The sequence below is a fragment of the Thalassophryne amazonica genome, chromosome 18 (genome assembly GCF_902500255.1).
Source record: "Thalassophryne amazonica chromosome 18, fThaAma1.1, whole genome shotgun sequence".
Taxonomy (NCBI): Eukaryota; Metazoa; Chordata; class Actinopteri; order Batrachoidiformes; family Batrachoididae; genus Thalassophryne; species Thalassophryne amazonica.
Genome location: NC_047120.1, coordinates 67,580,061 through 67,687,689, shown reverse-complemented (window position 1 = coordinate 67,687,689; position 107,629 = coordinate 67,580,061). Strand labels below are relative to the sequence as shown.

Below are 107,629 nucleotides of genomic sequence, written 5' to 3'. Positions count from 1 at the left end.
TTCTAAACGATCACGCTCCCACCGCGCCTACTGATCTCATTAACTCTTATGTGCCTTCTCGTGCTTTGCAGTCGAGGATGCAAACTTCGTAGGAGCAATTCAACTGTTTCCCCTTCATTTGGCAGGTGTGAGACCTTTTATTATCAAGAGACACACTTTGAAAATAGTGGTGGAGACTTTGGTCCTAACAGGGCCGTGGGTTGGACCACAAAAGCAAGATGGTGACGTTTTGAGCTGCATTATTAAACATATCACATGAATTGTAACGCGTAACAAATATGGAAGAATTGTACCAGCAGTCTTGTGGGCAGTCTTCTTCTCAGCAGGTGGCAAGTTGAGCAGACAGACCTGCTTGTGAGGTTAAAGATCTTGTCCAGCTCCTTGCTGTCGGAAATCATGGGTCTACGTCCAGAGTGACCCAGTTGTGTCTTTGGTGGGGAAGACCTTTTTGTCAGAAACCATACCTGAATAGAAAACAGCAAAAACAGACAGAAGCTTAACCTGGACCCAGCAAAGGTATTTGTGGCATGTGAAAGTGTTCTAAAGGAAAGCCAGACTACAGAATATGAACGTATCAGTGAAAGTCAGGAGCATTACCATCTTCAGGATTCAAAAATGGGTCATGATGCAAGAAATAAAAGTCACTTCCGTCAGCCTGACCTCTGCCTGTATAAGCTGCAAAGCCTGTTGCCTACTGTTACAAACTGTGCCTGCTTCTGCTGAACATCATTGTGGTTCTCTGCGCTGGGGGTCCTCTGACTAAGCCGTTACAGTACTGAGTGTGTCTGAAACATACATGTGCATGCATTCCTCACCTCTCAAAGTGGAACAGTAACTGGAATTGAGCACAGCCTGTGATGGAATGTTTTCTCTGTCCCCATGTAGTTGAATTTTACACTTCTGAGCTGTGAAAACCAGAAAAACTGAATGATATTATCACCAGACAGCAGAGTGGGAACATAACAGGAGTGAAGAAGGAGACACCGCAGTTGTTCAGCAGATGGATAATTAGCTGCACACACACGGGACACAAAGGCTGAGGAAGTGTGAGACGCCGAATGTGGGAAATTCTAAAGCCCTCACCGAGTGTGGCGTAGATCAGCGACACATCCTGAAGCACGTTAGCCGTCGGAATGGGAGCCGATGAACAGATCATCTCCAGCAAGCCTACATACTGATTCATATTGGGGCTGGGATCCACATTCAGCAGCTACACTAAAACACACAGTCACAGACACAGCAAATGAAACTGCACGTTAGGAGGATTTGCCAGATAAAACTGTTGGTGCTGTTGACAGAGTCAGTCGTCTGCATAACTGAAGGGTCGGCGTATCAAACGGCAGTTACTCCAGTCTGTGCTCCAACGTGTCGTTGAGTCAAATCCCTAATTACTAATGTGCGCAAGTTGGTGCCTTGGATGGAAGGTTTTGGTGTCTCTCTATCAGGGGTCACCAACCCTGCTGCTGGAGATCACCTGTGCCGTATTTATTCGAAGTCCCCACAGGTTGTGCACAGCCAATCAAGAGCTAGGAAACAATCAGCTGACTAATCAGCCGTGGTTGCAGCAGGACCACATGGAAAACATGCACGGCAGGAGACCTCCGGGAGCAGCAGGAGATCTCCGGGAGCAGCAGGAGATCTCCGGGAGCAGCAGGTGAACTCCAGGAGCAGGGTGTCATGAGTCCTGCTCTATATGAAAGAGGTTTGTCAGGTCAGGTTTGGGAGCAAGTGTTGGTGCCACATGTAACTGCATCCACCACGCTATAGAACCACCTTGGGTCCTGGATGGTAACCATCCAGACAGACAACCGGTCCATCCCCACCTCCTGAAAGTAGCTATCATCTGCTGCAGCCTGGTGAAATATGAGCGACCCCTTGGTCTTCTCCAGCTGCTGGGACACTTAATACTGCAAGAGACAGTCCACATCTCAGTCTTTTGTTGTTCACACTAACTTGCCACTGGCTGCACAATCCGCCTTGATTCTGAAACTGTAATTTGCTGCGACAAGTTTGAAACCAGGCAAAGTTTTTGTCCGGTGCACGAGCCTCGACTTTGCAGAACGCACACCCGCAGATTTTTAGATTGATGGAATCGTCGTGTAGATTTTACAGACTACTGCTGTGTTTGTGTGTTTCATAACTCAGAAACCACAAACTATTTCCAAGGACAAGTTTCAATAAGCTATAAAGGAACACCTGGTGAAAAGCGTTACCACGGTAACAACCAAAAAGAACAAAGTCCACCCGCTACACAGAATACAGGAACCACCGACGGCAGAGAGCAGACTCAGAGTTTGAAGTCCTCAAGCAATCCCAAATTTGCTGAGCAGTTTTTTTTGTAAAACTGCTCCATTAAAGATGAAAAAAATTGTAAAACTAGACAAAAACACCAGTGGACACAAAGATGTTGAGGGTTCCTATGTAGGATAAGTACATTACTCTGGAGTTTTTACACGTTTTAGTACAAGAAAACAGATCAAATCTAGGTTCAAGCCTCCAATGTACCTTTTGGCAAACTGCAGGTGAAATTTAATTTCTTCCTATTAAGAAAGACGCTGTGCCTGGTGATTCAACAATCAAAAGCTGTCTCTGCTATCAGAGCCACAAAACCTAAATTCCCTCAGAGGTGTCTTGGTGGCTTCCCACATAAGTCTCCTTGCTGCAGCTACTCAGTTTTTGACAACTATTTAGTCTAAACAGATATTTTTTATTTGATACTTTTACCAGAGCTGGGTATCAATTCAAATTTTAAGAATCAATTCGATACCAATTCTGAAGATTCAGAATCGATTATTTCAATCCGATCTGATGTCGATTTGGGTTTGTGTTATTAAAACCATTATGATTGTCTAGTTATGCAACATATTAATACCACATAACAAATTTTGCCCCTTAAAATGCAGGCAACAGTGTTTCAGAGAGTTATAAATTAAATAATTTTCTGGGGGAGAATGACCCCGGTCTCCCCTACAAAACTCACGCCTACAGCTCTTTAACTTTTCCCACAGGTGCACAGCGAGCGCTCGGGAAAGTTTTCCTGAGTCCTGCAGCAGAGAACGCAGCACAGTCCACACCAGAGAACCTTCGTGCTCTGCCCCACAGAAAAGACACGTTTATGAGGAACGAAAAAAAAAAAAAAAAAAAATCCTACTGTGTGAATTAACAGCAGACAAATTTTTTTCTTGCCTGCAACAACAGACCGAACGTGAGCCTTTATGCGACAGTGGTGACAACAGGTTTATTTTCAGGAAAGATAGTCCCCCCTGGGTTTCTTGCTTTGCTGCCGAAGGAATAAGACACTTGGTTGCAATCTCGATTAAACTGTACTTGAAGGATTTCACTTACCCCGCTTACCCCGTTGGTTTTACAAATCCAGAAGAGGGTGGCAAGGAAGACTTTGGAAAAAAAAGGCAGTACGAGCTAGAAGGTAAGTTTTAGCTTGTTTTCAAAACAATTTATCGTTCCACCTTTATGTGGGTTGGAGTGGCGGAGGAGGCCTGAAAAAAAAAGCGCTGTGGTGCGGCGCGGTTCTTACCGTCAGATTTAAAAATGACGAGCGTATAGATCCTTTTAATTTATTAATATTATGACACAATCAGATTGTCGCATTAAAATGAGCGTAATAGATCCTTTAATTTATTAATATTATGAAACGATCATATTGCCACATTGAAAAAATGTATATTTATCAAGAGCAAGATTGCAAGCAAGTGTCTTATTCCTTTGGCGGCCAAAGCGAGAAACCCAGGGGGACTAATTTTCCTGAAAATAAACAATACGCATCACCACTGTTGCGCCCATGTGCATATACAAAAAGTGAACTGATTTTTAGGGGGGGACCGTTCAGTCTGCAACACCTGTAGTCATGACTGACATCTGTAAATGGCTTTGACAGAGGTTGAATAAATTGTGGATGTGCTGCTTCTAAATCAGAACCAACGTGTCCATAATCAATGTAGAAAAATGATAATTTTCCATTACACACCTTGGAAACAGCGTAAAGGCCCAACTACAGCACCATTTTATCAGGAACGCTGTTATAATACTGGCGGGAAGTGCATATATATATATATATATATATTATAATTCTATCTTTGGATGTGTGAATCGATCTGTAGGAATTAAAATGTGAATCGATTTAAATCAGCGAATCGATCTTTTCAACCCAGCACTTACTCAATTTTTACTTATGTCATTTTCTAGAGATTTGTTTTCATTGTTAGCTTAAAGGGCTTTTTTAAAAATATAATGACGTCAGATTTTTTGTTTTAATTAAGGAATTAAAATATGTAAAAGCTCAAGAAATGCGAAAACCTTTTCTCTGTTCCGTACAGCATCAACAAGGATGTGGCCAGCATGTTTCAGATCAAATTTCCTGGCAACAAAATCTGACCACTAACTCCAATGACCTTCACCCAAATAATTGACCTTCAACTGAATCCCCCCACATATGCGTCCCATGTTTGGTCCAAAATGGTTTCTTGACTTGATCTAGACGTTTGCTAAAATGACCCCTTTATTCGCATATCAAGTTGGGAAGAAATCAGCCCCAAGTCCTGTGAGGAGAACCTCAACAAGCAGACTCATCTTGCCTCCAGTGACTCACCTTTGGGAAATTTGACTTTGGCTGATTCAGGAACTCGTCTACTCATCCTTTTGTTACAAATCTGACTGAAAAGTAAGAATTGACTTTTTTAGCAAACCTTGAATTAAGCAAAATGAAGCCTTTAGGGGCAATTCTAGGGTTGAAATTAATGTGCAAGTTTGGTATAAATGGGCCAAAGGCCATTGGTGGAGTAGAGGACAAATGTTGCTCAAATGATATTACAATATAAAGAGACAGTTATTACCTGCCTACTTTTAATTTATACTGTAGAAATCTAATGTGGAACAGAAATGGTTTTGTATGTTTGGAATAATTTGATGGCAAACTCAAGATGATACAAATGGCCCAAAATTTGTTGCCATGTACAAAGCGAGTTGTTAGCAGTGAGAAACCAGTGATCATGGCTGAGGTATGCACGTCACTGAGTGCTTTCTCAGTTAATTACAATTTCCATCTGTATATCCTAATAAGGTTTACTCGCAAAGTTAGCAATGTATGGAAATGACCCGAGCTGTCAAGAAGACCTTCCAGAAGAAGGAGAGAAGAACGTACTCTGGTGAAGAAGTCTCTCATGCCTCCAGCGGGCTGTAGAAAGGCGCCAGGATTCTGGCTGCTGGACGCAGCTCTCCGGTCCTTGAGTGAGCATCTTGTAGCGATGAAACAGCGTTGTGGGTTCACTCCAGCACACCTCCTTCAGGAGGTAGAAGCGTCCTGAACACCAGTTATCCGCACGCCTGTGGAGATAAAGCTCAACGTTATGGGTCGCTTCAAAACAACTTTAAAATGAAGGTGAATTTTCTTTAAGGCTTCATACTTGCTGTGAACTATGAATACAACAGGTGTGTGCTGGAAGAGCTCCTTAAGGCTGCTCTGGGGACAGTTCGTATGCAAGTAGGTGTAGACACTGTGGATGTGCTGCACCGTCGAAGTAAAATCAGACTGCTTGGACTCGTCCCGGAGATGTCTCCACTCCTGAGTGTCTCCTTTGTGTTCATACCCCATTCCTTCAGGTAATGAATCAGAGATTCCACGGAGATGCTGTGCCTCATTCCTACAAGACAAAAGCCAGCGACGGACTTTAGACTCCAGCTTTCATCGACACCCGTCACAGAACTGAAAACGAGCTGTTTCAAGGTTAAACTCTGGTTATAGTTTCTACATGCATGAACACAACTGTAAGACTGTGAGAATGTGTGATATGAAGGTCCAAGCATATTTAACTATAAAAAGTGGCTTCAACATGATTTCTGATTTTGTTGCATGAACTGTGTAAAATGCATGCACATTTTTTTGTACCTAGGTCTCTGCTGAACTTGCTGGGCTGTACATTCACGTAATAACGTGTGTCCCCAGAACGTCGGTCACCTCAGGTGAGGTCAGGTAGACTGAATTGGGACAGAGGTACTTTGTCTCCTGTGTATCTCCTTCCAGCTGCCAATAAGCCGGCACCCACTGCAAATTTCGCATGAAAAGGAAGAAGGAGGATTTTGTGTTCCTGATCGGTCGTCCATCGCAATCAATCACGTGGGCTGTGTCATACTGAGAGTAGTGGTACCTGGAAGAAAACGATCAGTGATGGTTAGAGGAGACTCTTACCTGCTGAAACACACCTGTTCAAATAAATCACCAGATAGACATCGCTATGAGCAACTAAATCCTGATTAATTAATCCCCAAACTGAAATTATGGGGAGAAGCTGCTTTTGCTGAGCAAATCAGTCAGAGATTAAACAGCATTCAAGTGTCAAACAATGTCTCTACTTTGCTGCAGTAATCAGTTAATGGCCACAGGAGAAAGGATGGGAATTAGGGCGTGACCCGGACTAAACCCAAAGCCATCATCCTCTTTAAATGATCCCTTATTATCTCTGGACACGTCCACCTCCCCAATGGTGATGTGTTCAGCAGGACATACAGCAGAAAGTGAAATTAATATTAAAGCAGGTGAATTGTGGTTGGTACCCGGTGTCCCAGTTAGTTGCTAGTAACTCCAACAAGGCTCGTCTCTGCTCCAGGAGGATGAAGTCAGGCAGTTGAGCTGTGGCCAGAGCGTGGAACTCCTCGCAGTTGTAGTCATCCAGCACACAGACCCCCTCCTCAGAATTTTGTTGCCAATTTGCACTTTCCTCTGACCAGGGGCTGGAGGCCTGGAGAAGAATACAGAAAGAAACAAACAAACAAAAAAAGTTTCAAACAAAGCACATGTTGCATCTCAGGGATGGAAGGCCTGAAAATCAGCAGGTGGATTTAAAACCTGCAGGGTTAGAACAGGAACTTTCTTAACAATGACTGACTCTGAGATCATTGATCAATAAAGGTGTCAGGAAGCATCAGACTGCACCATTTAGCATGTAGAAATTCAAATTATTTCTGAGGGATCATGCTCCCAGCCCCCCCACCCCCCATAGGGGATCCATGCCCGCGGCACTGGCTGTCATGCCTTTGCCGCAAGGAGAAAACCTGCAAACTCTCGATTCAGACTCCCCCACCCCCCAAAGACTTGTATCCCTGCTCACTGTTCAAATGTTAAAATGAATCTGAAGCCACATTTTGACAAGTCTAAGCGCATCACCAAGTCATCACACTATGGAACCACCGACAACTGGTCCGTCTCCATCCATCTGCTGCAGCTAAGTGAAGTGTGAGCATCCCCTTGGTCTTCTCCAACCACCAGGATCCTCAACAATGAGGGCTGTCTATGCTGGATCATGCAAGGAGAAACGCGTCACATTTCTAAAAATGTGCACCCTAAGTAACGACTGTGTAACACAAAGTCATTCCAGTGGCACCCAAGGACCCTCTGAACACATCTGGAACCAAAGACATCTAGTCATCGTCACCTGAGGTCATGTGGATGCACGTGACACCGGTGGGAAATACACACGTGGAACAAGCGGTGAAGCTCTTAACAGACACAGAATATTTTACGTCCACTAATGCTTCAGCTGAACTGTTCTCCCTTGTTTCAGAAGCCATAATTGGCACCTGTCTTCTAGTGTTAACGGAGGTTAGCCTGTAAACTCGCCGTCGTGCTGATAATCATTTGAGTACATTTGTTTAATGAAGCTGCTGTACATTAAGAAATTCATCAAATGTAAATGAAGAAATTCATCAAATATCGACATAAATTGCGAAGGTGTTTTGCTTCTTTTATCATCCATCCACCTCAAGTTCCAAGCGCTGTTTTCTAAGCGAGGCGGTATGGACAAATTTGCGCATCTGATTGGTCAGTAAGACACCCTCCGTATCTTTAGAACGGTCTCTGTAGATACGGGTCCGTACCCGTAGCCACTGCCCACTTGATAACTTCAAATCTTCCAACCATACAGTAAGACAGGAAGCACCAAGACCATGAAGAGTTGGACCTTCATTCTGCGTCATGCACAAAGACCAGGTGTCATGTCAGTGCCATGTCGCTGTAGTAGTGGTAAGCAGAGACAGGAATGCCTGACGTGTCCTACATGCTCCCTCAGACACCTGCTCTGCCTGTTCATCGTCAGAACTCTGACTCATCACAGTCTGAATTTTCATCCTTTATCTGCCTCATTCACCAGGATGAGTTACAGATAACATCTAACGTGTGGTTCAGGAAGATTCTGTCCTCTCTGTGGCATCCAGACAACCAGTAGATGTGTCTGCACACCGTGAAGCTGAATCCTTGTATGGGATGCTGTGGCCGGAAGGGCTGCTGTGACTTTGGACTTTATGTGAAGTGAAGTTGCATCTTTTCAATGTAAGTTGAGTGTGATCCTAAAATAGCCAGGACACATCAGCAACAATGGCATGGGCACTGGACAAAGTACCGGCCAATACTAACTCAACATCAGGGCCTTCTGAGTTCTACCAACTGATGGGGGGGATTATGTGATCACATATCCTCTGTCAGTTTGTCTATTTGTGTCCAGGATAAAGCAGTGGGTGGATTTTGATGGACCTGAGGTCACCTTCTGTTGAGGGATCCACCGCTAAATACTTCCTTTTATAGCTTCAATTATTTACTTTTGAACATTGTGTCCTTTTGTCAACACAGAGTCATAATCTACCTCAGTAATGAGACAAGATTTCCACTAAGTTGTGGAATTGTTCCTTTGGTCATTTCTACAACCCCTGGCAAAAATTATGGACTCACCGGCCTCGGAGGCTGTTCATTCAGTGTTTAATTTGTAGAAAAAAAGCAGATCACAGACATGACACAAAACTAAAGTCATTTCAAATGGCAACTTTCTGGCTTTAAGAAACACTATAAGAAATCAGGAAAAAAATTTGTGGCAGTCAGTAACGGTTACTTTTTTAGACCAAGCAGAGGGAAAAAAATATGGACTCACTCAATTCTGAGGAAAAAATGATGGAATCATGAAAAACAAAAGAATGCTCCAACACATCACTAGTATTTTGTTGCACCACCTCTGGCTTTATAACAGCTTGCAGTCTCTGAGGCATGGACTTAATGAGTGACAAACAGTACTCTTCATCAATCTGGCTCCAACTTTCTCTGATTGCTGTTGCCAGATCAGCTTTGCAGGTTGGAGCCTTGTCATGGACCATTTTCTTCAACTTCCACCAAAGATTTTCAATTGGATTAAGATCCGGACTATTTGCAGGCCATGACATTGACCCTATGTGTCTTTTTCCAAGGAATGTTTTCACAGTTTTTGCTCTATGGCAGATGCATTATCATCTTGAAAAATGATTTCATCATCCCCAAACATCCTTTCATTTGATGGGATGAGAAAATGTCCAAAATATCAACGTAAACTTGTGCATTTATTGATGATGTAATGACATATCCCCAGTGCCTTACCTGACATGCAGCCCCATATCATCATTTAACAATCTGAATTGGACGCCACACCATTCTAGAATATTTTCGTAAATATCGCGCCATGTTGTTATTTTAACATCATGACGACATAACAGCCTTGTGAATGGATGGTCCGTCGATTTTCAGGACTGGTCTAATATAGATATGCACTTCCCCTATATCTAACAATGTCTACAGAAATGTGGTGCTTCAACCATAAAATGCACACACAACACACACACACACATCTGGTCAGCTAATATTGAAATGTAATTTCTGAATTTGTTTTCTCTTCCCACTTGTGGCCCTGATCCTCTGCCATAGCTAGGACACAGTCTTACTGTGTGTGTAACAAGGTTGAAGTCCCGATTGAAAGGACATTCCTATTGCCTTGGCTAGTGAGGAATTCCCCTTTTGCTAGTACTTGAGACTAGGTGGGCACACTTCCGATAATCCGATAACAGATAATTATCGAAGATAATGTTTTCGTCATCGGATTATCTTTTTAGATAACTTTAAAAACCATTATCGGATTAATTATCTTCCGATGAATTGTCCTCCGATAACTTTTAGACATATAACACAGTAAACCCACCTGAACAACAGCAAACATTTTTAAAATTTAAAATCAGTTGAGACCTACCTGTTAAAAGTTTCCTAACAGATGTATATAATTCTACCCTCTGCAAACAGTAGAGAGATACTTCCAGGAAAAACCACTCTACCTCTGCAGGCAAAGGAGAACTGGTCATTTAAAAAAAAAATTTCCTTTAACACCATACTGATACGCTGGCAATATCATCCAAGTCATCCAGAGGCATACATTTTTAACTTATGGTTCAAATTTTAACAAAACTAATTTTGGACAAGTTATTTAAAATTACTGTCATGTCTGAAGTTTTATAAAGTGAAAATATCAGATATATGTTTTAGTTTTAAAATAATGTGCTAATTTTTAAGGTTGTGAGCACATGCTGAGCCCAGCAGTGCATTATGGGTAGGACAGGGTGTTCACAACAGGACAAATGCATTTCAGACACTCTGTTCACGCTCCACGGACAGCAGCATTAAACTCTAGTGCCTAAAACTCTCGTGAATATATTCTCTGGGTTTATAGACGTTATTGTATTTGCGTTTGTTAAATTCCATGCATGTTAAATGTAGCAGACGGATTATCTAGGATTTTGTTTTGGAAAGATTTCAAGGCCTCTACTGCCATCTACTGGCCAGTGGTGTTCATGGCAGTATTCGCCCTAAGTGCTAAGCGTCTGGGCACCAGTAGATGGCAGTGCTGTCAAATCAACTTTTTGGCTTTGCAAATGGCTTTTTTTTTTTTTTACAAATTAAGTTTAAAAACAACAACAACAACAAAAACATTACAAGACAGCTCTGCAGTGTTTGCACAGGCACAGTGCGAGCGGTTGGACACTTGTAGCTCTGCAGCAGCAGGATACCCTCACGACAGCTGACCAGAATAATATCAAACAGGTTTGATTTTCATTCGACCATACGATCGGCGATCAGGAGGTGGTCGTCAGATGTTAAACGCAGCTTGTTACTCCATGTACACTACACGATGCAGGACGCGCGATTAACCTGAAACTCGGTCCAAAAAAATTCTCTCGCACAGTGTAAAGCCAACATTTATATGTCAATAATATTGAGTGCACGTTTTACAACATCATAAAACGTGTGCACATTCTCTCCACATGTAAAACATTTTGCAATTACACTTCCAGGGCTCCGTCAAAATGCCTGTTTTTACAAATAAAAAATGGAATATTTACAAAAGCACATTTATCTCAATTATCTGTAAACACCAACACACGACACACGTCACATTAACGTGTTGGTTTACATAATGAATGGCTGAACCAATCAGTGTTTAGCAGAGGCACATTTTACCCAGAATCCTTTGTGATCTGTCTGTGTTTGTTACAAAACCTCAGAATTAGTGCATTATTCAACATTAAAAGATTATGTTATATTTTAACTGGTACAAATGACAGAATTGACATTAATGGAGTTATTCTATCAGTATTCACACAAAACCATAAGTCAGGATGCCTTTATTTTTCAAGACCTCCACCTGACCGGAGCATTGTGATTGGTAGAGAGCTGGCTTTGTGATTGCTCTCAGGGTGCTTCAGCGCTGTAGCCGTGTAGCTTCCAGCAGGGGGCAGCATGCTTAAACACAGAAATGCTGACTCATGTTTGAGTCTTTTGTCGCTTCCAAAAGCGATCGTGGTGTTAAAACTCAAATTCAGCTTGTTAGTAGTTGCAAATGTACCAGAGACAACATTGGAATTGATCGGTTATCTGTAACTTCCCATACATTTTTGGGTGGTTTATCGGTTTATCTTTATCAAAGATAACTTTTCAGTTATCTGATTATCTGTTAACGAAGTTAAGTTTTTGGTTATCTGTGCACATCACTGCTTGAGACCAAGGCTCTACCAGGTCAGCCAAAGAGAAATTCCCCACTAGCCAAGTCAGTAGGAACATCTTTTGAACCTGGATTTCACCTTGTTACGTGTGCGCTGAGGATACTAACAGTTGTAGGTCGCTGGCAGGTGAGCCTGATGTCCTCCAGCATGGCCTGTGGCGAGTCGGCTTTGTTCCAGAAAGGAATGTCCAGGTTCATTGGAGGACGGGGCTGAGCCTCATCTAGGACTTCAGACTCCTGAATCCTGCTGGGAATCACAGTGGCTGTAGGTACGACGTTACTGGAGAGGAAATAAGACACAATTTAAGAATAAAAAGTCTTTCAGAGAGGTATAATGTACCAACTTTAGCTGGAATCTTACTGCTCATTCAGAACAGACTGGTTGTCGTTTGTCTTGGCGTGGTGTGCAGGTGGAGGATTCTGGGTTGGCTTGTGAGCGCTCAGGTTTTCTTGGCCACCTTCTGCTCTGTCAGGCTCCTTCCGAATGTGATGCTTCGCTGATTCTATGGGAAACGTATAAAAGGATGTGGCATTCATGTGCAGTTTAACTAATTAAAAAATAATTTCTATATATCATGTACATAACTAATGTAAAACCACATTTTCATACTGCAGACTGAAAAATTTGCAGAGCATATCGCCCAATGGGACAAGAAGTTGGGCTACCAATACGTAGACCTGGGTACGATTCCCGGACACACTACCTTTCCTTAGACAGGACACGCATTCTACATTGTTTTAGGCCCAATTCCAATATTCTCCCTTTAGCCGTACCACTTAGCCCTTCCCCTTCATTTTGCCCATTCTTGTCTCTTGTTAGGGAGCTGACCCCTACCTCTGAAGTGTTTTAGTAGCTACACTCAGGAGTACAGAACCGAGAACAGACAGACACACACAGGTATGTACACTGTAAAAACGTGTAACAAACTATGAAGAACATATGGATTAACAGCGGTACGGCACATTAAATTGATGAAAGTATAACCTGGAAGTTGAGGGTTGTTGGTGACTACAGGTGGGTTTTGTTGCACCGGATGGTTGGTGGTTTTCTGAAGGCCGTCACCCAAAGTATCTACAGGGCTCCGGGTGGCATCTGTCTCTGGGTATCTGTCTTTGGGCCCAGCAGGAGGTGGCCACAACTTCATTACTGCTTCTACAACGCCATCTTCTGCCCGCTCTGTTGGGTCAGACACATGGATGGAGACACTGTAGCTTCATGTTGTGCTGAAACAACCATCTACTGCTAGTTTCCCTTTGCAGGAACTCAAGAACCTGAACTCTGAAGGACTTGGCACCACATTCTTGGACCCTGTGTTTTCCACTCATAGATTTCCATGGACATGAGTCCAACTTGATACCAGATTGTTGTTTGTAGAAAATGAATTAGAAAGCTGTGCCGCCTTTGTGTTGACAAAGTTTTCCTCAGACATGAGTTTACAAATGTTAAGATCCTTTGCTAACCCTTCCCAAACAGAAGTTTATTCAAATTTACAAGCAGTATACTTTTTAAAACTAAAAATAAGTTAGCACTAAGTTAGAAATAAGTTAGACTTCATGGTTTCAGGGGTTACCGTCACGTCAAGTTACCAGTTACTTTTACTCAGTTACATGCACCCAGTTATTTCATGAACTAACAGCTTCTGGTTTGTTCTATAGTCACCCTCTCATTTTTAGTTACTTGGCTTTGATCAATGATCAGTGAAGACAAAGTCTGCCCCTTGATCCCGATCAACATCAACATTTAATTAGCCCTTCCTCGGCCTACGGTCTCCCTTGCGACCATCTACTGAAATTCATGTCTGTTTGCGCTATCCTGCTGATAAACAACCAACGGACAGATAATTCTCACAGATACATAACTATTTTTAGCAGGAACTTCAAACATTTAGCCATTTATAGCAGCAACTTCAACAATTTCACTTTTTCATAGCAACGACTTCAAAAATTTTGATTTTTTATAGCAGCAACCTGAGTAATTTAGGCTTTTTATAGCAGCAACTTGAGTAATTTAGTCTTTTTATAGGAGCAACTTCAATTTAGTCTTTTTATAGCAGCAACTTTAGAAATTTAGTCTTTTTATAGCAGCAACCTGAGTAATTTAGTCTTTTTATAGCAGCAACTTTAGAAATTTAGTCTTTTTATAGCAGCAACTTTAGAAAATTAGTCTTTTTATAACAGCAACTTCAACAATTTAGTCGTTTTATAGCAGCAACTTCAAAAAATGAGCCTGTTTTACAGGAGCAACTTCAAAAATATAATCTTTTTATAGTAGCAATGCAAACAGTTTAGTCTGTTTTATAGCAGTGATCGGACGACGGCGGGTACAACACACAGACACGGTAATCAATATGTCTTCCAAATATTGTCAGATAGTCAGAGGTCTGTACTTCATAAGGGTTTATCATTTGTTCCACACAGCCCTATCAACGCATTTGGTTTAAAGGTGGACTTTTTTAAATGCTTTAGACAAATAAAATTGAGACTTTTTTTTTCTAAAATCAGTTTATCGACTCCAATGCAGTCATTGTTTAAAGGTAAAAGTACTTTCTGTCCTAATACATCCAGTGCTTCAATTAATATGTTTTGTAGGCTGGTTGAACAGGACATTAAAAAATGTGTGGATAAACCTTATAAATATAATCATAATCTATCCAAAGAAGAAAAGATTGCCCTGAAGGAATTAATGAAGGATAAAGATATTGTGATCAAACCGGCTGATAAAGGGGGTGCTATCTGTATTCAAGACTATGAAAAATACAGGCAGGAAATTCTACTCCAACTGTCAGATGCTCGTTTTTATAAGAAGTTGGACCATAATCCCACTATGCTCTTTCAGAAAAAAACTTTTGTCTTATCTTGAAGAAGCTAAGTCTAAAAAGTGGATTACGGAGCATGATTTGAATTCCTGTTTTGCAAAATATCCCATATGCCTGTTATATACTCTTCCGAAAATGCATAAATCTTTGAGTAATCCTCCAGGGCGCCCTATAGTGGCTCAAAATGACTCTTTGTGGTCCCTCTTTCCACGTATGTGGATTATTATATCAAGCCATTTGTTCAACCCTTCCATCATATATAGAGACTCAAGTGACTTTATAGAAAAATGTTCTGATCTTAAAGATTTACCTGAAAATGTCCTCATGTTAACATCAGACATTACTAACCTTTATACTAATATTCCGAATGAAGGAGGTATAGAGGCATTAAGGCATTACCTCCAACAGAGAGATATACTCAACAAAAATATAAATGCAACACTTTTGGTTTTGCTTCCATTTTGTATGAGATGAACTCAAAGATCTAAAACTTTTTCCACATACACAATATCACCATTTCCCTCAAATATTGTTCACAAACCAGTCTAAATCTGTGATAGTGAGCACTTCTCCTTTGCTGAGATAATCCATCCCACCTCACAGGTGTGCCATATCAAGATGCTGATTAGACACCATGATTAGTGCACAGGTGTGCCTTAGACTGCCCACAATAAAAGCCCACTCTGAAAGGTGCAGTTTTGTTTTATTGGGGGGGATACCAGTCAGTATCTGTTGTGACCACCATTTGCCTCATGCAGTGCAACACATCTCCTTCGCATCATCCGTGAAGAGAACACCTCTCCAACGTGCCAAATGCCAACGAATGTGAGCATTTGCCCACTCAAGTCGGTTACGACGACGAACTGGAGTCATGTCCAGACCCCGATGAGGACGACGAGCATGCAGATGAGCTTCCCTGAGACGGTTTCTGACAGTTTGTGCAGAAATTCTTTGGTTATGCAAACCGATTGTTCCAGCAGCTGTCCGAGTGGCTGGTCTCAGACGATCTTGGAGGTGAACATGCCGGATGTGGAGGTCCTGGGCTGGTGTGGTGACACGTGGTCTGCGGTTGTGAGGCTGGTTGGATGTACTGCCAGATTTTCTGAAACGCCTTTGGAGACGGCTTATGGTAGAGAAATGAACATTCAATACATGAGCAACAGCTCTGGTTGACATTCCTGCTGTCAGCATGCCAATTGCACGCTCCCTCAAATCTTGCAACATCTGTGGCATTGTGCTGTGTGATAAAACTGCACCTTTCAGAGTGGCCTTTTATTGTGGACAGTCTAAGGCACACCTGTGCACTAATCATGGTGTCTAATCAGCATCTTGATATCATCACTTCTTTATATAGGAAGGAGACTGATAGAAATACTTTGCTGTTAGCTTCTAATTTTCACCCTACATCGCTCAAAAAGGGTCTCCCCATTAGCCAGTTTTACAGACTTAGGCGTATTTGCCATTCCGATGAAAATTTCATCGAACAGGCAGGGGAAATGAAAAAAAGATTCATAGAAAGGGGTTACCCATCCATTTGGGTTGAGAAGGCATATGACCTGGCTTTGAAGAAAACATGTTCAGAACTGTTAAAAAAGACTGTGAAACAGAAAAAGGAATTCTCTGTTACCTGCATTACACAATATTCTCCTCACTCTGCTACCATCAAGGCTATTTTTAAAAAACACTGGCACATTTTGACATCTGATCCTGAGCTCTCTACAATTTTTAGATACCCTCCCCTTTTTGTCAGTAGGAGGGGTAGGAATCTTAGAGACTACCTTGTTCGTGCCAACATTACCCCTAAAGTTACATCTATCCAGAATTTACTGGCACCTATTCCGAATGGAAATTACCGGTGTGGGAATTGTGCGCAATGTAATAATACTTATGAAACTACTTTTTTCCAGCACCCCCACAGCGGTAAAAAAATATCCATTCGGAATGTAATAACTTGTGTATCCACACGTGATTTATCTCTTACGCTGTCCTTGTGGTTTAGCATATGTGGGAAAGACCATAAGACAATTAAAACAAAGAATAAGTGAACACAAAAGTTCAATGTGATAATGTAAGCACTCTTCGTTTTTGTGGCATTGAACAGGTCCCTCCTCCCCTTAGAGGGGGAGACCATGATAAACTTTTGTAAAAAAGACAGGCCTACTGGATTGAAACATTACAAACTTTGGCACCTAAGGAGCTTAATGATGAACTGATTCTCAATATCTTCTTATGACATTTTTCTATTATAGTCCTATGGTATATGCTCCATTTCCTCTGTCTAGTTTATTTATTGAGGCAGGTCTCTTGATGAATGTGTATGTGCGTGCATATGTATGTATATGTGTATGTAGATGTGTTTGTATATATGTATATATGTGTATATGTGTGTGTATGTCTATTGAGCTGTCTTATATATGTTTTTTATGTAATATGTTTCATTGTGACATACATTATTGTATGAGTTTTATGGATGTGTATATTAAAAAGGTTATGTTTGTTTCTATGACAACATCAGCCACACCCTATTTAAGATGGCTTTTCATTCATGGAAATTATTTGCCTGATGATGGCCTTTGGCCGAAACGTTGCTTGCTTGTTTGCTTGATTAAATTCAACCTCGTGTTGTGTTGCAAGTGAGGCAGTGTGCAAGAGTTTTTTTGTTTGTATAGCAGCGACTTCAAAAATTTAGCCTTTTTATAGCAGCAACCTGAGTAATTTAGTCTTTTTATAGGAGCAACTTCAGTTTAGTCTTTTTATAGCAGCAACTTTAGAAATGTAGTCTTTTTATAACAGCAACTTCAACAATTTAGTCTGTTTTATAGCACCAAGTTCAAAAATTTAGCCTTTTTATAGCAGCAACTTGAAACATTTTGCCTTTTTGTAGCATCAACTTCAAAAATTTTGTCTTGTACTGGCACACGATTACTTCTGTTTAGTGACAAAAGACTGTCTGGGTGTTAAAGTGGGATTCAGTATTACAAGAGTATTGATGATGCAGAATGATGTTTAGTGTGTCCAACAGTTTGAGGACAACACTCTTGTTCTGTGCACTAGTCCATACTTTTCTATGAATGTTTAATATCCTTGAACAACTTGACTTGTGCTGTACCTGATGGACTGGCTCCTGTATTCTGTATAGATGCTCGTGGAGGCCAACAAGCCAGAGTTTCTGCTCCGTCCGCTCGTGCAGGCTTTGGTGGCTCTGTGACGGAGCTGGCGGAGGCGTGACTGCTAGATAAAACTGGTTAGAAACAGTTATACACTTTAAACATTTAACGCTGTTTCAGGGGTTTTATGCCACAAAACTATTTCATACATTATTCATACTTTTGTGTGTATTTCTGAGCATGTGTATAAAGAATTGTTTGTCATTATACTTTGGAAACCTCTGGTTTATTATGATGCCACACACAATGAATCCTTTACAGTTGTGGAAATAACTTTATATACTTTGAATAAAAAGGATTTCATCATTAACTATAAACAATAATCCAATATCTGTTCATGTGTCCAATTTCATTTGACCAAAAAAATGGCTACATTTCAAGCACATCTTGATTTTATTTCACCTCTGCGGTTCGTGTGTAGAAGCAAATCCACTGTTCAGTTCTCCATGTTGCTGTATGCCAACAATCCAAGACCACCTGATGATTTCTTTTTTTAGTTTCTTTAGTTCAATCTGCATAAAATAATATCTAATATCTTGTCCACCGCACGTTTATGTGTCAAACTTGCTTATTCATGGAAATTCAAAGTCCTTATGTTGAGTGTTGAGCACATGCTGTGGTGTGCACATGTGTTACACCAAATTCCTGTCTATTTATAAACTTGTCCCCAGGAAAACACTGTGTTAAAGAGCGAGTTCCAGTGAATACCACATACAGAAATAAGGGGCGATTTTTGACAGGTGCAACTTCTACTCTGGAAAATGCGTCACATTTTGTTTGATAAAATGGAAATGTGTGCATTTTTAGCCAAAGTGTATGTAAACTATAACGGTCATGGAATGGACCTTAACAAGTTGCCAAGGTAAAACTAATCTGAGGTTATACTGTTCTGGCTCGACTGGACTGTGTGTCATTCATACCTCTCTCCAGGAACACCTCTTGTTTTGGCTCTGGAACCTCCCACTTCTCCTCCACACTGGGCAGTTCTCGGATGTCCTCCTTTTGCAAGAATCTCTTCAGCGCTACAGAATCCTGTCCACATTAGCATACACACAGACTGAATATATTGCAATGCTTGATGCGCTCGTACATGTACAGATCCTGTGCTGACTGTCCGTGTTTAAATATGAAATTCAAAAACAGTGCGATCTGAATTCATTCACTTGTTTTAATGTTTCAACACCAAAATCAATGGGGACATTTAGCACAGCTTATGACGTGCTTCTGTTTATACAGACTTCACAACAATGATCGAAACAGGTTTTGAAATACTCCACAGCAGTGTTTCGAGTTAGTGTTGCTAAATTGTAGAACAGACAAGATCTTGGTAAAATCCCCAGTCACACATTCTATCTTTTTTTTTTTTTTTAGTTCTCCATAATGTCTTCCGTTTGATGTGGACTCCAGAGCAATGTTCGAAACACGTTTCGAAATACTCTGCAGCAGTGTTTTGATACTAATTTGTAGAAACTGACGACAAGGTTTCAGCACTATCTCCAGCCGCACATTCTATCTATCGCATGTTTAATTGCGGGTTTAAGGTCACATTCTGTTGTACATATCATCTACAATTTTTTTTCCTGCGCTTGCTCAGTTGTTAGCTTGAAAGCAGTAACAAGCAAACTATGTATGAGTTTAAACCACAGCTGTTCATAATTTTTAACAATCTATGCAGCATCCAGGAACTGTCATAGCTTGTTAAGTGACTTTCATGAAGGCAGCAGGAGGTAGTACATCTACTGGTATTACAGAGGTATCTGAATGCCAACTGTATTCTTTGATGTTTTTCATGCCTGACATGTTTCCAGTGAGCGTGAGTAAATGAAGACCTTTGACCTGATGTGGATTCGAGATCAGATCTAGTAAAGGCAACATGTTACTTACATTGAGTGACGTTATCAGGCCACTCAGGAAGTGCATTAGCTCTTTCCTGTGGTGATTTTCTGTGCAGAACAGTGTCACCAGCTCTCTGAAATACACATAGCATTAAAGAATAAAACAACAAAACATACAGATTCAATCAGAACAGACTCCAAATAAATACACTCTATATTTTAGATTCATTTAGGGGGGGAAAAAGATACAAGATTTTATTATGAATCTATTCTCGCTGAAAGAATCAATGTTGATCTGATTCGCTGTAACCAGAAGGTGGCATTTGTAGATCACTGATAGGGAATTGAACCTCAGCTCTTCGGTTCACTGCTGTTTTTTTCAGATACAAACCTGCAGATGTCAAGCTTTGCTGAAAAGGTGATCTTTCTGGATGTAGAGCTCCTTCTTGTCCTTCAGCAGACAGATCACATCCTGCAGCTCCACCACAGCATCTTCACTGTCTGTGACATCCAGCTGGTAACGAATGTACAGCTTTCCTACCTGCATCCAACACAAGAACACCTTACCTTTATGAGTACTCCATACTACATCATACCGATGTGCTTCTTGCCAACTAGGGGGCACACCGGGGAGTCGACTTTACTGTTCTTGAATCACACTGTGAGCTTGATGTCAACTAGTTGCTGATCACATGAGTACGACACACCGTCTGCAGCACTGTAGTATCAGCAGTCCTTGCTTTAGATATTAACAGACCTCTCCAACGTCGGAGTTGGACAAAATGGTGCATGAGAGGTTAGGGGGAGGGGCCGAACGATCACACGAACGCCTGCTGTCCCCCACCAGGCAGCCATTTTGCTGTTTTGACCAGGGTTGGAAGCTTATCCCTGTTCCTACACTACTCCCAGACACATTTCCTATTGACTAAGAAAATCCAAATGACATGGTGTGTCCCCTTCGCTTCAGCTTTTCATAACTTCTAGCTTGAACGCTGCAGAGTAAAAATGTTTGCATAGAGTCTTTTATGTAATTCTGTAGCAGCTAAAGCATGCAGAAAACAACATTTGTTTTGAGTCTGTGCTACTTCTCTTGCATGCAGTACGCATGTCCATATGTACAGTAAGGCCATACTGTGTACAGCATGCATGCACATGCACGGCAATGATGGTCAATAAATGCCACCCCTTCATGAAATTTTCACACCGCCGGGGCGTTTAATAGAGTAAATATGGTATGTCCCACTTTTGCTTTTAGCGCATCTGCCAAAACTCGGCTTCATCTTCAGGACAGGTGTGAAGTACAGTTTCCAAGTGCTGATTGTGTGACGAGGTGCTACTTTAGCACATTAGATGCTAATTAAATGCAAATCGCAAATGCAAATTGAAGGAAGAGCGCATCTGCCCTGCATGCTTGTGTCACCGAATACGGACTTTCTCTGGATACACACAACAGAGAGAGACGTGAGGAAGGACAAATGGAGGACACGATGATGAAGAAGAACATCATCTCTCTGCTGCAGCAGGAAAATGTTTTGACAGCACAGTTTGTAAAACTATCTTCAAGAAAAGATCAGATTTTGAGAAAAGTTTTATGAAAACACAAAAGGAAAAAAGAAAAAAAAAGTGATGCTAAAAGAATCTCCAGAAGAAAGAAGAGAAGCTTTTTCATGGTCACACGTTGGGCCAAATTAAATTCATTATGACACATCAGGATGACTCAGGAACCGTGATGTACTCTGCAGGTTTGTGTTGTGCGACTGTGACATTTGAATCACTGCATGAAATAGTCGTGTCCGGCGGGAAAGGACACGGACGCAAAAACTCTAATTGACTCTCGATTAGTTTTCTGCTTGAATGAAACTGCACTTTTCTTTTTAGGTGGCAAAACCGGTGCAAAGCTGTTGATGGACATGGATGGAGTGGACTCCTTTGAACAAACCGCTCTCACCATCACAGTGTGACGCCTGAATCCCATTGCTGATTTTTGATACCCGATTGTCTATGATTATAGGAAGAAGAAAAAAATCTGTCGGATACCCCATCAGGGCCTGAAATTGGATGTAACTGGTGGTAAAAGTCATGCTGTAGGACAATGTGAGCAATCAAGAAAATTGTCTGTTTCAAAAAAAAAAAAAAAAGTTGGTGATGTTGGGATCAATCATCATCCAAAAAAGTGAATAATCAGATTTTACTGGAGGTAATCTAGGTGAAAGTGGACAATCAAGTACAATACACAGTAATGGGGACCTCCTGTACATCTGAGCAGAAGCCTCCTTCTGATCCTCCTCTACAACATGAAATTATTTAAATTATTATCTTTGAGGTTTTAACACAGAAATGTGAGCTTTTTGGAAAAGTGTGAGAAAACACGGAGGTGGCACTTTACTATTGTATAACGGAGAATCTTGCATAATAAGTGTAACTGGCAAAAATTGTTATAATTGTATGTCAAGAATAAAAATATTAAGAACTGTGATTACATACAAGTTTTGGCTATGATTAAACAAACTTTTTATAAAAATTTTTTAAACCATGAAGGAGATCGGGGGCAAAAATGGACAACAGGTGACAACCCTGAGAATTTCTTAAAATGATTTATCTGACCTGTCCAAAGTAGAGCCGCTTGACTTTCGCTCCGATGTCGTCGTGCAGCAGCTCGGAGTAGACGTCAGCCAGCTCCTCGTGGTGGTAGAGGAACCTCTGGATGTAGGGCACCAGTGAGCGCACCATGGCCTGCATGGTGGGACACGGCCTGAGGTTCTCAGTTTGAGGCTCAGTCTGGACGCACTGGGACAGCCGACGGATGCCGCAGATGTCCTCCAGAAACAAGGTTCGATCCTGCTCCCTGAAGACGGGCATGCTATTGGATCGTTCCCCAGCCGCTGGCTGACCTGGTAGGCAATCATACAACAAAAGTAATCATCATTTGGAAATATAAAGAAGACGTGACATAATGATTGGTCTTGTTCCATCTATGGCAGATCCAGGAATTCTGATTCATGTATTTGTGTCCTCCAGAACTGGTTTTTGTTATACATAAGAGATTAAGATGATTTCAGATGATTCAGAGTATGTCTTCTCGAGTTTTGAGTCCAACCAGGAGCTTTGCTCCAGTTGTAGCGTCTCTTCATGAGCTTCCTGTGAAGCTGCTGACCTGAAGGTTCTAAACGATCACGCTCCCACCGGCGCCTACTGATCTCATTAACTCTTATGTGCCTTCTCGTGCTTGCAGTCGAGGATGCAAAACTTCGTAGGAGCAATTCAACTGTTTCCCCTTCATTTGGCAGGTGGTGAACCTTTTATATCAAGAGACACACTTTGAAAATAGTGGTGGAGACTTTGGTCCTAACAGGGCCGTGGGTTGGACCACAAAAGCAAGATGGTGACGTTTTGAGCTGCATTATTAAACATATCACATGAATTGTAACGCGTAACAAATATGGAAGAATTGTACCAGCAGTCTTGTGGGCAGTCTTCTTCTCAGCAGGTGGCAAGTTGAGCAGACAGACCTGCTTGTGAGGTTTAAAGATCTTGTCCAGCTCCTTGCTGTCGGAAATCATGGGTCTACGTCCCAGAGTGACCCAGTTGTTGTCTTTGGTGGGGAAGACCTTTTTGTCAGAAACCATACCTGAATAGAAAACAGCAAAAACAGACAGAAGCTTAACCTGGACCCAGCAAAGGTATTTGTGGCATGTGAAAGTGTTCTAAAGGAAAGCCAGACTACAGAATTATGAACGTATCAGTGAAAGTCAGGAGCATTACCATCTTCAGGATTCAAAAATGGGTCATGATGCAAGAAATAAAAGTCACTTCCGTCAGCCTGACCTCTGCCTGTATAAGCTGCAAAGCCTGTTGCCTACTGTTACAAACTGTGCCTGCTTCTGCTGAACATCATTGTGGTTCTCTGCGCTGGGGTCCTCTGACTAAGCCGTTACAGTACTGAGTGTGTCTGAAACATACATGTGCATGCATTCCTCACCTCTCAAAGTGGAACAGTAACTGGAATTGAGCACAGCCTGTGATGGAATGTTTTCTCTGTCCCCATGTAGTTGAATTTTACACTTCTGAGCTGTGAAAACCAGAAAAACTGAATGATATTATCACCAGACAGCAGAGTGGGAACATAACAGGAGTGAAGAAGGAGACACCGCAGTTGTTCAGCAGATGGATAATTAGCTGCACACACACGGGACACAAAGGCTGAGGAAGTGTGAGACGCCGAATGTGGGAAATTCTAAAAGCCCTCACCGAGTGTGGCGTAGATCAGCGACACATCCTGAAGCACGTTAGCCGTCGGAATGGGAGCCGATGAACAGATCATCTCCAGCAAGCCTACATACTGATTCATATTGGGGCTGGGATCCACATTCAGCAGCTACACATAAAACACACAGTCACAGACACAGCAAATGAAAACTGCACGTTAGGAGGATTTGCCAGATAAACTGTTGGTGCTGTTGACAGAGTCAGTCGTCTGATAACTGAAGGGTCGGCGTATCAAACGGCAGTTACTCCAGTCTGTGCTCCAACGTGTCGTTGAGTCAAATCCCTAATTACTAATGTGCGCAAGTTGGTGCCTTGGATGGAAGGTTTTGGTGTCTCTCTATCAGGGGTCACCAACCCTGCTGCTGGAGATCACCTGTGCCGTATTTATTCGAAGTCCCCACAGGTGTGCACAGCCAATCAAGAGCTAGGAAACAATCAGCTGACTAATCAGCCGTGGTTGCAGCAGGACCACATGGAAAACATGCACGGCAGGAGACCTCCGGGAGCAGCAGGAGATCTCCGGGAGCAGCAGGAGATCTCCGGGAGCAGCAGGTGAACTCCAGGAGCAGGGTGTCATGAGTCCTGCTCTATATGAAAGAGGTTTGTCAGGTCAGGTTTGGGAGCAAGTGTTGGTGCCACATGTAACTGCATCCACCACGCTATAGAACCACCTTGGGTCCTGGATGGTAACCATCCAGACAGACAACCGGTCCATCCCCACCTCCTGAAAGTAGCTATCATCTGCTGCAGCCTGGTGAAATATGAGCGACCCCTTGGTCTTCTCCAGCTGCTGGGACACTTAATACTGCAAGAGACAGTCCACATCTCAGTCTTTTGTTGTTCACACTAACTTGCCACTGGCTGCACAATCCGCCTTGATTCTGAAACTGTAATTTGCTGCGACAAGTTTGAAACCAGGCAAAGTTTTTGTCCGGTGCACGAGCCTCGACTTTGCAGAACGCACACCCGCAGATTTTTAGATTGATGGAATCGTCGTGTAGATTTTACAGACTACTGCTGTGTTTGTGTGTTTCATAACTCAGAAACCACAAACTATTCCAAGGACAAGTTTCAATAAGCTATAAAGGAACACCTGGTGAAAAGCGTTACCACGGTAACAACCAAAAAGAACAAAGTCCACCCGCTACACAGAATACAGGAACCACCGACGGCAGAGAGCAGACTCAGAGTTTGAAGTCCTCAAGCAATCCCAAATTTGCTGAGCAGTTTTTTTGTAAAACTGATCCATTAAAGATGAAAAAAATTGTAAAACTAGACAAAAACACCAGTGGACACAAAGATGTTGAGGGTTCCTATGTAGGATAAGTACATTACTCTGGAGTTTTTACACGTTTTAGTACAAGAAAACAGATCAAATCTAGGTTCAAGCCTCCAATGTACCTTTTGGCAAACTGCAGGTGAAATTTAATTTCTTCCTATTAAAGAAAGACGCTGTGCCTGGTGATTCAACAATCAAAAGCTGTCTCTGCTATCAGAGCCACAAAAACCTAAAATTCCCTCAGAGGTGTCTTGGTGGCTTCCCACATAAGTCTCCTTGCTGCAGCTACTCAGTTTTTGACAACTATTTAGTCTAAACAGATATTTTTTATTTTGATACTTTTACCAGAGCTGGGTATCAATTCAAATTTTAAGAATCAATTCGATACCAATTCTGAAGATTCAGAATCGATTATTTCAATCCGATCTGATGTCGATTTGGGTTTGTGTTATTAAAACCATTATGATTGTCTAGTTATGCAACATATTAATACCACATAACAAATTTTGCCCCTTAAAATGCAGGCAACAGTGTTTCAGAGAGTTATAAATTAAATAATTTTCTGGGGGAGAATGACCCCGGTCTCCCCTACAAAACTCACGCCTACAGCTCTTTAACTTTTCCCACAGGTGCACAGCGAGCGCTCGGGAAAGTTTTCCTGAGTCCTGCAGCAGGAGAACGCAGCACAGTCCACACCAGAGAACCTTCGTGCTCTGCCCCACAGAAAAGACACGTTATGAGGAACGAAAAAAAAAAAAAAAAAAATCCTACTGTGTGAATTAAACAGCAGACAAATTTTTTTCTTGCCTGCAACAACAGACCGAACGTGAGCCTTTATGCGACAGTGGTGACACATTGTTTATTTTCAGGAAAGATAGTCCCCCCTGGGTTTCTTGCTTTGCTGCCGAAGGAATAAGACACTTGGTTGCAATCTCGATTAAACTGTACTTGAAGGATTTCACTTACCCCGCTTACCCCGTTGGTTTTACCAAAATCCAGAAGAGGGTGGCAAGGAAGACTTTGGAAAAAAAGGCAGTACGAGCTAGAAGGTAAGTTTTAGCTTGTTTTCAAACAATTTATCGTTCCACCTTTATGTGGGTTGGAGTGGCGGAGGAGGCCTGAAAAAAAAAGCGCTGTGGTGCGGCGCGGTCTTACGTCAGATTTAAAAATGACGAGCGTAATAGATCCTTTTAATTTATTAATATTATGACACAATCAGATTGTCGCATTAAAATGAGCGTAATAGATCCTTTTAATTTATTAATATTATGAAACGATCATATTGCCACATTGAAAAAATGTATATTTATCAAGAGCAAGATTGCAAGCAAGTGTCTTATTCCTTTGGCGGCAAAGCGAGAAACCCAGGGGGGACTAATTTTCCTGAAAATAAACAATACGCATCACCACTGTTGCGCACATGTGCATATACAAAAAGTGAACTGATTTTTAGGGGGGGACCGTTCAGTCTGCAACACCTGTAGTCATGACTGACATCTGTAAATGGCTTTGACAGAGGTTGAATAAATTGTGGATGTGCTGCTTCTAAATCAGAACCAACGTGTCCATAATCAATGTAGAAAAATGATAATTTTCCATTACACACCCTTGGAAACAGCGTAAAGGCCCAACTACAGCACCATTTTATCAGGAACGCTGTTATAATACTGGCGGGAAGTGCATATATATATATATATATATATATAATTCTATCTTTGGATGTGTGAATCGATCTGTAGGAATTAAAATGTGAATCGATTTAAAATCAGCGAATCGATCTTTTCAACCCAGCACTTACTCAATTTTTACTTATGTCATTTTCTAGAGATTTGTTTTCATTGTTAGCTTAAAGGGCTTTTTTAAAAATATAATGACGTCAGATTTTTTGTTTTAATTAAGGAATTAAAATATGTAAAAGCTCAAGAAATGCGAAAACCTTTTCTCTGTTCCGTACAGCATCAACAAGGATGTGGCCAGCATGTTTCAGATCAAATTTCCTGGCAACAAAATCTGACCACTAACTCCAATGACCTTCACCCAAATAATTGACCTTCAACTGAATCCCCCCACATATGCGTCCCATGTTTGGTCCAAAATGGTTTCTTGACTTGATCTAGACGTTTGCTAAAATGACCCCTTTATTCGCATATCAAGTTGGGAAGAAATCAGCCCCAAGTCCTGTGAGGAGAACCTCAACAAGCAGACATCATCTTGCCTCCAGTGACTCACCTTTGGGAAATTTGACTTTGGCTGATTCAGGAACTCGTCTACTCATCATTTTTGTTACAAATCTGACTGAAAAGTAAGAATTGACTTTTTAGCAAACCTTGAATTTAAGCAAAATGAAGCCTTTAGGGGCAATTCTAGGGTTGAAATTAATGTGCAAGTTTGGTATAAATGGGCCAAAGGACATTGGTGGAGTAGAGGACAAATGTTGCTCAAATGATATTACAATATAAAGAGACAGTTATTACCTGCCTACTTTTAATTTATACTGTAGAAATCTAATGTGGAACAGAAATGGTTTTGTATGTTTGGAATAATTTGATGGCAAACTCAAGATGATACAAATGGCCCAAAATTTGTTGCCATGTACAAAGCGAGTTGTTAGCAGTGAGAAACCAGTGATCATGGCTGAGGTATGCACGTCACTGAGTGCTTTCTCAGTTAATTACAATTTCCATCTGTATATCCTAATAAGGTTTACTCGCAAAGTTAGCAAATGTATGGAAATGACCCGAGCTGTCAAGAAGACCTTCCAGAAGAAGGAGAGAAGAACGTACTCTGGTGAAGAAGTCTCTCATGCCCTCCAGCGGGCTGTAGAAAGGCGCCAGGATTCTGGGCTGCTGGACGCAGCTCTCCGGTCCTTGAGTGAGCATCTTGTAGCGATGAAACAGCGTTGTGGGTTCACTCCAGCACACCTCCTTCAGGAGGTAGAAGCGTCCTGAACACCAGTTATCCGCACGCCTGTGGAGATAAAGCTTCAACGTTATGGGTCGCTTCAAAACAAACTTTAAAATGAAGGTGAATTTTCTTTAAGGCTTCATACTTGCTGTGAACTATGAATACAACAGGTGTGTGCTGGAAGAGCTCCTTAAGGCTGCTCTGGGGACAGTTCGTATGCAAGTAGGTGTAGACACTGTGGATGTGCTGCACCGTCGAAGTAAAATCAGACTGCTTGGACTCGTCCCGGAGATGTCTCCACTCCTGAGTGTCTCCTTTGTGTTTCATACCCCATTCCTTCAGGTAATGAATCAGAGATTCCACGGAGATGCTGTGCCTCATTCCTACAAGACAAAAGCCAGCGACGGACTTTAGACTCCAGCTTTCATCGACACCCGTCACAGAAACTGAAAACGAGCTGTTTCAAGGTTAAACTCTGGTTATAGTTTCTACATGCATGAACACAACTGTAAGACTGTGAGAATGTGTGATATGAAGGTCCAAGCATATTTAACTATAAAAAGTGGCTTCAACATGATTTCTGATTTTGTTGCATGAACTGTGTAAAATGCATGCACATTTTTTTGTACCTAGGTCTCTGCTGAACTTGCTGGGCTGTACATTCACGTAATAAACGTGTGTCCCCAGAACGTCGGTCACCTCAGGTGAGGTCAGGTAGACTGAATTGGGACAGAGGTACTTTGTCTCCTGTGTATCTCCTTCCAGCTGCCAATAAGCCGGCACCCACTGCAAATTTCGCATGAAAAGGAAGAAGGAGGATTTTGTGTTCCTGATCGGTCGTCCATCGCAATCAATCACGTGGGCTGTGTCATACTGAGAGTAGTGGTACCTGGAAGAAAACGATCAGTGATGGTTAGAGGAGACTCTTACCTGCTGAAACACACCTGTTCAAATAAATCACCAGATGAGACATCGCTATGAGCAACTAAATCCTGATTAATTAATCCCCAAACTGAAATTATGGGAGAAGCTGCTTTTGCTGAGCAAATCAGTCAGAGATTAAACAGCATTCAAGTGTCAAACAATGTCTCTACTTTGCTGCAGTAATCAGTTAATGGCCACAGGAGAAAGGATGGGAATTAGGGCGTGACCCGGACTAAACCCAAAGCCATCATCCTCTTTAAATGATCCCTTATTATCTCTGGACACGTCCACCTCCCCAATGGTGATGTGTTCAGCAGGACATACAGCAGAAAGTGAAATTAATATTAAAGCAGGTGAATTGTGGTTGGTACCCGGTGTCCCAGTTAGTTGCTAGTAACTCCAACAAGGCTCGTCTCTGCTCCAGGAGGATGAAGTCAGGCAGTTGAGCTGTGGCCAGAGCGTGGAACTCCTCGCAGTTGTAGTCATCCAGCACACAGACCCCCTCCTCAGAATTTTGTTGCCAATTTGCACTTTCCTCTGACCAGGGGCTGGAGGCCTGGAGAAGAATACAGAAAGAAACAAACAAACAAAAAAAGTTTCAAACAAAGCACATGTTGCATCTCAGGGATGGAAGGCCTGAAAATCAGCAGGTGGATTTAAAACCTGCAGGGTTAGAACAGGAACTTTCTTAACAATGACTGACTCTGAGATCATTGATCAATAAAGGTGTCAGGAAGCATCAGACTGCACCATTTAGCATGTAGAAATTCAAATTATTTCTGAGGGATCATGCTCCCAGCCCCCCCACCCCCCATAGGGGATCCATGCCCGCGGCACTGGCTGTCATGCCTTTGCCGCAAGGAGAAAACCTGCAAACTCTCGATTCAGACTCCCCCACCCCCCAAAGACTTGTATCCCTGCTCACTGTTCAAATGTTAAAATGAATCTGAAGCCACATTTTGACAAGTCTAAGCGCATCACCAAGTCATCACACTATGGAACCACCGACAACTGGTCCGTCTCCATCCATCTGCTGCAGCTAAGTGAAGTGTGAGCATCCCCTTGGTCTTCTCCAACCACCAGGATCCTCAACAATGAGGGCTGTCTATGCTGGATCATGCAAGGAGAAACGCGTCACATTTCTAAAAATGTGCACCCTAAGTAACGACTTGTGTAACACAAAGTCATTCCAGTGGCACCCAAGGACCCTCTGAACACATCTGGAACCAAAGACATCTAGTCATCGTCACCTGAGGTCATGTGGATGCACGTGACACCGGTGGGAAATACACACGTGGAACAAGCGGTGAAGCTCTTAACAGACACAGAATATTTTACGTCCACTAATGCTTCAGCTGAACTGTTCTCCCTTGTTTCAGAAGCCATAATTGGCAACTGTCTTCTAGTGTTAACGGAGGTTAGCCTGTAAACTCGCCGTCGTGCTGATAATCATTTGAGTACATTTGTTTAATGAAGCTGCTGTACATTAAGAAATTCATCAAATGTAAATGAAGAAATTCATCAAAATATCGACATAAATTGCGAAGGTGTTTTGCTTCTTTTATCATCCATCCACCTCAAGTTCCAAGCGCTGTTTTCTAAGCGAGGCGGTATGGACAAATTTGCGCATTCTGATTGGTCAGTAAGACACCCTCCGTATCTTTAGAACGGTCTCTGTAGATACGGGTCCGTACCCGTAGCCACTGCCCACTTGATAACTTCAAATCTTCCAACCATACAGTAAGACAGGAAGCACCAAGACCATGAAGAGTTGGACCTTCATTCTGCGTCATGCACAAAGACCAGGTGTCATGTCAGTGCCATGTCGCTGTAGTAGTGGTAAGCAGAGACAGGAATGCCTGACGTGTCCTACATGCTCCCTCAGACACCTGCTCTGCCTGTTCATCGTCAGAACTCTGACTCATCACAGTCTGAATTTTCATCCTTTAATCTGCCTCATTCACCAGGATGAGTTACAGATAACATCTAACGTGTGGTTCAGGAAGATTCTGTCCTCTCTGTGGCATCCAGACAACCAGTAGATGTGTCTGCACACCGTGAAGCTGAATCCTTGTATGGGATGCTGTGGCCGGAAGGGCTGCTGTGACTTTGGACTTTATGTGAAGTGAAGTTGCATCTTTTCAATGTAAGTTGAGTGTGATCCTAAAATAGCCAGGACACATCAGCAACAATGGCATGGGCACTGGACAAAGTACCGGCCAATACTAACTCAACATCAGGGCCTTCTGAGTTCTACCAACTGATGGGGGGGATTATGTGATCACATATCCTCTGTCAGTTTGTCTATTTGTGTCCAGGATAAAGCAGTGGGTGGATTTTGATGGACCTGAGGTCACCTTCTGTTGAGGGATCCACCGCTAAATACTTCCTTTTATAGCTTCAATTATTTACTTTTGAACATTGTGTCCTTTTGTCAACACAGAGTCATAATCTACCTCAGTAATGAGACAAGATTTCCACTAAGTTGTGGAATTGTTCCTTTGGTCAATTTCTACAACCCCTGGCAAAAATTATGGACTCACCGGCCTCGGAGGATGTTCATTCAGTTGTTTAATTTTGTAGAAAAAAAGCAGATCACAGACATGACACAAAACTAAAGTCATTTCAAATGGCAACTTTCTGGCTTTAAGAAACACTATAAGAAATCAGGAAAAAAATTTGTGGCAGTCAGTAACGGTTACTTTTTTAGACCAAGCAGAGGGAAAAAAATATGGACTCACTCAATTCTGAGGAAAAAATGATGGAATCATGAAAAACAAAAGAATGCTCCAACACATCACTAGTATTTTGTTGCACCACCTCTGGCTTTTATAACAGCTTGCAGTCTCTGAGGCATGGACTTAATGAGTGACAAACAGTACTCTTCATCAATCTGGCTCCAACTTTCTCTGATTGCTGTTGCCAGATCAGCTTTGCAGGTTGGAGCCTTGTCATGGACCATTTTCTTCAACTTCCACCAAAGATTTTCAATTGGATTAAGATCCGGACTATTTGCAGGCCATGACATTGACCCTATGTGTCTTTTTCCAAGGAATGTTTTCACAGTTTTTGCTCTATGGCAAGATGCATTATCATCTTGAAAAATGATTTCATCATCCCCAAACATCCTTTCATTTGATGGGATGAGAAAATGTCCAAAATATCAACGTAAACTTGTGCATTTATTGATGATGTAATGACAGCCATCTCCCCAGTGCCTTTACCTGACATGCAGCCCCATATCATCAATGACTATGGAAATTTACATGTTCTCTTCAGGCAGTCATCTTTATAAATCTCATTGGAATGGCACCAAACAAAAGTTCCAGCATCATCACCTTGCCCAATGCAGATTCGAGATTCATCACTGAATATGACTTTCTTCCAGTCATCCACAGTCCACGATTGCTTTTCCTTAGCCCACTGTAACCTTGTTTTTTTTTTGTTTAGGTGTTAATGATGACTTTCGTTTAGCTTTTCTGTATGTAAATCCCATTTCCTTTAGGCAGTTTCTTACAGCTCGGTCACAGACGTTGACTCCAGTTTCTTCCCATTCGTTCCTCATTTGTTTTGTTGTACATTTTCGATTTTTGAGACATATTGCTTTAAGTTTTCTGTCTTGAGGCTTTGATGTCTTCCTTGGTCTACCAGTATGTTTGCCTTTAACAACCTTCCCATGTTGTTTGTATTTGGTCCAGAGTTTAGACACAGCTGACTGTGAACAACCAACATCTTTTGCAACATTGTGTGATGATTTACCCTCTTTTAAGAGTTTGATAATCCTCTCCTTTGTTTCAATTGCCATCTCTCGTGTTGGAGCCATGATTCATGTCAGTCCACTTGGTGCAACAGCTCTCCAAGGTGTGATCACTCCTTTTTAGATGCACACTAACGAGCAGATCTGATTTGATGCAGGTGTTAGTTTTGAGGATGAAAATTTACAGGGTGATTCCATAATTTATTCCTCAGAATTGAGTGAGTCCATATTTTTTCCCTCTGCTTGGTCTAAAAAAGTAACCATTACTGACTGCCACAATTTTTTTTCCTGATTTCTTATAGTGTTTCTTAAAGCCAGAAAGTTGCCATTTAAAATGACTTTAGTTTTGTGTCATGTCTGTGATCTGCTTTTTTCTACAAAATGAAACAACTGAATGAACATCCTCCGAGGCTGGTGATTCCATAATTATTGCCAGAGGTTGTACCAAACATGGTATGTCAATGAAGGTCGACCCTGTGTTTTCCTTTAAAGGGTTTGTTGTGGCAAACATCAAGGTCATTCATGATGGAAGGTCATGGAATTTGAAATTCAACCCGATCTGGACCAGATCTGTTGTCTATAGTGGGACAAGAATTCCAATAAATTGTGTAATTGGCCCTTTGAATTATTTCTACCAATCATGATTGACCTCATTATTGCCTTTTTAGGGTTTGTTGTGGCAGACATCAAGGTCATTGGGATCAAAGTCAAGAATTTGGTTTTCTACTTGAATTTGATCAGAATGGTTGTCTGTAGTGGGCAGTGTTGCCACAGTTACTTTGAAAATGTAATCCAATTACTGATTACTCCTTAGTTACTTTACTGATTACTCAACTGTAAAAGTAACTAAGTTAGATTACTAGTTACTTTTTAGTTACTTTCCCCAGCTGCTGACAACAACCCTCTGCCACCTCAACATGACAATACTTGTTTTACCAAAACTCACTTTATAGTCACCCTTTCTTGACTTCAATGAAAATAAATACTTGTTTTATAAAAAGTAAAATAAAGACCTCTTTCTTGACCTCATATTTAACTGTTGACAGCACTGTAACAGTAAAACCTGCCATTTCTAACCTACATTATTATATAAATGTAACTATTAGATTCTTTCTAACATTTTTCTAACATTTAAATTCTCTCTAAACATTTCACTTGTCGAAATTATTATTATAAGTAGTATTAGTAGTTGTAGTAAAAAAAAGACTTCAAAACTGGACCTTTAATCTAGGGGTTATTGTGCCCCGCGCCCCCATTCCATCTGGATTCGCCACTGCTTTGGCGTTTGAGCAAAAAGAATGGATAACATTTATTTATGCAGAAAACATGACCAGATTTACAGGTAAGAAAGTTTTATTGCGTTTTCACATCATGTGGTCCTCAGAAAGAGAGTTTAGGTGCATCTGAGTGGAAAATAGTGTTAGTTGTTGACGCGTCGTGGAGGATCAGCTGTTTTTAGCGAGCAGATACGGAGCGGCTCAGCTCAGAATTCTAAATAAAGGAGAAAAACTGTGCTGTTGTCACCGCGCTTTAAGAGGTGAGGACGAGTCGTAGCTGCTACAGAAAACCGCGGATGAAAAGCTCACAGCTCGCTTAAAGTGGGCAGTCGAACCCCGACCCCCTGCCCACGGACCAAGTTTAATGCTGCTATCGACCCACAATGCAAAAATAATAGTAACGCACAGTGACTTGGAGAAGTAACTTTAATCTGATTACTGATTTGGAAAGATTAACGCGTTAGATTACTCGTTACTAAAAAAAGTGGTCAGATTAGGGTAACGCGTTACTAAGTACTAAGTACGTTACCGGCATCACTGGTAGTGGGATAAGATTTCTATTAAGTTGTCACTTGATTTTTGCATTAAAGCTACATAAAAAGTCCCCTCACAAACCCACACTCTTACCTCCCCCTCCTGCTGATTATTACTCAACTGCTGTACAGATTTGTTTTCTTTTGGTTTTTTGTTTTGTTTTATTAGTAATTTTGATATAAAGCCTGAATTCTTGTTTTGAAATTTGATGTGATTATTATTTAAATGTGTCAAAGAGAAAAGCGTGTTTTCATGCCCCACTGCAGGTCCAACTAGGTTGGGAAACTGCTTCAAGAACCTTTAACTAACGTTCTGCATCCAGGTGCTGTGTGTGTGTGTGAGTCACCCAGGCCCTCAGTGGTGAGACACATGTGTCCTGGATCACACTTGGGGAAAACAGGTCACGTTGCCATAGTGATGCAGCTGATGATGAATAAATTCAGCCTCATCTGGGTCCCTAAGTACCCACTGATTTACAGAGTCAGTGCAGTGTTGAGACCAGACAAAGAAGACGTCGTCCAGACATTGTGTGAGCTCACGGGTTACAGTGTGTCCAGATGTCACAACTTAACAGTGAAGGAATGAGTCAAAATCGTACTATAATTTGACCAATATCTGTTTGCTTGTTCCCCTTCCCCTCCCAGGTCCTACGGCCGATTTCCACCAAATTCAGCATATGGATGAAGACAAACTCCAGAACTGTGCTTACTGGGTTTGTTTTGGCAAAAGTCAAGGACTTGAGGTCAAAGGTTCAAATTATGTTTTTTTTTTTCACGCAGATTTCCACTAAATGTAGCACACATATGGCAGTGGGTTCTGGAACTGTCCAGGCAACTTCATATTTACCAAAGGTAAGTCATTGCAGGCAAGGTCAATCTGAATGATCCCAATGACTTTGGTTAAAAGGCAATCATGGGGTTGACCTTTGACATACCATATTTGGTAGAAATTGGCCAAAGGACAGATTCCGCAGTTGGTCAAAATGGAAGTTTTTCACTCCAGTTTGCACCACATCAATATATGGGTGGGTTCTAGAAGTGCCCGGGCAAGGTCAAATTTACCAAAGGTCAATCACTGGGGGGAGAGGTCAAAATGATGAGTTGCACTCCAATGTCCACCAGAATTGGTACATATATGGAGGTGGGTTCTGGAATTGCCCAGGTGAACTCAAATTTGCCACGGGTCAATCACTGGGGTCAAATATCAAAATTTACATTTTTCACTATAATTGACACCAAACGTGGCACACATATAGCAGTGGGTTAACTTTGCCAAAGTTCAGTCATGGGAGACAATGCCATTGGGTCAAAGGACAAAATGTAGGTTTTTCACTCCAATTAGCACCAAACTTAGCAAACATATGGTGGTGGATTTTGGAGTTGCCCAGCAAGGTCAAATTTGTCAAATGGCCAATCATTGGGGTCAAGGTCACTCCTGCCTGTCTGTTTCTTGGCCTTCTCCTCTCAGGTCTTTTTACAAATTTCTACCAAACATGGTATGTCAATGAAGGTTGACCCAAAAATTGCCCTTAAATAATTAAGTCCAGCAACTGTGTTTAACTTTCAACTTGACATGGACCAAATGTGGCACACACTTAAGTGGATTCCAGACCTGGCAAGGTGATCAAATTAACTGTTGATGTGAGTGTTTTAATTTTGTGGTAATGCGTTGGTTTATGTCAGGGGTTCCTATAAAAACACATTCTCCACTGAAGATGTCATGTTTACCAGCTCCTCGGCAGTGAGCGTTCGTCTTTCTTTGCGGATAATGAGACCGTCTCTGACTCCCAGTTCGGTGAACAGCGATCTCCATCCTGCCAAATCGCCGTCTGTCTGCAGGTAGCAGGGACTCAGCAAAACCCAATCACAGCCTGGTCGGGTGGGAATACGACAAAGGAAGGGCAGCAAAGAAAGAAACATAAATCAAATTTACACTTTTTGTTTTAATGAGTCAGATTAAATGAGTCAGAATGTGACCGAGGCCCCCCAGAAAACAGAAGACACATGGAAGTGTTTTTACTGCAGACCATAAGAGAGCAGTACAGACAGAATGAAGTCATTTCTTTTATTCACAGAGCAGGTCGACTGTTCTGGTCCACCTTGTTCATTCCATAATACACACACACGTTAATCTGCTGAGCGCACGGAGCTATTTCACGCTTTCTTTAACCTGAACAATGAAAGCAAAGCCTCACATCATCACAAACCACCCTCATCAGACACGTGTCCAAATGTTTCCCTCGAAAATAAAGGGACCAGAAGAGCCAAACCTTGTTTCGGACATTTTTTTGTCCTTAGTCTCTGTGTGCGTGTGTTTGTCTGGAGATGCACCTGGCAGTTTCTCTGGGAGGTTGACGTTGCCGTACTCTTCAGAGAAATGCACTCTGTCTTGTGACGGGCAAAGAAGACCTCTGCTGGTGAGGACGGGAACTGTATCCATGCACTCCTGGCTGGAGGAGATGTGCTGCTTCATGAACACCAGGTAACTCACCACCACAGCGTCCGGCTTAGACTAGAGAGAGAGTCGAGCAACTTCAGTACTTTCAAAAGAAAGAAGCTTAAATTTACTTTCCTCATACATCATCATCATACATCATCATCATACATCACTTGAGTGTTTGTGTGTCCATTTTCCATCTGCTTCCAGGTTCTTTGGCCAATTTCCACCAAACTTGATAAGTAGATGAAACCTAAAGTTGGCCTTAAAAGGCCAAGGTCACTGGGGTCAAGAGTCATGTCTGCCTGTCTGTATGTTGAGTTGCTCCCAGGATGTTGTGCAGATTTCTACCAAACTCACTACACCAATGAAGGCTGACCACGAGACTGCCCTTAAAGAGTTCATTATGAAAAAGGTCAAAGAATTAGATTTTCAACCCAAATGGGACCAGAGAGGTGGATTCCACAATTGCCCAGGTGAGGTCAATCATTGAGGTGAAGGTCAAAGTCACTGGGGTCAAATCTCAGATTGCCATATCTCTTACAGTCTTCACCCCCATATATAGGTACTGTTGCCAAGTAAAAACAGAAATGGAAAGACAGCTACTTCATAGGTGTTTGAGTTATTGAGTTATAGGTGTTCTCTGCCTTTAACCTTCAAGTCCCTACTTCACCAGACTGCGAATTCCTCAAATTATATTGGATTCTGGATCTATTGGACTACTATTGGATTAATCATGGAATTGATCAGCTGGTCTCTGAACGCTATTGACACCATTTTTTCTACAAGAAGGTCAGGACCGGGGGATCCTACCTGCCCAAATGGAACGTATCCTGCGGGCTATGTCCTCGACTCCTGGGGGTCTTAGCGTATTGCATGCTTGGCGCCTTTCTCCGTTGAGGACATCGAGAATTTATTCATTTTTGGTCTCATGGTAGCAGGGCTGGTACTTTTTGCTGCCCTGATCTACCGGAAAATTGGCAAGACAGCGGCAACAAGAACCACGGCCCCTCACTTGTCCTTCATGATTAACGAGGTTGGCAAGGCAGTGCATTCTCAGACTGCGATGACTCTTGAACTCAGATGCAAATTGGATGACATCTTGGAGCTGATGTGTGCCTTGCAGTTGAAGTTGAAGATTTCAGAGGCCGGTGAATATTCTTAATTCATAATTGAGATTTGGTTGTGCAAGTGGAACTGTTAAAAAGTGTTTTTCACTGCTCAAACCACAACACTACAGGCTTATCAAGGCTGGAGGTCAAATTGCCCAACTGTCTCCTCCTGAGGGATTTGTTTTGGCCTGGGGATCATTTGGCTGTTTCTTATCTCAACTCACAAAGACAATAAACTGCTTTTCACAGGACTGAAGCATGTTCCATTCCCTCTCCCCACCCCCTCCTTCCCCCATCAACACTCCCCCTTTCCGGCACCCGCCAATGTCACTCCTTCCCCTTCGGAGGGGACGGTGCAGTTCTATCTGCAGCCCATGTCTCCCAAGCTGATGGCGGCACATCTCAAGGTTGCTGCGTGGCCTTCACTCAATTCGGATAACGGACTTCTTCAAACTTAGTGCACATAAACAATGTCAAATGTGTATGTGTTGCCTTTAATTCTGATGTGTGCCATTATTACAGTAAACAAGTAATAATTGTGGACTAATTGCTGTCTGAGGTAACTGGAGTGTAAACGTAATTTCTCCAGTGTGAGATCAATAAAGTATATCTAATCTATTTGTTACCTTCCACTTGTTGTTGCGTAGTGAAGGGTAGATATGCTTCTCCAGCAACTCCCGAGGCTCCAGCTCATGAACGCCGAGCCTTTTTAGTAGCTCTCGGACCTGATGACCTTCTAGAGGCTCCACACAGCTCAGCAGAGACGGATGAACTACGCTGATGTCCTTGTACAATGCAGACAGCGGTCCTGTGAAAAGACAATGACGGAAAGCTGAATTATCACCCAAATGCCTTGCCTCTGCCTTCCATTTAAGTTACTGGATGTTTCACACATGGAACACAAAAGCAACAAACAGTGTAGACCTAGTCCTAAGTTAGTGGAAACGAATGCATTCATCGTCAGTTAACTTTTTTTTTCTTCACATGAACATCAGCTCAGTTAAGCTAGCAACCACTGCGAGAAACATGACAGCCACCACATGGCCACATAAGGGGACAGAATATACAGAACAGGAAAGTAAGATCAGAATTAAAGATCCAAAAGAACATGTTTAGGAAAATTACTTAAGTCTGTATCAGAAGGAAGACATGCTAAACACTGACACCTGCTGGACCACTCAGGAATGTGCATCCACATCAAATTCAGAATTTCATGCTGAAAGGCTCTGCAAGTGCACAAGCATGCAAGCTGTTGTTTTTTTTCAGTAACATCAGTGGAAGGTCTTAATCTCTTCTCGTGATTGAATTACTGTTTCATGGAAACAGAGCAACACAATTCACAAGCACTGAGTGCAATTCAGAAACTGCTTCTCATCGCGATGGAGTAATATTTGTCACATTTTGCTTTGCGGGCACAGATGGCGATCTCTGCATGTGCACCTCTGTCCATCAGTAAAATCATACATGTTTGTATTTCTCACCACACTTTTAGAGGATGGAAATCTGTAAAGTTTTACCGAAAGTTAAAACTTAACCATTTTTGAGCAATAACTCAAAAATGGTGTTGGGGGGGAGGGGGGGGGACTGGAACGTTTGTGAAACAAGCTGAAAATTTCAAGATGGGTAAAGAGAGAGGGGGGGAGTAGACTCGCATACCAAAAGCTCTCCAAAATCCCCCCCACATGGCTTTTTCAAAATCCTACATGGCTCCCAAAATATCTGCTATTTTTGTTTTTTGTAGTTGTTGTTTTTTTCTATATCTTTGCTTCTGGAAAGGGTTAGTAACCTGATTTCAGCGTCTAAATATATGTTTTAGGGCATGATAAACTCTACCAGGATTATGTGGAGATTTTATATGTAAACTCCTTAGATAATATTCAGATTTTAACCTTTTAGAACTATATGTCTGGACAGTGTTGTAAATTCACTTACTTATGGTGCCTTATGTATAACTGTCATCACAGAACAAAACATTTGCTTAAGAAAAGGACACAGAAAGTCCCAAAGTCCGAAAGAAATTTCCAATACAATCGAGTATCAGTAATGTCGGAAAGTAAGATATTTATTGTAAAGAGGCTCTCATGCATTTAGAAACTTAAATTTGTTTTTAACCTTTCTAGAAGCAAAGATGTGTAAAAAATAAATAAACAAAAACATGAAATGGCGGCCATTTTGGAAGCCATCTTTGGTTTTCAAAAAAATTCACAAGGGTGATTTTTGAGAAGTTTTAGGATGTGATTTTAGACATTTATTTCTGGACCTATGCTAAAATCTCCAGCTTGTTCCACAAAATTTCCATTTTAATGCTAAAACTATTGGAGCTGTTTTCGATGATGACTATGCAAAATTACCTCCATCACAACATCACCAAAGGACAGGAGAGGGGAGGCGGTGTGATCGTCTCTGTCAGTGTTTGATGGTGTATAAATTGCCTCAAAAAGTAGAGGAATCTTTATGGAAATGGATTTTTCACTTTGGCCTCTGGATCTGTCTCCATTTCTTTAATCTCTTTCTTTAACAATGCAAGATTTTGTTTGTCTTTTTTTTTTTTTTTGCATTCTTCCCTTATGACATCACAGAGTCAGAGTTCAGACCACCAGGTGCCCTGCTAGTACTAACAAAGTAAATGCCCATGTATTATTGCTGAGCGTATAGACTTTGAATAATTTGACTAATCACCATTCTGAGACTGAGCAGTCCTTTTCTTGCTCTTGGTTTCTTCCATTGGGAAGAACACCTCCTCCTGGCCCAGTGCCACCAAACGCTTATCGGCCAGTGGGATTATGGGTAGATCCCTCAGAGCCTGCAGGATGGATTCTTCCTCACCATAGCCGTGCTCCAGTGCACGAAAGTTGCAAACTAGCAACCTGGCCAATTGACGCAGGCCAGCATCTACAAGAAAAGAAGAGGGTTGGTGCCGTACGCCTCGTGAAATATTCATAAATTACTCATGCAGATGTTGAAATAAGTGCACGCACTTGAATGGATGCCTTCTACTTGCATCAACTCCTTGGCCATGGCTGTGGTTACCGCGGTGACATCAGATCCCCTCAGGTTTCGCACTCCCAGGTGAGTGAGCAGAGGGGCGGGCGGGGCAGGATGAAGACTGGGGTGGAGATAAGACAGAGACAGATGCCTGTCGAGCTCATCTACGCCAATCACATCGCGGATCACAGCATCCTGACAGATGGCCACCTGGGACGGCAGCTTGTAGACAACTTTGCCACCTATGACAGAAATCATAGATGTCGTTGAACCTGAAGCCACGGTAAGAGAGGGGACCATCATATGGGGCTACAGTAGTCGCCATTAAACGGCTTAAGGGAGATTATGACCAACAGGCCGGCCAACCTGAGCTAAGTGTAGGCAGAAAGGCTTTGCCTTTCAGCAACTGTATAATCTGCCCAGCAACAGGCTTGAAAAAATCCAACACCTCATCTGGCAAAGGGACAAACTGGAGGAAGTGGCAAAGACCCTTTAGCCCACTGAACTCTGGGTGGTCCTGGAACACAGAGAAAGCAGATTTATAGTTATAAAGAGAGACCAAAGCCAAAAACCACTGCGTGCTATCAGATGATATTAGTAAACCAATATGACTTGTGTAGCCCCCTCATTTCTTACAGGTTTCACCTTTTATATGCACCCAAAGTCATTTTATATTCTACAATTTGTATTGTCATATTCTGCAAAATTAGTTTTAATCAACCTTCTGAAGTACCGTATATAAGTCGCACCTGAGTTTAAGTCATTCTGTCTCTATTAAAAAAACTTGTGATATGTCATTTATATTGTACATTAATATTAATGTCATTTGATTTGTGGTTTGCAGAAGGAGGAATATGAGACTCCCCCATCTGCATGCATGTCCACTTTGAAGGTCAGGTCAGGTCTGGAGAGCATGCGTTGGCAACGCCACATCCACCACACCACAGAACCACCTTGGGTCACGGATGGCAAACACCAGGCAGACCACCAGCAGGTCCATCTCAGGAGAAATGTGCCACACAGCCAAAATGTCACACCTAACATCCCCTCACAATGCAAGGTGCCCAAGGATTCTCCAAAGGAACCTCATATCAAAGACATTCAGACGTCACCTTGGGTAACTGGTGAGGATCCAAGTCTCACATCCATACAGTAAGAAAGGAAGCACCAGGAATGTAAAGACTTGGACCTTCATTCTCCTGCAACCTATAGCAAATTATCCAAAAACTTCATGCCTCCATTAACTCTTTCCCGGTGTCTCTTGATCAGAAAGGCAGAGGACTCTGAGACATCAACTTCACTGTCAAGATACGCAAATGTTTCTACCAGTTTGACATGTTCAACATAGCAGACAGAGTTCTGATATCCAAATCCAGGAAGTCATTGAAAGCCTGGATCTCAGTTTCTATCCAGAACAATCACAAACCTCCTGTAAAGTCAAGGTCACTAAGCCTTTCCTCATCAAGAAAGATGTCTAAGCTGCTGGCTTCCACTACTCTACCCAACAACTGTTTCTGTTCAAAGGTGATCTAGAAAAGGGATAAACTGCATGATCTTTTTTGACATTTACCTTTTCTGCTCATGGGAACGTTTAAAGATAATTTTATACACAGTTTAATAAAGCATGTCCCAGATCTGCTTGTGGAGATCATCACAGATTTTAATTCACTGAAACATTCCCTCCTGTAGACAAGATCTTACAGTGAAGACATCCATGGCCTGGAGGAAGAGTTGGGGTATCTCAGATCGAAGCCACTGGTTCCACGAGCTGTCTCTGTCTACATCTTCTCTAGAAGAAGGGATGTCAAAGTCACCTGGAGAACAGAAGCACGTTGACTCGTCAGACTACAGCGAGCAATTCATCACAAACTGCACGGTTCCATCAAGACGCTCTGTGTTCTCAACCACCACCATCACCTTGGATAATGAAGCGAAAGCCAAAACTGCGAAGGGGCAGGAAGGCGAACACGGGCTGTTTCTGAGGCTGACAAATGGTATCGCTTCCTGTGATGTCACTGCCGAGCTGGAAAGCCAGGGCGAGCTCAGTGGACTCAACATCATCTTTAATCTTGAAGAGAAAAAAAAAAAAAAATCACAGTTTCAATGTAGATTCAAGATTGTTCAGTGAGGATGTACACAAAATAAATAGAGCTCCATTTAATAAATTGTTAATTGTGCAACTTTTGACTGTTGCATCACCAGTTGTACAGCAACTGGTTGTAAACCTGATGATTTAGTTGTGTTATATTTAAAGGTGTCCATACTTATGCACGCCGATGGTTTGGTTGATATATTTTTATTTAATTTATGTCATATTGTAGAAATTCATTTTCACTGTGATTTTAAAGGTTTTTTAAAAAAATCTTAATAAAAGCCTTAATTTTTTAAAAATATGACGTAATAAAAATTCAAATTTAAAAGTAGCAGTTTCTACTCACTGTGAGTCTAAGGGATGTAATTGTAGAAATATTAATACAGAGAAACCAGAGTAATTTACAGTATTTGATGCCACAGAAAATATAAAATTTTAAAAAGTCAAAGCGTGCCCACATTTTTGCAGGCCTCTACAATTACCTCGCCATGGAACCTGCTTGACAGCTGTCTGAAAATGGACCAACAGAATGAGATAAGGATGTTAGGGTGTACGTGTTTTACCTTACGGGGCTGCAAAGTGCATCTGACCACCAGCCAGCGCTCTGTGCCCTCTGTGTGCTCCACCTCCAGAACATTGTGACTCAAGTCTTTACGGGTCATTGCCATAAGGCGCTTCTCACTCTGGCAGCAGGAGGAGAAGTGTGAAACTGATGGCAATTTATGGTGTTATGTGTTTTATGGAGGTGCAACAATGAATCAAGGCATTTGCACGAGTAGGTGGACTACCTGACTGTAGATGGTGATGGAGCGCAGGCGGTGCAGAAATAGCAGCAGAGAGGGGTGCACGTCGTGAAAGAGATTTCTGGTCTGATGGCACTCAGAGCGAAGAGGAAGGCAGATCTTAGTGGTCCAGCTGATGAGAAAACCGCAAGTAAACAAAGAAATTTAGAGTGTGAGAAGTAGGGTTGTAACATGATCGACGAGTTGATCCTGGTCTAACCTTTGCTTGGTGACATCACTCAGCTGTGTGTCCATGGGTCTCTCGTCTTCAGTCCAGTGGGGGAGGATGTATCCCATGGGGCCACAGGTCTTGTCAAAGTGCAAATGAAAACCATTTGAGTGAATCTCAGGACAGTCTGTGACCTTGAACACTGATTTAAAGCCGATTCCCTTTTGTCCTGTGAGAAATGCCATTAAGAGACTTCATTAAGGTGAATACTTAATTCTACCACAACATCCCAATTTCTTACTGAGAAGAGAAAACACTTTAATGTGTCAAAAAGCAAAATGCATGAATTGCCAATCACTCCTTTAAAATAGCAATTACAATCCACAGGAGGTTATACTCAGCTCTGAAACAACTTGTCAACAAATTTAAATGCATAGAAAACAATCGTGAACAAGCCCCAAGACGCAACATTTCATTCAGTACAGAATACGTTTTGTGTATCACTTGCAAGTAAGAGGAAGAGAATCTTAAACTAATGCAGCTGAGGTTGTACATACAGTACTTACCTATGTATCCATATTTGTGTTTGCCTTTAGTGCTGCGACCTACATCACAGATGGCCCTGATGTTCGTCTCCTGAAATCCAGTCTCATTGTTGAGAATAGTGATGCAGTCTCTCTCCACTACAAAGGCCAATGATGGGACAAAACCCGGGTCCGCTGGATAACTGTTGTCATCTGCATTCTGATTAATGGAAACCCAGAAATTAGCCTAGGCTGTATGTCAAAAATAACCAAAATGACACAAAAAGTTACAAAGCTTGAACATGCTGTGGGTAAAATGTTGAAATACTTATGATAAATATGGAAAATTAGACTGAAAGTTATGAAGTTGGGGGTGTCATGGGATATACATAGAAATACAGAAAATTAGACTAAAAGTTCAGAGGTTAGGGGTGCCGAGTGTTATACACAGAAATATTGAAAATTAGACTAAAAGTTAAGGGGTTAGGGGTGCCGATGGCTATACACAGAAATATTGAAAATTAAACTAAACGTTAAGAGGTTAAGGGTGCCAAGGGTTATACACAGAAATATTGAAAATTAGACTAAAAGTTCCGAGGTTAGGGGTGCCGAGGGTTATACACAGAAATATTGAAAATTAGACTAAAAGTTAAGGGGTTAGGGGTGCCAAGGGTTATACACAGAAATATTGAAAATTAGACTAAAAGTTCCGAGGTTAGGGTGCCGAGGGTTATACACAGAAATATTGAAAATTAGACTAAAAGTTAAGGGGTTAGGGGTGCCGAGGGTTATACACAGAAATATTGAAAATTAGACTAAAAGTTAAAGGGTTGGGGTGCCGAGGGTTACACACAGAAATATTGAAAATTAGACTAAAAGTTAAGGGGTTAGGGGTGCCGAGGGTTATACACAGAAATATTGAAAATTAGACTAAAAGTTAAGAGGTTAGGGGTGCCGAGTGTTATACACAGAAATATTGAAAATTAGACTAAAAGTTAAGGGGTTAGGGGTGCCGAGGGTTATACACAGAAATATTGAAAATTAGACTAAAAGTTACGAGGTTAGGGGTGCGTGAGTTATACACAGAAATACTGAAAATTAGACTAAAACTTATAAAGTTGGGGGTGTCGTGGGTTATACTGTACATAGAAATATCTAAAATTAGACAAAAAATTATGAAGTTGCAGGTGTCGTGGGTTATATGTAGAAATGTCCAATATTATATTAAAAGTTACAAAGCTCAGAAGTGTTGTTATATGCATATATGTTATATGTTATATGCAGAAACATGCAAAATTAGAGTAAATTTTACAAAGCTCATAAGTTTTGTCTGTTGTTCCAAACTTGGTATTAAAGGACGTGTCGCACATAATTTAACATCCCAGTTAGCTACACAACATCAAAATACTCATGACTGTAAGTCTATCCGCACACATGCAGCAATAATTTGTGGTCGCTGAAGTGTTTTATTGCTAATTATACCTCTCGCTCAGCAAGTCAACAGGTGCATTTCTGAAAAACGTCTTACTCGGCATTTCTCAGCATGTGACGTACATTTTAGGAAAAGCAGAAACATCCCGATGGCTGAGAGACAGTGAAACAAACTGCTATGTCCGATAACAAAGCTTCTTTGCTTTCATTTGAAAGGGATGGCTTGGATTTACAGAGGATGTACAGAGAAGAGACGACACACTTCACCGAAACTCTTAATTTTTTTGGGTGTCTGTCAGATTTTGGATCCTAACATCTGCTGTCTGTGTCACAAGATGCTATTTTACTGCCACCATGAACCCGCACGTGGAATGTCTCTACGACACTGTTTTTACAGGCTGCCTGAACGTGCATATGCATTTCTTACATTGGAAAAAGCCAGAATACGTTATTTTCAGGAGATAATGGACTTTCTATCTAATGTGCCAGAATCATGAGAAAACTTTGTGAGAAGTTGACGGCGGAGCTGCCATGAGAGTACACCAAAAGAGCATAGATGATCGGAGGGAGAACTGCTTTTGGAAGTGGCCAAGAGAGTCCAGCAGCCATGGCTCATGGGGAGTGGGCTGGACACACCTGTCTGCATCAGCTGGGATGATCCTTTTTCTTCTTATCCTTCTAAATCAGGACCACAATGGGAAAACATCTCATGCTAGCGGCCGTGGTCAACCCCTGTGCACAGAGGTGGGCTTAATCACAGTGGAACTGTGGAGGACATCTGTCCACAGGAGGATGGAGTGGACCTGGACATTACTCTCTGGCTGGGAAATGCGTGAGATTCATGCGCAACGACTTCTTTGATGGTGTATACTTTACATATTTAATCTTTGAAATCATTCTACAACTGGGTGAGTGCCCTGTTTCAGTTTTTTCTTTTGTCTTTTGTTATTTTGTCAGTGGAGCGGGTAGGCTTTTTAAACTTTATTTTACTTTGAGAAAGCCTGTCAGATTTTGGATCTTGGTGAATGTTGATGCTGAGTCTGCTGTCTGTACCAGAGCAGCATGCTGTTTTAACACCGTTATAGCTCCCACCGTGAACATGCATGTGGAACTCTCTGCTGTTTTTCAGGCTGCCTGATACCACAGATGTATTTCTTTGATTTTTCAGTCATATCAATGACAACACTTATAAATGTGCACAAAGATGAGGCTCTAGCAGAGTCTGTTTTTAACAGGCTGCGTTCATGGTGGATGGATGTGCACATGCACTAAGTCTTCTCACAGTGGAGAGCGGCTGCTGTGTTTACTGTGACTGCATCAAAATGAACAGTTATCACTTAAAAATGAGTCATCATAACACAACATCACACTTATGTAACCTTTGCAATTAATCTGCGGCTCTGTTCTTAATGTTAGCAGCTACATTCCATTCAAGCACACACTGGGACTTTTCCTCAAAGCTACGTAAACGCTGTTGGAAACACTCAATCAATCAATCAATCAATTTTATTTATATAACGCCAAATCACAACAAACAGTTGCCCCAAGGCGCTTTATATTGTAAGGCAAGGCCATACAATAATTACGTAAAAACCCCAATGGTCAAAACGACCCCCTGTGAGCAAGCACTTGGCGACAGTGGGAAGGAAAAACTCCCTTTTAACAGGAAGAAACCTCCAGCAGAACCAGGCTCAGGGAGGGGCAGTCTTCTGCTGGGCCTGGTTGGGGCTGAGGGAGAGAACCAGGAAAAAGACATGCTGTGGAGGGGAGCAGAGATCAATCACTAATGATTAAATGCAGAGTGGTGCATACAGAGCAAAAGAGAAAGAAACACTCAGTGCATCATGGGAACCCACCAGCAGTCTAAGTCTATAGCAGCATAACTAAGGGATGGTTCAGGGTCACCCGATCCAGCCCTAACTATAAGCTTTAGCAAAAAGGAAAGTTTTAAGCCTAATCTTAAAAGTAGAGAGGGTGTCTGTCTCCCTGATCTGAATTGGGAGCTGGTTCCACAGAAGAGGAGCCTGAAAGCTGAAGGCTCTGCCTCCCATTCTACTCTTACAAACCCTAGGAACTACAAGTAAGCCTGCAGTCTGAGAGCAAAGCGCTCTATTGGGGTGATATGGTACTATGAGGTCCCTAAGATAAGATGGGACCTGATTATTCAAAACCTTATAAGTAAGATTCTAGAATTAACAGGAAGCCAATGAAGAGAGGCCAATATGGGTGAGATATGTTCTCTCCTTCTAGTCCCCGTCAGTACTCTAGCTGCAGCATTTTGAATTAACTGAAGGCTTTTCAGGGAACTTTTAGGACAACCTGATAATAATGAATTACAATAGTCCAGCCTAGAGGAAATAAATGCATTAATTAGTTTTTCAGCATCACTCTGAGACAAGACCTTTCTAATTTTAGAGATATTGCGTAAATGCAAAAAAGCAGTCTTACATATTTGTTTAATATGCGCTTTGAATGACATATCCAGATCAAAAATGACTCCAAGATTTCTCACAGTATTACTAGAGAAACGAGTACACAGGAGTACTTGGTTTTCAGCAGTCTCTGTTGCTGTTTGTTGCGAATGCCGTATACTTTGATAGCGGCTGCACAAAGTAATCCCGGTGTATCATCGGATGGTCACTAACACCCTAAATCTAAATTGTTATGATTTCTGTGCGACACGTCCTTTAAGTGTTTTTCTACCAAATAATTCAGTGGTTGGAAAGTAGTAAAACTGTTTGTGCAATAAAATTTAACAATATTTTTTAGTAGTATGAAATTTTCTACACAGAGAATTACAAGCAAAGTACTGTAATTAAATGTCTCAGTAATCCAAGAACATTTTGGAGTTTTACCAACTTCATGCATACTAACAATTTTATTGAAACTAAGTTTCTCATGAAGGCTTTTAATAAACCTGCATAATTTTATTTTTTCACACAGGATGTGCAATGTTGTTGCATCTCTTTTCTGTCTTACACACAAACATACACATGAACACACACATACACACACCATGTTTCTTTAGCAGTCACACTCCTGACTCACGCTGTGTCTTTGTTGTTGGTTTCTGTTTGACCTTGTTGGCTTGTCTTCTTTACCTCATTGGTTTTACGACTAATTTTAAACTGTTTGTCCTACTCTCACCTTTCATTCTCTAGTTTATTCACTCATCTTGCTCCTTTTGTTTATGTTGCCCCATCATCTCCAGCAGCGAACACTCTGCACCACACCCAGCTTTGTTTTCCTCCCAGCTCACCAGGGCGAGAATTCCCATGCACCTGGCCTACTCCCTTTCTCACCTCATGCTATCAACAAAACCCTTGACGCTCCAAGCCGGACACATCAACATCTACTGACGGCACTGAAAAGACAAACAAACCACTTTCACTGCTCAGTGTGCATCTGCCCTCCTGCTTTTGGGCTTCAGTCTCCTTAATCTGAAGACATTTGATGTATGTGTGTTTATGGTTCCACAGACTCCTCTCCTGTGGAACCAGCTCCCAATTCAGATCAGGGAGACAGACACCCTCTCTACTTTTAAGATTAGGCTTAAAACTTTCCTTTTTGCTAAAGCTTATAGTTAGGGCTGGATCAGGTGACTCTGAACCATCCCTTAGTTATGCTGCTATAGACTTAGACTGCTGGGGGGTTCCCATGATGCACTGAGTGTTTCTTTCTCTTTTTGCTCTGCATGCACCACTCTGCATTTAATCATTAGTGACTGATCTCTGCTCCCCTCCACAGCATGTCTTTTTCCTGGTTCTCTCCCTCAGCCCCAACCAGTCCCAGCAGAAGACTGCCCCTCCCTGAGCCTGGTTCTGCTGGAGGTTTCTTCCTGTTAAAAGGGAGTTTTTCCTTCCCACTGTCGCCAAGTGCTTGCTCACAGGGGGTCGTTTTGACCGTTGGGGTTTTTTACGTAATTATTGTATGGCCTTGCCTTACAATATAAAGCGCCTTGGGGCAACTGTTTGTTGTGATTTGGCGCTATATAAATAAAATTGATTGATTGATGTGTACCTCAACTCAAAAATTAATTTGTGACTTTCTATCTAATTGTGTCTGGAGATGGTCCTTGAATATAGAAGAGATAATCGATTTCTGGTGATCTTTCACTGTGTTTTTCCTTTCCCACCTTATAAAATCACAAAGATCTATAACCCTCACACTCACATCTTGGCCGTTATTCATACGAACACGATCCTGGAGGGACGTGTCATCTGTAGTGGGATATGCCACATGCTGCCTGAATCCAAACGGTCTCCATGGTGTGTCCATCAGAAATAAATCCTTTACAGGCACTGAGGCCCATTGCATTGATGCTTTTCCCTGGATACCGCAGCATGAGAGTCTCCAAACCCTCCTGGATGGGATGCCTGTCCATCGCAGGTTACTTCCCCAGCAAAGGCTGGTAACCGTTTATAGCTGGTTGGAATGATGCGTCCTTACAGGTTTTACTGCCTCATAAGGAGGTTTGAGATAATCTGGCTACACTGGAGGTTTCTTTTCAACTTGTAGTCATGTTGAAGCTGTCCCAGATATCAGCAATTGCTTTGAGATGTACATAACTCATATGAGTAACAGCCAAAACTCCAAAAGTATCAAAGTGTAATTTTCTATGATGGTAAAATGGCGTAAATAATGGGAGGTATGCGTTACAAGACACACCTGAATGAGTTCCAGGACAAAGTGTGTGTCTTTGCTGTAGAGTTCAGTGGAGAGTCGGTCCAAGCTCCGGCCCAGTCTCTCCTGGTGGACCTCCATCAGCTTCTGGCTTTCAGCAGTCAACTCCACACCAATGCCAAACTCATTTTTCCTGCAACAATCCAAACATGGGAAGACTCAGTCACATAGCACAAAGCAGGGATGCGCCAGATAAAGCAACAAACAAAGTACGATAAGAGTAGGAAGCAAACCTGATGTCCTCAATGATGGATCTTTGGATACTTAATGTGGCTTCTGACTCACTGAGAAAAGAGTCTGTTTCGTTACTATCTGATACCACAGCGTGTTCCTCCCCACATGCTCCTTCTGTTTCAAAGCTGGAGGTCTCTGCTTTGGGCACAGAAGACAACTCATAAAACTCTTCATCGTCTTCCTCCTCAGCATCTCCTTGGTCACCGTCAACTAGAAGAAGATGAAGAAGAAGCTCATTTAGTGCTTTGTTAAACACTGCATAAATAAAATTCCCATAGTGCTCCTCTCACCTTGTTGTAGGCTGTGGTCAGAATGATCCTCAAGGTCAAGATCACCACATTCACTCAGAGCTGATGCACTGCTGCTCTCAGAATCCATCAGATTAGACTAAAACAAAAACATGTATTTTTTGAAGTTGTATTTTTTGGAACTGTAGTTAAGTGGTCCAGATTCTATATGTTTTAAATGATTACCCAACGATTAACATATACTGTATTGTTCTGAATATAAGACTTATTTCTCTTGGAAATACATCAGAAAAAAATAGGGTCTTCTTACGTTTATTTTTTTACATGTCATATGCACCCCCAACAGTTGGTGGCACCAAATACCAGTGAAATGATTGTGACTTTCACGACTGAAATGAGCCTGTGCTTCTAAATAGCTTGCAGTCTTACATTATGCACAGACACTGTGGCTGTCCTGAGAAGAGAGTGCCTTAAATGTTGGGTAAGTTAACCAGCAACTGAGGAGAAGTTACGATGCAAACGTTAAGCTTAAGGTGATAAATGCAGCAGAGTCATTAAACAACTCTCAAGCAGCCAAGAAATACAGTGAGAGTGTAATGTTAAAAGATGGCATAAAAGACCATCTTACTAATGGCAACAGTCAGAAAAGCTGACCTTGGTCATAAGAGTACTAGTGTCACACTACACGGTTGAAAAATATAAACGAGAGACTGCTCACAAACTGTGCTTCTCTTAAGCATTTTCTTGATTAAAAAGGAAAGATTTGATCTTCAGAAAGTCGTTTTCCAAAAGCACATCTTGAAAGGTTGGGGGGACGGGGGTCGTGTTACAATAAGGGTCATCTTATATCTGGGACAATAGTATTTACAGCATTTCATAACAATAGCATAGCATTCCGCATAGCTAATACTGCATTGAGAGCTAAGGTTAATCCAAGTAGGAGATTGATCTTCAAAATATTTTGTTACTTTGCAACACAAAATTCTGAATAGATTATGTTAAAGCTAGCAGAATGCCACCATGAAAATTCAGTAAGGTATATCTTACTGTATATATTATATTCCAATTCTAAGGTGGAACTATGCTAGTATACTAAGGTATATCTAAATATCTAAAAAGGAAGAGTAAATAGAAGAGTAGAAAAGGGTAGAGTAGAGCCACTTAGGTGCCTAGTCTTGAGAACCTGGGATGGTAGGTTGAAAAGACATGTACTATTTGCTAATAGGTTGTATTCTGACCTTGGTGTAGTCTAAGGGTGGTGAGTGCCTCTGCTCAGTTGGGTTCTGTGGTTGGTTCATTTTTTTCTGGTAGTCCTTCCCCCACTCTGTGATACCCAGGACGAGTCCCAGCCGATGTACACAGTTAAGGTACTTCACGTCAGATTGAGCCACAGTAAGCAGGACCTTTTTGGACTTTGCTTGACCCAAGACATGGGAGAAAGGCTCCAAAAACACCTGGAAGTGATGGATGCAGCATTTCTTAATCAAACTTGAAACAGTGATGCACCTTAATGCTTCTTGTATTGTTTGAAATCAAGCATCAATGACAACTCTAAAGAACAGCAAGCAAGCAAGATATTTATTCAACTGCTTTGCTGGAAACTAGTAAAAACCTCCTTAGAAGATCACATTGTTGGCCATTAGAGACAGTGATGACCCAGACTACCCAGACTCTGAAAATGCAGTACAACTTACCTGCTGCAAAAGAAGTTGGCAGGTTCTGGCAGGGATCCGTGTGAAACACTCGAGAAGAAATTTGGCCACTGTGTTGTAAGATGACATGTCATCTTCAGAGGTGGACAATTCTAATAAAAACAAAGGGTGTTTCAGTGGTGATTATCTAGTCAAGTTGCAACTGGAAGACGTCTACACAGCAGTACGAGTCAAATCTATCAACAACTCAATAGCCCATCTCATCAAAACTTAGCCCATCTATGTACAATATTATTTATAACCATGGCTTAGATTGTTTTTTAAATCATAACGTAAAATAAATCTACTGAACAGTAAAGTATACACAAGCAAAATGCAATGACACACAGTTGCTACATTACTTTTCTTTAGCCACAGCCGCTGCCAGCGAAACTCTCCACGTGATTTGCTAGCAGAGCCATGGGAGCATTGGCAATCCCGTCAGTTACCACCATGGACACATAGGTGGCCCGCTGTGCCGATGGGGTCCAGGTTCATAGCAGCACAAGAAAAAGGCTTGTCTCCTGTGTGGGTGGTGATTCTGAGCAGCAAACCGGGGGACACCTCTAGCGCTGCCAGGCCGCTATTAGCTGTGTTTTAGGAAGAGAGCACAGTAAGCAGAGATATTGGACAAAATTAAGTTTACACTCACTGAGGGTTACCAAATGTATATTTACAAAAAAATTAACCCACAAGTGTGCATTCAGGGTGTCATGACGGGCCTAGATCATGCAGATTTTCCTTCCAACCCATCAAGCCTGCAGATGATTTCAGTGATGAGCTCCTCATCTTATCTTAACGTGGTGCTCACCACTGAAAGCTTGTACTGAGGTGACTGATTGCAAAGAAAATCTAGTCCCTGTTGGGTATAGGCCCAAGCGCAGTGTGACCAAAACGTACCTGCATTCCTTTCAATAAAATCTTTGAGGGAGCCATGGCAGGGTTTAAAGATGAGATCCCACTGGCTCCACTGACTTAAGTCCTCCAGCAAAGGGCAGGAGAGCAAGCTGGCCAGGGCCTGGACCTTGGAAACCTCACCGAGAAGACCCACCGTATCACAAGCACCCTGAGCTTTGACCACAGGAGGGCTGTGGAGAACAGAAGGTTACAGAAGGAAGAGTTAAGGTGCCAGTTTTCTACATCAATACAACGATCGAGGATAAAAAGGCATTTGGCAGGTTGATGATGTGGGGTTTTTTTTCATGTTCTGGTCTCCAAGACAAACTTTGGGCTACCTGATGTTCAGTTCTTCCACTACATCTGCTGCTTCTGGAGCAAAATGCTCTAAACATGAACACATTTGAGCATGGATTTGAATTTGTGCAGATATTTACACATTTAAAACAGAGATTATCAGGGTGAGTGCAACTATGTCAGAAATGTCTTTATTTCCAATGAAAAATGACTGTCTTTTTCCACCCACTGTTATTATGGTGGTTCTCTGTTGCTGGTTACAGGTACCCTCACAGTACATGACTTGACTGTTTAACTGTAGTTTATCATTTGGGTAAAAATAAAGCTAACTAGCTGGATAGCTATCAGTCTATCTCTCCAGTTAGTGACAGGAAGAGCGCCTAAGATGACGAGTTACTGTTTTTGGAGATACAATATTGGCAGCAATTAACAGGGCAATTAGGTTTTGGAACATGCTATGGTGCTGCACGTCACTGCACCCACCACACAATGGAACTGTCTTTGGTCCTGGATGGCAACCACCCACACAGACAACTGCTACGACCCCACTTCTCAAAAGTAACCCTCTGTCTGTCACAGTCAGGTGACAGACAGATCCAGCACACAGAGACACCTGTGTGCTGGATCATGTCCAGAGAAGCACACCATATGTCCAAACTGTTACAGCTGACCTTCCCTCACAATGCACGTGACACCCCTCCTCTTAGTCTCCCTAAGAAATAATTCATGTGACACAAAATCATTCCAGTGGTACTAAAAGATCCTACAAAGAGACCAAAGAACATCCAGTTGTGAACATCTGCTGGAGACTCTGTGGCACAAATAATGCAAATCATTTTCATATTTTTTGGAGTTGTCGAGTGATCAGACCCTTCTGGGTGCAGCTTGGTGAGCACCTAAAGAACATTTTTACCAAAGACATTCCTAGCAGCTGTGAAGCCCTGTACTTTGGAGACATACCATTGGACAACTGGACTCTGAAAGACAGGCATCTGTTGGCAATTCTTTTGGCAGCAAGCAAAAAGACTATTACTAGGAAGTGGGTAAAACCGGAAGTGCCCACAATTGAACAACGGTTTAAAATTGTTCAGAGCATTTACATTCTGGAGAGGTTGACATTTTCAATCAGGGGCCAAAGATGGATTAGCAATACACTTTCTTTTTCCATACCCTAATCGAGGGGTGGTGGTGGTGGACAGAGCTTTAATTCATTTGAAAGCTTGTCTCTTAGTCTTGTCCATCCAAATTGGAAGTCCCAAAAACCAGTTTTATTTGTTATTATCTATCGTCCACCTGGTCGTTACTGTGAGTTTCTCTGTGAATTTTCAGACCTTTTGTCTGACTTAGTGCTTAGCTCAGATAAGATAATTATAGTGGGCGATTTTAACATCCACACAGATGCTGAGAATGACAGCCTCAACACTGCATTTAATCTATTATTAGACTCTATTGGCTTTGCTCAAAAAGTAAATGAGTCCACCCACCACTTTAATCATATCTTAGATCTTGTTCTGACTTATGGTATGGAAATAGAAGACTTAACAGTATTCCCTGAAAACTCCCTTCTGTCTGATCATTTCTTAATAACATTTACATTTACTCTGATGGACTACCCAGCAGTAGGGAATAGTTTCATTACACTAGAAGTCTTTCAGAAAGCGCTGTAACTAGGTTTAAGGATATGATTCCTTCTTTATGTTCTCTAATGCCATATAACAACACAGTGCAGAGTAGCTACCTAAACTCTGTAAGGGAGATAGAGTATCTCGTCAATAGTTTTACATCCTCATTGAAGACAACTTTGGATGCTGTAGCTCCTCTGAAAAAGAGAGCTTTAAATCAGAAGTGTCTGACTCCGTGGTATAACTCACAAACTCGTAGCTTAAAGCAGATAACCCGTAAGTTGGAGAGGAAATGGCGTCTCACTAATTTAGAAGATCTTCACTTAGCCTGGAAAAAGAGTCTGTTGCTCTATAAAAAAAGCCCTCCGTAAAGCTAGGACATCTTTCTACTCATCACTAATTGAAGAAAATAGAACAACCCCAGGTTTCTTTTCAGCACTGTAGCCAGGCTGACAAAGAGTCAGAGCTCTATTGAGCTGAGTATTCCATTAACTTAACTAGTAATGACTTCATGACTTTCTTTGCTAACAAAATTTAACTATTAGAGAAAAAATTACTCATAACCATCCCAAAGACGTATCGTTATCTTTGGCTGCTTTCAGTGATGCCGGTATTTGGTTAGACTCTTTCTCTCCGATTGTTCTGTCTGAGTTATTTTCATTAGTTACTTCATCCAAACCATCAACATGTTTATTAGACCCCATTCCTACCAGGCTGCTCAAGGAAGCCCTACCATTATTTAATGCTTCAATCTTAAATATGATCAATCTATCTTTGTTAGTTGGCTATGTACCACAGGCTTTTAAGGTGGCAGTAATTAAACCATTACTTAAAAAGCCATCACTTGACCCAGCTATCTTAGCTAATTATAGGCCATCTCCAACCTTCCTTTTCTCTCAAAAATTCTTGAAAGGGTAGTTGTAAAACAGCTAACTGATCATCTGCAGAGGAATGGTCTATTTGAAGAGTTTCAGTCAGGTTTTAGAATTCATCATAGTACAGAAACAGCATTAGTGAAGGTTACAAATGATCTTCTTATGGCCTCGGACAGTGGACTCATCTCTGTGCTTGTTCTGTTAGACCTCAGTGCTGCTTTGATACTGTTGACCATAAAATTTTATTACAGAGATTAGAGCATGCCATAGGTATTAAAGGCACTGCGCTGCGGTGGTTTGAATCATATTTGTCTAATAGATTACAATTTGTTCATGTAAATGGGGAATCTTCTTCACAGACTAAAGTTAATTATGGAGTTCCACAAGGTTCTGTGCTAGGACCAATTTTATTCACTTTATATATGCTTCCCTTAGGCAGTATTATTAGACGGTATTGCTTAAATTTTCATTGTTACGCAGATGATACCCAGCTTTATCTATCCATGAAGCCAGAGGACACACACCAATTAGCTAAACTGCAGGATTGTCTTACAGACATAAAGACATGGATGACCTCTAATTTCCTGCTTTTAAACTCAGATAAACTGAAGTTATTGTACTTGGCCCCACAAATCTTAGAAACATGGTATCTAACCAGATCCTTACTCTGGATGGCATTACCCTGACCTCTAGTAATACTGTGAGAAATCTTGGAGTCATTTTTGATCAGGATATGTCATTCAAAGCGCATATTAAACAAATATGTAGGACTGCTTTTTTGCATTTACGCAATATCTCTAAAATCAGAAAGGTCTTGTCTCAGAGTGATGCTGAAAAACTAATTCATGCATTTATTTCCTCTAGGCTGGACTATTGTAATTCATTATTATCAGGTTGTCCTAAAAGTTCCCTAAAAAGCCTTCAGTTAATTCAAAATGCTGCAGCTAGAGTACTGACGGGGACTAGAAGGAGAGAGCATATCTCACCCATATTGGCCTCTCTTCATTGGCTTCCTGTTAATTCTAGAATAGAATTTAAAATTATTCTTCTTACTTATAAGGTTTTGAATAATCAGGTCCCATCTTATCTTAGGGACCTCGTAGTACCATATCACCCCAATAGAGCGCTTCGCTCTCAGACTGCAGGCTTACTTGTAGTTCCTAGGGTTTGTAAGAGTAGAATGGGAGGCAGAGACTTCAGCTTTCAGGCTCCTCTCCTGTGGAACCAGCTCCCAATTCAGATCAGGGAGACAGACACCCTCTCTACTTTTAAGATTAGGCTTAAACCTTTCCTTTTTGCTAAAGCTTATAGTTAGGGCTGGATCAGGTGACCCTGAACCATCCCTTAGTTATGCTGCTATAGACGTAGACTGCTGGGGGGTTCCCATGATGCACTGTTTCTTTCTCTTTTTGCTCTGTATGCATCCCTCTGCATTTAATCATTAGTGATCGATCTCTGCTCCCCTCCACAGCATGTCTTTTTCCTGGTTCTCTCCCTCAGCCCCAACCAGTCCCAGCAGAAGACTGCCCCTCCCTGAGCCTGGTTCTGCTGGAGGTTTCTTCCTGTTAAAAGGGAGTTTTTCCTTCCCACTGTAGCCAAGTGCTTGCTCACAGGGGGTCGTTTTGACCGTTGGGGTTTTACATAATTATTGTATGGCCTTGCCTTACAATATAAAGCGCCTTGGGGCAACTGTTTGTTGTGATTTGGCGCTATCTAAAAAAATTGATTGATTGATTGATTGGTCATTCTATTGTATCAGAAAGGGATGTGCTTTAACATTTGCTTCTCCAAATAAAGAATTTGAAAAAAAAAAAAGAAAAAGAAAATCCAGTTGTCTCCTGAGGTCACAATCCTATAGTGAGACAGGTAGCACCAGGACCATACAGACTTGGACTTTCTTTCTCCTGCAAAGATATCCTCATCTGACCCACGAACTTGTGACTCCATAAGCTTTTCCCAGGTGTCTCTAGACCTCAAAGGCCGAGGGCCCAGAGACATGAATACCAATGCAGAGATAAGTGAATGTTTCTCCAACTTCCACACTTTCACAGCAAACAGATAAACTTCTGATGGCCGTGTCCAGGAAATCATTGAAAGCCAAGATCTTAGCCTTGATCCAAGATCAACACAAGTCCAGACACTCCTACTGCTCACACATCTTCTAGGGTGCTGCAATCAGGGTGTCCACTGATACCGCAAAGATCACGGCTTCACCTGTGAGGTCAAAGTCAGTAATAAAGGCACCTTGACACTTGCACAAATTCGATCTCCGAGTAAACCCGTCGTAAACTGTTGTAAACTGTGTGCGGCTGTGTGCCAGCATGCAAAGAAGATTTTAAAATGTTCAAAACTTCTGGCACGCATTAATTTCGAGAATTAATTGTGAACACTGTGCAACTTATTTGAAAACACTGCATGTCACTGTGTGTTAATGTGCTCAGGGCATTTGAACGATTATGAAGAGATGTTACATCTACAATAAACATAATTTTACAGATACGTTATCTAACTCATAAGAAGGAATCAAAATGCAATTGTTTTACCAATCCATTAAAATATATACATTATAAATAATTACCTTTGAGACAAGATTCCAAGTGTGTTCTCCACCGCACGATGTGCATGAGAAAACCTGCAGCTGTAGATAATTTCTCTGTGATTCTGGGAGCGATGAGGGAATGGTTTCATCAGCTAAGTTCTTAGAGCAAATGCATCATCGGCTATGAAATGATTATTTTATATAGCATGTGGTGTCCAGCGGAACAAAGCGGGAGACACTAGCACAACAAATTGCGCGGCAGTGCGGGAATCAAATTCTTGCAAGTGTCAAGGTGCCTTAAGCCTTTCCTCACAAACAAAGGCACCTAAGATATTGGATATTCCGCTATGAAACTTTGGACTCCCATACGTACAGGTGAGGACCAGCAAACTTCCTGTTTTGGTCCCTGTTACCACCTTGTAACACAATAATTGGCAGGTATTCTTTTATATTTTAGTTTAAATAAGAATAGTAGAGAAGGCTGAATCTGCGACTGGGCTGGGTTGCTTGACGCGAGGACGTTTCACTTCTAATCGCAGAAGCTTCCTCAGCTAAATTTCTTGCTCTGGTAGTCTGACTTCTGTCTTGAGTCTTGTAGAGAAGAATAACAGAACCCAGCAGAAGCTGGAGTTTTAAACCTAACCAGACTCCTCCTACAGAGAGGCAAACTGCTATTGGCTAGTGACTAACAACTGCTCTAATTACCACCTATTGTGCTCTAGTTAGCACTCTCCTAATGACAGGACAGCTGTCCCTCCTAATGATGGGACTGATGCCTCTCCTGACGATGCTGCTGACAATGTGAATGACTCATTACCATGAACAAAAGACTGAAACTGCTTTGACCTGGGTCTTGTTAGGTTTAAAACTCCAGCTTTTGCTGGATTCTGTTATTCTTCTCTACAAGAGTCAAGACAGAAGTCAGACTACCAGAGCAAAAAATTTAGCTGAGGAAGCTTCTGCGATTAGAAGCAAAACATCCTCGCGTCAAGCAACCCAGCCCAGTTGCAGATTCAGCCTTCTCTACTATTCTTATTTAAACTAAAATATAAAAGAACACCTGCCAATTATTATGTTACAAGGTGGTAACAGGGACCAAAACAGGAAGTTTGCTGGTCCTCACCTGTACGTATGGGAGTCAAGCAACCCAGTCCAGTCGAAGATTCAAGGTTCTCTCCTATGGAAACCACCTAGACAACTGAGAGCCCTCAAAGAAACTTTAAATAAGAACGTTAGCATAGTCCAACAGGTAGTCACATGTCAAATAGGTCAGGCACTTTGTTTGCACGTGATGTATGAAGCCTCGTTGCTGATCACAGGGTCCTGGTGGCCACTAAGGCCACTGCTGATTCTTTTCATTACACATTTTGAGTGTTTATTGACAGCACACAAGTGGCCTCTACCTGCTGTGGTTAGCAAAGAGGGCTGACTCATAGTAGACTTCGCTGATTCCAGCTCCAGCCAACATCTCTCTCTGACGTCGGACAAGATCGGCCAACATCCGCAGAGAGCCGAGGCAAAGGTCACGACTGTCCTGGACCCCGTAGTGAGACCTCAGTGCTGACTCGATATGGAAGAGCTGCAAAAACAAGGCGTGACGTTAATGATGTTCCTGTCACATACCGAGATCCTTTTGTCTGTTTTTAAACTTACTGCATCTGGATCAGTCGAGGTTATGTCTCCACACTGTTTGATGAACTCAAATATGTCTTGTCTGGTGGGTCTGAAGCCACTGCCCTCTGTGATGCTGCCCAGATTGAGAGTAAAACCAACAGTCTCCTGCAGTAGCTGCATGTAATCAGAGAGAACTTGTATCATTCAGGCAAAGCCACCTGGTCTATTTAAGTTATGGTGTTAGATCTTTGTGATCACCCACCTGAATGTGCTTCACTAGGAACTCCAGAAAGCTGCCTTGTTGTAATGAGATAAAATTGTTGACCTGGAAATGTTTGGCCAACTTTCTCTCCAGAACAGCGATGTAGCCCAGAGTGATGGGCGACGTATGACCGGACAGGTTTTCTTTAAGAAACTGTTTCACAGCAGCTGAGGAGCAGATGAAGACATATTTATGGACCTGCTCCATCGCTCAGCGACTTCATGAGAGGAAAGTCTTACTCATGTAATTGCACAGTCGTGTTCTGCATCAGTACCTTCACTTGGGAGAGAAGTGACGGGTTTAGCCTCATTTTTAGTCATCTGAACGTTATTGGATGGCTTATCTTTAGGCACCAAGTCCTTTGGAACGTCAAGAGAACCCCCGCAGATAGCCAGCTGAAACAGAGCAGTCGCCAACCGATCACCTGAAACCTGAATCAGGAAGTTCTGGACGTGCTGTATTGGAAAAATAAAATATATATATTACTTTTATTCCGAGAGACTGCAAACAACATCATCACTCCTCACAACCAACTGAAAATGGATTTGTTGTCATTGGTTTTGGCTGTTAGCTTGCCAACCATTCATTTTCAGTGAATGTGTTGCCCATTAGAATAATTTCCAATGAAGACCGTGCTAGCAGCTACTACCTCCAAGATATTACATGAACAGAAACATGTTCATCTGGACAGGCCCAAATCCTCAAGGCCAAGCCTCTCAACACCAAGGCCAAAAGTGGGCATCAAGGCATTTTAAGGTACCTTAAGATGCCTTGAGCATCAAGGCATCACAACACGCAAACCATGAAATGACACACAAAAGCTGCACAAAATTACGCCACTTATTTCACACTGCATGTTTTCTAGTCCTCCCTGCTTTATTTAGCTAAGTCAGGTGTCTTCAGTCATTCACCACCTGGGACTCGTGTCTGCAGACCCACAGAGAAACAGAATGCATGCAGGCCAAGTCTGGTCCACTACGGAACAACAAAATGAGAGAATTAAATGAACGGTTGGTGTCCAGTACTTACCTTAGCCATCCTGGGACTGAAAACTCCTTCTGCATTTGTAAAAACCGCCAGCACGACCTCAGCTGCTGTCATAGAAATGTAGCTGTTCCTAAAGGCCGTGCTTCCTGAAGCGGAAAAGGGGGCGGCCCCTTGCAATGGCTCCATCACGCTCTTTTTCAGCTTCCTCATGCGTTCATGAATCTCCTCCTCCAGGTCTTTCTGTATCGCATCTCTGGCCTGAACCATGATGGTGCTCTGATTACGATTCACCTTTCCTATGGACTGAAGAGGAGAGATGAATGTAAAAAGTTCACTGTAAGCAGTAGTGGGCCCAGTTCAGCCAATCAGCTAACAGTTAATTCACAACACTAACTTTTTTGTTAGCAGCTTCAAAAGCTTGAAAACCATTAGCAGTCCAATTAGCTCTGCTAATTAGCTCGCTCTGCTACCGTTAATGGTAACTAATGGTATTAAAATAAAGTTAAACAGAAAAAAATGTTTGCTTTTGTTTATGTATTATCTATTTTTTCTATCAAAACCAAGGAGAAACGGGGGTTGTTCTGCTAATAAACCTCTAAACTTGGTTTCTGCAACACGGCACCGCGGCAATATGCTGTCTAGATGCTTGGTTGAGCTTTTTTTTTTGTTGTTTGTTTTGCAGATTCAAGGATCACAAATCAGTTCAGTTTCTGATTATATGCAGTCTGGATGACTTATTACATCACCAGTAAAAGTTAGCGCTGCTTACCGATATGGCCAGTCCAATGCTGGTTATCCTGATACCCAGTTCGTAGGGAGAGTTGCAGTTGTAGTGGTCGGCCAGGTGCTTCATGAACTCTGCCAGGTCTACTGTGCCTTTGTTTTTTTGCCGAAAAAGCTGAAGTTGCTGAATAAAGAAAACAGTAATCGAAATTAAGCAAAAATGTTAAGAAGCTACACGTAAACAACACGCTTCCATCAACTGGATTCGTAAGCAGTAAATCAAATAAGTTTTAAAACAATTATGACCCTCCGCACCAGTGAAGCGGCAAGACAGGGTATCACAATCGGACCTGTGTATGTGTCCATCTGTGAACAAAATAACTAAAAAAACAGCCACCCTGATTTTACCAAACTTAGTGGGAACATTACTTGGGCAGATATCTCATGATGATTATCTTTTGGAGAAGCTCGAGCAAAAGTAAACAAAAACATGGCCTTGAAAAAAACTGTTCTCTGTTATTCAGTACTTTAACGTTTCCCATAATCCCCCTGGTGGCTCCCTGCGCTTCCCAGAATGGAGCAGAGTTCTGGCAGTTCACAGTATATGTAACCAATGGCTAGCGAGGATGTGGATGGCGTTGATCCAGCGTGTTCACAAGTGATTATAATGAGACATTCTCCCAAGCTGAGAGGGTTATCTAGAGGAGGTGTAGCACCTGTGATGGACTTCTGCCGCGCCCCGATATTGTCTTATTGTGCACACTTCATGAGGTTTGTTTAAACTGTGCCCTGAACCGGAACACTGCTGAAACTGACCTCTCGCGTAAGTCACGGACCGCGAGATTCATAACTGCAAAACAGCGAAAATCTCTGGAGAGGTGATCTAAAGATTAAACTGATCAGCAAAATATTTACAATTGATTGGTATAAGTGGTGTCATGATTAAGTCACCAGGAAGTCATTATTCATTCAGTTTGAGGAACCATGTTTGGGGAGTGAGTGTGCAATAAAGACAGGAAGTTGTGTTAGCTTTCAAAAAAAAGTTGGAGGATTCTAAGAACTAAATAACCACAACAGGTTTTTGTAATCAGTTAAAAGCTTGCGTGTATCACTAACACAGACTACTAGACACCAGCGCTCTGATGTCTTCCACATTAAACTGCTGTTGTGGAAGGAGCTCCTTCAGTTAATTAAACCACGTACCCTTAAGATGTCTACTGTCTCGATCTGGTGGATATCATCATCCTTGGTGTTGCCGTCGATCTTGAACAAGCGATGGATGAGCGGCAGTTTGCAGAGGGGCCCCAGGTTCAGCTCTTCATAGCGCTTCTTGTCCTTCAGAGCAGCCAGTGCCTGGCCCAGCTCATACAAGGTGCAGATGGCCATCACTGCTTCAGTGCACTAACACAAAGACACCAACCAGCCTTAAATATCCGTCCATGATGAGTGAAAAGCATTTACAACTTCATGAGTGCCAACCTGTATGAACATGTTGATCTCTCTCATGGTGTACTCGAGGTCTTTCAGAGCTTGAATTTTCCAGAACCTGAGCCTATCTGCTTCCTGATAAGAAATCTGCAGCAATGTGCACACTCTGGACATCACCTGGACACATATTAAAGGTGCCAAATGGAGTAGATGATGATTGTTCTTTTTTTTTTCCTGTAGCATCTGGTAACATAATGACTTCTGTGACAGACGTTTTTGTTTTTTTCAGCTGAAAGTTGCAGTTATGGATAAAAGCTCTTCACGGTCTGCAGAATGAAAACGGGAAGCAACGTTTTACTTCTCACCTTTTCTTTGGTAACGTTATCCCCCGCTGCAGCGATCTCTCGTATCACATCCTCTGCCAGGCTGTTGACCACGTCAGGATTCAGGTTCCTGTGTCTCCTTTGGCCCAGTTCTTTCTCGTCCCTCTCTGCGGCCTCTTGCGCCCGCACATTGTCTCCGTGCCTCTCTCTCAGCTGGGCGTGATAAGCGTCCCTGAAGACGGGCAGGCTGCCGTCTTTGTGTGGCGCCTTGTGCGTCTGCTCTCTGGTTGATTTGATGTTTGATCCCAGGGCTGGGAAGTCTAACTCACTGATGATGCTGCCTGCTTGCTCTCGCTGTTCTCTCTCAGGAGTTTTCTGGACGTCCGGTGTCTGGTCAGAGTCTGTGTCCTTGTGCTGTTTGGGAGCATCTGGAGACACATTTTAATCATGAGACTGGGACAGGATACCAGAACATGCACGCTGTGATGTTTTACTACCTGGAGTGGTTTGTGAAAGAACAGGCTTGGAATGTTTCGCTGCTCCATATTTTGCTACTGGTCCAGACTGAATGTCCAGTTTTCCGGCTTCCCAGTGATCATACAGAGACATGTACTGGTCCAGAGGTAATTCTGTGCCAAACTGTTGCGCATAGTCAGTTATTAGTTGTTGAATTGTTTTCGGTTGGTATATTTTCATTACCTGCAATGCAGAACATAACAAGAGCAATCAGAGATTTCTGGCATCTGCCAATCCGGATCCGAATCACCTCCAAAATTCAATGTAGTATTCCATGCCCTAATATGCATCTGTGGTGCAAATTTGGTGGGAATCCGTGAAATAGTTTTGACGTAATCCTTTAACGCCTATATGTAAAGTGAAACTTGATCCAGAATCTGGATCCCGATCATCTCCAAAATTTTCTGGAATCTTCCATGGCCTTATATGTATCTGTGTTTAAAATTTTGTCAAAATCCATTCAGTAGTTTTGCCGTAATCCTGCTAACAGTAATCCTTCAAAGCCTATATAAAGTGAAACTTGATTCAAAAGTCGGATCTGGATCCAAATCTAGATCACCTCCAAAATTTTCTGGAGTCTTCCATGGCCTAATATCTATCTGTGGTGAAAATTTCGTCAAAATCCATGCAGTGGTTTTGACGTAATCTTGCTAACAGACAGACAGACAGATAAATAAATAAATAAATAAGCAGCTTGATCCCGGGATATTCACTCTTAAATTCTAAACTGCAACTATTAATCAACAGAACATGACTATAATAAGAAATAGAACTACACTGTAAAAAAAAAAAAATCTCGTTTTTACGGAAAAATTCTGGCAACTTTGGTTACCAGAATTCTGTAAAAAATTTCAGTGAATATGAAAATGATTTTACATAAAATATATAAATTTTACAGTGTAAACTTGTTGTCATTTTAGTGTCTATGTAGAAGATAAAATCTCTGCAAAACAGTCACCTTATATTTAATTATCCTCAAAATGTAGTTTAAACAGACATGTCACCTCTTTTTTCAAACCCTTAATTATCAGTATTTTACTGTATTTGTGAAAGTTCTCATCTGTAAAATTTAACTGTGTTGTACAGTTTTTGGTATTGCATTTTTTCTGTGTTTAAACTAGTCATTTGTAAATTCTATAATGGTATATGATTATTTTAACATATTTGTACTGTAAAATTCACACTTCAGTTTCATTCCACATTTTATACATTATTGCTCTAAACTGTTTTTCTTTGTACAGTTTTTTTTAATGTTGTGATTTGGCAGGATTTCACCGTTAATTTCACAGACTTTTTTTTTTACAGTGTACATTCAAGTACAAAAGATAGATCGAAGCCACATTTCCACTTTTCCACTGACCTCTGTGACCCTCTCGAGCAGCTGGCCTTGGGTCAGTTTCTCAGCTGGCTGGGATGGAATCATAACTGGTTTACCAACAAGGCCACTGGTGGAGAATAAAGAGGAAGCTGGACTCAAAGCAGCTCCAAATATAATTTCTGTATGAGGGTTGCAACCAAAGGTCATAGGCACCCGTGACACAGGAACACTTTGGATAATGTCACTGTTCCGAATATGTGACTCGGCTGTTTGTGGTGTTTCAGGTAATGTGCCAGCTCCGTGCTGATTTTGAGGCCGGTGGCTCTTATGGAACACCTGCTGTCCCTCAACTACCAAATCAGCATCCAGTGACTCTACTAGACAGGTAATGGTGTTGAATCCTAAAGAGGCCAAGGTAAGATTCTGGTGGTAATTCTGGTTATAAATTACAGCCAGCTTCTTCAGAGGAATCCCATTTCGATGCATCTTAACAATTTCCACTATATTTTGGAGAACCTTCTTGGATTTTTTGCTGTTCTTTCCTGCTTCTGTTGATGCCCCATCTTGACCTTGACCTTGAAGATGAGCCTTATAGAAGACCAGTTCCCCACTCACAACCAACTCATCCAGAGATGCGACCAAGCCATCCATGGAGGTGAAGCCCAAGGAGGACAAAGACAGCTTTTTTTGGTATTTCATATTATAGAACAGATCAATCTTCTCCAGAGGGATCCCACATGGGTGCTCCTTCACCAAAGCCAAAACATTTTTCAGAACTTTCTTCATCTTCGTTAATGCTGTGCAGGGAAACAAACAAACTGCTATCAGTACATAAACATTTACATGATGCCAGAAATAAAAAAAAAAAAAACTGAATTATTGTGTTAGTCCAACTAAAACCAGACGTAAACATGTTAGTTTGAATGAAATCGTACTGAATTACATTTCTCAAAGTCAGACAAACACACCAGGAAAGAGACTTTTGGTTTAGGGTTTGTATTACGTGTTTTTTCCAACACGCTAGCGTGGATCACAGTGTGTCTTACAATTAGACAGTAAGGACAGTAGTCAAAAATACCCCACACACCCACTTAACTGAGGTAAGAATTTCTATCTAGGCCCTGATTTCCGTTGGTGCCACTACTTATCTCTAGATTTCGTAGCGTCAAGCGGAGGAGAGTCTACGACTTTCCCTGATCGGGACACCAGTCCAACGCAGGTTACTTTCCCAACCGAGGCCCGTACACATTTACAGCTGCGTGGAATGAGACACTGTAGATTATGTGTCTTGTCCAAGGACACAGACAGGCAGCATGAGTGGGATTTGAATCCAGCTCCTTATCCACTAAGCTAATTGAGGTGATGCACCCTAAAAGAAACATCTTGTGTCTACGCTCACGGCTTTATGTAGAATGGAGCTGCTGCTTGCCACGCCCCCTCTATGGCTTCCACATACCATGTGGGCGTTTCACAGCGAGCACAGGCTGGTTCAGTGAGTGTCTCTCCCAAGAGTTCAGATATGGACTACCATGACATATGTCACAAATGTCTAAAATACGCTTTTCCAGGCTTAAATTTCACGTACAGCAGGGGAGTTCAGTGGCAGATCTGGTGGGGGGGTGGGGGGGAGGGTGCGGGTGTTTAAGGGGGTTGCAACCTCCCCTCCCCTTCTCCCAAGCTGCTGACAAAAGGTGTGATAAAATATGGTTAATATGGTTCTGATCAAAAAACGCTGCTGTATGGAGAATTAGATGATTTGTAGTGCTTAAAATAAAAACTGTGTAAAAAAAGGATCATTATGTAGTAAGTTTGTAGCTTCCCAGATCCCATTAGAATGCAGGAAAAAGGCCTATAATTTTTTTTATGTGTGTGTGTGTGTGTGTGTGTGTGTGTGTGTGTGTGTGTGTGTGTGTGTGTGTGTGTGTGTGTGTGTGTGTGTGTGCGCCCGGGGGAGGGGAGGGGGTGGAGTAGGCATGCCGTCAGACCTCCTACTAACCAAGTCACAGCCCCCCCATTTCCCTTCACGTAAAGCAAGATCCGCCCCTGGAACTTCTGTATTGAACATTGATTTGCAGAACTCTGAAGCTGGACCATCTATAATTAACTCAAATCAATTTTTGCCCAATAGGCCCCCTTTAATTACTGCTATTTTAAGTATCATTAATTAGTGTACTTTAAAATACACTACGCAGAGAGACAGAAAACACAAAATGTGAAACCAACACGTGTACTGTGTACACGGCTGGAACTGTAAGCACCGTGTTTTACGGTTGAAATACAAGAATCGCCGTTTACTGAATATTTAATTATAATATATCAGGTACTTCCGCAACTAATAAATTGCCACAGGTAGAGGAAACATGGGGCAGAGAGGCTGCCAACCCCCCCACCCCCGCCCACACAGGTCAAATAATGACATCTTTAATCTTCAGAAAATTGTCTGAATACATGCCATCAACTGATTAAATGTCATCATAGCATACATTTTATTGTTAGACAAACACATTATTAAGTAAACCAGAGATAAAAGAAATTTGATTTTGTACACTTCTTCTTACCAATCACAACTAATAACAAGTAAATGCTGATGTAGTTGAGAACCTACTTACAAAAAACAAATTATTAAAATTTAACTATTTAATTATTTAATATTGCCAGGGCAAAACTTTTCCACATTACTCTTCTACTTAACCACTTCGTCCCTTTGCTATAGTGTTGCGTCAACCATTACCTCACCCCACCGCCCCGCCCACCCCGGTGAAATCTGCTTCTGCCGCCTGTGGATGCTTGAACAATAAAGGTCAGAAACAGCTGAAAAATGTTTTTCACACTTTACCACATTTAACTATTGTCTTTTGCAGAAAGATCCAAAAAGCTCAGAGGTTGGAAACAGCACAGTTTTTGATTGTTTGTTTGTTTGTTTTTTGCTTTATGCATAACAATGGTGGCTTAGTGGTTAGCACTGTTGCCTCACAGCAAGAAGGTCATGGGACGTGGGTTTGCTCCAGTTTCCTCCCACATTTAAAGACATGCAGATTAGGTGGATTGGAAACTTTATAACTGTCCAGGTCTCCCTTGTGAAAGAGGTCTCGATCTCAATGGGATTAATCTGCTTAAATGAATAAGTCCCTCATTATCCAAAACATTTTGTCAGCCAAGTAACTAACTTAATTTAACATTTTGATGCCAATCTTGATTCTAAAACAAGCTTTTGAAATCAGATGTCCTCAAATAATGATGAATCTAGTATAACTTACAACAACAGCAATTTTTATTTTTAATCTAAAGTAGTTCCTTTTGGAATTATAACAGTGTTTACTTTTGAAGTATTCCTTTTTGAGTAAAAAAAAAAAGTCATAACTATAATGCTACATCACACGCTAACTGGAACTGGCATCAAATATTTTAACAATACCATTCTGTTATCATCATCATCATTGCTATTATTTTAAAAAATCAGACAAACTATCAAACTGCACAAATTTTGGTGACATAAACAAACAAACAAACAAATAAATAAATAAAAGCTGCACAAAAAGTTTACTTAGACTATTGCACAATGGCATGTACGTTGGTATAACAGTAACAACAATAACAATAATGTTGATTATTAGTCTACAAAGAGGAAGCAAATGAAGAAACTACAATCCAAAGTCAAACAAATGAAGAGAAATCAGGCTCAGGCTCACCAAATTCTTCAGCTGACAGGAACTGTTCAGAATTCAGTCTGCTGAGTGACCCAGGAAGCTTCCTCTGTTTTCATCCTCACAGCTCCACTCCCTCCTTCCCTCCCTCTCTTGTTCCTACGTTTCATTCTTGGTCAGGTCAGAGAGAAAGGAAACTGAAAGTAACCAGATTCTAGAAACCTCCCCATGTTCTCACTCCAACCCTCACTGAGATCAGTGATGGATTTAAGAACAAGACGTCTGAGAGATCTACAACTTCTTCTTCTTACATCAGTTTATTTAGTTCAGTTATTTATTCTATTTTTATCCTTCTCTTCCTTCTGCTTATACAAACAAACATGTACATTCACTGTGGCGGTGAACAAGTCTAATGATTCTTCCTGTGATTAGCAAAGAGGAATGGAGTCCGTGTGTAGGTGTGAGTGGGTTCACCAAAAAAAAAAAACATCATTAACTGCAATAAACGCTGTTGTATCTTCAGCTCTAATACTTTGGATTCTGGTGGATGCAGGTGAACCTCCTGTTTTGCGTGTGTTTGCACCTTGAACATAATAATTTGCCTACCTGGACTTGTTCAGGCAAACACATGTAAAGCAGAACTTTGGGCCAATTGGTTAGTGCGCTTGGTTTGAGTGTGGAAGGTTCCCGGTTCAAACCCCACCCCTGCCGCATTTTCTCATGTAATGTGGAGTTCCATCATGAAGGGCATCCGACAAAAATTGTGCCAATTCAACGTGGCGACCCCAAGTGCAAACAAGATCAGCCAAAGGGACTTACTAGAACAACAATCTTAAAGGGAATAAGTGATTCCATTTTGGATGTGATCTGGAAGAATGTTTGAGGCATGGCAACATGTAACTCGAGAGGATGTTGATGAAATTTGGTAAGCAGATGGATAACATCCCAGAATATGAGAGATATTATTTTGAAACTAAGATGTTGACCCGTGGGGAATCATGGGTTCTAGATGTGGTCATTTGTACTATATACAGAGGACAGCTGACTTTTGGGGAAAATCTGTTTACAGTGATGATACATTTTTTTAAGTATTGGCATAGAAACATTTCTTGGTTTTTATGAAAGTTTTTTTTATTGAAGGTTTAATCTGTTTTCAGTTGTGTTCAATTTTCCAAAATGAATATTTGTCATCAATAAGCTTTTCTGAAGCTGTTTAACCAGGACAATATTCCATGTAAAGAATTTATGAATAACTGAAGTTTTATATTTGCACTGTGACGGTGTTCACATTAGATCAAATTCATTTTTTATTTTTTCGCCTGTGTGAGACACCGCTGAGACACAATTCTGCTGTTTTGCTGTGTTTGTGGTCACAACACATGCACACGGAAAATGTCCAGATTTAAATCTGCTGTCTGGGATGTTAAGAGGCTGGACAGACTGATGAATTCTGTCAGGTGTGCAGCAACCTCACAGGCTTTTATTTTGAAATGCAAGCTCTTATTGTGGAAGTGCGTGTTGGACGGATCACCTTACTGTTTCACGACTTGAATCCTCATGAAAAAATACATAAGTATGCCAAAGGACAAAAATCAGCTCTTTGTGGATTTCAGATGACGCTCCAGACACACAAACACACAGAGTCCACTCCCCTTTTTATTATATGGATTGATGTGGGACATAACTTGGCGGAAGTCTGCGTGCCTTCTAGTTACAGCCTGTTTTCTGTTTTTAAACATCACACTCAACTTGTTTGTAGCATTCCTACACTTACAAATCATTTCATGGACACTTTCTGCTTGCTGAACCACACAGAAGCTCCTCAGTGGATTTATGAAGAAAAGAAACTCAAACAAAGGCCCCTGGAGGAAGCTGATGTCACTGGAAAAGAAAACAGAACCACTGCCTCTAAAGTTTCACTTTCCTGACCTGCCACAGCTGAGATGAACTATTGTGTCACATGATTTTTAAATGTCCAGTCACACCAGCGCTGAGAACATACTGTAATAAACCTGTAAGTTTTCATTCCTGGGAAGCAAAGTGATGATAAGTTACACAACACTGACCTTTGTGCCATTCTCCACCCTGTGCGGGCAGGGAGCAGGTTCTATGATGAACCCTGCTTGTCTGTACATGATAAATACACTCAACAAAAATATAAATGCAACACTTTTGGTTTTGCTGCCATTTTGTATGAGATGAACTCAAAGATCTAAAACTTTTTCCACATACACAATATCACCATTTCCCTCAAATATTGTTCACAAACCAGTCTAAATCTGTGATAGTGAGCACTTCTCCTTTGCTGAGATAATCCATCCCACCTCACAGGTGTGCCATATCAAGATGCTGATTAGACACCATGATTAGTGCACAGGTGTGCCTTAGACTGCCCACAATAAAAGGCCACTCTGAAAGGTGCAGTTTTGTTTTATTGGGGGGGGATACCAGTCAGTATCTGGTGTGACCACCATTTGCCTCATGCAGTGCAACACATCTCCTTCACATAGAGTTGATCAGGTTGTCAATTGTGGCCTGTGGAATGTTGGTCCACTCCTCTTCAATGGCTGTGCGAAGTTGCTGGATATTGGCAGGAACTGGTACACGCTGTCATATACGCCGGTCCAGAGCATCCCAAACATGCTCAATGGGTGACATGTCCGGTGAGTATGCCGGCCATGCAAGAACTGGGACATTTTCAGCTTCCAAGAATTGTGTACAGATCCTTGCAAGATGGGGCCGTGCATTATCCTGCTGCAACATGAGGTGATGTTCTTGGATGTATGGCACAACAATGGACCTCAGGATCTCGTCACGGTATCTCTGTGCATTCAAAATGCCATCAATAAAATGCACCTGTGTTCTTCGTCCATAACAGACGCCTGCCCATACCATAACCCCACCGCCACCATGGGCCACTCGATCCACAACATTGACATCAGAAAACCGCTCACCCACACGACGCCACACACGCTGTCTGCCATCTGCCCTGAACAGTGTGAACCGGGATTCATCCGTGAAGAGAACACCTCTCCAACGTGTCAAACGCCAGCGAATGTGAGCATTTGCCCACTCAAGTCGGTTACGACGACGAACTGGAGTCAGATCGGGACCCCGATGAGGACGACGAGCATGCAGATGAGCTTCCCTGAGACGGTTTCTGACAGTTTGTGCAGAAATTCTTTGGATATGCAAACCGATTGTTTCAGCAGCTGTCCGAGTGGCTGGTCTCAGACGATCTTGGAGGTGAACATGCTGGATGTGGAGGTCCTGGGCTGGTGTGGTTACACGTGGTCTGCAGTTGTGAGGCTGGTTGGATGTACTGCCAAATTCTCTGAAACGCCTTTGGAGACGGCTTATGGTAGAGAAATGAACATTCAATACACAAGCAACAGCTCTGGCTGACAATCCTGCTGTCAGCATGCCAACTGCACGCTCCCTCAAATCTTGCGACATCTGTGGCATTGTGCTGTGTGATAAAACTGCACCTTTCAGAGTGGCCTTTTATTGTGGACAGTCTAAGGCACACCTGTGCACTAATCATGGTGTCTAATCAGCATCTTGATATGGCACACCTGTGAGGTGGGATGGATTATCTCAGCAAAGGAGAAGTGCTCACTATAAGAGATTTAGACTGGTTTGTGAACAATATTTGAGGGAAATGGTGATATTGTGTATGTGGAAAAAGTTTTAGATCTTTGAGTTCATCTCATACAAAATGGGAGCAAAACCAAAAGTGTTGCGTTTATATTTTTGTTGAGTGTAAAAATGTAATGACCCTATTTAGTGTAAATTCAAATATATTCAAGAACATTTTGATACATGTCCAAAGCATCTCAAATTCTTGCTGGAATATAAACTCTCACCTTTCTGGGAGATGATATTTCTACTCCGAATAAGCTCAATTTTCCAAAAATGCCACACCCTAGTAAGCACACAGCAATATACTGTACAGTAAGTGTAATTTTATTTTAAATGTAATCATTATTTAATGTTCCTGAGAAGCTGGAGATGGTTAAGGCCACACCCAGGATTCACCTGGCTGCAGCAGACAGATGGTTGCTTTCCAGAGGTGGCGATGGACTGCGTGACGACATTTATTTGTCACTGATGACAATTTAAGCCACAACAGACAGTTGTTTGACTGGGTGGCTGACCTCCTGGACCTGGAGCAGTTCTGTGGAATTGGTGGATGTGGTGATAGGTGGCATCATGAGCCCAGATTTGACTTTATGATTTTATGTTGACCACAGAAATGGGTAATTTCCATAAAGAGTACAAAGGCACAATAGTTTGGACACCCTTTTTGTTTGTTTGTTTGCATTAAGGTTCACTGAATGTTTCGTCGGTGTCCCTGAGGCTCATTGGTACCAGTACCCAGAGTCCGTAGCCAGTGTCAGAATCAGAAAAACATCTGATATGGTCCATAAAGCACAGGAACATTGTTAAAGATTCATAGGATTGGTTGGTAATACAAACCCTGTTATGTAATAATAAGAAGATGTCAGTCCTATACTGGCCTAGAGGCGTCCGTGCTTATCCCGATTCTATAGCACGGAGCGGATGAGAGTCTATGACTCTCCCTGGATAGGATGGCAGCCCAACGCAGGTTACTTCCCCAGCCAAGGCCTGTACCCATTTACAGCTGGAATAAGGCAGCTAAAGTATTTTGTCCAAGGGCACAGAAAGGTAGTTGAACTCAGGTCTGTATATTGGTAGCCGAACTCCTTATGCCGCTGATCTACATCCCTACAATAAATAACTTTCATCATGGTGATACTTATTCATTACAGAACTGATTTTTGAGACTGAGATGGTAGAGGTCCAGCCCCAGATGTATTAGGTCATATTTGGGAACATGCGCAGGTGCAGCATGTTGCCACATCACCTCCCTGGGTCCTCTTGACTGGCAACCGCCCAAGCAGACAACCACCCCATCCCCACCTCCTGAAAGCAGCCATCTATCTGCTGCAGTCATATACATGGACTAGAGGTGGGCGGATCGATCCTAATATCGATAATATCGATAACAACGCTGGTATTGATATTGAACGATCCTCGTGTAAAAAAAAATCGATACTCAAGCTTTTTTTCTCTCCCGCATGCACTGACTGCTGCGTATGCAGATTCATCAAAGTCTACTCTCTGTCTGTAAGAGCAGTGATGCGCTGTGTCATACAACACGGAGCAGCGCACCCTTGTATTGTGGTTTGTCAGCCCTCTACCTCAGGAGATTTTGTTTTAAGTTGTGTTGTGTGATATTTTTTCAAACAAAAATGTTGATTGTGAAGTATTTTGTTGTCACGTACAATGTTTGGTGAAATTCTATCCTAGGTCTTTTGGATCCTTTGGATCTATGAAACTTAGATATGAAAAGGTATCGGTATCAATATCGGCGATACTGGGCCTGTATTTACTTCGTATCGGATCAATACCAAAATTCCCGGTATCGCCCACCTCTAACATGGACATCATCTTGTCCAGTTGCTGAGCTTGCCAACATCAAGGTAATGCAAGCGTCAGTTCAGTTCAATTTATTTATACACCTCTACATATGATTCAGCCCAAAGTACTATACACGAGCAAGGTTTCAACCTCACGCACCCCATGAGCAAGCACAATGGTACTGTGGTAAGAAAATAAGAAAAATACCTTCAGGCCTTTTGGATTACAAGAAGAAATCTCAAGCAGACCAGATTCAGTGGAGTGACCATCTGCTTTGGCCATACTAACAAAGAACAAAGTCCAAAACAGAATTGCCAGACAACCAAATATAATCCAGAGTGTTCACAATGACAGACGCCCGAAAGGACAACCAGGAGGCAAAGACCAGAGTCACAGCAAAATAGACTGACATCACTGATGCTAGATCAGTCAAGGAATTTGGACATTCACCAGTTCTCTCTCTCTCTCTCTCTCTCACTCACACACACACACACACACACACACACACACACACACACACCTACTATCTTCCATACCTAACCACTCATCTGACACAAGAACATTCCAGTGGTACCCCAAGGATTCTCTAGAGAGACCCAGCAACAAAGACATTGGGTTGTCTTCTTCTGTCACTGGTTAAGGTCCAGTTCCACTTCCAGTTGTGCATGCACAGCAGTTCCAATATGTGTCTGGACCCTGACCACATACCAGCTATTCTTCTAGGTATCACTTCTGGTTGCGGGACCTATTATTATATTGTACTGATACTGTTCTGACACTGACGAGCTGCTGGTGAGCTGGTATTGCCCACTTTCACAGTTATGTCTACCCTGACCCAAACCTATACCGGTGCTAGAACTGAGATGTATCAAGGACAATCTGCGTATGCACACAGACACTGCAGGAAATAGTGCGGAGACATAACCAGATGGGAAATTTCGAGGTTCGAACCTTTGGAAAATTTGTAAGAAATGTTCTGAATGAAAAAGTTCCTTCGGTTGCTCCCTTGTTTTTACTTGAGGTCACCACAGCAGATCTGAGGTGGACCTGTATGTTGATTTGGCACAAATTTGACGCCAGATGCCCTTCCTGATGCAACTCCACATTACACGGGGTGGGGTTTGAACCAGGAACCTTCCGCACTCAAACCAAGCACACAAACCACTTGTCCACCACCCCGACCACAAAAAATATTCTGAATGTACTGTATGATATTCAGAGTGCGACAAAGAAGAAATGGAACAGGAATACAAGATATCAGGCAGCTGTACGCTATCTAAACACGTCACTTCCGGTGTGAAGCGGCGAATCCGCGACTGGTCGCCTGCTGAAATCAGTTGGTTTGGTTTTCTCTCTAAGTTGCTTCTATCAGCCAACTGATAGTTATCATTGTTGACCTGAAATGAACCACTGTGCATTAATTTGACTTTATTGACGAGTGTGACCGCTTTGAAAAGTGACCAAATTACATGTATTTGTACTGAGTTCGGCGATGTTTTCATCGGCCAAAAATTGGCCACCAGATGGCGATCGGGTAAAGTCCGCGACAACCCATAACACTTTAGTATTTTTATTTTATTTTATTGGCATGTTGTTGTGATCCAGATGATGTGTTGAAAGACGACTCTGCAGCGCCCTCTACAGGCGTCCCTGGCATTTACTGTGGCAGATTCATTCAGCATTGTATGTGTGCGTTGCTAATGTTGCCATTTACTCACCTCACAATGAGTGTTCCTGCGTGTAACTTATTAACTGTATCGTCTGCATCCGCTTAACCTGAGACTCATATAAAATAGATAAAAGATAAACGACAGCGTTCGAACGCTACTCGAACCACAAAACTCGACACAGTACCGAGCTTGCGAAGCAAAGTACCGTCGCAGTCAGGTTTCGATCTTCGCTTCGACGCGCAGGAAATACGTCGCTGCCGACAATGAAGCTTTATATGAAAATATATGTTTTGTAAGCAATTTGTATCACGGTGCACCTTTAATAATTAAATATCGTTGATTTATTATTTATAGTTTTTATTACTTCTAGTATTCAAATTATTTTTACATATTTGAATTTTTTTTTTTTTTTGCTCAGTTCCCTAATATTGTTGTAATGGCTTGTAATTTTGTGATATCGGTAGTAATTAAATACAGTTATCAGAAGAATATTTTGTAGTCTCCTCAGTATTTTTATTAAAAGGAAAAAAAAAATACAAATTTGCATTTACTGGCACAACTGCATGTAATACTACGTACTGGCCAGCAGATAGCGCCTGCTTAAATCACTCTACCCTTCCACAATGTTTAAATCAAAATCAAATCAATTTTATTTATATAGCGCCAAATCACAACAAACAGTTGCCCCAAGGCGCCTTATATTGTAAGGCAAGGCCATACAATAATTACGGAAAAACCACAACGGTCAAAACGACCCCCTGTGAGCAAGCACTTGGCAACAGTGGGAAGGAAAAACTCCCTTTTAACAGGAAGAAACCTCCAGCAGAACCAGGCTCAGGGAGGGGCAGTCTTCTGCTGGGACTGGTTGGGGCTGAGGGGAGAGAACCAGGAAAAAGACATGCTGTGGAAGAGAGCAGAGATCAATCACTAATGATTAAATGCAGAGTGGTGCATACAGAGCAAAAAGAGAAAGAAACACTCAGTGCATCATGGGAACCCCCCAGCAGTCTAAGTCTATAGCAGTATAACTAAGGGATGGTTCAGGGTCACCTGATCCACTATGAGGTCCCTAAGATAAGATGGGACCTGATTATTCAAAACCTTATAAGAAGAAGAATTTTAAATTCTATTCTAGAATTAACAGGAAGCCAATGAAGAGAGGCCAATATGGGTGAGATATGCTCTCTCCTTCTAGTCCCCGTCAGTACTCTAGCTGCAGCATTTTGAATTAACTGAAGGCTTTTCAGGGAACTTTTAGGACAACCTGATAATAATGAATTACAATAGTCCAGCCTAGATGAAATAAATGCATGAATTAGTTTTTCAGCATCACTCTGAGACAAGACCTTTCTAATTTTAGAGATATTGCGCAAATGCAAAAAAGCAGTCCTACTGCTACTACTACTACTACAGTCCATACTGTTTGAAATAAACAGTTAAGATTAACTTTCATGTTCATGTTCAGTGTAGTATGTAAAATGGGCCTTAGTCGGATTTTTTTTTTTTTAAATGCACTCCTGAATCTAACTTCCTGCTTCCACTGTTGGAATAAGGATCTAACCCTGAAATCTCAGGGTTAATTCTTCTGAAATATATATTTTAAAAAAAAAAAGGAAAAAAGAAATTTGAACATCACTTTTTCTTTGTCTTTTGGCTGTTCCCGTTAGGGGTCGCCACAGCAGATCAATTGTTTCCATCTCACCCTGTCCTCTGTATCTTCCTCTGTCACACCAACCACCTGCATGTCGTCTCTCAGCACATCCATGAACCTCCTCTTTGGTCTCCCTCTTCTCCTCCTGCCTGGTGGCTCCATCCTCAGCATCCTTCTCCCTATATACCCTGGGTCCCTCTTCTGCACATGTCCAAACCATCTCAATCTTGCCTCTGACTTTATCTCCAAATCGTCCTACCTGAGCTGTCCCTCTGATATGTTCATTCCTAATCTTGTCCATTCTTGTCACTCCCAAAGAGAATCTCAACATCTTCAGCTCTGCCACCTCCAGCTCTGCCTCCTGTCTTTTTGTTAGTGCCACTGTCTCTAAACCATACAACATAGCTGGTCTCACTACTGTTTTGTAAACTTTCCCCTTCACTCTTGCTGATATTCTTCGGTCTTAAATCACTCCTGCCACCTTTCTCCACCCACTCCACCCTGCCTGCACTCTCTTCTTCACCTCTCTACCACACTCTCCATTACTTTGAACAGTTGACCCCAAATATTTAAACTCATCTACTTTCACCACTTCTACTCCTTGTAACTGCACTATTCCACTGGGCTCCCTCTCATTCACACACATGTACTCAGTCTTGCTTCTACTGACTTTCATTCCCCTTCTCTCCAAAGCATATCTCCACTTCTCCAGACTAGACTCAACTTGCTCTCTACTCTCACTACAGATCACAATGTCATCTGCAAACATCATAGTCCATGGGGACTCCTGTCTGATCTCATCTGTCAACCTGTCCATCACCACTGCAAACAAGAACGGACTCAGAGCTGATCCTTGGTGTAATCCCACCTCCACCTTGAATGAGTCGGTTATTCCGACTGCGCATCTCACCGCTGTCACACTAGTCTTGTACATGTCCTGCACTACCCTAACATACTTCTCTGCCACTCCAGACTTCCTCATACAATGCCACAACTCTTCTCTTGGCACCCTATCATAAGCTTTTTCTAAGTCCACAAACACACAATGTAACTCTTTCTGTCCTTCTCTGTACTTTTCCAACAGTATTCTCAGAGCAAACATTGCATCTGTAGTGCTCTTTCTCGGCATGAAACCATATTGCTGCTCACAGATCTTCACCTGTTTTCTAAGCCTAGCTTCTACTACTCTTTCCCATAACTTCATGCTGTGGCTGATCAGCTTTATGCCTCTGTAGTTACTGCAGCTCTGCACTTCACCCTTGTTCTTGAAAATAGGAACCAGCACACTTCGTCTCCACTCCTCAGGCATCCTCTCACTTTCCAAGATTTTATTAAACAATCTGGTTAGAAACTCTGCCATCTCTCCGAGACATTTCCATGCCTCCATTGGAATGTCATCTGGACCAAATGCCTTTCCACTCTTCATCCTCTTCATAGCAGCCCTCACTTCTTCCTTGCTAATCTCTTTTACTTCCTGATTTACTCTCACCACATCATCCAGCCTTTTCTCTCGCTCATTTTCTTTATTCATCAACTCTTCAAAATATTCCCTCCACCTTCTCAGCACAAACTCCTCACTTGTCAGCACATTACCATGTGCATCTTTTACCACCCTAACCTGCTGCACATCCTTTCCAGCTCTGTCCCTTTGTCTGGCCAATCGGTACAAGTCCTTTTTTCCTTCCTTACTATTCAACTTCTTGTACAGCTCGCAATATGCCTTTTCCTTTGCTTTTGCCACTTCTCTTCTTGCCTTACGCCGCATCTCCTTGTACTCCTGTCTACTTTCTTCATCTCTCCAACTATCCCAAAACTTTTTCGCCAACCTCTTTCTCCTTATGCTTTCCTGGACCTCTTCATTCCACCACCAAGTCTCCTTGTCTTCCTTCCACTGTCCAGATGTCATACCCAGTACTGCCCTAGCTGTCTCCCTCACCACATCTGCAGTACTTTTCCAGTTGTCCAAAATTGCTTCCCCTCCAACTAGTGCTTCTCTCACCTGCTCGCTAAATTTCACACAACAGTCTTCCTCCTTCAGCTTCCACCATCTGATCCTTTGTTGAGCTCTCACTCTCTTCTTCTTCTTTACCTCTAAAGTCATCCTACAAACAACCATCCTATGCTGTCTAGTGACACTCTCTCCTGCTACCACCTTACAGTCTGTGATTTCTTTTAGCTTGCATCTCCTATAAAGAATGTAGTCCACCTGTGTGCACCTTCCTCCACTCTTATATGTTACCCTGTGCTCCTCCCTTTTCTTAAAGTAGGTATTCACCACAGCCATTTCCATCCTTTTTGCAAAATCAACTACCATCTGTCCTTCCCCATTCCTATCCTTGATACCATATCTACCCATTACTTCCTCATCACCTCTGTTCCCTTCACCAACATGCCCATTGAAGTCTGCTCCTATCACCACTCTTTCATGCTTGGGCACACTCTCCACCATCTCATCTAACACACTCCAGAAATCTTCTTTCTCCTTCATCTGACAACCTACCTGTGGGGCATATGCACTGATGATATTCATCATCACCCCTTCAATTTCCAATTTCACACTCATCACCCTGTCAGACACTCGCTTAACCTCCAACACACTTAACATACTCTTCCTTTAAAATGACCCCAACACCATTTCTCTTCCTGTCCTCACCATGGTACAACAACTTGTACCCACCGCCGATGCTCCTGCTCTTACTTCCCTTCCACTTGGTCTCTTGCACACACAATATGTCTACCTTTCTCCTCTCCATCATATCAGCCAGCTCTCTCCCTTTACCAGTCATACTACCAACATTCAAAGTCCCCACTCTCATTTCCACCCTTCTAGTTTTCTTCTTCTCCCGCTGTTCGTGGCAACGTTTTCCTCCTCTTCTTCATCGTCTTCGCCCAGCAGTAGCCCAATTTCCACTGGCACACTGTTGGGCAATAGCACCGGTGGCGGACGTTGTTAACCCGGGCCGCGACAGATCCGGTATGGGAATTCGATTCTGAGTCTGCATAGTTGGGTTGGCTTGTTTTATGCCGGATGCCCTTCCTGACGCAACCCTCCTCATTTATCCGGGCTTGGGACCGGCACTCAGAATGTACTGGCTGCACACCCCATGTGGCTGAGTTAAATTTGAACATCACTTCTGCTGCTGGTTAATGGGTTTACACACTTCCAAAAGTCGTGTTCAGTAGTAGAATTCCTACCCTGGTCTTGGTCCAATTCTGGAATTTTCTGTTGGGAAAGTGTAGGTACACGGACCCACAACAGGGGGCGCAAATGAACGGACAATGGAGGAAGTCAAATAACAACACTTTACTGTTGTGAATGGGCACAACAAACACAACAGATTACAACAATAGACAACAAGTCAAATCACAGAAGGTGTCGTGTGGGCAGGCTCGAAGATAGAAGACGTCTGTCCAAAGCAGAACCGGAACCACACGATTTCCTCCGCCACCAGACCCCGGGAATACTGGAGCCGCCAAGTCCCGAACTCCCAGGTGGCCACTGCCTCCGCGTGTCGGACCTGGTACTGCTGGCGAGGAACAAAAAAACAATTAAATGTGGGCGCGTTTACACCCAGCAATCCACACGGCAGGAAAACTACCTCCACCTCTCGTTGGAAAGAGTCTGCTATATAAAGCACAAAAGTCACAAAAGGTTACTGTCGAAAAGATCTCACGGTCAGCTGAGAACGTTACCTTCCAGGTAGAACGATATCTCGGCAAAGAGGTGGAGACGTTGTCCTGCTGATGTACCCCCGCTGATCAGGTGATTGGTAACAGCTGTTGCAGGTGATGCGTGACAGCTGTCACCCTGGCTGCTCCTGTGAGGCGGCTGCGCCCTCTGGTGCCTGGAGCCCGCACTCCAGACAGGGCGCCCTCTGGTGGTGGGCCAGCAGTACCTCCTCTTCTGGCGGCCCACACAACAATTTTCGGTATGGCATACTGCACAGAAGATGTTCTGTGCAATAGATTTTTATTTGATTTTATTACTTATTTGTTTATTTTCCACTGCTGCAGCCAACCTTCACTTCTGGAAGGTACTACGCACTTCTGGTGTTGGGACAAGGCTCTAAACCTGATGTCTTCACTGCCTAGCAACCTTACAAATGATTTTGCTGTAAATGGTTTATGGTTAGAATGAGAATAAAGATACGTTAGGGCAGAATTTTTGTGATTTTGTGTAATTTTCTACTTCTGGACTATGGCCTTGCACGCTTGCTGGAGTCTTGTGCAGAAACAGAATTTTCCAGATTTTCTACTTTCACATAAAGCACTGAACATAAGCATGTCTTAAAATTCTTGACTGTAAGCCGTGTTAAATAAAATAAGGTGATTTTTCACGTTAGAAATGTGGTTGAATATTATCCCAACAGTGATGCTTTATTTATTTGTTTATTTATTAATTAATTAATTTATTTCCAGTACAGATGTGATTCCATACTTTGAGCGTGTTTCGGTGCTGCAGGATGACGCAGATCAGTGTTTTCCGGCACGGATGTGATTCGATATTTTGAGCATGATGCCAATCAGTGTTTTCCAGCATAGATGTGATTCCATACTTTGAGCGTGAGGTGGTGCTGGAGGATGATGCCGATCAGTGTTTTCCAGCAATGATGTGATTCCATACTTTGAGCGGGAGGCGGCGCTACCGCATGACGCCAATCTGTGTTTTCCAGCACGGATGTGATTCCATACTTTGAGCGGGAGGCAGTGCTGCCAGATGACGCCGATCGGTGTTTTCCAGCAGTGATGTGATTCCGTACTTTGAGCGGGAGGTGGCGCTGCAGGATGACGCCGATCGGTGCTTTCCAGCACTGATGTGATTCCGTACTTTGAGCGTGAGGCGGTGCTGCCGGATGACGCCGATCTGTGTTTTTCAGCAGTGATGTGATTCCGTACTTTGAGCGTGAGGCGGTGCTGCCAGATGACGCCGATCGGTGTTTTTCAGCAGTGATGTGATTCCGTACTTTGAGCGTGAGGCGGTGCTGCCGGATGACAGCGATCTGTGTTTTCCAGCAGTGATGTGATTCCATACTTTGAGCGTGAGGCTGTGCTGCCGGATGACGCCGGTCAGTGTTTTCCAGCACGGATGTGATTCCATACTTTGAGCGTGAGGCGGTGCTGCCAGATGACGCCGATCGGTGTTTTTCAGCAGTGATATGATTGCATACTTTGAGCGTGAGGCTGTGCTGCCGGATGACGCCGATCAGTGTTTTCCAGCAGTGATGTGATTCCATACTTTGAGTGTGAGGCTGTGCTGCCGGATGACACCGATCGGTGTTTTCCAGCAGTGATGTGATTCCATACTTTGAGCGGGAGGCGGTGCTGCCGGATGACACCGATCGGTGTTTTCCAGCAGTGATGTGATTCCATACTTTGAGCGGGAGGCGGTGCTGCCGGATGACGCCGATCTGTGTTTTCCAGCAGTGATGTGATTCCATACTTTGAGCGTGAGGCTGTGCTGCCGGATGACGCCGATCAGTGTTTTCCAGCAGTGATGTGATTCCATACTTTGAGTGTGAGGCTGTGCTGCCGGATGACGCCGATCGGTGTTTTCCAGCAGTGATGTGATTCCATACTTTGAGCGGGAGGCGGTGCTGCCGGATGACGCCGATCTGTGTTTTCCAGCAGTGATGTGATTCCATACTTTGAGCGGGAGGCGGTGCTGCCGGATGATGCCGATCTGTGTTTTCCAGCAGTGATGTGATTCCATACTTTGAGCGGGAGGCGGTGCTGCCGGATGATGCCGATCTGTGTTTTCCAGCAGTGATGTGATTCCATACTTTGAGCGGGAGGCGGTGCTGCCGGATGACGCCGATCTGTGTTTTCCAGCAGTGATGTGATTCCATACTTTGAGCGGGAGGCGGTGCTGCCGGATGACGCCGATCTGTGTTTTCCAGCAGTGATGTGATTCCATACTTTGAGCGTGAGGCTGTGCTGCCGGATGACGCCGATCTGTGTTTTCCAGCAGTGATGTGATTCCATACTTTGAGCGTGAGGCTGTGCTGCCGGATGACGCCGATCGGTGTTTTCCAGCAGTGATGTGATTCCATACTTTGAGCGGGAGGCGGTGCTGCCGGATGACGCCGATCTGTGTTTTCCAGCAGTGATGTGATTCCATACTTTGAGTGTGAGGCTGTGCTGCCGGATGACGCCGATCGGTGTTTTCCAGCAGTGATGTGATTCCATACTTTGAGCGGGAGGCGGTGCTGCCGGATGACGCCGATCTGTGTTTTCCAGCAGTGATGTGATTCCATACTTTGAGCGGGAGGCGGTGCTGCCGGATGACGCCGATCTGTGTTTTCCAGCAGTGATGTGATTCCATACTTTGAGCGGGAGGCGGTGCTGCCGGATGACGCCGATCTGTGTTTTCCAGCAGTGATGTGATTCCATACTTTGAGCGGGAGGCGGTGCTGCCGGATGATGCCGATCTGTGTTTTCCAGCAGTGATGTGATTCCATACTTTGAGCGGGAGGCGGTGCTGCCGGATGATGCCGATCTGTGTTTTCCAGCAGTGATGTGATTCCATACTTTGAGCGGGAGGCGGTGCTGCCGGATGATGCCGGGCTGCGCGCTCCTTCCTCCCGTTATGTGCGCGCGCTTCCAGCGGCAGAGGTGAGCTCGCGCCGCTGCTCGCTCGGCTGCCTGTCGGATTTCCTCCTGGAACGTTAGCTGGACGGCTAACAACAAAAAAGGCGAGCCATGAAAAGCCGCTGGAACCAGTGAAAGTGAACGCAGAGCTTAACTTTGGGACGTTAATGTGTGGAAATTCACCCGTGAGCAGACTGGTGGATCATGTCGTCGCCCCCGAAGGAAAGTTTGTGGTGAAATTTCCACTTGGGAAAGGCTAGCTTAGCGGCTAGCCCCGCTGCGAACTATTTTTAATTGTCTTTGGGCTCCATGGCTCCGTCCGAACCTTTACAGGCCTTCTGAACTCAAACATAAATCAGATATTTGAAGGGTGACTTGAGGATACTTGGCCTTTAAGGCTGAGGGGGAAAATGAAGAAGCAATTCAACCGGATGAAACAGCTCGCTAATCAAACAGTTGGCAGGTAAGAGTTTAAATCATCTTTTTCACTAAACTTCAAACATTTTCTCTGTCGTTTTCGAGCTTTTTCGTTCTGTCATTTACACAGATGATTAAATTATGTCTACTAAATTCTGCCAGAACAGAACCAACATGGTTAAAGCTCAGTCTTATTAAAATCATTAAATGCTTTTCTTTAAGCCCGGAAACATCAGAACATCATCAGATGTTTTCAGCAAACAATGACTGGATTCAGGGGCGTAGCTAGAAGGTGTCAGTAGCCCCTGCCAAAGTGCCACCTCTCAGGCTCTGTGTTCATATACTGTTTTTAAATATATTTACTCATTCCATTGGAAAAGCACTGAGTCAGCACCCGGAAACACCTCATCCCAGTGGTTTTAGTGGGTTTTTTTTGTGGGTGGGTGGGGGGGGTGGCTGTCTGCCTGCCTGAATGTGGGATCTGTTTCTCTGACAACATTTTCTATAGCTGCTTATTCCAATTTAGGGGCGGGGACTGGTGGCTTATTGTTGCGCTCAAGTTTCACCTAGCCTGCCTAGGTCTCTGGATGTGGAATGAAGCCGGAGCACCCAGAGGGAATCCACACAAACATGGGGAGAATTTTGTGACTTCACACAGAAAGGACCAGGTCTGACGTGAACCCAGGACCTTCTCGCTGTGTGGCAGCAGTGCTGACCACTAAACCACCATGCTGCCTCAATCCTAAACAGTTGAACATAAATGATTTTACAAACTTGACACCGGCGTCACAGACCGAACGGTTCCCCCTTAAAAATTGGTCCGCCCTGCCTTCACTGGGCATGCGTCATTTGGGACCATAGCAGCTCATCTGACTCTCTACACCCAAAGCAATCAATCAATCAATCAATCAATTTTATTTATATAGCGCCAAATCACAACAAACAGTTGCCCCAAGGCGCTTTATATTGTAAGGCAAGGCCATACAATAATTACGTAAAAACCCCAACGGTCAAAACGACCCCCTGTGAGCAAGCACTTGGCGACAGTGGGAAGGAAAAACTCCCTTTTAACAGGAAGAAACCTCCAGCAGAACCAGGCTCAGGGAGGGGCAGTCTTCTGCTGGGACTGGTTGGGGCTGAGGGAGAGAACCAGGAAAAAGACATGCTGTGGAGGGGAGCAGAGATCAATCACTAATGATTAAATGCAGAGTGGTGCATACAGAGCAAAAAGAGAAAGAAACACTCAGTGCATCATGGGAACCCCCCAGCAGTCTAAGTCTATAGCAGCATAACTAAGGGTTGGTTCAGGGTCACCTGATCCAGCCCTAACTATAAGCTTTAGCAAAAAGGAAAGTTTTAAGCATAATCTTAAAAGTAGAGAGGGTGTCTGTCTTCCTGATCTGAATTGGGAGCTGGTTCCACAGGAGAGGAGCCTGAAAGCTGAAGGCTCTGCCTCCCATTCTACTCTTACAAACCCTAGGAACTACAAGTAAGCCTGCAGTCTGAGAGCGAAGCGCTCTGTTGGGGTGATATGGTACTATGAGGTCCCTAAGATAAGATGGGACCTGATTATTCAAAACCTTATAAGTAAGAAGAAGAATTTTAAATTCTATTCTAGAATTAACAGGAAGCCAATGAAGAGAGGCCAATATGGGTGAGATATGCTCTCTCCTTCTAGTCCCCGTCAGTACTCTAGCTGCAGCATTTTGAATTAACTGAAGGCTTTTCAGGGAACTTTTAAGACAACATGATAATAATGAATTACAATAGTCCAGCCTAGAGGAAATAAATGCATGAATTAGTTTTTCAGCATCACTCTGAGACAAGACCTTTCTAATTTTAGAGATATTGCGCAAATGCAAAAAAGCAGTCCTACATATTTGTTTAATATGCGCATTGAATGACATATCCTGATCAAAAATGATTCCAAGATTTCTCACAGTATTACTAGAGGTCAGGGTATGGGGAATGATGTGATTATTAACCACCAGATGACGAGGTAAAACCTCTTAAATCATTCTAAAGTCAATTTTTAGCAGAAATGAGGCGATAATCCGTGAATTGCTACTGACGCTTGAAATGATGAAGGCACACTGAACGCAGCAGCTGCTCATCTGGCTGCTGTGCTCTGATCACTTCATCTTTTATTATGAAATAATGCTGAATTTATGTGGAAATGATTGTTGTACAAAAGCTTCAGATATCTATTGCTGAGATGGATGATGACTGGAGTGCAGTTTTAAGCAGAAACAAGGTGATAATCGGTGAACTGCGGCTGACGCACAGAAATGACGCATGTGCAGCAAAGGCAGGGCGGACTGATTATTATTTATTTATTTATTTTAGGGGGGACCATTCAGTCGGTGATGCTAGTTTAGAGTTTTGTTCTGGCACATGAAGTACTTCCAGAAATGGTGGTCATAGTTGGGAGATTTTTTTTTAAAAGAGAGAATTATATTTAATGTTTTTGTGATTATGACATTGAGCACTGCATGCTTCTGGAATTGGAACGATGCTCTAAGGTGACAGTTCAGCTATCTAGCAACTTTGCAAATCACTTTTTCTTAAATGGCTTACAGCTAGGATAATGCTGATGTGGGGTTTATTTCTGCTATAATCTGTGCCCCTCATATTTTTTACCACGCAGTCACATCTCTCTTTGCTGTTGAAGCATTATGATCTATTTCCAACTGCTTTTACTTGCTTCCCCATGTTGTGGTATCCTAATCCTAACCAGGGCTTTCAACCAGACTTTTTTCCCAACTGGTTAGTTCCGAACAGAAATGATATTTTAATGTTTCTCGTTTTGGGGTCCACCCCAAAACTGACTTTCCTGAAATGGTTAAAACAAAAAATATATAATTCCCGAACTGGTTAATAGTGTTCCATGTTAGCTGTGGGACACTGTATATGCCAGACCTGTGTGTGGCACTGACACACACACACACACAAAAAATGCAGAAGAAGACAGTACAGCATTCTGTAGCAGGCAGCAGAAGCTAGAACTTTCCAAAACAGGACACTGAGTAAAATAAAGCCTTTTAAGAGAGAGTCTCCTCTGATCACCTGAAATAGACTTAATGCGTATTTAAAGCAAAGCCATGTGTTTGTGTATTTTTAGAAGATACTGTGCTGTGTTAGTCTCAGCCACCGGGCACAGTCCTCCTGTGACCATTCATACAGTTCTGACCGTTGCAAATATTAAAACCATTCACACACTGAGTAAATATAAAGTGTTTATCTGACACGGTTACCTTGTTTCAGTCAGATTCATCTTCACAGCCTGACGATAAGTCGTCCTTGTTTTGGAAGATGACGCCTGGGAAATACTTGAATTCCTTATCGTGGATATTACTGAAGAAATGCAGCATTTTTAAAGAAGCCCTCGTCACAGCACTCTGTTTATTCATGCCAGCATTCAGGTAATCCATCTTCTCAAATAAATTCCACCAACACAAAAAACAAAAAAGTCCCTTGATGTCTGCTCTAGGTGCGTTTCTCAGTGTGAAACACAGGATGTCTGCACTTTGTCCCGCCAACAACAACCAAAACTAGAGCGCTGTGCTTGTAGAGCGCAAACCTCCACCAACACTAGTTTCTAATTCCACAAATTTTTACCTTGGGGAAAAAAATTGAAGGTCACAGTCTTGTTAAAGTGGCTTTTCATAAGCTAAAATATAATACAAACTATAGATCAAAAGGGGTTCTCAATGTTAAAATCAAATATCCAATAAAACTCACAATATGGATCAGATGCAGATCAAACTTAGTCTGTTCATTGAGAGTGTCAGTTTGCACCTCATTGACACAAATGAGTGATTGAGGCACTTTTGATTAAGATATAATGTAAAATAGTCTTAGTCTGTGGTAACCGCTAGATGCCGCAGACTCTTTGTGGACAGAAGGATGAGATGTGAGAGGATGCTTATGTTCATCAAACATAGATGGTTCTCACATACGTTTGTGTCTGTAGACAATGAGAGCACCTGTTATAGGATGGTACAAGCTAAAGTACACTGATGTGCTAAAACCATTAAGTTGTCTTCAAATTGGCTGACGTGGAGTAATCCTATGTATTATTTACACACCTTTTGATGTATTTTGAAGATTTGAAGTGTTACAAATGGAATTTTACACATTAATGTAGCACCCAACTAGGCCTATTTTCTGTGTTTAAAAAAAAAAATAGTTGTGTCCGATGCAGAGAATAAAGCCACACTCTTTCTGTGCTCTGAGCTTTTCTGTCCCTTGTTTGCTATCTCGGACTAGCTGCTTCTGCAGGACATTTCTGTTCTTTGAAACCATTGCTCCTCCCCTTGTTTGTTTATAAAGATACAGTAATGCCCTCTACTCCTCACATAGCTGTTGACGTTTTCCCCGAAGATGGCAGACGTCAGTGTCTTTGCAGAAATACATTGAAATATCACCTTTAGATGTTAAAAATGCCTTTGACCAAGAACGTGGCTGGACTAGAATCCACATACATCTTGCATTTCCCATGTAGCATTCTTAGGCCTGTTAAGACTCCAACTAATGATTGGTTTGCTTAGTACAGAGGAGGGAGAGATGGAGGATGAGACGCAGCGGGTGGAAGCTTTGTTTACATCTTGAATTCTGGTGCAAGTGCAACATCTGGTGATGAAAACATAATTTGTAGCACCTTTAACCCTCTGGGGTCGACGCCATATACGATGGCTAAGACCAAGCTTTACTAAATTATAAATAACGTTTTAATGATATGAGATAGAAACGTACTTTTTTTTTTTTTTTTTTTTTTTTTTTTTTTTGCTGAAAAGTTAACTCCGCAGACTTTTGAGCCAGCCATCGGCCATCTTTGTACTTCTCATAGAAGCTGTGTGATGACGTGCACAATGTGAGTGTCCAATCAGAATTGGTTCACCGTCACATGGTTTTCCAAAATCCAATCGTAGGGCAGATTTACCTCACGTGAAAAGCCAAAGATTGTTTTCAGGAGTGATGTGTTACTAGTTGGCCCGTTTGAATAGCCCCTGGGTGCTCCAATGAGTACATACTATTAGTACATACTGAGTGTGTACCCCAGAGGTTTAATGGAACAAACAAAAATAATTTACACAGTCCAGTCTTCTAGGGCTTTAATGGATTGCAGCACCCAAGGTTTGGATCATGTCATGGTTTTTATTTTTTATTTTTTTTTTTTTTTATCAGCAAGAAATGAGGGCTTGGGGGAGGGGTCCCGGGGAATTATAACTTTGTTTTGGATTTTCATTTGGTGAGCACCACCTATATTTAGTACCCTTAATGCCCCTTGCAGGATGCTTATGAGGTCTATTAGAAAACTATCCAACCTTTTTATTTTTTGCAAAAACCATATGGATTTGAATCACGTGTGATTGCATCAGCCAAGCTTGAACCTTCATGCGCATGCGTGAGTTTTTTTTCATGCCTGTCGGTTGCGTCATTCACCTGTGAGCAGGCTTTGTGTGAGCAGTGGTCCACCCCTCTCGTCGGATTTTTATTGCGAGTAAAATGTCTGAACAATTTGGAGCTTTGCTGCATCAAATTTTTCCAGAAACTGTGAGAGACTTCCAGGTGGACACCATTCGGAAAATTCAGATGGCTTTCAGGGACAATTTTATGGGGATCACACAGATTAAGGAGTGTTACAGCCAGTTTAAAGACCGCCCACAGCGACTGAGAGCGCGCCGCACTCCGAGCGGCGATCGACAGGCTGAAACGACCAGATCATTTCCAAAGTGAAGGCTGTGTTGATCCGGGACATCGTCTGACTACCACACACATTCCACTGTTACAGGAGTTTTTGTCATGGAAAGAGGAGTGGAGGAATGCGCCACAGAGCCGCGAATGGCGCGGGACAAAAGCACCTCCGTGTCCGTCTCAAAGGACGGCTTTCAGACGGCTTTCGGTGGCTTTTCAGTCGTGTGACTATCCGAGAAATTGTGGATGAGCTGGACATGCCAGAACATGTCCTGTGAGGCTTCATCACGGCATTGCTTTGCGCCATGTGGCTCCGTCCCGACGCGCGAATTCCTCCGGTCCTCTTTCCATGACAAAAACTCCTGTAACAGTGGAATGTGCTATTCATTTCCAAACTGAATGCCGAACGTTGATCCGGGACGTCGTCTAACTACCAGCACTTTTTCGGCACATTGATACAGACGTGCGGAGGAATTTGCGCATTGGGACGGAGCCGCATGGTGCAAAGCAACGCCGTGATGAAGCCTCACAGGACATGTTCTGGCATGTCCAGCTCATCCACAATTTCTTGGATATTCACACAACTGAAAAGCCAATGAAAGCCATCTGAAAGCCGTCCTGTGAGACCAACACGGAGGTGCTTTTGTCCCGCGCCATGAGCGGCTCTGTGGCGCATTCCTCCGCTCCTCTTTCCATGAAAAAACTCCTGTAACAGTGGAATGTGCCGAAAAAGTGCTGATGTCCACGTCTCCTGCCATTTCTGTGGTAGTCAGACGACGTCCCGGAACAACACAGCCTTCATTTTGGAAATGATCTGGTCGTTTCAGCCTGTCGATCGCCACTCAGGCGCGGTGCGCTCTCAGCCGCGGTGGGCGGTCTTTAAACCGGCTGTAACACTCCTTAATCTGTGTGATCCCCATAAAATCGTCACTGAAAGCCATCTGAATTTTCCGAATGGTGTCCACCTGGAGGTCTCTCACAGTTTCTGGAAAAATTTGATGCAGCAAAGCTCCAAATCGTTCAGACATTTTACTCGCAATAAAAATCCGACGAGGGGGGGTGACCACTGCTCACACAAAGCCTGCTCACAGGCGAATGACGCAACTGACAGGCGTGAAAAAACACGCATGCGCACGAAGGTTCAAGCTTGGCTGATGCAATCACACGTGATTCAAATCCATATGGTTTTTGCAAAAAATAAAAAGGTCGGCTACTTTTCTAACAGACCTCGTACGTTGTAAAGATTTGCTCTTATATAACTGATTATTCAAAAATGTTCCTTGAGACATAACAACAAGCTGACCCAGATTTTAGCCACACCAAATTTTGGATTTTTGGTCATTCTGTGACCTTCAGTAATCTCTGTTGGAGGTAATGATAGGAACTTTGCACAATATATTGGTGTGTTGTTAGTTTGGTGGTAGTTACTTCCTGTGACCCAAGTTAGAGGAAAATCTGAATTGGTCACAACGGCAGCTAATGCAAAATGATTATTAAATATTAAGAACCATTTTTTGTATGGAAAATGGTTATTCAGAACCATTTTTCCTATGGAAAAATTATTCTTAAGAGGGGTGTTACAGACTGCAAAAGCCACGGTTCAGATCGGATATGGTTTTTAAGCCACGGGTTGGATCATTTTTGTGGATCAGGAAAAAAGACAAATACTACTTTGCTTTCCATTTTTATTTAAAAATAACATAATGAGCAATGAAAATAAGGAAGCCTGTGGTCCTGAATGAAAACAACGTTTTACATAATATTTTAAAATATAAAACTTAATAAAAGAAGCCTTTGTCTAAATCATGAAAGTACAAAGAAAAAGAAATGGAGCAAAATTGAACTGTTTCTAACTTCAAATTATTTTTATTTTGAACCCTTTCGGGATAAATACATTCATCCTACCTACTGATCAGAATTTGTTCAGGTCAGCGGTCCTGCCGAGCAGACAGTGAGGAAAAAGTCAGGAATGCTTGTTACTTTCCAAAGTTGTGGCCTTTCAGCCAGCTTAGCTGTGCACATGCTTGGAGCGCAACGCTCACGCTTGTTTCAGTGCAAGCTTGACTTGTTAAAAACAAGTCGCCATGTCTCACAATCACACTTATGTAAACGTTGTAATTAATCTGCGGTTCATATGGGTGTTAAATCATGGTGGGGCAGTGTGTGGATCATGGATCGATTACACCACTAAAATTCTTAGTTATAAATAGAGCCCGACCGATATGGATTTTTTGAGGCCGATGCCGATAACGATATTTGGATGAAAAAATGCCGATAATCGATAAATCGTCTGATTTGCTGATAGCCAATAAATCAGCCGATATTTTAATTTATTTATTTTTTATTAATAAAATGTTATTTTTTGGGCCCTTAACAAAAAAGGTACAAGCTAAAGGCTGAAGATTTGTCCTCATATTAATTAACTTTATAACAGAAGAATTTTCAAGTTCAAAAAAATGCAAAAATGCAATTGAAGCAGTTACGGGGCTATTCAAACGGGCCAACTAGTAAGATATCACTCCTGAAAACGATCGTTGCCATATCACGTGAGGTAAATCTGCCCTATGATTGGATTTTGGAAAACCATGTGACGGAGAACCAATTCCGATTGGACACTGACATTGCGCACGTCATCACACATCTTCTATGAGGAGTACCAAGATCGCCGACGGTGGATCAAAAGTCCGCGGAGTTAACTTTTCAGCAAAAAAAAAAAAAAAAAAAAGTAAGTTTCTATCTCATATCATTCAAAAGTTATTTACAATTTAGTAAAGCTTGGTCCCAGCCGTCGTATACGGCGGTGTCAGCCCCAGAGGGTTAATGGCGAACTGCAGTAATTCCCAGAACCCTTCCAGACGACCAGTGAATCTTAGTGTTTCAACCTCTTAGCAGTAAACGAAAGTTTTTCATGCTAGAAATAAGGTCTACACAACGTGGCCTTAATAAAAAGCGTGACCAACGCAATGAAGCACATTTGACACATTACTACATAAACTGAGTTAATCAAACTGAGTTGAACTGAAACGGGAGAAATGTGGGGTGAATGTAATCACAAATTTATTACAAACAATATCCTTATAAAATGCTTACTTGTATGCTTTTGTCAGCCGATCAGTGCAGTGTGACGGCGAACTATGGGGGCCGGTGATGAACACATTTAAGCAGGGGTGTAAGCAGCTCTCAGTTGAATGGAGTCAGTGCTCCATCTACTGGACAAACGGTGCAAGGACATTTTACATTGCTGACACAAACATTATTCCAGTAACTGTTCTGTTTATGAGAAATTATCGGCGTCCTGTCGGCAAAATTTCGGCCGATAGTGAGTACTTTGAAAAGGGCTTATATTGGCCGACAATATCAGCCGGCCGATATATCGGTCGGGCTCTAGTTATAAATCTAATGCACGAGAACTGAAGCTATTTAATTGGAATGTTTGTACTGCATTTTTTTCTCTCATAACTTTTTGTCATGACTGCGGCTGATCTGCTCTGTGTCAGCCTGATCCCATCAGATCTCAGAAGCTAAGCAGTGTGGGACCTGGTTCGTACTTGGATGGGAGACCTCTTTGGAACACCCGCGGCTGTGTGTGTTTCTCCGGGTAAAACTGGAGTTGCGTCAGGAAGAGCATCTGGCGGAAAACTTGTGCCAAATACCAATGCCGATCTGGCTGTATCCGCTGTGGTGACCCCAGATGAAAGGGAGCAGCTGAATGGACAACAACAACTTTTTGTCATGACTATTGTGTACAAGCCACAACCAGACCAAATACATAAATTAACAGAGTTGGAGAGAACAGACTATTTTGCAGTGATAACTTTATGCACTGTAGATGTAATGTTTTGAACGATGTTTTTTTTAACTTTCTGATATAACAGAAGGAATTGTTAGACTAACATAAATAAATGATGTTGCTGGTCCCCCCCCCCCACATGAAGAACTGCATGTCTTTCCCATCCCTGTTTCCACAGCAGATGGAATACTCATAATTTCCTCACTTTACTGTACCAGCAGTAAATTAGTCCAGAGAATGTAATGTGAAATGCAGGCCTTGACATGTTTGTGTGTAGTACCTACTTATGCACACAGTTGGTGTTAATACTGTGTGGTCTTGTTGACGCGACCTTCTCAGTGAATGATCTCTCAGCACTTGGATTAGGGCAATCGCACGCTGCTTTATCCATTACGTTTGTGCCTACTTGCCGGTCTGCATCAGCAAAAGTTTGAAGTGCAAAGGCCCACTCTGCTGCTGCCCTCTGGGTTCCTGTGATTGTGTGATGGCAGAACACTGTGTCCAGCAAGCAGTCGCTCTGAGGAAATCTCTCCTCCGTCTTCTACAAACCGGAAACTGCTGCTTGCAGGCATGCCAGTGCTTTTTAGAGAATGGGACAGACATTTTGGGGGCTTATTATTGGGGAAAAGACCAGCTGATGTGGAGAGGAAAGCGACATGCGATGTATGACAAGAGGCTTTGGTTCAGATTATGGCGCTTCTTAGGAAAAAAAAATCTAGCCATGTTCCCTGTAAATGCCGTGACTGAATGAGGCTCTCCCCTCCAGCTCAAACAAATTCTATCAGTTTGTATGTCTTCAAATTAAATGGGCCAATAATGACAGACTGATTTAAAATTTGTTGAATTTTCTGTTTTCCCCCTGTGTATTTGACAGTGATCTCATTATATAGTTATAAGTTAGGTTGACGTTTGGCCATAATGTAACTTGATTAATGGTGTTTTCTATATGGCTGCCCCCCTTTTGGTGACTGTCAGTTAACCCTTATAAGCCTACAAACATACAGAACCATTGATTTGGACTCTCAGTTGAGTACATAGTCTTCTGAGGGTTTTAAACAACAAACTGGTTTATGAAATTCTAATCTTTGTTTTTAAGACACTGATAAGACACTTTATATGGACATCCACGTGCCAACTAGGACCATATTTCAGCCACACCTAGTAGCTCACAATTAGGGAATAAGCCTGTTGTGTCTGATTTACGGACATTAATGCTGGAATTGCTGGAAGCTCTTGATTTACCAATCAACCTGCGTTCCGATCCTCACCTGTGGTCATGAGATTTGGCTTATGACCGAAAGAACGAGATCGCGAGTACCAGCGGCCAAGATGAGTTTCCTCCGTAGGGTGGCTGGGCGCTCCCTTAGAGATAGGGTGAGGAGCTCTGTCACTTGGGAGGAGCTCGGAGTCCAGCCGCTGCTCCTCCACGTCGAAAGGAGCCAGTTGAGGTGGCTCGGACATCTTTTCCGGATGACCCTGAACGCCTCGCTGGAGAGGTGTTCTGTGCACGTCCCATCGGGAGGAGGCCCCGGGGAAGACCCAGGACACGCTGGAGGGACTACGTCTCTCGGCTGGCTTGGGAACGCCTTGGGGTTCCCCCAGAGGAGCTGGGGGAGATGTGTGTGGATCGGGAGGTCTGGGCTGCTTTGCTTGAGCTGCTGCCCCCGCGACCCGATTCTGGATAAAGCGGAAGAAAATGGATGGATGGATGGATGGATGGATAATGCTGGAATTTACGGTCGCAAATTGAGTTTTACCGGCAACGTGTTAACGGAGCCAATAAGGAGTTTTAGCAGTGACGTTTTAACGGAGCCAGTCAAATGGATATTTGCGACCATTTGTAACTTAATCCGCATAATAATGTAGTTTGATAAAACTGTTAGGGTCTGGTCGGCTCGTCAAAGCTCACTGGAGCAACAGCGTCTTTGTGCCAAACTGGAAATTCTGTGAGCCAAATCCACATCAGTACTTTCATATGGTAGCTTAAATGAATCCATTTCTGCATCGTCGTCGCTACGCCGCTTTCTGTTGCCCTCAGCTGATACTGCCATTACTGACATCTGCGTAGCAGTGAGCGCGGTCAGGGTGCGGAGTAATACATCAAATGTAAAACGGTTGAATATTTTGCCACCGTCCATGCGATAGTTTATGGTCTGAAATCTCACACGATTAATCAGTCAGATTTGCGGAAAACTGTAATTGGATTAGAATCACAGTCAACTTGAGCAATATCTACATTTCCATTGCACAACTCCATTCTGGTAGCGTACAGAGGCAAAATTTGTCAATAAAAATGGCACTGTCCAAATATTTGTGCACCTGGCTAATTTATTAATAGCATGCAGTGGATGCAGTGGAATATAACTACTGTGTTCGGAGGTTTGGGATTCCTTCTTGTTGATAAGATCGAGTCCTCAGAGGGATCAACAGTATGACGGTGTTCAGGTCACAAAGATGGGATCAGCAGCTCTGGGCGTTTCCCCATCTCTCGCTAATCCAGTGCCACAAGGACAATGAGACGCATCAGCTGCGTTGCCTTTGTGCTGATGCTTGTGATGAGGCTAATGCTTATCGACCAGGACTAAATTTTTATAGGTGTACATTATTAGTCTTTAGCTGTTTATTGTTGTTATAGAAACAAATCCTATGAAGAGCACATTTTGTTTTTAAGAAAGCGCTGAGATAAGGCGCTGGGATGAAGCAGTTTTTTGGCACCCTCTGGGCACTTGTCTGCCAGGAAAAAAATGCTGTATTGATACAGGGAGTTATACTTATTTGTCCTCTTTAAAACAACAACAAAAAAAGCATTTCCAGTTGACTTGCAGCAAGATGCATTTAATTTCCCGAGGCTTTTTAGAAAGATCCTGTTTGTTCCCACGTTGAAATTTTTTCTGGTGGCTTTGGATGTTAGAAGAACCATAAAGTATCACACAAATACACAGTTTGTGTGTGTGTTCCAGTGTAATCTGTGGTTGATATTTTGTTCATGGTGTGTGTGTCAGACTGTCAGTGGTCACGCTATCAGGAAGGACGGGCTCTGCTTTGCTGTAATGGGTGTTTTTTGAATTAACCTTGATTTTTATCTGAATAATGCACAGGCACACATTGGATAAGGTTCCACAAGTGGTGTTCTCCTTTATGATAATGAGCCACATTAGAGTGATTTATATGGAGTAAGTCACTGCGGTTGTCCCATATCCTGTATCTATTACCTTCTGCTTTTAAACGGCGTTCCTTCTCCTCAGCCTGCTGATTGTGTTGAGAGGCTTCTAACAGCAGTTCTATTGTGCTTACGGTGTTCTTATTCACGTGCCGCTCTTCCACATTGATACTGGATCACCATGGTTACCATTCTGAACTTGTGGCGTCGGCTGTGCTGTGAGGTTTGCTACTTTGCTTGTTGTTAAGTCGAGTGCCGTGACCACACTTGGATTCTGTCCATCACTGAGGCACGATGGGGTGCACTTTTACCTCTGTAGGTCCTCAATAATCTGTACACAAGCAGTGTTTGATCACAGATTACTGTCAAGACACAGATTACAGATGTCAACATGTTTGTGGTTCTTTAGTCAAATACTTAAATAGGTAAAAAGGTTCAGAATGGTTCTACGACGATTCAAATGATAGTAAGTAAGTAAATCAAGTTTATTTGTATAGAACCTTTCAAAATAAAATCACGAAGTGCTTTACAGGAATTTAAGAACAGAAATAAAAACGCAGAAACTAAAAGTAGCAACAGCATAAAACTAGTACAACCCCTGGCAAAAATTATGGAATCACCGGCCTCGGAGGATGTTCATTCAGTTGTTTAATTTTGTAGAAAAAAAGCAGATCACAGACATGACACAAAACTAAAGTCATTTCAAATGGCAACTTTCTGGCTTTAAGAAACACTATAAGAAATCAGGGAAAAAAATTGTGGCAGTTAGTAACGGTTCCTTTTTAGACCAAGCACAGGGAAAAAAAATATGGACTCACTCAATTCTGAGGAAAAAATTATGGAATCATGAAAAACAGAAGAACGCTCCAACACATCACTAGTATTTTGTTGCACCACCTCTGGCTTTTATAACAGCTTGCAGTCTCTGAGGCATGGACTTAATGAGTGACAAACAGTACTCTTCATCAATCTGGCTCCAACTTTCTCTGATTGCTGTTGCCAGATCAGCTGTGCAGGTCGGAGCCTTGTCATGGAGCATTTTCTTCAACTTCCACCAAAGATTTTCAATTGGATTAAGATCCTGACTATTTGCAGGTCATGACATTGACCATATGTGTCTTTTTGCAAGGAATGTTTTCACAGTTTTTGCTCTATGGCAAGATGCATTATCATCTTGAGAAATGATTTCATCATCCCCAAACATCCTTTCAATTGATGGGATAAGAAAAATGTCCAAAATATCAACGTAAACTTGTGCATTTATTGATGATGTAATGACAGCCATCTCCCCAGTGCCTTTACCTGACATGCAGCCCCATATCATCAATAACTGTGGAAATTTACATGTTCTCTTCAGGCAGTCATCTTTATAAATCTCACTGGAACGGCACCAAACAAAAGTTCCAGCATCATCACCTTGCCCAATGCAGATTCGAGATTCATCACTGAATATGACTTTCATCCAGTCATCCACAGTCCACGATTGCTTTTCCTTAGCTCATTGTAACCTTGTTTTTTCTGTTTAGGTGTTAATGATGGCTTTCATTTAGTTTTTTTGTATGTAAATCCCATTTCCTTTATGTGGTTTCTTACAGTTCGGCCACAGACGTTGACTCCAGTTTCCTCCCGTTTGTTCCTCATTTGTTTTGTTGTGCATTTTCGATTTTTGAGACATATTGCTTTTTTCAGGTTTTCTGTCTTGACGCTTTGATGTCTTCCTTGGTCTACCAGTATGTTTGCCTTTAACAACCTTCCCATGTTGTTTGTATTTGGTCCAGAGTTTAGACACAACTGACTGTGAACAACCAACATCTTTTGCAACATTGCGTGATGATTTACCCTCTTTTAAGAGTTTGATAATCCTCTCCTTTGTTTCAGTTGACATCTCGTGTTGGAGCCATGATTCATGTCAGTCCACTTGGTGCAACAGCTCTCCAAGGTGTGATCACTCATTTTTAGATGCAGACTAATGAGCAGATCTGATTTGATGCAGGTGTTAAGTTTTGGGGCTAAAAATTTACAGGGTGATTCCATAATTTATTCCTCAGAATTGAGTGAGTCCATATTTTTTTCCCTCTGCTTGGTCTAAAAAGTAACCATTACTGACTGCCACAATTTTTTTTTCCTGATTTCTTATAGTGTTTCTTAAAGCCAGATAGTTGCCATTTGAAATGACTTTAGTTTTGTGTCATGTCTGTGATCTGCTTTTTTTCTACAAAATTAAACAACTGAATGAACATCCTCCGAGGCCGGTGATTCCATAATTTTTGCCAGGGGTTGTATAAACCAGGGAAAATCTCAAACTCCAATTTAAGGAACTGAAACAAGTCAAAGTTTGAGCATTTAATTTGATAAATGGCTAAATAAAATATATAGGTGTTGATTACTTTTCTGTCAATTGGGTGGCGCTTCATTGTTTTAGCACAAATTGACTTTGTGCCCAGTTACCATACCTGAGTCAATCTTTGTAATTGTTTCTTGGAATATATGCAGTTCAGTCTTAGAATGGCATGTTTATCTGTGCTTTATTTACAGTTAGGTCCATAAGCATTTGGACAGTGACACATTTTTTTTTTTGTTGTAATTTTGCCACTGTACACCAACTTGATGGGTTTGAAATGTCACATTCAAGATGACGATGAAGTGTAGACGCTTTAAGTCAGACATTTTAACTAAAATATTTAATTCACCACTAAAGAATTAAAGCTACTTTTACACACAGTTTCTCCATCGTTGAAGGCCATTAATTAATCACCCCTTTTACAGCCACTCTGGATTTAGACACATCAGATGAACATTTCTAAGTCACCAGATACGAGGTCTGTTAGATAATAAACCGACCCTTTTATTTTTTTTTTAACTATATGGATTTGAATGACGTGCGATTACACCAATCATGCTTGAACCCTCGTGCGCATGCGTGAGTTTTTTCACGCGTGTCGGTGAAGTCATTTCCCTGTGGGCAGGCCTTGAGTGAGATGTGGTCCCACCCTCTCGGCTGAATTCCTTTGTTTCACACGCTGCTCGAGACGGAGCGCGTTGCTTTATCAAAATTTTTTCTGGACCTGTGAGGAATATCCGAGTGGACACTATTCGAGAAATTAAGCTGTTTTCGGTGAAAAGTTTAACGGCTGATGAGAGATTATGGGGTGTTTCTGTCGGTGTAAGGACTTCCCACGGAGCAGGACGTCGCGCAGCTCTTCCAGGCGCCGTCGTCGGCCTGTTTCGAGCTGAAAACATCCTAATTTAAGGCTTAATTCACCCAGGACGTCATGAGAGAACAGAGAAGATTCAGAAGAGGCCGGCATGAGGACTTTATGCGGACATTCCACTGTTTAAGGACGTTTTTTAATGAAAGATGTGTGCGCAAATTCGCCGAGTCGTTTCCGTGACGACTCGGCGAATCTGTGTGCGCCGCGACAGGAAAAACACCTCCGTGTTGAAAACCATTTGTAAAATTCAGGCGGCTTTTGATGGCTTTCAACAAGTGAGTAACTGAGAAATTGTTTAACAGCTTGGGCATGTTCCAACTTGTCCGTTAAGGTTTCCAACGGAGGTGTTTTTCCTGTCGGTCGGGTCTGGCCCGACATGCGACTCTGCCCACACGTTCTTTCATTACAAAATGTCCGTTAACAATGGAATGTCCGAATAAACTCCTCATGCCGACTTCTTCTGAAAGTTCTCTGTTCTCTGACGACTTACTGGGTCAACAGAGCCTGAAATGTGGAAGTTTTCAACTTGAAACGGTGAGACGCTGCCGCCTCGAAGCGCAGATCGCCGTCAGGCACCGTGGGCCGTCTTTACGGCAACACTACCAGACCAAAATCTCTCATCAGCCGTTAAAATTTTTACCGAAAACCAGCTGAATTTATCGAATGGTGTCCACTCAGTTGTGCCTTACAGTTTTGAAAAAATGTTTCTCAAACAAAGCAGCAGTCTCTGAGCCATTCCTAAACAATGAAAAAAATCGACGAGCGGGTGGGCCACTCCTCACCCAAAGACTGCCCACAGGCGAATGACGTAACCGACAGGCATGAAAAACCTCTCGCATGCCCATGAGGGTTCAAGCATGTCTGATGTAATCACACGTCATTCAAATCCATATGGTTTTTGAAAAAAATAATAAGGTCGGATACTTTTCTAATAGACCTCGTATGTGTTTGAACTTATTTACCTCAATCATTAAGAAGTACAAACATTATGGAACTGAATGGGAAATCTGACTGGAATAGACTGTTCTCAAAAAGGAGACTAGTGAGGGAAGCCACCAGACAACTCTGACAGGTTTGGACTCTTCTGTGATTGTGATTGGAGTCTTTTGCGTCACCTTTACACATCTTCATGTTGAAGTGGAACAGAGAAGGATTTTGTGAACAAGAAGACCTCAAGTTTCAGCTCCAGTTTAACCAGAAAACCCACTGGAGACTCGAGCCTAGATTTCATCCCTTTTCTTTTAAGAAAATCCTTCTCTGGTTAAAACAAACTGATTTGAGCATCAGTTCAAAGTCAAGGTCATAAACCAAGGTCAAAAATAGGACGTAATGCTTCTAACACTACACAGGGGATGTTGACACTGGTTCTTCTGACCAGCTGGCTTAAGATATGCCTATGGTTACTAACTTACTATTACCACTAACACTATTATTAATTCTGATGAATATTCTCTTGGTCACGTGACCTTTGACCTGAAGTGACCGTAAATAATCACACTCAAACAGATTGGAACCCATATGTATTTAACACAGTTGGAAGGGGTGTGTTGCTCAAGGATAATGTGGCTCCGTTTTGGACAGAATTGATCACATCAAGGCTGCTCAGAATTGCATCACTGTCACGGAATTAATCAGCATGACTCTGTGTCATACTTGCCAGGGTTTTGGCTGTTCTGGACCCAAAGCAGGTCCATGAATTGGAGTGTCGCAAAATCCTGCCAACACTAAGCTGTTCTGGTTCTTAATCGTGAAACAGCTAAGGTTTTTAGTTTCAGTCCCTTTATATGTCTTCAGTTGCTGAGCTTGAACATGCAAAATGCATCAAAACGTAACAGTCGTATTGTCCATGTGCGGTCCACGTGACCCTGCAGGTAACTGGAAACACCTTATGTCCAACATACAGACCGAAGACCTCGCCATCTTGGAAGCTGGAACTGGTGAAATGGTAAATGGACTGCATTTATATAGCGCTTTTCCATCTGCATTAGACACTCAAAGTGCTTTACAATTATGCCTCACATTCACCCCGATGTCAGGGTGCTGCCATACAAGGTGCTCACCACACACCGGGAGCAACTAGGGGATTAAGGACCTTGACCAAGGACCCTTAGTGATTTTCCGGTCAGGCTGGGATTTGAACCGAGGATCCAACACTTAACCACTAGACCATCACCTACCCGTCACCTTTCAGAGATGCTCCTCTGAAAAGTATCTTTCCATTCACCACTATCCTAAGATTAGTACATTTTGGCATTTCCTCCTCTTTAACAGGGACATCTTTTAAAAAACAATTAATTAATTTACAGGACGCCATAAGCCGTCATCTCCTCTCTGTCAGTATGTTTCTGCTTCACCCTGCTCACTGCCTCTGTGTTGTAATTGAAAGCAGCTGTGTGCTGTGCCGATGAGGTTACTATAGTTCATAGAGAGCAGTTTTTTGGCGATGAGCCTAGGCTTTGGTTGAGTTGCCCAAAATGCAGGTCACTTCAGTTTTTAAATTGAACTTGTATGACAAAGATTTGCACATTTGTTACTCATAAATAATCATAATCTCACTACAATTCTTTTCAGAAGAAAAAAGTAGTGATGAATTGAGGGGGAAATGTGCTGCTGAATTTTGCAGAATATTGATTTATTTTTCTTAAACTGTCTTGTTTAGCTGATACAGCCGTCACCCCGATGGTACCTCCCTGAAAGCAAACCCCATGTCAAAACTTTTTCCTAATATACAAGTTTAAAAATATACAAATGTATAAATTAGACTCACCATCAGTGTTTCCTTAATTAGATAATGATTATTGTTATAGTCCAGATCTTGTGGGTCACAGAGCTCCGTGTCGGTGTAGTTAAGGAGCGTTTGGACAAGTGAAGACCAGAACATGTCTTGTAACGGGGCAGCAGGTGTTAAATATTTAATGGTGCCAGTATGATTGTAAAATGACTGTCTACAGATGTTTTACGGTGCAGAATAATAAAATTAAATGTGCAAGAGGGTAAAAATAGAAGATTGACTCATGGTTTAATCATATAAATATTGATACACTAGCAGCTTGATAGTGTATCAATCACACAGGTGTATGAGATCATCACAACCAAGGTTACTGCAGGCAGAAAGAAAACACTTATGTAATCACTTTACATTATACAGGGCTGTGAAAACTCTGCAGATCCGCGGGATTCTGCAGATTCACTGGTCCACAGAGCAGTTGACCCAGGAACACCACTGTGTATGATCCTTCACCAAAATGAGGGTTCTCAAACTTGTTAGCCTGCATTAGAAAGCAGTAGACAGTTTTATAGGAGATCAGCCAATCATTACTCTTCTTTTTATTCTTCTTGTCCAACTATTTATGGACCTGACTCCATTAGTTTCTTTGACAGTTATTATTACACACTACTTGGTGCTTATTCTTAAAAAGCATTATTTTGTTTGAATCTACCGCATGTTAATTTCCTGTGTCAGAAATCCTCAGTCCTCTTCCTGCTCCTAACCCGCGGTCATTGTCGCCGGTATCCGCCAGCCTCTGTGAGGGTGTAGATAAGCAGTCTACCCGTCTTCCATTCTCTTCCATTCAGTGAGTCTAATCTGTCCAACTTCTGCAAGTCCAACTATTAGTTTACTATTAATAGAGTGCAGGAGGAGGGGCTGTCACGCCACCCTGTGCGAGACAGTGTGAGAACCAGCTTAAACACATCTTATTACATCACACAGACACCATCTTTGTGTTTCAGATGTCACTGCAATAAATCTGCAGAATGGGCTTTGTAGGTTTTTTTAAAAATTATTATTCATATATATTTTGGATCAAGCGTTTCGCTCTCTACCGTGTTTTAGAACTCATGCATTTCTGCTCTTGAACCCTGTTTGAAGAGCGATTGGTATTGCTGCTTCCTTTGTTTGGGATACTGGTGTGTTTCCGAATTGGTGTTTGTAGGATTTGTTTGTGTCATGGCAACAGACAGACCCTCCCTCTTTTGTGACATTCCTGTAGACACACGTTGGTACCTGAAACTATTTTAACATAGGTCCAGCTTAATGTGTGCGTCTTCCTTGCAGGAGCAGTGTCCATTCCTGTTCTGTGGCAAATATATTCATGACGACCGCATCACACGCTGCACTGAAGTCCAGCATTTGTCTCTCACTGCTAATCTCAGTCTGTTTTTTTTCTGACGCTCTCTCTCTCTCTCTCACCCACAGAGCGGAGAAAACAGAAGTCCTCAGCGATGACCTCCTGCAGGTAAAACAATCTGTTTCTCACTCCGCAAAGCTCTGAGTCATTCTTAACAACACTGGAAAAGCTGCAGGTGTCATGCCGTGGCATTGGTAACAAAGCTGCTTTTGCTTTCTTCTGAATGTGAAGAATCTGAAAGGACAATAGTGCCAAGCAATTGTGCTAAATTAAATGATTAGAAGATGCTCTGTGTTTATCTTCTCTATACTAAACAATGAGAAAGCAGGACTTTGAAATCTGCGTTACAGTCACTGCAGCACTTTAGTTTGCAAATCGACGAAGAAAGATTGTACATTTCAGCTTCAGTTTGTGAGAAAGCACAAGGGAGACCTTAACTGAAATGTTATTTTTCTTGTATGCATATCCTTCTGAGTTCCACTCCACCATGAAGCTGTGACTGGTTTCACAACAGACAAACTTTGCATGCTCCAATCACAGCCACAAAAGACTGTAACTCCTTCTGAGTTGTCATGAGTGTCTTGGTAGCTCCCTCACTAATCTTCTTCTTGCTTGGTCACTCAGTTTTTAACAACTGCCCACTCCAGATAAATTTATCATAGAGTATGAGCAGTGGAAATTTGAAATGAGTAGGTACTGGCGAGTGCGGCAAAACCACAGCAAATTTATGGCTATCTGGGTCCCCCCCCCCGCGCGCTCAAGACATTTATGGAAAAAATGGGTGGTATATGGTGGCTTCTGATCGCTGATCTCTATATAATACTGGCTCACTCATTGGCCAATATTTTTGAAGCAAACCGGCCGCCATATTACCACTTCCGATGTCCCGCTCCTGAACGCTCTTTTCTGTTGATCTTTAATGAGGCGCACGCAGCTTTATTCTTTGTAATTTTGTTAAAAAAAACCTCCATGTGCAGCTATAAACTGCGCAAATCGCCAGTTCAAAGGCTATGGATGAACATTTCACCTGTGAGGCAAAGATAATAATAATTAATAATAATAATAAGTGGCTTATTAAATCAACATGTGTAGCCACATGTTGTATTTAGTGTTGAACCAACTATTTTAAGACATTTGTTAGGTCTACTTGTGCATAGTTTTGGAGCTTTAAGCATTGTTGGTACAAGCTTTATTACTTATATTAGGACGAAGCTCATAGAGCTGTGTGTAATAAATGTTGTCATTGCAGGGAAACTAACTCTCTTGTAGCTAGTTAAGTGGTGTTTCATTGTTTTAGTGCAACTATTTAAAAAAATGCACTATTTCTGTATTATCCATCATGACTTTTGTTATCCATCCACTTTTGTTCATGAGATGGTACAATACACACACACACACACACACATATATATATATATATAAGCTTGCTGATGATTCCACAAAACTTGTATACACTTTGATTAAAGAATGAGAATTTTTAGAATTGAGTATTTGGTCCAGTGAGATATGAGTAAATGAAAATAGAAGTGAAGAAAGTGTCAAAGTAATAAAAGAAAAAAAATAAATCAAATAGCTAATCATGGCAGGCATAGATTAGGAGGGATCAATCTTACATTATCCGTAGAACAAAAATAAGTAAATGAGAGAATCAGCTCAGTTATTACTTGAAATTGTTGACGTTCTAATAATTTGTCTATGTGCGGTCTGCATAAGTTGGGAGTGGCAACATGGCCGCAAGTTTGCTTCAGCGGATTGTACGGAGTGTGTGGGCCAATGAGCTATCCAGGGATATATACAGATCAGTGCTTCTGATGCATTTTGAGTGT

The 107,629-nt window shown here is 42.2% G+C and overlaps 3 protein-coding genes across 5 annotated transcripts in view; 1 reads left to right on the top strand and 2 right to left on the bottom strand.

The window, feature by feature from the left end:
- Positions 1-19,719: 19,719 nt before the first annotated feature.
- wu:fj29h11 (protein NO VEIN) lies at positions 19,720-53,107 on the bottom strand. Its single transcript, XM_034193300.1, has 27 exons — positions 53,002-53,107; positions 52,546-52,761; positions 51,350-51,446; positions 51,059-51,269; positions 50,811-50,958; positions 44,754-44,931; positions 44,239-44,416; positions 44,025-44,151; positions 43,800-43,919; positions 43,062-43,212; positions 42,846-42,958; positions 41,511-41,661; positions 41,138-41,386; positions 40,839-41,051; positions 38,786-38,967; positions 36,942-37,122; positions 36,339-36,481; positions 29,415-29,599; positions 28,749-29,008; positions 28,265-28,502; positions 27,999-28,182; positions 23,919-24,045; positions 23,650-23,739; positions 23,125-23,298; positions 22,275-22,561; positions 20,062-20,211; positions 19,720-19,804 (listed from the first exon to the last, which is right to left on the bottom strand). The coding sequence occupies exons 1-26, from the start codon at positions 53,086-53,088 to the stop codon at positions 20,071-20,073; spliced, it is 4,431 nt and encodes a 1,476-aa protein (XP_034049191.1). The 5' UTR covers positions 53,089-53,107; the 3' UTR covers positions 19,720-19,804; positions 20,062-20,070.
- Positions 53,108-53,393: 286 nt separating this feature from the next.
- LOC117530424 lies at positions 53,394-70,195 on the bottom strand. The gene is made up of 14 exons (XM_034193301.1): positions 70,089-70,195; positions 66,442-67,196; positions 65,063-65,264; positions 64,608-64,993; positions 64,294-64,419; positions 64,018-64,215; positions 62,861-62,998; positions 62,134-62,394; positions 61,379-61,559; positions 61,105-61,271; positions 60,882-61,016; positions 60,632-60,807; positions 53,899-54,086; positions 53,394-53,588 (listed from the first exon to the last, which is right to left on the bottom strand). Exons 2-14 carry the CDS (start codon positions 67,183-67,185, stop codon positions 53,440-53,442), a joined length of 3,051 nt encoding a protein of 1,016 aa, XP_034049192.1. The 5' UTR covers positions 67,186-67,196; positions 70,089-70,195; the 3' UTR covers positions 53,394-53,439.
- Positions 70,196-85,244: 15,049 nt separating this feature from the next.
- The window catches only part of arhgap17a (Rho GTPase activating protein 17a), a 55,299-nt gene continuing 32,914 nt past the window's right edge, over positions 85,245-107,629 (top strand). For 2 of the 3 annotated variants that reach the window (XM_034193618.1, XM_034193617.1), the window contains exons 1-2: positions 85,245-85,860; positions 105,872-105,911. In XM_034193618.1, coding sequence (XP_034049509.1) covers positions 85,808-85,860; positions 105,872-105,911 — 93 coding nt within the window. In that variant the 5' untranslated portion in view covers positions 85,245-85,807. The remainder of the gene's footprint in view (positions 85,861-105,871; positions 105,912-107,629) is intronic. The other variant, XM_034193619.1, reaches the window with a different exon arrangement.

Coding starts and splice junctions, on each gene's coding strand:
- wu:fj29h11 (XM_034193300.1), bottom strand. CDS start 53,088: ATGTCATCTTACAACACAGTGGCCAAATTTCTTCTCGAGTGTTTCACA. Junction 42,959..43,061: donor CTTTCGCTTCATTATCCAAG/GTGATGGTGGTG, acceptor TCTGTTCTCCAG/GTGACTTTGACATCCCTTCT. Junction 22,562..23,124: donor GACTGCCCACAAGACTGCTG/GTACAATTCTTC, acceptor ATTGCCTACCAG/GTCAGCCAGCGGCTGGGGAA.
- LOC117530424 (XM_034193301.1), bottom strand. CDS start 67,185: ATGAAGAAAGTTCTGAAAAATGTTTTGGCTTTGGTGAAGGAGCACCCA. Junction 64,420..64,607: donor ATAACGTTACCAAAGAAAAG/GTGAGAAGTAAA, acceptor ATATGTGTCCAG/GTGATGTCCAGAGTGTGCAC. Junction 64,216..64,293: donor AGATCAACATGTTCATACAG/GTTGGCACTCAT, acceptor TCTTTGTGTTAG/TGCACTGAAGCAGTGATGGC.